The sequence below is a fragment of the Hevea brasiliensis genome, chromosome 9, assembly GCF_030052815.1.
Source record: "Hevea brasiliensis isolate MT/VB/25A 57/8 chromosome 9, ASM3005281v1, whole genome shotgun sequence".
NCBI lineage: Eukaryota > Viridiplantae > Streptophyta > Magnoliopsida > Malpighiales > Euphorbiaceae > Hevea > Hevea brasiliensis.
Window position 1 is genome coordinate 25,643,558 of NC_079501.1, and position 144,179 is coordinate 25,787,736.

Below are 144,179 nucleotides of genomic sequence, written 5' to 3' on the forward strand. Positions count from 1 at the left end.
ACTTAGCTTTATAATATTTATATAGATATAATAGATACTAAATCGCAATCTTATAACACTGTTCCAAGAACATTGCCATGGATGAAATGAAGCGACAACAACTGAATAAGTAGTAAGATTGATTATAGTTAGGGGGTGTTTAGTTTACCTACTGGTGCAGTTGATAGCTGATAGACATTCAAATAAGTAAATTATAGTGTTTGGTAAGTTTAAAAAAATAGAGCTGATAGCTGATAAATAACTTATATGATATCCATCAGCTGCAGTTTGTATCAGCTCTATTTTTAGAGCTGTTTCTCATCAGCTGATAACTTATTTTGTTTTATTTTTTATTTTGACCATATTATCTTTTTTTATTTAACTTGAAAATTAATATTATTAATTTTTTTTATTTGTAATTTTAACATTTTAATTAACATATTTCAATCTTGTTAAAATATTTTTTATTAATAACATAAAATATAAAATATTTATTTATATCTAAAAACTTAAAATTAATTATAAATTTTTTTATTAATAATAATAATTATTTTATCTATATTTTTAAAATTATTTAATTATCTTAAAAAATAATTATTTTCTTATTTCAATAATAAAATAAATGATATAATATAATAGATTAATAATTACATATTTATTTAAATAATATAATATATTAATTTAATAATTATATATTTAATTTAATAATAAAATAAATAATATAATGTAATAAATTTATAATTTTATATTTATTTAAATAATAAAATAAATTATATGATAAACATCCTTGTTAATTATTTCACATATCAACAGCAGCAACAACTAAATATAATTTTACCAAACACTTAATATAAAACAGTTGTCATCAACTATCTGCTATCAGCTAACAGTAACAGCTGTCAGCTAATAGTTATCAGTTGTATTCAACGGTTAAACCAAACAGGTCCTTAGTAATTTTTTTTATTTTAACATGGATGAAAATCTCATTAATAAAAGCCTATTAGCAAGGCCATTACAAAAGACAAGAGAATTACTAAATAAGACAGTATAGCAACTTTGAGCAAAAAAAATTCCAAGATAAAACAAGCACAAGCCCAACTTTAAGATTATATTATCTTCATATGAGGAACTCCAACAATTCGACGCTCAAAGTTACCTCTCAGAAAATTTAGATAATGCCAAATTGAAATAGGAAGGGATGATTGTCTTTGCAATCGATAAGAAAGAGACTCAATAAGGAAGAGACGAGAGGGACTTTTTGAGAAATCGAAAGAGCAAATGTTACATACACTCCTATAAATCACTGCAGTTTTTCTTTCTATGAAGGAAAATGAAAAGAAGATTTTTCTTTTTTTTTTTTTAATTTAGATATTAAATAGAAAAGAAAAATAAGAGAATTGAAAAGAAATTTTACTTTTTAAATTTTTTTAATATCCAAAGTATTTTCCTTTAAATTAGAGTAAAATAAATGAAATTAAATAAATTTACTTAAATACCCTTATGCAAAATAATAGAAAAATAAAGATATAATAATTATTTTTTATTTTAATAGATAAATTGTATTTATTTTTATTCTAATAATTTATATAAATAATATAAAAGGGTTTTTTTTTTTCTTTTCTTTTTATTTTCTCTATTCAATTTCTGTTTATTTTCTTAACATAGTTAAATATCCAAATAAAGGGTAAAAGGAAACATGAGGATTGAAAAATAAAACTACAAAGCAAGAAAAAGTAAAGAGTGATTAGGAGTGTTGTCATACATTTTAGAGGCAACATAAAAAAGTAGGATAATATTAATTGTTTTATTTTAATTATTTTATTTTAATTTATTTTAATAAAATTATTTATTTTTTATTAGTAATTACTCTTATTAGAATTCAATAGAATTTTCGATGAAATTCTTATAAAATATGACTGGTTTTAAATTATAAAAATTATTTTTTTTATCTGATCAAATTAAAAACTAAAGAAAGAAATAAATTTTATCTCTATGTTACTTATTGCATTCATTAATCCCTATTTTTAGAGAAAAAAATATGTTAAAAAAAGAAATAAATTTTAATATAATTTAGTAAAGATATAATTAGTTTTTTTATGATTTAAAGCTATACAAAACATGCCACGTAGAAGTTTTATCGAAAATCGTAGAAGTTTTATCGAAAATTCTATTAGTAAATGAAAAATAAAAAATAAATATTTTTGAATTAAATTAAAGTATAGTAATTAAAATAAAATAATTAATAAAATTAAGTGGCCTTAAATAAAAAAAAATTAAGAATATATCTATGAAGAGATCAAGCTTATAAAAGGATTAATGTATTTATTATTAAATTAAATTTTTACATATAAATTTATATATTTTATATATACACTTTAATTAATTATATATATATATTTTTTAAAATAAATATTTAATTTAATAATAATTAAATTCATTCTTATTTTAAAAGTATTTATAAATAAGCAAGAGTTTCATCTAGCATTCAAGTTCTCGTATCATGATATAATAAATAAATAGGAGGATAATTTGGCTCTTAAAAATTGGCAACGGGATTAATTTGATACAAAAGTTAAGAGTTGTATTAATTAGATGGGCATTGAGTTAACTAAATTAAATTAAATTAATTAAAATTTTAATTAATTTTAAAATTAATAACAGAATTAAATTAAAATTAATTAAAACTGAAAATGTTTAATCAGTTATAATTGAATTAAAAAACATAATATATATTTTATATTATTAATTAACTAATTAAATATTAATAGAAATATATTTATTATCTTTTTTATGTAAAATATAATTTATTATTAATAAAAAAATAATTATAAATTAAATATCATTATAAAATCATAAAAATAATTATTATAAATAATATTTTATAAAAAATACAAATAATAAATTACTAATAAAAATATAATTAATATATTAATTATTAATATTTATTTATTAAATTAAAATAATTAAAAAATAAAAATTTTATATTGATTAATAAAAAAACTAAATTAAAATAAATTATTCTTAATTCCAAGCTATTGAATTATAATAGAGTAATCCACACCTATGATCAATTATGAAAATATAACCAATAATTTGGCCGTCTAGGGATAATAATGGGAAAAAACATCGCCCGTAAACATGGGGTGTTTGGGTTCCAATCTGAATCCAAACTGAAAGAGTCAAAGACTACTCTTCACCGAGTCACAACTCAGAATGATTGGATCGCTATCCCATGGGTTGTACCGCCACCGCCTATTAACATCAAAACTTCGCCGTTTGCGCTGCTATTTGCCTTCTCTCTCACGCTCACTTCAATTTCCTTCTTTTCTCAATCCAAGTATTTCCATAATACATAACCTTTATTCTTCAGAGCTCAGAAAGAGGAACAGAGACTGGTTCAATCATGGCTGATCACCACCACGACGATTTAGATGAACTCCTTGACAGTATGCCTGACTCTCTTTAAAACCCTCTCTTCGTTTTCTCTTTCCAAGTCTCCTGAATTTCTCTCTTTTCAATATTTCCAGGTGCCCTTGATGATTTCCAGGGTCTCAACCTCGCTCCTTCCTCTCAAAGGTCTCTTTGATTTTTTTTTTTTTTTTTAGCGTTTTGTGATTAGATTTAATTGTCTGCGTTTGCGAATTAGAAAAAGTCGAGAGGAAGGGAGACAACACATTGCCTACAAAACACATGCATATTTAAGCTCTAGATCTCTCTGCATTTTTACAAACTGGAGCTTTTCTTATCTCTTTTTCTTTTCTGGGCTGTAATTAGTATTGATTTTAGCTGTTACTTGATTATAGAAGCGGAGGAAGGGATGGTAATGAGGATAGCAAGCAAAAAGAATCATCTCCTTCATTGCCAACGGGGATTCAAGGGTTGGTTATGGGATTACCTGACTTGAAAAGCAAGAAAAAGGGAAAGAAAAAGGTTAAAAAGGAGTCCCATGTTGCAGAGGCGCTTGATCAGCTTAGGGAGCAGACTAGGGAGGCTGTTAAGGGATTGGAGTCTGTCACAGGTCCGAAACCAGATGATTTTAGTAAGGATGCAATGATGGAGGATTGGGTTAAGCAGTTTGAGGAGCTTGCTGGCTCTCGGGTAAATTTGTTGTTTTATTAACATTTGCTTTATTTATTTATTTTTTGAATGGAGTAATTTTGGATTGTTTGCATTGTATTTCAGTGGTTTCTATTTGTAATGACATATATGATGTTAATATGGTAGTTTTCTGTTTGTGGTGTTTTGTTTTTATTTTGAGGGCATAAAATTTAAAATTGAGGCAGGCTTTTTGATAATCTCAATTTCCTCATTTATTTCTGGTTTTGAATTTTCTTTTGTAGTTGGGGTAATTCTTAATTTTAATCCATTGTGCTGCAGATTTTGATTTATGAGGTTTAGATTGAGAGTGGGTATTTGGTGATTGCCATATCACATGCTCATTCACTGTAAAGCATTTCTAGGAAATCTAGATGCTTTGGCATTTGAAGAAATAGAATTTGAGTGTATGCATTTGTTAATTGAATTTGGCAATTGCTTTACTTATTTTTGCTTCCCCCTTTTCCTTTTTATAACGAAGTTTCTTTTATTTAGCTTTTTATGATTTAATCAATTGTCATTGACAATTGGTTTGTTTTTTCTGCTGCATTGTGCGTTTTGAGTTCTCTACTGAATGATATGTTTGTGTCAAAAGCCTCTAGTAAATTATTTTATGCGAATCAGTTGTGGTAATGCATAATGGCTACATGTTTTGGTGTTTGGTGATCTTATGGAAAAGGGGTATACTTTGTAGAATCATAAACTTTGTAGAACAGAAGTCTGTCAGAGAACTGCAGGAATTCCTGTTACTTACTTAATGATAACATTGATTGGCATCATTGTCTTTATGAGCTTATTCCTTAGTGAGGTTGCAAAGAAATTCTCTTGTTCTCCCTTGATGAACGTCAGTCTCTTTTGATGAAAGTCACTCATCATTTAATTCTTAAGTATCTTGATATTCCTGTTATAAACATCGTAATTCATAACAAGAAATGCATATACAACTCAATTTGCAATATGCAGTTCTTGATTTTCAAGGAGCTATTGCCGGGTGCAATGGAAAGAGTTTTGGGCTTTCAATCACAAGGTTTCAGGTTCTGAGTATTAAAAATAACCACTTACTGCAAAAATGATGAAGATTAGGATTGTCTCCAAAACCTCACTCTTTGGATCCTGCTATGGTGGGACTGTACTTAGGTGATAGCATTAGCATTTAATGTTGTGTAGTATTTTCTTGCTACTATTGTCAACACAAAATCCTTTTTTTCTTTATTTTTTTTGCTTTATTTACATTAAATGTGGAAATTATCGGCCTAACCTTTTGGATAAATTTGTAATGTAGTAGCAGAATTTACTTTGTGGTCTAAGCCAACCACCCAAACCAAAGTTAGATGACTTTGGTTGAGTAAGTTTTCAGCAATAATTGGCTTCGTTTGTTTAAACTGACTTGAACGGTTTGGATAGCTTTCATTATAAGCATGCATTTCCTCTCATGTTTTTATTCACACTATTAAGTTTCATAGCTCTTTTCTAGTTTTTCATTTGTTAAATTTTTGCATTCATTTTTTTATTGTGAGAATTGAATTATCTTAAATTAAATGTCTCATGTTCTTTTTTAATAGGACATGGAATCAATTGTAGAGACCATGATGCAACAACTTTTGTCGAAGGATATTCTTCATGAACCCATGAAGGAAATTGGAGAAAGATATCCAAAATGGCTGGAAGAGCACAAAGCTGGTTTGACTGCAGAAGAATATGAGCGTTACTCTCATCAATATGAACTCATCAACCACCTTAATGAAGTTTATGAGAATGAACCTAACAATTTTACCAAGATTTTTGATCTCATGCAGAAAATGCAAGAATGTGGCCAACCGCCTAATGATATTGTGCAAGAGCTTGCTCCTGATATTGATTTTGCTAATCTTGGTCAAATGTAAGTGCTTCACCTTCTCCAGCTTTGGGCATTTATATTTGCACATATATATACATCAGTCTCTATTTGTCCTATCTTATGGTAAATTTACCAAGGCAATCTGTCAGCACGAAATTACAGTCAGAAGCAGTAGTTTTAGGATTTGTTGTATGTTATTAAGGTTCAAAGGTCAATGTTTTTTTCTAGTGCACAACTTGAAACTTCCTGTGGATGATATGCAAGATTGTAAATATTTATGGATCTTAGTTTGGCACAAGGAGGCCAATTATTTTTCAGTTCTAACTATTCCTTGGCCCTTGTCTGAGGCACCAAAGGGTGGTTTTTGGCTTCTATTCTTGTCTTCAAGAGAGAGAGAGTCAGATACAAATATTAAGGGATATTGGTTTGGCTGAGATAGTTTGTTTCCTCCATTCTAGATAAGGTTAGCATCTAAGATTATAATGCTGTAAGAAAATTTTTAGATTGATAATTCCACAATAATCTTTAGTGTGGTAATGTTAGTGTAATAGTTAATGGTGTTTGGTAAGAGGTTAATTAATGGTCCATTTGTTAAGTTTTGTTAACCTAGTCTCCCAAGGTTAGCATCCAAACAATATTAGTGAGAGGTTAAAAATTACAAGGGTAATAATTACTCATTGTTAACCTCATACTAAACTTCCCATAAGAGAATCGTCTCTGCAAATTCCATATTAGATGACAGGCCACTGCTCTCTAGATATTTTGCATCAAATGGCTAATTGATATCTTTCTGTTGCAGATCTCCAGAGATGCTCGAGTCCCAGTCAAATTGTTGCATAATGTAAGACGACAACTCCCTCTCATTTTCTGTCCTCATTGAACATTTCCCTTTGTCCCGTAGGTGCCTTTCATTTTTCCGAAATGGGATTGTGATAGATGAAGTAGTGCACTTAAATTATTGTTATTTTTATCTTGTCATTCCCTAAAAATAGAAGGAAATGCTTAGGGCCTTGGTTATGTTGAACTTGTAAATTGTAATGTGATCTGAGGATCTCTCTGAACTTAAATTTGTGAAGAGAGGGGCTTATGATTCACTAAAGGCGAATTTCACAATTCAAATGGCTGTGTTTCTTTAGAACAGCCTTCTTAACCCTAACTAAGAGGTTAAAACACTAAGATTCCTTGTAATTAGTGAAAACTCCATTGCAGAAGATATTGTTATTCGTGGTGTTTCTTTCACTAGAAAAAAAAATGGAGGAAATATGCTGTATGATAAATTAATGTATAAAACAATGGTGAGTAATTTTTACAGGTATCCGAACAAGTGACTGAAACAAGTAGCTTTATTGCAATTGAATCAACAATGAATTTGTCAGAGGAGATTGTGTTTGTGTGGCTAAGCATTAGATGGTGCAATCCAGTGTCTCCCATTGACAAAACTCTTGGCTAGAAATTTATCTGCGGATGCATAGCAACTCCCTTGCCCCAACTTTTGGAGCTCCAGGCCCCCAGCATCTGTACACTCCAAAGAACACTGTTCTGAAATTTTAAATAAAGAAAATCAATGATCAAAAGGGGTACATCTCGATGATTTATCTTTAAATCAAAGACTTTTTTTTTAAATTTTTTGAGGGCAAATCAAAGACTTGATGGTACTGATGAAGAGCAAAGCACCTTTGAAACAAAAGTGAAAAACTATTGGTCAATCGACAAAGTAGTTTTTGGTTGCTGACGTGGTCCCAATCATACCAGCCACCTTGTGCAGCCAAGTCATCAAAGAAAGTGTAGGAGTGGACTATCCTCGAGTAGTGGCCCATAGCATGGCCTGCATAGTGGACCAGTACCCGTAACCCTACAGCGAACAAAAGCAAAGCCTGTTTTCCCATCTGGCGAAATTTCTATCCTGGGCGGCAATGGATTCTAATCAGGTAGCTATCAAATGCAGCTCGCAGTCCTGCACAATCAACTACTTTGAATATTATGACTAATGGAAAATTACCAGGTTCTTTTTACAAATTAACTATTATTTATTATAATATTAGCTTCAAAAATTAGCAAAAAGAACATCAAAATGTGAGATGTAAAGGAAAAAGATGCCCTCCTATGTTCTTCCATATATTTAATATAATGTAGCTGCTTACTTTGTACATGGAGCGGCCATTTCCAAAACTGAAGTCTATAGAGTCCTCAATATAACATTCGTTGAAAGTAATGCCTCCCTGCATCATCACATAGAGTGTCTTGTGCACCATAGAATCCACACCCTGCGAAGTATGCCTTGTCCCCTCAAATGCGAAAAGCTGCAGCTTGCCACCCTTGCATTCCAGGCATTGGTGCTGGTGCTGTGTTCTACAGAAGTAATTTAATTATCTTACTAATTAATGTGTTTTAATTTGATTCTTTTGCAGAATCCTCAAACCTTTTCCGTGCACCTTAAAGCTGATGTTTCTAGCAGAGAAATAACTGGCAAAAAACAGTGACTCAAGCTGTTCTGTAAGTACCCAGCTGCTGGCCGTTGGGACCACGATCGCTTGCTCTATCATGCCATTCGAGGAACGTCACGTCTCTCCCTGAATCTTGAAACGTTATATATGGTTTCTTCACCAGCACCACCACCTTCTCTCTGCACCCAGCCACCCACCACCTATATATTAAGTTTGACGGGTAAGCATTCTATTAAACGAATTATCCAACCGAAATTTAATAGATAATTACATATAATTGAATGGAAATTTTTAATTCAACTGAATTAATTAAGTGAAAATTATTAATATATATTATTTAATGTTAATTTATAAATTACTAATAAACTTTTGAAAGTTCCTTAGACAATCTGGGTCTACAAATAGACCAACCAGCAGCAACAGTAAGGAAAACTATATATTTTGATTTAGAGAAAATTATTACACGTGGCATCCAGCCCGAATTAGAATCAGCACGTTTTCTGAATTGTTCTGCGGGACAGAATCAACTGCAGCTTGTACAGAATAGAACTCGCCAGACCCATTAATGTCAATGGTGATCACACGGTGGCCGACGGGTCCAACCCATTTGCGGTGGTGCTGGGTGGAATTGTTAGAAGCAGCATTGACCGATGAGTTGAACCTGTATCTGAAATTAGAGCTTGTCACTAAGAATGGTGCATGCAGTAAAAACAAAGCCAAAAGAAGTAGAGGTAGAAGAACATGAAATAATTGAAAGAAGCCATTAAAATAGCAATAAATAGTCGGAAAATAGAATGATATAGAGAAAGCTGATATGTCTTGTGGCGAATTTTCTTGAAGAGCTTTAAAAGAATATGTAAAAGTATAAGAGAGAAACGCAGGTCAAGTTGACGAAAGAGAATGAGAAAGTGGGATACATTTATAACCTCAGTCCCTGTGATATATTATATTATTCTTTTATTGCAGAACTTCTTCCAGCGGTCATTTTCTCGCAGCTGCTCTGTGCTAGTCCTTTTCTTGAGGCCAACTCTCCCTCGCTTTTAGGGGACATGTAGCTTATTACGGCTCTAGGCTTTATGGTATAGTTTTTGCTGGATTATACACAATATAACACAAAGCCTCTCCATGTGGTGGCATGCAGTAGCTCTTAGGCTTTGCATTATTTTTATGAGATACCCTCCTGAGTATATATAGTATCTCTCTTTAAGTCTTCATTCTTTTGTCATCTTGGATGGTGTTCTAGCGAGTAGAGTGAGATACCTTCCTATGTGCTAAACATAGAATTCTTGAAACCGAGACCTCAACTTTGTCTTGTTTTAGCATTATACAAAGAATCCATCGGTGTCAAAGTGTCAGGTTGATGAGTACTATAAGATCATCATCCAATTATTTAAGGAGAATTCTTTTAAACTGTATTTTTTTTTTCTTTTTGGTGAGTTAAAATGTGTTATTTTCTTTATATCATTGATTAGCTTGTACAAAATTTACTATCATTAATTAATTACTGTAGAAAAGTGTTTTTCCATTGTTATTTGTTAATATGAGCTTGAATTTAATTTTTTGTTTATTTATACGTACTTAAATTTGATTGTTATATGATATAAATATAACATACACAATATTTTCTGTCAAGAATGCCTGCCTCCCATTTTTTATTAAAATGAAATCCATTTCAGTTCATTCACCTGTATATGCATGGAGAACATAAAGGCCAACATGGTTGATAGTGAGAAGAAGACAAAAAGAACATGATGAAACAGGAAAATGTTGATAAAAGTCCACATTTGTAAGAGTTTTTTCCAAACTCAGGTCAGCTTCTATAAAAAATTAATTAATGTGAAGGGCCAGAGGATTTGTATATATATATATATATATATATATATATATATATATATATATATATGTATATATATATAATCTCATTGATTAGTTTTGGGATCAACAGCTGCCAAAAAGAAGTATATAGTATTAGTAAACGTTATCCTAACATGAGGATACCCACTTCTTTATCTGCAAAACCTCTAAAACGGTTACCTCTGGCGAAGGTGATGGTGGTGGGTACTGGATGGCGGAGGCGTGCAAGACCAACATTATGGTCCAGGAATGTTAAATAGTATTTTTGTATTGTAGCTCTTTACCTTAGCTCGTGATCCATCTCTTTTGGTTCCTAATTAAATGGGTCCCATTTGTTTTGAAAATCCAGTTTCTTGAACGTTGGGACTAAGCACACCTCTTTCTTTTTTTAACCCTTTTTTCTGAATTAGGGAATGGGACAAAATTTACCCAAACTCATATATCGATTTTTCGTGATAAAAATACCCCGAAAAAGAGTCACGATTATTGGATTGATTTCTTTTTTAAGCGGGCTAAAATTTAGGTCTTAACTCAGAATAGGACCATAGTGGCTGAGTGCATCATATACTTTGGGTTACAACTTACAACCAAGGTTAGGCAAAGAATCATTAACGAAACACACAAGAAATTCCTATAATCAAATGTTTTATACTCATAAAATGAGTTTCAATGTATTGAGGTTATCATATTTATAGAAGCTTTCATTTTTGTGCTTATCTTAATTGTTTTTTATCGTTATTATATTTTTTTAGTGACTAACAAAGATGCTACGTCAGCTGTTATTGTCATACTAATAATATGATAATATTGTATAACATTCAAAAGTATATGATTTAATTAATAATTTTTGAAATATTGAATATAATTAAAAAAATTTTTGAAAGCACATGATTTTTTTAGTAATATTTCCTAAAACTAGTCTTGAAAGTTCTTTATTTATTTAGTCAGAATATTTGAAAACTTGTAGAAGTTGTGTTTTATTTTTATGTGGCTTGAATTTTAGATGTCTTCATAGACTCAAAATTATGACGTGACCAGAAAGTTTCGTGCTGCAACCTGATTATGATAAAAAGTAAGATTTGTTATGGTAGCAGAGAGCACGGGCATATAATGGCTCTGCGGTATGGACCGGTAGAAATTTTACAATATTCTGTCTTTTACAGTAGAATTATGAGATATTCGAAAAACATGCTGAAGTAAAGATTTAAGAGTTTTGGGTAATTATATCTTATTCTTTTTCAACATAGTAGTGTGCATGCCTGTTATAACGTGTTCTTTATTGGCTAATTTGGATTTATGCAGTATTAATTCTCATCTCAGATGGATGCTTATTTTGCAAATATCTCATTCACGTCTCTTACTTAATACTTATTGTTTTCATTGAATTTTAATATTATTTTACTTTAACTTCATCTTATTGATAAAGTTTTGTATTTGGTAAAACTTACCTTAGTATGTCAAATTTTAGAGCCTTGCCTCACTCCTTGTATTGGAGTTTCGTCTTCCTCGTGATCCAAATCAAAATGTTCACTCCTTGACTCAGAAGTTGGCTCGGATGAGTGAATAGTAATCGGGTATTTAATAATTGATAAATTGTAAAGGTTCCCAAATGTTGAAAATCATGATCAAACAAAACTTGGGCTTTGATTGATTGGATTGGAAAATTTGGGATTTGATTGAGTCGTTGCTTTCCTTTTTTTTTTTTTTTTTGTCGGGAATGATTTGCAAATCAATTTTTTTTTTAAATCTCTCTTTTTTTTATTTAATTTGTAATGTTTGGATTTGATTTATGATTTCTGTTTCATGATATGTGATTTATTGATTTAATTTGTGATTCAACGCTCTAAGATTTGAATATGAATGAGAGACTATGAATTGTATTGAAGTAAAAACTATCAATAACCCAATTCATACTAGACCTAAATAAACCAACCACGTTTTCCCCCTAGCTTGTCCGTCTTGAGTTTCTCTGACAATCCAACTAGGGCTGTTGTGGGCCTTTCTCTGGCTGGCAGTGTCCCTTACTCATATTTTCTTTTGTTTTTCAGCTATTTTATTGTGAATAAAGGTAGTTGTTCCAGATTTATGAATTTTTTTACAGATTTATTAAGTTTTCTCTTTTATTTGTGGAGTTAGCCTTATAACTTTTGATTTTGTCCTCTTTATGGGATTTCTAAACTTAGAAGAAGAGTTATCTCTGCATTTTCTTAAAGATCATCGTCTCCACTTATCTAGTAGAAAAGAAGATTAAAAATAAGGTGAGCTTATGTGGTGCACCAAATTGCAGATGAAAGAGAATCTTTAGACTGATTTTATTCGGAGATCAATGCATTTTTCACCTATTTATGCAAAGGTAGATATAAAGAATCTATGCTTTTATTCCCCAGATCTTTGTAAGGGTATCCATTTTCTTCTCCCGACTTTTTTGAGTAAAGATGCATGGGCAGGCTAATGTTCTTTATTACAATGGGTTTTATCCCCACTTGTATTCTCTTTATATGAATGAATGAAATCTTTTATTTTGGAAAAAAAAAAGTTATGCTATCTCCCTCTGATCTTAACGAAGAATGGCATTGAAGTAAAGGCTATGAGTTGAAGCATCTGTACAAGTACAAAAGGTCACTTCTCAGTTTCTCCACAGTCAGCTCCCATAGTAACATAAATAATCCAAGCCAATAGGCAACAAGAGGTGAATAAATTCTCTGCTGCTATTATATAAATTCAATGAAACAAATGGTATGCCTAACACACATAAGACATTCTACTTCTCCGGATAAGGAGCTGCTGACCCCTCTCTGCCTAAATGTTATATTCATAACAGTATACAACCCGACGAAGCTTCATGTAAAATCAAACAGCCTCATAATCCAAGATAGATCTCCTTCAAAAATATGTAAAGAATCGGCAAGAAGATGCTCTGAATTATATATTTATATCCCTTAATACAACTTGTTGAAGCCAGAAGGTGGTGAAGATTCACCCAATATTGGAAAGAAAACTTCCCTTTCAAGCGATATTTGAAGGGATGCCATGACCTTAACTAATGATACCCAAACAAAAGGTGCACAGCAGAAAGCGTAGCCGAAAACTGCTAAAGTTCTTACAACCCCATCAGTGTACCAAGGACATGCCATGAGCACAAGTGCTCCAAATATCCCTAACCATGGAGTCAAGACATGCAACATTGGCAGCATAAATGCATTGTTCGCTATAGAGCAAAGCGCGAATGAGCCAAGCAGGTATAGTGTCCAACCTACAACTGGATAAATTGTACAAGGAATAATAAAGAAAGGGAGTATATAGGCTGCCAGTATTGACCATATTGCTATTAATTTGAGACCAGCATGTATCAAGGAAATGTTCTTGTCTGTTCGCCGATAGCAAAGCTTGGAGAGATTTGGTCGAGCTAGACGCGTCACTGCAATTATTCCTAGGTATACTATAGTCTGAATAAATACCAGGGGTATCTCTGCTCCATATCTGCAGAAGAAATTTAAGTTATTTTTCTGCAACTTTTTAATTCTTGTACACTATATCATAGAAGATTCAATATATCAAAAAGGAGCTTTTCCTTACCCAAGATTTTGACGACGTTGTTCATGCCATTGAAGGCCTAGTGGCAGAACAGGCCATGACCACCAGTACCATGGTTTCAGCCATGGTGCACCGGGGAAAGTAATTACGCTATTAGGCCCGCAGGGTACACTCCACCGGAGTCTGAGATCTAGAGCAAGCACAAATGGAACAGAGTTTAGATAAAATATATATAGTCATTGATTTTAATGTGCAGCCAATGATGAACTCAGAAGAATTTGTAGATAAGAGTAATTTAAAGCATATAAAATTTGCACAAGAACATTAACTCACAATAATAAGTGGCATCCATTTGGTAGCCTAAAGGAAGTCTGTAAGATCCTTCAAGCTTAGTGCCATTCGGGGGAGGATAGAACATCGGCTTGTCAAGCAGGTCTGGGAAGTAGCCACCAATAAAGCCCTGGTCTGCACCATCAGGGTTATCTTGTCCAACATCCAATTGATGAAGCATGTCCTTGAACACCACCATTGATGGCTGCAACAACAATCTCCTAACGTCACAAGTGTACTAAAGTAACCTCTTAATTATTTGTTATATTAAAAATGAAGATATAACACTATGAATCAGAGATGGGAATTACCTGTAACACGAAGAGACCAGTATGGAAGATGCAGGGATTGATGAAGACTGCACAAAATTGTCCACATTGGAACAACTCATCAGTTTTTTGGAGGAAGAGGTTATCAGCATCAAGCATCACCACTCTTTCATAGTCCACCAGGCTCCATGCATAGAGTTTGTTCAGGGTTAACTTAAACCTTCTGTCAAAATTGGCTTGGTTCTTGTAAGGATTATTCACATTATCTACTCTCACCACCTTTGCTCCATCGTCCTGCTCTCTAGACCACCAAAGCAGAATTTGTTAGTTACCACTTAAATCACTTGTAAGTGCTTGAATTTCAAAGGATATATATGTCAACCTAGAATATCATTAATTAAATTCAAATTTAGGATTATTAACCGTACATCTTAGTGAAAAGATTCCTACATGTGCTTACTATTTTAGAAAATTTGTCTTCTGGGGTTTGCACATGGAAGAGATTTCGACTTTTGCTTAATAATAGGCAGGTGGGTATTGGTAACAGACCATATGCTTTCCCTAAACAATTGCTGAACTACTCAAATAGCTTCTTCTTAGTTCTGACCCTACAGGGTACAGGACGTGTACAGTCACACCTCAACCATGTGGCCATTGTCAGGTAGGCTTGGTTAGGAATGGCTATCAATATCATAATTAATTTTTCCGTCTTTCCCAGCGTGCTAGAAAATTTTGCAGTAAGCCTTTTAACTTTTAAGACCATATTTGTCACTTTCTCTGTTTTGCAATTTTTATATGCATTTATACTTTTGAAAAAGATAAAAAGCTCTATGATTTTTCCCCCCCTTTAAAATCACAAGTTTATATTTTTATTTCTAACTATTAATATTTATAATTAGAAATATTTAGTTTTCCATTGGTTTTAACCATAATTATTGGAGGGATTATCTACAATAAATCATAAGTTGCACTCGGACAAAACTGAGCCCCAGCTAACGCCAGGCGCAAAAGCCAAGAATCCCTATACTACGCCAGGTCGGGTGCACATTAGCAGACAACCCCCAAACCCCACCCCCCCCAACCCACAAAAAAAAAAAAAGGAGCGAGATGGATAGATAAAAGAGACTTACAGGGTATGAACCCATCGGAGCGGGACATCGACGGAGGCAATGACGACGAGATCAGCGTCCACGTTTAGTCTAGCAAGGGATCTGATCATGACACGTATAGCAACGTAGAACTCGTAATCCCTTGGCGTCCCCATGTACATCATCGTTGCGTAGGCGTTTCTTTGCCGCTGCCGCTGGTCTTGCTGCTGGTGCTGCGTTCTGATCTCCCCATAAGCCATCGTTTCACAAACAGCCAAAACGAATACTAGCAGGAACCTCAAGAGCCATAAGTTTGTTTTCCTGTTCCTCAAACTCCAAGCCATTGGTTTCCCCTTGTGGACTCTCAACATAAGAAAACAAGAAACAGACTTCCAAACAAGGCAGGCAAAATATCTTCGTATTTAATGAGATGACCAGTGGAATATAAATAGCTATATAATCTCTCTCTGGGTTTGTCTTCGCTTTTGCTTTTGGGGCAATGTGTATATCTATGGATATGGAATATCTATTCATATATATATATTGGATGAAAGAGAGAGAAAAGTGTGAGCGAAATGGGAAATGAAAGGAAAAGGAAAGCACTTAAAAACAAGAGGTCACATGGTAGAAGAGACAATTTATTAGCTTCTTTATTTTGCCAAGGAGAAGATGAGGACTTAAACGACATAAAGATCTCAGCCGTAGGTCCAGGTAGACCGGCCAAAGGCCGGTTCACAACTGGTATCTAATTGAAATCGGATTGGTTTAAATCAAATCAGAATTAGACCAAAAATCGATTAAAACTGTCTTTGTCTTTGATTTGAATTGAAATCAAACTGGATAATTTCAGGCCAAATCACCTTTTTTAAAATCTAAAAAAAAAAACTTGATCGTTGGATTTAGATGGAATCAAATTAAAATTAAAATTTGAACCATAACTTTGAAAGTGTACGATTCCAATCAGATTTGAACCGAAACCGTGGCCGGGTCTAGATCCAGGACAAAGGGCTTGTATGCTATGGCTAAGAGATTAAGAACATGATAGTATATGAGATTTTTTTTTCCAATATTTGGTAATTCAATTTCATGAATTTAATTAAATTCTATATTTTATATGTTTAATTTTAAAAAATCCAAAATTTAAGTTCAATTGATTATAAATAATTTAAAATTAATTCTATAAAATTAACTTATTCATATTTTTAAGACTAAAATGCTTATATCAAAAAAAATTTCTTTCAATCCTTCACTTTTCACTTAGATGATGTTTATCTTAACTTATCATATGGTCAAAATAAATTTATCTATTCAATTATTATATTTTGGGCTTGCAAGCTACGATTATAAATTTAAAAAATAATTAAAAAAATTAAATTTTTATTTTAATACTTACATGCCATGTGTTATATGTCTTGTGTTTATAAATTAATTTGATTAAATATTTTACTAAGTTCTTCTCATTTAATTTTAAAATTTCATCATATATTTTATTTAATAATTTTAATATTAAATATATTTACAAGCTATTTTTCAGTAAATGCGTTAGCTATTTATTAATCACTTTAATTAAACACATAATTATTAAAATTTTTAAATTCTTATAAATATATATTAACTTATAAACATTAATTTTTATAAGTTAAACCAAACACTCTCTTACTTAATAATTCTTTTAGTTTTTCATAATTATTCATTTTCTACTTTAATAAAAAAAATTATTTATCTTTTTTATCAGAGATAGAACACGTACACATAGAGGTTAGTGACAAAAATGAAGCACTATTATTAAATTATACAATACATATAAAAATTGACAACTATATAATGTATTTTATATTAATTTTGAATATCTATATTTATTATGTACTTAATAGTTAATAATGATATTATTTAATTTTTTTTATATTACAAACATATGAATTTATTTTATATTTTTAATATGGCGTTAATTGATTATATATTTATTGATTGTTATAAATTTTTTAGGTATAATATTTTTTATAGAGTAAGAAATTATAGCTTTTTTAATCATCTTACGACAAGAATAATTGAAAAAGTGAGGATAAATACATTTTAATTATAAAATTAAATCAATATAAACTATATAAAATTCGATCAAATTTTATATTTTAAATTATGTAATATTAAACATTGAAATCGTTTAAACACTATGTTTAACACACGATTTGATCATGATGTATATTTATTTATTTATTTATTTTCTTTCTTCACTTATTATCCCAAAGAAAAGAGATGGAGATATGTGGGACCGGTGGTGCTGGTGGTGGTAACTGGTAAGCGGTCAGCTGAAAATCAAAAACCACTGGAAATGTAAAGGTTCCACTCGGTGTGGCGGTGGAAAGTTGAATTGACCGATTGTTGCCACTTTTTCTTCCGCCCTTTGGATTGGTTGGTTTATGCCTTTGTGGCGAATCTATCAATTTTGATGTTTGCTCTTTTTCTTTTTAGGATAAATTACTATTTAATTTTTATATATTAATAAAATTAATTATTTAATTTTTATATTTTAAAAAATATATTATTTAATTTCTATATTTTATGTTCATTAAATTATTTAATTTTTTTATTAATTTTTTTATTAGTCAATACTGATCAAAATACTATTTAGTTCATCTATTTTAATAAAATTAATTAGTTAATCCTTATATTTTAAAAAAATATATTAATTAATTCATGTAATTTAACTTCGTTAACTATTTAGTTTCATAATTATTTTTTATATTTAAACTACTCTAATCATTTCTCCCTTATTTCTCTATTATGTTCTTTTATTTCTATCTCTTCATATTACTTATCTTCTACGCTCGTATCCTTCTCTCTCTTGTTCTCTATTTATTTTTCATCTGGTAATAAAAATGAGTACAAATTATCTATATAAAAAAATTTCTCAGTTTACTTAAATTTATAAGTAATAAAAAAATTATTTTTTAATAGTGAATATAAAAATAATGCTCAAAATATTGAAAATTAAAAAATATATATAAATTCATATTTAGTCTCTACATATTAAAATTTTTATTTTTATCAAATAATATAATTTTCAAAATGTTATATTTTTTAAAATACATTTATCAACTAATTAGTTTCACTAAAATAAAGAGACTAAATAATAGTGTTTTTAAAAATATAGAGATTAACTAATTAATTTTCTTAAAATAAAAAGACTAAATAATAGTTTAAATAGTATAAATAATGAAAAATTTAATGAAGGGACTAGATAGTTTAACGGAAACAAAATATAGAGATTAAATAGTATATTTTTCAAAATATATAGACTAAATAATTAGTTTCATTAAAATATAATGACTAAATAATATTTTTTCCTTCTTTTTATTTTAGATCACTCATTTTGTACTTTCTTGTTCTCTAAATTTTATTTCCTCTCCTTCTCTTTCTTTTAATCCTACTCTACCCTCAGTATACCATTAAACATTATTTGGTTAGAAGCATGTAAACTAAGAAATTATAATTTTTTAAAAAATATAAAAAATAGTTTTTTTTTGCGAAGCAAATAATTCTCTCTTTCATGCAAGAAAAATAATTTATTTATGTAAGATTTGATAAGTTGTACTTTTTAATTAAATATAATATAATTTATTATTTGATTTATTATATTTAAAATTATATTATGAGTATTATTATCTTTTATAATTTATGATGTATTTGTTTCACGGAAAGTACATTTTTTAAAAATATTTTTCATATTTTTTTAGCATTTGGAGCGCCAAAAAATGAGAAAATGAAAAATATTTTTCTAAATAAAAAGAAAATTAAGTTATTTTTAAGAAAAATAATTTATTCTTTTAAAAGAAAATGTTATTTTTTATTGTTCTAAACTTTGATGATTTTATTGAAATGTAAAAGTATTTATAAATAAATAATATAAATACATATCATTAGTTAACATTACAACCAAATATCTAAAAATATTTTTCATTCTATATACAACTTATTTTACCTGAAATAAACGAAGTCTTAGAAGTAAATTATATTTTAATAAGTTAATTTATATATTAAATACATTTATATCATACTTTTTAGAAAGTAAATTTCTTAAAAGTATACTTTATCCTCTTGTTTGAAAGCTAAAATTTTATAAGAATTTAATTCAAAAAATTTCTTTTTATCAATTCTCATATTTTAAATAAAAGAAATTAATTTTTTAATTTAAAAAATATATATTATAAAAAAATATAAATAAAATATAATTATATAAAAATTTAAATTACAAATGATTTATTTTAAATGAAGCCTATGCTATTCAGAAAATAGAGCATTTTAATCGAAACAACACATTAATCATATATCTTTATAGAGATGACTAAATTTTAGTTTTGTTATTAAATTATCATTTTTATTATATATAGTTATTAAATTTTTTAAATAGAAATGAAAAATTAGAAGTGGAAGATGGAAAGGAAAATTAAAGATGGCAATGGGTCAAATTTTTATGAGTATTTGATATAATCAAATTCTAATAGCACAAATTTAGGTAATATATAATTAGATTTAAAATTTAATATCTGTATTGAGTTTTGATTTTACATATCGGGTACTCATTGTCCAAACTCGTTTATATAAATATTTAATTAAATATAAAATATATTTTTTATAATAATATTTATATATTTATTATTTTATATAAAATAAAATTATAATATTTTATGAAATGATTAAATTTATAAAATATAAATTATTAATAAAAATAATTTTTATATAAATTATTAATTAAAATATATAAATTTAAATGAATTTAGATATTTTTTGGATAATAGTAATTGAACTTAAAATATATTTAGATAGTTGAAAATAAATTTTAATTAAATATAAAAAAAATTAAATTTTAAAAATATTAATTAAATTTAAATTTAAATAAGTTAATTTTTGTTGATGCCTTGCCATCCTAAGATAATACGTGGCAAAGAAAGATCTCAAAATCTGCTGCCTTTTTCCAAGCAAGTTGATATTAAAAATTAATATTCTAACCGCCCAAGGAATCTCTTTCGAGGTCTCTTCCCAACAAATGGATGGATAGAAATAGGGGTGGGATCCATATTAATTATAAATAGTATATGAAGATGGTTTATATGAATTAATATGTCTTATTAAAGGGTGTATCGTGTTATTGAATTATCTAGATGCATGTGTATGTCTTTGAAAAAAAAATTTAAAGTGTTTAAGAGGATAAGCCAATGTACTGGTAGGGTTAATTCTCCATACACGAGTCGTGTATACGTGGTTTACTGTGTGAAGGACTTATCTTTTGAAATTCAACATCGATCATTGATAGCATATGTAAGTAATTTATATAAGTTAGCATGTTTTAATAAAATTATTATGATTTTATCAAAGGATTTGTCCTGTTATTGAATTACCTGGATACATGTGTATATCTTTAGAAAAAAAAAAGTAAAAAAATAATTATTGCCTTGTTATAGCATAATATTTCCTTATAAATGTGCCAACACCCCAATAAAAATTAATAATAACTGCGATTATAAATATATTAAAAAAATTAAAGATACAGTGATTGACTAAATTATTAATACAAGTATGTATGCTTTTAGATAAAAGAAAAATGCATTGGTTACTCGTGTAAGCAAGAAATAACTTCTTATATATATATACAGAACACGCTAATCTCACTATATTTCACTTTCATGATTCATTTATTGATGTGCCAAAACCTCACCAACCCAAAATTGTGGCCATACCCAATGATGGGTTGCCAAATGTATATTAATAATTTAGTCATTCTAGCACAAGTAGCGAAGATAAGTAGTGGAAGGATGATGCGATTCCTTTGCAAGTATATACTTTGTACGTACTTGATTAAACACTTAATTTATTCTCACCAACTCAAATTATCTCTGACTTAAAAACAATTGGGCCAACATTATCTCTTGTTATTATATTTATTTGTTATTCTATGCCAGGGCTAGGCTCTCCTGCCATTCTCCAAGAGTTATGTTGTGAAAAGAATATAGAATCAACCCGGCCAAGTGGAGTATTGTACATTAAAGAAGATTCTTCCACCGGTTGAATAGTGAAGGATTTCTCGTAATTTTGGCCTTCACCAGTTGATGCAATAACCTGCCAATTGAAGGTAATTAAATAGGGAAAGGTGGTGTCTGAATAATATTAAAGAAAGAAGAAGATGATCGTTACAATTATATAAACAAAAATTTTGAGCGCTGCTCAACTGGGCCGATCCCATATGTCCAAACAAATAAAGAGTGTTCTGGTTTTCTTTTTGACGTATGGAAACTGCTGGCTGGCTGATAAGTCGTATACAACTAGAAGCCGTGGAATGGTGTTATTTGGGGACAAATAGAATCATTTTTGCCCTTATATATATATATTAAGTCAACGAACTTATGGACACGTTCAACACAAATTAAATAATAAATCTTAGTTTTTTTAAATAATTATTTATATTTTTTTGAAAATTAGTGATGTTATGATCGCTGGGATATGCCCATCCCCACAAAGCAAAGCTAAAAGGTAAGGCACTCGTACAAAAATATTACGGAAAGGGAAGTTTCCTTGAAAAGTTGAAAATAATAGTTGTACAAGATTAGATACTACGGAAGGGGAACCTTCACTAGTTGCATCAATTTTATAAGAAGTTGGCCTTATATATTCAAGAGAAGAGCGCTTCACATGTTGACTCCTAATCTTGAAATTAATTAATGGGTATTTTATTAAATCAAATGGATACAGCTCAACAAAAGGGTATGGTCAAACTATGTTTATAATCGTCCTTTCAAGTTAACAACGGTGGTCATAATAATTTTAGGTCGTGCCTCGTCGACCAGCTTAGGACTTGCCAACAATTGGAGCCATTGGCAACGATTGGTTTTGGGCTGTAGCCGGCGAATCCTTGAGCTGGTGGTCAATATTAGTCAACCTAAATTTGCATACTAGAATCATTCAAAAAAGTTATCCGTCAGCATTGGGCGTAGCAACCACCGTGAATATGAAGCCGCCTTCGGCTTGTGGTTTATGAAGTCTTCTTGCGTGGAAGTCAGGCCTTTTGGACATCCTTAGGATTAGATGGTGCTGACTCAGGTTCATGTAAAGTCCCATTTAGTTTTCCCAATCCAGCCAATAGAAAGAGAATAAGCCCATCTACGACCCCAGCTTCTCGGCAGCTTCGAATCCATCCGATAAATTTTCTTGTCTCGATGCTAATGGGCATGCTCTTCAAATGCAAGGCCATCTTAGTAGTGGGCATTTGTTTATAGGCTCACAGTTAGCCCCCGCCACTGGGTAGTGGTTCCCGTCAATGAAGGGAATAAGACGGTGAAGAGTCGGTTTAATTTTAAATTGAGGCAATTCAATAGTTATTTTTTTTTTTAAATCTATTAAAATCAAATCAGATGTCTGGCCCAACCACTGGTTTGGATCCTGTTAACAAACGGCCAATGCCTGACTGTGATTAGGACAACACATAATAAAATTTCTTAAAAAAAAAAAAAAACACATTATAAACTTGAAAAGTGAACACTCTCCATCCTCTTAGTTGGAGAGCATTTATCATATTAATAGGTAATTTGTTACATATTATTATAAATAATTCAAAATAAATCAAATTTTTTCTCTCTTATAATCAATTAATAATAATTAAGATTATGATTAGCAAAGCATAATATAATATAATATAATCAATTATATAATGTAATTAAAATTATAATGTAATGTAATTATTATTATATTCTTATATTTAGTTGTAAAATAAAAATATAAATAGTATAATGTAATGATAATTTTTATTTTAATATTTAATTTATTTATAATATTAATAATAAGTGATAATAATTATAGTGATTGATAGTCAAGCGTTAATAGTGGTGTTGACAATAATAATAATGATAGTAGTGGTCAGGTGGTTTAAAGGTGATAGTGGCTAAATGATAATTGTCACGACCCAACCTATGGGTCGGACCAGCACTAGGACTTGGGCCAGCCTAAAGCCTCCGAGGCCCGTAGTAAGACTAACTATTTATTAACCCAACTCTAAGGCCCATTTCAGCCCAATTTCAAGAATTCAACCAGAAAGAGTCCGGCCATAAAATGGACCTTTCAACGGGGAGTTTTTGACTCACCCGACCTGTAAACACAATATATATCAAGTGGGGAGCTCAGCTCACCTTCCACATACTCATAACAACATAAAAATAAATGAGAGCTTAGCTCCCTCATCCAGTCCATCAACATGCATAAAATAATAAGTTTACAGGTCTAAAATAATAATTTATATTACAGACTCAATTCAATAAATACTTCTAACACATGCGAAAATTCTAGAAGTTTATAGAATTACACAAACATGAATAGATGACCTACGAGGGAGAAAAGCAGGTTAACCTCAAAAATATCCTCCTGTGGCCTGAAAAAATATTGAACAGGAGTGAGCGTTCGACTCAGAGAGTAAAATATCAATTTTAACCATAATCTCTATAACTATCTAAAACTAATGCACCCTATAGAGTGAAAATGCAATATCAGCAATAATTTCACATCACAACATCAAAAAGGTAATTTGGAGCACTCACACACTCATTAATATCAATCATAATATATGGGAGTTGATCCCCTATACAGCTCTCTTAAATCCAACTTGTGCCAGCGAAGAACTCAAGCCGGACTTTCGCTTAATAAACCAAATCGGGGTCCCAGCGAAGAACTCAAGTCTTGTCTACCCCGAAGGACCGGGTCCCAGTGAAGATCTCAAGCCGTGTCTACCCGTCCTATCCATAGTCAACACCACATCACACGCACGCCAACGCACGCACCCTGCTCCAAATTATCACAACAACATCCATGGCACTTTAATAGTTATGAATGCAACATAAAACGTGCTTAGAGTTTAACTACATAGATACATTAATATAAGTGGTGCATGGGCATAATAATAGTGAAATTACAATTAAAATTAATATTTTACTCACAGACTTGACAGCAGTCACTGTGGCGGCTAGGCGGAGGAAGAAGGTTGTCCCGACTCACCTGATAATTTTATTAAAATCATTTAATAAATTTGACTCAATACAAACTTAAGAAAAGACCAAATACGTCATAAGTCGTGTCGAAAATCCGACAGAGTCTCCCTTATACCTAGGACCTACTCAACTTGCAAAAGGGCTAAAAACGCACTTCTATATTCACAATCCATATATCCACAACTCAATCACATCACACGGCCCCTCCTGGGCCCATCCAAACAGTCATCCATCACAATATGTAAAATTTCAATTTAGTCCTTATAATTGACTCTTTTTACAAAAACTACCCAAATGAACTCTAAAAATTCTAAAAATTTGCCCCGCGGTCCTTAGCAATAATACTAGGCTAATGCAAAAAGAATCATAATTTTCTGAGCTACCACGAATATTTTACGGATTTTTAATCTCATTTAAGCACTAGAAAATTACGAAAAAGTAAGGTTCGGGTTTACCTATGTCGATTACGACTTCAGGGATGATCTCGGGACGTTTGACAATGGTAGGGTAACCAAAACCTCGATCCAATTCGGAGACTTTTCTAGTAATCGGTCTGTTTGGCCGAAAATTTACAGACCCGGATAACTGTCGAATTTCCACGAATTGAAGATACCTACACGAAGCCCACAACACGGGGGTTAGTATATAAATTATACGAAATTTTCTAAGCTCATTTAGTGCTCGGAAAAACACTACGAAGTTTCGTGGGACCCACCAAAAAAGGGTGTCGGAAAAATTTAAAATTTATATCGCCGCTAAGCTCTCGACGAGTGGAGCGCTCTGGTACTCTCGGTTTTCTCATAGGGTTCACGGTTTGCGAGAAATCTAGCCCAAAAGTCAAAATGGGCTAAAATTTTTCGGGCAAAAATTGGACAACTGCTCAATGGATTTCGGTGTTCTTTGTGTCTATGGAAAGCTATCGACGAGTAGATGGATTTAGACACAAGATCCGGTCCGATTGGTAGCCGGATTGCCGGATTTCAGCCAGGAAGACGAAGCGGCGCGCTTGTGCGTCGCGTAACTTCGTGCGCCTTTTGCCGGCGTTCCAGGGGGCGGCCGGCGAGGGGAGGTGGCTAGGGAGGCGAGCCGGCGGGCTAGGGTGGCTGGGGAGGCAGCGGCGTGGCAAGGGGAGGAGGGAGGAGAGAGAAAACGGGAGAGAAAGAGAGAGGGGTCGGGACGCGTGCGGGGAGGAAGAAAAAGGAATAAGCTTGTCCAATTCGACCGGTCCGATCCATCCGGTTCGATTTGTCCGGTTCGATTTAGAATACAAAATTTTGAATTTTTACTTTGCCTTGTGACCGAAAACGAGGTCCAAAAATTCCGAAAAATTTTCAGAAAACTCAGAAAAATGCATAAACTCCAAATATATTTTTAGTTTTGCCACTTGGTCTTTAAATTAATTTTTAAAAATCATCAAAGTTTATATTTTCGGAAAATCGAATCCGATTTCTAAAATCCGAAAAATTTCAAATAATTTCCTAAAATTCAAATAAAATAATAAATTTAAAAATTAAGGGTGTTATAATAATAGTGATAGTTAAGTAGTGATAGCCATGATGGTGGTAATAGCGATGATAATAATAGGATAGTAATGGGGGTAGGGGTTGTGGTGATACTATTATAATAGTAGTAATAATGGTAGCCGGGTAATGGTGATGGTGATAATAGTACTGATAATAAATAAAAAAAATAAAATAAGTAATTATAATTATATTTATTTTTGTATATAACGATTACATTATATAATTGTCATTCTATTATATTAATCAAATATTCAATATAATTACAATCATATCATAACTTTAATTATACCACACTAAACATATGTTATGGATAAATTTAATAAAAATGAATTTTTATATTTAATTTAAATTTTAATATTTTATTTTTGATAAAATTATTTTAAATATATATATTTTTTTAAATTTGATAATTAAAATTTATAATATACAACTATGATACTCTCATTTAATATTTTATTGTTAATATTCACATATCCAATTTAATATGTTAATAAAATTGTATTTTTTTATCACTTTTATAAAATAATAGTCATAAATTACAAATCAATATTCACTTAATATAATTTATTATTTTAAATTTAATATAATTAATTAAAGAAAATTAAAATATTAATATAATAATATTAATTTAAATTTTAATATTTTACTTTTATTAAAATTGTTTTTAATATATTTTTTTAAATTTAATAATTAAAATTTACAACATTAATGCTTTATTTTTAATATTTACATATTAAATATAATTTTTTAGAAAAATTACATTTTTATCACTTTTACAATAAAAGAAAAAAAAATTAAAACATTATTATAATAATAACATTAATTAACAAGTCAAACTTTCATTTGAAAGTACTAAATAGCAATTTATAAAAAAACACTTGACCTACTTTATAATGCAGAAGATAGATATATTTTCTTTCTCCTATAATTAATTCTTATTTTCACTCTTTTAATTTACTTCTCTCTCATTCCACCATTTTCTCACATATTTTTTTTAATTTTTTTTCCTAAAATTTCTATTCCATAATTAATTATCGAACACTTTGTTGTATTTATTGTCTGTAGATTGTCTACTTTAATTTTACATGTGCCAAGACACCAAGTTAGCCGTGCAGAAAACAAAGCTATCATTTGAGGGTTCTTTCTTCACCAAATGTTGAAATCAAACATAAAAAGAAACAAAACCTTTCTTTCTTGGACAGAAGCCAAGAGGAGAAATGAACCATGTAGCTTTTGTATGAGGGAAAAAGAAAATTAATTGCTCTGCTGATTTTTCCTCAATTCCATAGGGAGAGCATATAGGAGAAGATGAGAATTTTCCCTAAAAAGATTAAATTTGATAGCTAGAAAATTATTGTATACCCTCCACAGAAAGTTGTAAATATTTGGTGATACCTTCGAGCCCCACAGCCTTTTTCCAAAAAGATGAATCACTAATTAAGGTAGCTCATATATGCTTAAGACAGACTGATTTCTTTTGAGATAATGGTAAACTGCTCTCACTGTTTGATTTCCATTCTTAGTATGATGTCAAATCAACTTCGATTCTCTATTCACATCCACCAAAGGGATTTTTATTATTTCTGTAAACTCTTATAAAGAAAAAGAGTCCAACAAGACATTAAATTATCATGATAGTGAAAGGCAACTATACATATTTATTATGAAAAAAAATGACAGTATTTTTTAATCCAGATTAAATAAATCTAAAATCAAATTTTTAGATAACAGAACCTTTTAATTTAGGTAACATAGACGTTTTTTTTTAAATAAATATTATTATTTTTATTTTTTAATAACGAAATATTAAAAATAATAATTTTAATATTAAATAATTTGTGTTGATATTTTTTTAATTTTATTTTTATTAAAAATAAATAATCACATTTACGCTTTTCCATAAATAAATAATTTTTTTATATAGAGAGACAGATTTCAGAGATACACACATAATTAAATTCCAAACTTCAACAAAAATCATTTAAAATAAGAGGAAAAAAGAATAAAGGCAATTTTCTTTTTTTTTGGGTTTAAAGAGAAAGCATGGAGAGGGCATGGAAGCTATCTTCATCTGACTGGGTAGCTGCAGGAGATCTTCTTGCCTGAGTCATCCTCTGGCAAACCAAGCGTAGAGCTCTTGCCCATCTACTGCCAAAAGCCTGGTCTTGGTTATTGTCTTCGAAGGCGATTCGACCCAGTTGAAAAATGAAGAGCCTGGATGCGTAGATCACATCAGAATGAGCTCGGCGAACCTGCCCGAGACCGCAGGCGAGTTTTACGACGAAAGGGCAAATCAAACTTGTAAGCAATGGCGAAACAACAGTGTGGGAAGATGAGAGTGATAGGCCAAGTTTGAGCTTTGCTAGTGCTGCAACTGGTGGTAACCCCATGGTTGCTTATAATTGGCGAGAGAAGCTTCTGAGTTCTGATTATGGAGTTTTTGAAGCTCAAAGAAGGGACTTGATAGTACTGAAACCAAGTTCTGATTTTTCTTTTTCAGTTTCAGTAGGTTATTTATCCGAGATTTTCAGTTTCATTCCTTCAGTGGCTTAAATAAATTAAAGCTGCTTTCATATGGAAATTATTCTTTGTCGTTTTCCATTTGCTTTTGCTTTGGCTTTGGCTTTAAGGCATTTTTATTTTTTATTTTAACTTTTTCTCTTGGACCAATGACTGCTCTCCTTGCCTTCAATTATATTCGTGGGACAGATATACCCCTTTGGTAAAAAACTCAAATTTAGGAGTGGAAGAATATTTTTTTCCCCCCTTGTTTTTTCCTCAAAGGATAGAGTTTTGTCTATTGAATAATAAATAATAAAAAATGAAAAACTTAATAAACCAAATTCAAAAGTATATTGCTAAAAAATTATTTTTTTTAAAAGAAAAAATTATAGAATAAATAAAACAATTACAATTTCTAAATATAATTGATTATAATGGGTAAATTAGTCATCTGCAGAAGCAGAGCTCTATTAAAAAAAAAAAAATCTAACTTTTTTCTTTTCTATATATATAAAAAAAAAAAAATCTAACTTACTTGTAAGCGAGAGATTGAAAGGCAAAGTGTGGATGGGATATGGCGGGGCCTACAGGCGAAATTTCAAGGAAATTTCCCTTGTACGGACGTTAATTAAGGTTTTTGTCCTCATGCGCAGCGTACAATTCCAGTTTAATTTTATTCATGATCAACTCCATTTTGAGATTTCTTTACCCATTTGTATTATAAAATTATTTAAATTTTAATTTAATATCATAAAATTTTTTAAATTAAATTTTATTAAATATTCTGATCATAAATTATTTAAATATAATTAAATATAATTCGAAACATTATTAATAACTCTTTGAATTTATTTTTTATTGTTTTTAATCTAAATAGCATATCATTTTTAATCCATGGATATGGTCTATAAATCTTAGAGATTATCCTTGCAAGGATTCTACATTATAATGATGATGATGATGATTGGTGCCTCTATATATAGATATATACCTGCACTTACCGAAAATGGACAACATATGATAAATATAATATTGTGCTTATAAAGTATTTTTGTTGGCATAAGTGTAATAGTTAATTATTGCTTATTAAATATAAATTTTAAGAAGAGGTATAGCACAGCTTATTATTTTATTATGATTATAGAAAATAAATAAACATAATATATAATTTTAAAAATTAAATAAATTAAATAATGAAATATAAAAAAAATAAATAATATAAATATAGCAGAGTTCAATTAATTTAAAATTTAATTATAAAAAAAGGGAAAAATAAATTTTTAACATTTTTTTTAAAGCTCACGGGAAATTGATGATGTTTATTATGGGCTGAGTCCTCCGTTTCGTGTGGTTGGGGCCTAGGATTAAGGAAAGAAAAAGCCCAATTCTTACACTTCCAGACAACAAATGACGTGTCACTCAGTATTGGAGAATCCAGTCACCTGTAGGTGATATTAGCTTTGCCCTCGAGAATCGGCGCTGGAATTCTGAGAAAACCCACCCTGAGCTTACGCTCGCAAAAACCGTAAACCCCTAAACCCTCCCTTGTTTTTCACTCTCATTTCATATCTTCTTCTCTCTTTGCCCAATTTCAGAAAACGATCTCCGTTCACTGAATCAACAGCTGCAAAATACCAACCAATCTTTATCATTTAGAATTGGATTCGAGATATGAAAGAAGAAGATGCAGGTCCACCAAAGAGAGAGCTTTACGCGGTGCTGCAAGTGTCGCCGGAGGCTACCGATGAAGAAATTAGAAAGGCTTATCGCCACTGGGCCCAAGTCTATCACCCTGACAAATACCAAGACCTCCATGTATGCCCGTAATTAATGAATGTGTACGAAGTCGAGTTTTGTTCATTGCACTGTTGATTCTTCTTAATTTATTTATTTATTTTAAATTTTACTTATTCGAGATGTATTGGTTCGTGTGTTTGTTAGCAGTGATAAAAGTGGAGGGTGTAATTAACTTGTTGTATTCGAGGCATTGCAGGTTTAGTTTTTGCTTAACTTGTTGAATTATGTTTCTGTTGCTTTAAGCTAAGAAGAACAATTTTGAGTGTAGAAACGCTCAACCAATTTCACTAGTTGCTTAAAGAACCTGGCAAGAAATGTAAAGGGAGTTGAAGAAAAGTAAAATGTTTCTCTGACCTAATATTTTTTTTCTAATTACTTTTGACTTGCCCAATGTGACATGAGCTTATTGATATATCATTCAGCAGTCACCAATGAATTCGGATAGCGCTTGTTTGATCATAAACAATTAAGTTCATGCGTGTTCATGTATTCAGCATTATACTATAAGCATTGAGTGGAGACCTTCTTATACATTATATATTCTTATGGTTTAGTAATTGTAGACGTCCATGTTCTTTCTTACTAAAATCGGATAGACTGACTTGAACCAATTAGTTGACTAATGACAGTTATTCACATCTTCATCCCTACTAGATGGTTTTGACTTTGTTTAAGCAGTCATTTTTTTGTCCCTTATAAATTGCACATGTAAATTTTTCATGGCAATGAAGTGGTAGAATTACTATGCCTTCCATATCTGTCCATATAGCTCCTTCATGTCCCATTTTGATCCCTAAAATGCATGATTTCCATGGATTCATATTCATGGTTCTAATTTCAGAAATTTACCTCTTTGTTTCTTACCTCCTTTTTGGATGCTTGTACTCAGATGAAGGAAATAGCTACACAAAATTTTCAACGGATATGTGAGGCATATGAAGTATTATCGGATGAGAATAAAAGGCAAATATATGACATATATGGTATGGAAGGTTTAACTTCAGGTTTGGAACTAGGTCCAAAGCTGAACAAACCAGAGGAGTTAAAGGAAGAACTTGAAAGGTTAAGACGAAAGAAAGAACAAGAAAAAATGGCAGCACATTTCCGACCATCTGGTACAATATTGGCGAACTTATCATTGCCAAAGTTTCTGGATGGTGATGGCATAATGAGAGGGTAACTTCATATGATCAGAATTCAGAACTGCCTGAATAGTTGCCGCAATGTCGATTGATATGTCTTATAATTTACCAAACACTTTCAACATGTGCATAGAACTTGACCACTTATGACATCTGAACATGAAATAGAGAAAAAAAAAAAAGGGATCTCTTTCTCAAAGACACTGCACGCACCCACATAAATGCAGATGGTGTTTTTCTTTTATTTTCTTTTCTTTTAAATTTTTTTTTTTTAATTCTATGATCAAGAAACCTATGCATATTAAGGTTAAATTGCCTGTATGAGTTATCATGTCCAACAAAAGTAGATAACCTTTCTACCATCATGATTTTAGACCTTTAGTCCTAAATTTCCCAAAGGAATTTTATTGAATGCAATTTATTCTGATGTATATTGTGCCCTTCTTTTAGAAATTTTATTTCTATTTCAGAATGGCCATGTCTAGTGAAGTTCATTCCAAATTATCAAAACACAATACTATTGCTATTGGAGGAAATTTGGAAGTTCAAGAAAGTTCTGGGGGTGCAGCGGCTAGTGCTGTGCTTAGGCATCAGCTTTCTTCAGTTTCCTCCATAGAATTCATAGCCTCAGCTGGTTTGCGAGCACTTATTGGAGTGCAAACTACACGGTAGGGCATTTCATAACCAATGTTTGTATGACTATCTAGCACATTTACCATAATCTTACTAATTTCTCCTTTGTTTTCCAGTCGCTTATCTTTACACTCAACAGCAACAATTACCATTGCAAAGTCTTTGAGAGATGGTTCAATCAATCTTTCCAATTCTTGGACTCGGCAACTATCTGAAACAGCAAATGGAAATGTATGCTTCTTTTTTATTTAAGTTGGTCCATTTATATACATATGTATGTATGTTTTTTGGTTTCTTTTTGTAAAATTAGCATGTTTCTACTCAACTCAACTCAACTAAACTAAATCTTTTTCCAAAAAATTTGGGGTTGGCTATATGGATTCTCTTTCTCCACTCTAAACGATTTTGGGTTAAATTCTCGGAAATGTGTAATACTTTTAGTTCATGTTGTACTACTTTCCTACAAGTCAGTTTAGGTCTACCCCTTCTTTTCTTTCTATCCTCTACCCTAATGTGCTCTACTTGTCTAACTGGAGCCTCCGTATGTCTACGCTTCACATGACCAAATCACCTCAATCTCCCTTCTCTCAACTTATCCTCAATTGGTATCACTCCTACCTCTTCTCTAATACTCTAATTACGGACTTTATCTAGTATAGTATGGCCACTAATCCACCTTAACATTCTCATCTCCGCAACTTTTTATCTTAGACACATACAACTCTTTCAGTGACCAACACTCATTACCAAATAACATGGCCGGTCGTATGGCTGTACGGTAAAATTTTTCTTTCAACTTATTGGGAATCTTGCGATCACATAAAACTCCCGTGGCACGTCTCTACTTCAACCATCCGGCTTTAATCCTATGACTAATATACTCCTCGCATCCCCCATCTACTTGAAGGACTGAACCGAGATATTTAAAGTGATTATTTTGGGACAGTATCACTCCATCTAAATTAACTCCTTCCCTATCACCAGTTCGGCCTTTACTGAACTTGCAATGCATGTATTCTGTCTTCGTTTTACTTAACTTAAAGCCCTTTGACTGTAGAGTATTTTTTCAAAGTTCTAGCTTTCTATTGACTTCTTCTTGCGTCTCATCTATCAGAAATATATCATCCGCAAATATCATGCATCAAGGGATACTCTCTTGTATATGTTTCATTAATTCATCTAAAACTAATGTAAAAAGGTAAGGGCTTACAGTTGAACCTTGGTGCAATCCAACTGAGATAGGAAAATCTCTGTTGTCCTCTCCCACGGTGCGCAAAATAGTAGTTGCTCGTTCATACATATCTTTCAACACTTGTATGTACCTAATAGATACCCCCTTTTGTTCTAACACTCTCCATAAGACATCTCTTGTAACACTATCATAAGCCTTCTCCAAATCGATAAAAACCATGTGTAAATCTTTCCTCACATCTCTATATTTCTCCATCAAGCTTCTAATGAGAAAGATTGCTTCCATAGTTGAACGACCAGGCATGAAGTCAAATTGATTGGGAGAGATAGAAGGATCATGACGTAGTCGATGTTCCACAACTCTTTCTCACAACTTCATAGCATGGCTCATGAGTTTAATTCCCCTATAGTTTGAGTAATTCTGTATGTCTCCCTTATTTTTAAAAATAGGTACTAAAATACTCCTTCTCCATTCATCAGGCATTTTCTTTGAATTTAGAATCTTATTAAACAATTTAGTTAACCATGCCACTCCCATATCTCCCAAACACTTTCACACTTCAATTGGTATTCCATTTGGTCCATAGGCTTTATCAACTTTCATTCTCTTAAGTGCTTCCTTTACTTCTAAAGATCTAATCCTTCTAGTATAGTTCACATTTTTTTCCATTGCTCTGTAGTCTATATTCACGCTATTACCATTTTGACTATTATTAAAGAGATTATCAAAATAATTTCTTCATTTTTCTTTAATGTCCTCATTTTCCACCAATACTTTTCCTTCTTTATCCTTAATGCATCTAACTTGATTAAGATCTTGACATTTCTTTTCTCTCCTCTTTGCTAATCTATAAATAACTTTCTCCCCTTCTTTAGTTCTAAGTTTCTCATGTAACTTTTCAAAGGTCTGCGCTCTTGTTTGACTAACTGTCTTTTTTGCTTATTTCTTTGCTATCTTGTACTGTTCATATGCCTCATTATTATCACACTTAGGTAATTTCTTATACCATTCTCTCTTTCTTTTCACTGCCTTTTGTACTTTCTTTTCACAAGTAATTATATTTATTGTAGTGGCACATTTATTATCAAATGTAGTAATGAATGCTATTCTGATTATTTGAGTTGCAACATCTAACATCTTTCCGTTGCTGTTTGCTTGTCTTCTTTTTACCAGATACAGCTTTTTTTAGGTCCTGAATCATCTTTAGCAGTTGGATGGCAGAAGAAGGATGAAAAGATGTCTGCTGCTGGAGAGTTGAAGGTACATCTATTTTTGCTATTTAAGCTAGCAAGAAATTTAGTTCTAAGTATGCTTAAATTCTGGAAAAATTTTAAGGAATGAAAAATTATATAACATTAGGAGTTAAGACTACTCCAAGTAAGTGGATCTTTGCCTGGAAGTTTTGGAGTTTTATTGTGTATGCATTAGCTGATTTTTCAAGTGGGTAAATTCTTTTGTTCAACAGACACCAAAAGTACAAAATCCTCAAATTTTCTTTTTTCCCTAGTGAGCGTACCCTCTGGTTGCTAGCTAAGTGAAAGAACACTACCAGTATTTGAGCTTCTTCCTTTCTTGCTGTTGTCCATAATCAATTATTTACTTTACAATTTTTGTTTGATATTCCTTGTTAAATGCATGTATACATTCTCTTCAACATTGTTACATTCAATTTTGCTAATTTTTAGAAGCTTTATTTAAGAGATGCTTCTCTCTATCTCCTTATCACTCCTGTTTTTATATGTTTAATTATCACAGATTGGTACAAGTTCTTTTGGAGCATCAGCTCATTACACTCGTCATTTTTCATCAGTTTCTCATGGTCGTATTGCAGGCAGATTTGGGAGGTATATGCTCAAAAATTATATGGATAATAATTCTATGGTTATAACTAATATTGTTGGCAATTATCTTATTTGAAATTATTAGTTTGTCATGTTCTAATTTGTTTTGTTCTTTAAATATATTCAGTGATGTTATGTCGTCTGTCATGATGTGGAATATGAACTGAATATAAACTTATAAAATGTTATAAACCATGAACAAAAAAAGAAATGTTGTAAAAACTCTCTCTTGTGCCTTGTTGAATGATATACATAGATGAAATGGGAAAGAAATTTCCATCATGTGTGTCAGCAATCAATCATCTGGTATTAATGCCAGAAACTGAGAGATGCTTCACTCTCAGTGTTGGCTTCAGCTTGACAGCTTGATTATTCCTCATGTGTATGTCTTTACTATAAGTTTATGTAAATCACTTTAATTTGAATTGCCTCTCTACTTTAAATGGATATTTTAGTAAGCAAAAAAAAATTGGATTCAAATGTGTTTTAACAATGGTTCAGAATTTCCACTTGGTGCTGAAGCATGATATTATGAAGCAAATAGTTATGCAAGAGAAAGTCCATGATGTAAAATAGATCTATTTATCCACAATTATTCTGCTGATCATGAATGCCAATATTCTCTCTTGTAATTATAGATATTGTTGTTGCAGCACTGCTCTGGAGATTGAAGTTGGTGGTGGAAGAAAAGTATCCAACTTCAGCACTGTCAGGATGCTGTATACAATAGGAATTCAGGTATCAGAAATGAAATTACATGTCTTGCTTCTATGTTATTTTGATATTCTGTTTAATCTGTTAACTGACAAGGTCGTTTTCTTGGCTTCTTTGTGAGCTTCTGCTGTTGGGGCTTTTAGAGGAGTGTCTTTAAGTACTATATAGTATTATGGAGGCTTTACTTTATTAAACACATATCCTTCTTGTTGCTTAGTTTAGGAAATACCTTATCCTTGACTTGTTATCTCGGATCTTTCTCCTTAAATATTTCTTCTCTTAATAAAAAAATGCTATTCTGGTTTAAAATTTTGGTTTTGGGAAACTTGCATGAACAATGTAGAGCATCAAATGTCCTAGCACAGAAGTGTGATAAGTTAGTGGTGCAAGGAGTGAGAAGGGAAAGGAGGAGACTTAAATATGACGTGGAAGGAAGTAGTATAGAATGATTTACAATTTTTGTATATTATTGCGGAATTGGTTTCAAACAGAGCTGAATGGTGAAAAAGAATCCATATATTTAGAACTGAATGCCAACCCCAACTAGTTTGGGATTACGTTTTGGTGGTGGTTGTTGGTGGGAAACTTGCATGAACCAGTAAAGTAGTTTTGAACATATAAGTATTATCCAGGTATATATGTGCCTGATATTGCTTGTTAACATTTCTCTATAAATGATTTCTTCTTTTCTATGTAGAGAAAAATTAGGAATATCAGAGGGTGTATGCTAAGGAATATTTTAAGGAATTGTTTCTAAAAGCATCTTAGTAGCACTGATTTGATAAAATCATGTGCACCAAATAGGTTAGAGGAAACTTTTGGCACAGCAGCTTTAACTTTTGAAGTTTAACTTAATATTATTTGAAGAAAATCAATGCTTGAAATATATGAGAACCCAGAATAAATTGATAACAGTGCTGGAAACTGACAGAACTGACTCCAGGACAACTTTTTGCAAACCCCATTCTTAAGGGATGAATACAATGGCCCACTTGGCCTACTACCTAAGCCCTTATGAGGAAGAAGAAATAAAAATGTTCCATAGCATCTGTGAAGTAGCCAAATCTTTCCTTGCTTTGTTGAACACTCGCAAGCATCCCAAACAAATCAACTACCAGCATAATCCGTGAAAGTACTTTTGGATTTATTGATTTGTATTCCAGTTTTTATTTATTGGATTTGTATTCCAGATTGTTACTGCTTTTCTATACATCTGAAAGTCTTATACTCCCCATTTTTGTTGCAGGGCATCTTTTGGAAATTTGAATTGCATCGTGGTGGACAAAAGTTGATTATTCCTGTGAGCAAATCTTATCCTATCACTTGTTTCAACTTGGCATGGCATGTGATATTTGCTTGACATTTTTATTCCTGGTTGTGTGCTCTGCTGTTAGGAACTCTAGATAGAAGTTCTTGCTTGGTAAAAGTGTACAGGTTGAGGGCTATTTTGTTGATCAAACACACAAATGCAACAAAAACTTTGAATGGAAAATCTAAAATCATCCACTTAGATACAAAAATTAAGCATCTCTTAATTTGATGGATGGCTCTGTTCCTTCCGTAGTGGAAGGCTCTCAACCAGAATTTCTAAAATTTCTATGTCCAATAAAATAATTAGTACATGGAACATTGGCAATAAAATCACTGTTAAAGCAATCATTGTTTTTTATGATTTTTTGATAGTCCAACATTTTTTGAGGTAGGCGTGTGTTTTGAATGTGATGACTTCTCCTTTTTAAAAGAGAAAAAAAACTATGGAGATGTTTTGAAGAGAAAAATATAAAGGTTTTCTGCATTTGGATTTGTGAATTTGCAGGAAATTTGTATTTAAGAGTTTAATTTAAATTTTTTAGCTGTGGCTCATGGAGTAAGCACATATATTTATATCCACACTCATTATGTTCTATTCCACTTAGGCATTTGAAGTGATGAGGATCTATTGGAGTGCTAGTTTCTTTCCTATTCTTACCCCACTGTTACTGTAGATTTTATATCTTGTCAAATCTTGACAAGTTTTGATGTAGGAAACTTGATTCTAACTGTTTGACAAATTGAAATTTGGCATAATGTATTCATATTTTCTCCTCCCTATTCTGCACTCTGGCTATTTTCTTTTCTGGAAGAAGATATGACTAATTCTCACATCTTAATGTCTCTTTTGTTTTTGCCATCTTACTATCTTCTTAGTTTTTGCCTTTCCAATTTTTTCTGTTGTTGATGGATTGTTATGTGCAGATATTGCTTTCCAAGCATTTGAATTTGACTTTTGCAACGGGAGCATTCCTAATTCCTACATCACTTTACTTTTTACTCAAGGTTATTACTGATGCTGCACTGTTATTCTTCACTTGTAAGCTTGACAAGTTGGCGGTCTGATTGTTGTTTTAGCTTCATTTCCGTTTCAAAGAAATTAGAGTTATTGCAAAGATGTCAACTGAATTAGATATGCTCATTTAAAGTTCTCCTTAAGTTGATGTATACTCAGTTGAGCTCTGTCCCCTTTGTTCTTTGTTTCTTTCTTCCCCAGTTCATCAGGAGCCCAATAGGTTTTGTGTTGCACAACATCCGTATCACATGAACCTTTCACCTTTCATTCAATTTGGGTTTTCTACAATCCCCAAGTCAGCATTCCAAGTTTAAACCATTTAACTGTCCCTGTTGAGACACCCCTGTTTATTTCTGTAGCTTAATTTCATTTCTTGAATGAACAATGTTTTTCCTTATTCATTTTCCGATGTTTCTTTTTTTTTTTTTATTGAAATATAATTAAATTCTCAAATGTGCACGAGGTATAATTCTTGGCTTAATGCGCATGTCTTCCTATTTTGTATAATAACCATGGCTTGTGGAGAGTTGGGTACTTACTGTGACAGGAAGATTTCATTTTCAAGGTATTTGGATTGTACCTTTTTACATTTGATGAAAATTTTGTATCCCTTGAGTGAAAAGTTGGACTGAATGTGTTCAGGTGGCTATTTCTCATGTCAAGCTATCTTTGGCAACATAATTCATTTAACACACAGCTTTTCCATAGTGGTGATCATTGGCTTTTGCATCTCATTATGATGGGATTCATGTTCATAAATTGGCACTATTTTTGCTTTTGTTAATTTTTGCTGGAGGCCTTGGTCATCACTTGACCAACAAACCCAACTTAGTTTTTTGGAAATGTTTGTCAAAGTAGTCCTCCAAGTTAATTGAAGTGTTTGAGCTTAGAATTTGTGTCTGCATCATTGTTAATTGTATATAAATCTTCTATGCATGCAGAAATTTGTGGTCAAACCTTACTACCTTCAAAGGGAAAAGCGGAAGGCTTTAGAGAATAAAGAGAAAACTTCTGCCCAGGTATTGATTTGCCCATTTGCCCAAAGAAGTTTTGGTTTATGCCTGCTCTGCTCTGTTCCAAGACATTAAATAATATGTTAGCACCAGCTATTTCATTTGTTAGTTTAGATTGTCAAATGTAATCTTACTTCCTAAAAATGGCATCTCTTCTTTTGTAATTTACATCGTCAAATGTAATCTTAAAATCAGTGCTTTATTTTAATGATAATCATATCTTGTAATGCTAGGAATGTGGACTCTAATATTATTTAATTGTCAGAAAAGTTCTGGTTAGCATGGTGTAATAACTGGGCAGAATGTCCAATAACATTCATTGCTGCAAATCCGAGCATTTTAAGTATATTCTGAACTGAAATTGGGAAGTGCCTTTATATGATTTTTTTCATCTAGCCTTGTTCAATACTTCAAAAATGCATCTGAATTAGGTACAAGAGGCAAGGGCAGCAGCAGAAAAAGCTCAACAGTTATTACAAAATGTGGCCAATAGGAAAAGAAATAGGCAAGTAGAAACAAATGGATTGATTATTACTAAAGCAGTGTATGGAAGTGAAAAAGCTTTGAAGAAAGGAGAAGTATTAAAAGAAGTAAATGATGAATTAGCTTCTGAAGTCATTGATGTTACAGTGCCTCTAAATTTCCTGGTTAATGATTCTGGGCAATTGAAGGTATGTTTCTTTCAATTCATATATTCTTCTTCTTGTGGCTCTCAATTATGGATTTGGTCAATCTCGAGCTAGTTGGAATCAGCTGTGTTCATCTGTTTCCTTAATTCTACTTGGTTTAGTGCTATATTTATAGAAAGGTCTATAATACTGACAGAGCCTTCTTCATGACTTCATGTCAAAAGTGGCTAAATTTCCTTTTTTTAAGCTTGCATGCGACTTCTGTAGGTTGATGTAATTGTGATGTCATTCTAGCAAAATTTAACAATAGTCACCTTTTCGAAACAAAATTGAAGTTAAAAGATTTTACCGTTACAAATTGAAGTTTATTGATTGTTGTGAAAAATGTGATAAGTTAAATGAGCATAGGTGAAACTGAGTCCATATTTCTCTTCGAATATATCTCTATAGATGCCTTAATGTAGACATTGATTCAATTTTTCGTTTTCATCTCATCTTTGCAGCTTCATGAGGGTGTAAAAAAGTCGGGCATCATGGGCTTCTGTGATCCTTGTCCTGGAGAACCTAAGCAATTATATGTGGAGTACACTTATGGCGGCCAAATATTTGAGGTACTAGAACTCTTCTCTCTCTCTCTTTGTTTTTCTTATAAAGCCTTTGATTAATGGTTTTCTTTTTTCTTTTTTAATTGCTCAATTTGAAACAGGTCATGGTGGACGATTACGCAGCGTTGTCAATGCCCCAAGAATCCCATAGCGTATAATTTTCACTAATGCTTTAATTGAAGACGCTGGTTGCCTCTTGCAATTTTTGGGCATGCCTCACGAGGTAACTGCTATATAGATGATGATGACTACTCGTTTGGAATTACATGTCAAATAAGGACACTAATGCAACCATTTATTTTTCTGGTGTAACTTGTCCTAACAAAATCTTTCTAGGATTTTTCTTTTTTCTTTTTTTATATAAAAAATTTATTGCAAAACATTAATCTTTTTGTCGTGATTTGCTGCTGACCCACGTTCAGTTTTTGTTGGTCGTGAAATGGTGGGTGAAGAGCTTGACCTTTGCCATGCACAGTTGGTTTTGGATTTGGAAGGGACACGCCATACTGCTTCCATAATTTCATCAAACTAGCTAGTTCCAACTATGTTTACCCCCTTTTTCGTTGCAAGATTCCATTTAAATTACAGTAGCAAAAAATGAATAGCCGTTGATAACCCTGGAAGGTCAGAAAATACCTAGTTCGTGTAACTTGACTCATTTTTATTTTAATTCAAAACAGGGATATGAACTGGTAACTTATTTTGACATTTTAACCCAGGTAAAATAATCCATAATAATCCATGAAGATGAGAACCAATTAATTCATTCTGTTAAGAAACAAGAGGACAAGCATCATAGTTTTGCCACTTGCACATACGGTACACCAGCTCAATTTTTTGTATCATTCTCTAGCGTTTTAGGATGCCAAAGGGTTGTCCTTGTATTTCATCACCCATGGACGCTAGGTATTAGTGTTTTTCCAATAGATCCTGATGATTCTCATTTTCATTTTTATCAGAAATTGCATTTGGTAAAGATACAAACATTGACGTAAAACCCAAACGTGTCTACTGCAATGCAAAATACTCTCTTAGGGTACATTACGCTGCATGATCACCAAGCATCTTTAAAAGCGACAATGCTTATGTGAAAGCATGGCTGATGGAAAGTTCGCCACTTGATGGATCAAAAGATGCTTCGATTACTGCATATCGATATTCACTAGCAGTTGATCCATTTGTTTTGACTGCCACTGGCTGTGCAAGAAGTTTCACCCCTTGCTTCCAGTATCTCTCATCTGCATACATAATATAACATGATAAGAAAAACAATTAATTACTTCGACTTTTATTCTTTGAAAAAGGTTGCATGGTACAAATTTGAAGGGCAAGGGAGGTAAAGCAGCTGTGATAGGCATGTCAAGTTCCAATTGAACTTCACTGACTGAAAAATAAAGTATACCTGGCCCAGTAGATAACACCACAGAATTGCTTGCATCCATTACCCAGTCAATCCATAGCACAAATCCATGGCACACCCCAGTCTCAGAAAAGTCAACCTGCGAAAAGTGCAAGTATATGCTAGGGATACAATATAACCATATGCAAGGCAACCATCCATTTTCATTGCTAGATCAATTAGACTTTTTCTTTTTTTCCTTCCTTTTATAGTTGAGCTTATTAATCTATAATTACTATTTTTATTATTTTACACTAGAAGTCTGTAAACTGACATAGCATACGTATCAAGATCAGTAATAGCTAAAACCTAACAACAGCCATTTGAATCCCACATAAAGCATTTTATAAAAATAGAAATACTTTTTCATATATAGTCATGTGCCCATTCTCACATATTTCACAACCACAATAAATTTCTTTTGTATTTGATAACTAGATTAAAGATCTTATCCAGGATCAGTATTACAGCAGATAAGAGAGAAAAATTTAATACCTGGACTTTTCCATAACATGGACTTATTGGTTTTGAGAATTCAAACTCCATGATTGTCAATCTCTCACTGAGTTCCTAAAATTTCCAATATAGTTGCATCAGTAACACAAAGTAGCCATCATTCTAGTCTTCTAGAAAACCATCTTTCCATAAACAGTAACTTTCTGTAATTAATTACCTTAATCTCTCCACATTGCCAGATAAAAAAAGGCAGAAGTGGAGGATCATGTGGTGGAGGTAATTCACCACATGCCCCTAAGGTGGTATTTACAATAGAATGATCAAAGCCTTCAATCTTACTTAAGCAGCAGCGGCTATTCCATAGATCCTATAAGATCTCAAATAATGATTCAATTACTAGTCAAATGCATTGTGTATCTGCAAGCTTCTTTTTTTTTTTTTAAAAAAAAAAGCCTTACTGGAAGTGACATGGCACAAGCCTTCAGTAATGCTTTACAGGGCATTATTAAGACATCATTGGAGAGGACAGAGTCCAACACAGTCCTTTCCTTCCTAAAGTTAAATCCAAGACCAGAAACACATATATAAATTATCAAACCTGAATGAATAACATATGTCCAACTATCTATGCTATATGTGAGAAACTAAGTATATACCAAAATCGCAGGTTTTGCCACGGAAGCATTCCATCATTTCCATAATAGTATGGCTCTCCAATCAACAGATCAACCTGCAAATGTAATGCATAATATCCAATCGTTTGTCAAATGCAGATGGAAATAATGTATTTTCAATTTTAAAGATGCATTAAGCAAAAGTTTGCAGGACTACAAGCATAAGAATGACATCCACTAGCATTTTTATCATTTTAACCTCTCCTCCACCAGAGAGACAAAGAGAGAGATAGAGACACCGAAGAAATCACAGGAAAAATTTCCTACAGAATATCTGGAAATGCAAACTTTCATAAGTATGCCTTTTGTACAAGCAAACTGACCTTCTTCTGATTAGTATCATGCAGAGTTAAACATTTCTTATTTTGGAAAACTTTTACACGATCAGCAGTGAAACCATTTGCATCAGCGACTCTCTGCAGATATTTGACACCCATCTCTCGCAACCCAGGAAACAAAGATATCACATGTGCAGTTTTTGAAAGATTTGCAACAATAAGTGTTAGAAAAATACTATCATCTGCAACAACACACAATGGTTGAACTCTTTCCTGCAACTGCAAATGCAACTCACATTTAAAGAAAGTAAAGATGCAGAAAATGAAACCACAGAGAGAGAGAGAGAGAGAGAGAGAGAGAGATCTTACGGCATTTCTTAGAGCTGTTAACATGGAAAACCTCCATTTACTATCTCCATAGATTGCAATCCTCTCAGGAGGTAGTATAAGGTGAAAATCCCCAGAGACATGGTTATACTGCCCCAACTCAGTATGTTCGGTTGCAAGATTATAGAAGACACTGGTATCAGTATGAATAGCACGAAAAAGAAGTTGCTCACCCTTGCCTACACATATGCCTTTCCCTGGAAGGAACCACACACACTGTTTCCAATGGTCACACCAGTTCCCAGTGCCTAGTTAAGCATTAAAACTTGTAATGAAAATAAACAAATAATACTCAATGAGTTGAAAACCTAACTCATAAACTAAAATATCAAATTAGCAGATAAATGATTCAGAACCAAAAATTCTTGAGGACCTATCTGAAAGTGTCATCAAGAAAAAGAATCATAAAATCACTTGCCACGATAAACTCTATCTATACGTCTATATAGCTTGTACTCGATAACGTTCCCCAGATGAAAATGCCACAAGATTGCAAAATTCAATAGAAAAGTGCATTATCAGTGAATCAAACCCAACTGCTATTGGATTTGCATCAGAATAAAACGGAAAAAAAAATGATCAGTCTCTAAATTGATTTGACTTGTTTGCAACAACACTCTGAAAGCATAATTATAGCACAAAGTGATAATAATAATAATAATAATAATAATAATAATAATAATAATAATAATAATAATAATAAGAGTTAGAAAATTGAATGATAATTCTACTCACTTGCTTTTGTTATCCATCGAGGGGCAGTGGAATAAAAGATTGTCCCTTCATGATCAAGCTGCAGCATCCACCTGAAATAAAATCTGTTACCACTATCCCTAGGAAAAAAAATGCCACATAAAAAGCTTAATAAGTATTTACCATGATAATATAGCATGAACTCTACCATCATCAATGGCCTTGATGAGCAGCTCAGATTCCCGATGGCTGTCTGGTCGTTTCCAGAAGTCAAATTCAAAAATTTTGAAGGGTTCTGACAGCTGGATGAATCCTAAGTTGAGTGGGACTTAAACCACTTGTATTCCCCAAGATGTCAGTAGAAAAGTGATTATTGTCATTACCAGTTTTATTTCTTTTGAGATTGCATCACAGTGCATGGGATGTTGCTGCAATTTGACACGTAAAATAGTATCCATGCCAGTTGGAAGAAGACGAACGCCATCTGATGCTTTTGCTTCATGATCATATAAATCATGCAGCTTCCACAGGAATGTACTTTCAACCAGCTAAGGGAGGAAGAGGAAAAAATTTGAAAAATAAAAATAATGCTATATAGTGAGCTTTTCAATGACTAAAAAAATCCTAGTTCAACCAAGAGTGCAGTTAGTTGAACAATAGTTCTAAGAATTAATGAAAGATCAGCTAAAGAAAAGCAAAGTTATCTCAAGGCATGACTATAAAAATAACTATAGTAAACAAACTAGAATAACGATAATAAGAGAAAAGAAAAAAAAGGAGGAGAAATAGTAGAAGCATATATCAACATTTCAGAAGCCTGTTTGGATTTGGATGTATGTTTGACTTATTGAAACCTAATCGAGGGTAAACACAAAACATCGAAACAATTTCAGAGTATTGGAGGAAGGCAGACTGGATGGTTTTGACTCCTCCATTTTTTCCTTCTTTGAGAAAAAAAAAATTACTTTCAGTTGGCCAGATTTCAAGTTTCCAATAAAGCTCCATGATAATTTGTTAGTTTCCCATATACTCCTTTCAAGCATGGAATCGAACTTCCCATAGTGGTTAAGAGTGTAACAAACTAACAATTAAGGGAGAGCATAACAATTAAGGGTTGAGATGGATATGGGAAAGCCTAATACCTGGCCATACGTTGTCGCTCGATATGGTACAGTTAGTGGATTTTCCACCAGCAGCATGTCATGTGCATGTTGCAGAGTCGGAATTAACCCTTCACCCAGTAACTCTGAGTCTAGTATCTCACTAACCTGCAAGTACAAGACCCCATGAGTAAAAATAAATAATAAAATAAAATGACAATGAAACATGCTTGAACTGGCAACATCTCATGGAATCTTAGAACACAACCTGTGATGTTAGTTGTGCTACTTTCTGTTTTGTAATTTAATGGCCCAATTTTAAAAGATTGATATTAACTTAGCTTGCTACTCAAATCATGTATTGACTTTTAATGGACACCCTAGGCAAACGAAATATTAGTTTACTGTTCCAATTCCAATTCAAGCTCCGCATTCCCTTGTGCATATAAACTTTCAGCAATCATCACATTATCCATCTATAAAAAAGAATCAATTCTATGAATTGCATCGCTAATCTCTTATTAGTTGTTCTAGATGTCAAGGTCGACAGAAATATAGACATAAAGACTAATGATACTTTAAAACTCACCAGAACATCTGCACGCGAAGGAATGTCCACACCGACTTTGAGTTCATCAGAGCGCCTGCTGATTACATTTATGTTCCTACCCATACTATTGAGGTGCAGAACTTTTCGCATCAATTTTACCATTGGAAGATAAGACTCGCAAGCTGTTACCATCCCCTTGGTATCGGCAGAAGTTGGCTCACCAGAACCCATTGCCCGTGCAGCCATCATTGACAGCAACCCAGTTCCAGCACTGCACCATTTATCAACCAGAAACAGCAAATAGAGCTGAATTAAGGAAAATGGAAAATGACCCAATGCAGCTGAACTCAACTAGTTTTATACATGGGCATCTAAACCTTTAAAAAAAGGAAAAAAAAAAAATTGCACTATAGAGTGAAAGATACCCAATGTCCAGCACATGGCAAGGTTTCGTTATAGTCTTGTCGATAGCGTCCCGGAATGCTCTGTTTCTCGTGGAGTCATTGAGCATGTCCAAATATGACGTCGTAGCCAAGAGATTCTTATGGGAATTTCCGAAGGCTTCTTCTTCGTCTTCTCTGATTACAACCCACTCTGAGTTACCCGTGAGGGGGTCGACCTTGAGCTGGAAAACTTGCTGTGATGACTCGGAGCTCATGGGTCGGACTCTAGTGAATGGTTTTGAGTGAGAAGTCAGAGCAAATTGGGCTATGCGGAGTAGAGAAGAAGAGGGGTCTATTAGGGCTTTGAATATTAGAGAAATCATTAGAATGATTGTGAAGTCAGAAGTGATCGCCGGATGGATGGTGACGCATACTGTAAACACTGAGCGACGGCGTAGCAGATTATGCCTTATAGTTAAAGTGAATTTTAATTTTTTATTTTATAAAATATATTTTTGAGCAGTGAATAAATAATAATTATATTGAACGACTTGTCGTTTATCAAAGAAGAAGTGGTAAGGATTTTATTTTATTTTTTTCTCCGATGGCTTTCGGTTAGAATAAGGAAATTATCGATTCAGTAAGCCAAAGAGTGATTTGTGATTTAGGAGTCTGATTCTGATATTCCAATTAGGGCAGATGGCGGGATAGGTCTCATCCTGTATTTTTTGTCAGATTGCCCTCAATTACACATCCACCACTCTCCTTCACTCTGTTTGTCTCTCTCTTTCTTTCTAATCTCTGTTTGGTTGCTTAGAATATTCATTGCAATTTGCTGGATTAAGCTAAGCTGATTCCATGGTTTCTTTCTTTCCTTAGCAACCAGACGCATTATTATTTGCAATACATTGGCTTCCTAACTTCAATTATTTGGATCCCAAAGGATGACAAGGTTCTCGCCTTTCAAGATATCAAACCTGCTGCTTTCAGGTTTATCTAATTACTACGTTCTCATTATTTTTATTTAATTATGTTTTAGATAGGATCAAGTTATATCTAAGTAAAATCAGGCTTTGGTCAACTATGAAACTCTCAGGACTGCAATTCATAAGGATGTAATTCATGTCTAACTGAACTGAGAATCTAAGCTTGCAATTTCCGTAATGGATGATGTAATTATTTCAATTTTCACATGTTGGGATACGTAAATCCTTGGTTGATATTCGTCAAAGCACTGGTACAGTTGTGTTTTCTTAGTTTTATTGCAGTAAGCAGTTCACAATGTAATAGCTTAATGGGTAAATACCCATTGTGGCCAAGCTGTTGTAGTTTCATGCAATTCTTAACTATCATATCTCTATTTAGATGGGGTTGACTGCACGAAGCATTTTTCTCCATACTTGATTTACGGCTACATTTAGGCTTTTCTTTAGCAGGTGATATGCATTCTTATTTCTTCTTGTGGGAGAGTTGTCTTCAATTTTCAAAACTATTACTTTTGTATTTATTGGGAACGCTATTTTTGCTTTTAGTTTTGGTGTTCTGGGTTAGGGGAGGTGGTGGTGGGGTGTGCGGTTTGGGTATTGTTGTTGTTGATTGTGGTCCTGAACGCTTGAGAGGTGTGCTTCTTGTATGTTCTGCCAAATGCATGTCAGTCATATTCAAGCACTGTATACAGCTATGTTGGTTCAACTCTTCACTTCGACCCGGTACACGTGCATTGGACACATAATTAACTCCAAATGCAGGGAAAATTACAAAAGAATATAACATGCACATATCAGACATGGATATTTACCCAACATCTATATTGATTTCAGAACAAAACAGGCTTGCATAAGTTACATTGCTAAATTTGTCTTATCACCTATCATATTTGCTATAATTTTCATTCATCTTCCTAAAACAATACTTTGCATTGGTCAATAATGTGCAAGGCATTACTTGATGAGCACATTCCAACTGTTAGGAATCTCTGGAGGAAAGAAGAAGATTACACTTTGGGTAAAGAAATTTTAAACGCATCAATTCATGTGGTTTGAAATTTGAACTAGTGAGAGAATTCTTCTTTCGTTTTTTTGTCTATGGCTAATGTTTTATCCTGCTATTTTATAGTAAACCACATGTTAAGTATAGGCCAAATGCTATTATGCTGAGACGCTCCTCAATCGAAACAGCACAGGTATCTATTCTTGTGCATAAAAGTGTGTTTACTAAATTCTATATTACTTTTGATTGAGATAAGCTCTTTTTATAAGATCATCCAAAAATGGAGTTTATGCAACAGAAATTGGAGTTGAAGTAGGAAATAAATAACTTGCATATTCTTGATATAGATAATCTTTTTATCCGCATAAATGGTCTTAGGTTTGAGCGACCGTTTTCAAAAATCATGCAGCTCTAGGATAAAATTATTGTAGTTAGTTTCTAATGCTCACTTCTTGTATTGTTGGGTTTTCCATCTCTTCAATGCTTTTTTCGACTAATTCCATAGTTTATTCTAATCAATCAGGACTAGTTTGAATACAGAATTTTCTGGTGAAGCAGGTGGCTTGTACATGCATGTGTTTTGTAGTGTGGACTACATCCAATCATTGAAGGATTGAAATCAGTTTATGCATTTTCAGGCAGACTTATGTTTTATGACCCAACGCTATAGATGATTTTTAGATTTCCTAGTGAGCCCTTTGTATTCTCATATGCAAGATATAAATTACATGAGCCTGAGTGAGTGAACTTTTTGGTTCCTCTTTTTGGTGGGGTGGGTAAGGGGGAGGAGTAAGAATCAAGAATAATGTACTGCTTAATTCATACACAAATTGGCCAGGTGTGCTATGAGCTCTCTGCAACTTTTACTTTTTTCTCAACCTTTTTTGCACAAAAATTTTTCTAATGCAAGTTTAATTGGAAAATTTCTCCTGCCCGTTTGACGGATTTGGCTTTCATCAGCCTCCATTGAACAGTGTTGACCATTTACACCTCCATTGTCTGGCATTACCCTTCAAACCCAGGTAAGCTATCTGGTCGTTGGCAAGTGTCATGTGCTTAAATAATTCTTTTGATTTTCATACATTCAAATTGAGAAGATTTTAATTCGTAAAGAGCTTCAACAGATGGAAACATATAAAATACCTGTCTTCTGGACCACTTGGGTTTGTTGAATCTGAGAAGTTGCTGGAGAAGATAAATCCCACATAACCACTTACAACTTAGGTGTGATTGTGTCCCGTTTGCTTTGCTTTTTTCAGTTGTAAATGATATTGTTGTTTTCATGCTATTGATCGTTGCCATGCAAAGTTAACATCTTTGCTTTCCCAGACAAATGTCACCACATTCTTTAAGCTCATTTTATCTGATTCTGTTTCTTTTGGCCACTGCTGGTAAATGATTTTCTCTGCTGTTGTGAATGATATATGCAGGAAGTGCATCCATAAATATCGTACCTTACACTCTTCATTGGTACTTCTGCTTCAGGTAAAATACTTGATGCTATTAAATCCTATGGTCCACAAGATGAATGCTAAAAACCATTGCTAAGAAAGGCTCAACCAATTTTTTAATAGTTAAAATGTTGATACCCCCCTGAGCTTTTTGAAAAACTGAATTTTCTTACTTTTGGGTTGGCCTATATCATAATCAAGGGCCTTGCAGATTCCCTGTGCATGCCTCATTGTTCATGATTGGTGGGCTCTCCTTGTTTCCTAGCATTCATGGTTGTGGGAGCCAATAGAGCCCCCATTGATGCTTTAGGATTTTGGAACAAGAAAGTCATTTACTTGTTCCTCGTTGGCTTGAACTTTTGGTTTTCCTAATGGCTCCACTCCTTGCACGTGTTTTTTGGGAAGATTCTATTTGTCCAACCATAACAGCATGATGAAGAAAAGACTTCAATATGGTTTCCAATGCTTGGTTTTTCCCTTAATTCTTTTCCTTTCTTCTAGTATGCTGAAGGTATCTGTTTTTGTTGATGAAAATTAAATTGGTATAGTTATGGCCTTATAATGTGGCAGATGATGCTGCCCGCTGTTATAGTTATGTAATGGCATTTTGGCTATTTCAACAAATAAATTTCATTTAGATGGATCTTGGGTTTGACTTCACTAATTTGGTAATCTTAGTTATTTGTTTAGATATTTTCATTTGAGCCGTCATTTAAGGGTGGCATTTGTTGATTAAATCTGTCACAGTATTGTTTCCTCTCAATACGAGAATTCTCTGGCATTGTCTTGTGGCGTTTATTAAATTTTATTGTCTGCTACAAGTTTGAAGTCATGGTGTTTGTTAGTATTGGCTAATAAATTTTATTTTGTGGACTATTCACATACTTCAAATGGTCATAGTGTAAGGGAGTGCTTTGTGGCTAATAACCAGGTCCTAGTCCTGGCCCCAGCCCGACTTATCCCATTTTTATTTGGTGCTCAGCAACATTTAGACCTAGGAGCTATTGGCCTATTGCCGTCCACCATGCTATGTACCAAATGAGCCAAATGCTTTAGGAATAGGCTTTAACCATTTGATGGATTTTCTGTCTGAATTATGACATCTTCATTTACTGCTAATTTTTGTGTTTTTTTGTACTTGTATGATGTTAGAATATTACCTTCCAAAATAAGTTTTTGCATTGGATGGAGATAGTATTGAGCATGATCAAGTAGATATCAATAACCTAATGATGACTGATCTTTAGTATTAAAATGCCCAATGTTCTTTGGACAGAAATATGCATAACAAGTCCCCATTAAATTCTGCTTAAAGCTAATCTTTATTGTTCTCTTGGCCAGCAAGAAAACCATTTAGGCCGATGAGTGTCAAAATTGTACACAAAAAAGATTAGCATAAACATCATTACCATAAACCAATGGGGAAACAGGTAGTAGGCAGACAATTATATGGGAAGGAAAATACATTATTGTATGGCATAATTTATTGGCCTTTGTTTGGTAACACTATGTGTAGATGGCTCTGAAAGAGCTTTTCTTTTCTTCCTTATGGCAGCCATGAATTACATGAAATTCTGAGGCATGGTCATTTTCAAGTATGGTTTGTATAATGTAATGTGGTTGTAGGTTCACAAGTACAGCTGTATGGTATAGTATAGATCTACTGCACTTATTAAAAAGTAATTATTACGTGCTTGTTTAGTTCAATTTCTATTGCTTCTTTTCTTGACGTCGCCCAGTGATGCTTTATTCATCAATCAAGGAAGCGTGACTGTGATGGTTACTACCAACTTTTGGAAAAGAAAATTAATAATGATTTTTCTTTTTATATGAATTAAGGTTATAAGGCCTAAACCCACAAAAGATAAGCATTGCTACAAATATTTCAATCCAACTCCAAGCCCTAACACATAGAAAACCCTAAAGATGAATCGGGTATATGACCTGAAACCTATCTTCCTCATCAGCTGATGCCGCCTTCCTTCGACAACAGCCCTTCGCTAGCTGCCAAAAAGGGAATTGCAAATCAACTCAACAAGCAAGGGAGAACCAAAACAGGAGTGCTTTAGCACTCCACTCAAACCAAAGTATCTTCTGCCCAAATGCCTTCAACCCAGAGGAAACGAGAAAAATTTGCAGCAAAAAAGACCGAAAGAGCGAGGATTATAGACCATTGCTGGACGAACGGGAAAACAAGCTTGGCATGCACGGGCTTTTTCGTACATGCCTTGAAGGAATGAGTGACCAACTCGGTACCTCTCTTTGGAGATTGTTAGCCGATATGCTTTTAGAAGCTTCAAATCGAACTGCGGGGAGGACAATCGCAACATGCAACAGCCTCATTGAAATCCAATAAAAGTTCCATCAATGGAGGAGAACTAAATTCCACAACTGGAGATTGAGGAGAAAATAAAAAATGATTGTCTATCAAACTCGGTTCGAACTTTGATGCAATTAAGAGATTGGATTGATTAGTCGATAATTCAACCGTAAATTATATATATAAATATATATAAAACTTTAAATTAACTCGATTAATTATGATATTTTAAATGTTTTATGAGGTCACTGATTAAGTTCTCCTTATTAGAGAAAAAAAAATTCATTTTGAAAATGACTGGTAATACAAATTAATGAAAGGCCAGTTGAATAACGAGTCAATTTCTCATCTAATTTAAATGAAAATTCAACTAATTTAATATCTGAGTCACCAATGTATTGGGTGAAACAGACAAATTAGATTGGATTTTATTTGGTTGTTCATGGAGTTCATCACTTGTTTCCAGCGGCAGCATTGCTTCCAGTCTAATATTAGCCAAATTAGTAATTTCTGCTTCCGGGGAAAACCTGTGCCTTGAATAAAAAAACATTTGAAAATAAATTTAATTGAATTTTTTGCGAAATTTAACATTTTATAAAAAAAAAATTAACATATGCAAAAGAATGATAATGAAATTGAATTATTCAGAATTAAAATGAATTATTTGGCTCCATTTCTCATCGTCTTCCTCCTTTGATTCTTGAAACTATAACATTTGCTTGCCTTAGGAGTTTCCTTCGCGATCAATATATTCCAAGGAAAAGCTGGGAATCCATTCCCAATTCTGGAAGACAAAGCATTGCATTCGATGCCTTCATATTCTCCAACTTTTCCATATATTCTTGCTAAATCTCTCCCCACGTTTCCTTTCAGTTTTCCAACAACTCCATGCAATTTGGATTCCACCCAGATTAATTTCATGTCTCTTTCTGCTTCAAGAAATTTCGATTTCCTCATCTGGTTCAGTTTCAGTTTTATTCATAATTAACATGCTACTTTCCTTCTATTGTGTATTTTCTGCTCCATAATTATCTAAATTCAATTGGATTAAATTCCTTCATTGTGTTCTTTATTTTTTGGCTGGCATCTGACCTGTCATCAAAATTCTAAATGCTAATTTTGAATCCTTTCTTCCTCTGGTTGATGATTTATAGCAAATGAGTTTGATCGAATAATCAACTAGAAGGAGACCATGAAATTTGGATCGTTTTTACGTTTCATAAGCTATGCAAGGGAGTAGGATCAGATTCCTGAAAGGGATTTTGTCAGGATATTATTGAGTAGAGCTGAATACAGATGGTTAAATCGAAGGAGACTTACCGGGAGATATTCATATCAAGAGTAGGTGGAGAAGGTGAGGAATCTTCAATTTCCAACAAATCTCAGCCGGCAGCTGAAAGGACTAAGTCCATTCATCCACCCATTGAATCCTATTGGCTTCTTCCCTCTGCAGGAGAAGACAAGGCTTCTTCATCATCTAATTCAGTCATGAAATCAATGTTAACTTATCCACTCAAGTTACGGGATTCGCTGAAGAAACGTGGAAGGAGCCAAAGCTTACAAATAGTCCTGGAAGGAGCTCATGATCCCAAAGATGAACAGCTTGTTGAATCTTTCCGTGAACTGCTGTTTCTTGAGGGCCTCTTACTAGGGAAGCACACTGATTATCACACTCTTTTAAGGTAAGTTTATTCTTTATTCGACGACCGGATAAAGCGCTTCTTCTGGGTTATTACTTATTTGATTGGTTGCTTTATGAGAAGATGGTGATCAATTTTATGTGATCTCAGGTTTCTGCGAATGAGGGACTTCGATCTTTCGAAAGCCAAAGAAATGTTTGCAAATTATCTCAAGTGGCGAGAGGATTATAAGGTTGATGCAATTCCAAAGGTGAATTCCAAGCTCAGAACTAGGCTTAATATCCCATTTTCTCATCTCCTACTGAATTGTCCAAACTCTTCGAGGATTCATTTGTCTGGAACTTGCTGCAGGCATTTAAATTTGAGGCGTATGCAGAAGTAAAAAAATGCTATCCTCACGGATATCATGGGGTTGATAGATATGGCAGGCCAATATACATTGAAAGGATTGGGATGGTAGACCTTAATATACTCTTACAAGCAACTACTATTGAAAATTTCGTCAGGTATCATGTATCTGAACAAGAGAAGACATTGAATTTGAGGCTCCCTGCATGTTCAATTGCAGCTAAGAGGCATATTGCTTCCACAACAAGTATTTTGGATGTGAAGGGAGTGGTAAGCATCATGTCCTAGCATGTATTGACTACTTGAGCCAGTTAAAACTGTCTATTTTGTGCATGAATTGATCTTTTTGCCACTATTTTTCAGCAGTCAATGCTCTTTCACCGGGTAATTCTTAGTATTTTTGTGGTAGATCCTGAAATAGTTTGCATCTTGATTTTGCTTAGGGAATGTCCAATTTCTCAAAGCCTGCTAGATGTCTCTTTATGGAAATTCAGAAGATTGACAGCAACTACTATCCAGAGGTATTAGAATGTCATTCTAAAGAGAGATGAACAACTATTAGTGCTATTTTCTAAAGGCATAGAGCTTAATTAGCACATGCTTCAATGCATCACATACCATTGAATGATATTTGGTGATTGAAATTTTCAGACTCTAAATCAGCTCTTTATAGTCAATGCCGGATCTGGGTTCAGGATGCTGTGGAAAGCACTAAGGGCTTTTCTTGATGCAAGTACATTAGCAAAGATTCAAGTAATTAAGAATTTCTCTGCTCGGAACAATATTCACATATGCAATAGCTTTAATTGCTGCACTTGTTATATGCGTCTCAAAATGCATTACTAGTGTTGTTTTAAAGGCATGCATTTTCAATTTCAGGTGCTGGGATACAACTACCAAAATAACCTGCTTGAAGCTATAGATGCAAGGTGGCATGCCTATGCATATCCATGCGCATATGTATTGTCACACTACTCTAGCATGCATGTTAACGCTTCTGATAATGAATCTTTATAAAGCTTCATATATATATATATATATATATATATGTTGCCACAACTAAGTTTTGCTATTTTATTTCACAGTAATTTGCCAAGTTTTCTGGGAGGGAACTGTACATGTTCTGATTATGGAGGTTGCTTATTTAGCGATAAAGGACCCTGGAACAACCCAGAAATTAAAGAAATTCTTCAGGTAAATTCTTATCTCTGCCAATAACTTCTTTGATTGTTTTCAATGACCTTTTTTTTTTTAAGTTTTAAAATTTACTTTCCATGCATCTGAAAGACAGATTATATCATTTGTTTCTTACAGGCAGTTTCTGCTACTGAAGAAGTATACAATAATGGGGAAAACAGTGGTGCGGCTTCAGAGGAGACACTGGTAACTAATATGATGCTTTAGCTCGTTTCCTGCACATTATTGATTGGTTAATTTCCCACAGGCCATGTTGAACATTTTCCACATTATAAAAGCTTGCTAATTTATGATAGCATTGGTATAATATTATACCTGGGCAATTTTGTGCCCCAGATAATGCCTCGAGGACTAAAAGTCCCAAACCAATTACCTTTGTAGACCTTTACATGACATTTAAACTAGAATAATTGATTGAAGGATTCCTGTTCCTGCAAAAAATTCACTCATATTTTGTGCTTCACTAAAGTTTCTTACCTGCTCAACATTGTAGGACAGTGGCCAAAGTACAGGTGCCAATGCGACCTCCACAGGACGAGAAGATTTTGAATTTGGGGAAACCAAATTTGTTAACAAGCTACAGGCTCAGAAAATACAGGCACTGGAAGCATCACTCACAAACACCAACCTTGTAAGTAATGTTCACATATCACTTGCTTCTTACAAGTTAAATACCCGTCATTCTCATGCTAGATGATCTTCGCATTCCAGAAGCTGAAATCATTAGAAACAGCTCTTGAGGACACCAAGATGGTGAGTATAAAAACATTTATGGTTTGCGTTGCTGGCAATTAAAATAAAAATATTTGTTAGTTAGGGTAATCATTCTTTTCCTTGCAAAGGTATTGAAAGAACTTGCACAACACATAGAAGCACTGAGAATATGACAGCATAGCAAAAGAAGCTACTAAGCCTACTATACTAGCTGGAACGATTTGGTATCTTGCTCCTGAGTATGTCCACTCAGGTGTAGCTTGTGAAAACTGAAGTTTACAGCTTGGTGTGGTAATGCTACAGCCTACAGGTGACCACAGGAAAAAGGGATGTTGAGATGTTGACAACAACGGAACAGTGTTTGCTGACTGTGAGAGAAACCCATAGAACTATAAATTGCAATTTGGTTCAAGGAGAATTCAACATGCCTCTATGCGTCTTTGGTACTAAATGATTGGATAGCTTTATTTTTCTAAAAAAATATTAATAATTAATTAAAATATCTTTATGTTACTTTTGAAATGTAAAAAGGTGATAAGTAGAACGAAATATATTGGAAACATTAATAAATAAAAATAATTTAAAAAAATTAATTTTTTTAAAATTTTTTTACAATGATTAATAAAGTAGAACCACAATTTTTTTTTTTTTTTATATATATCACTTAAAATGAGGCAGAGGGAGTAGAGATTAATTATAAATTGTCATTTTTTTTATTGATAAATAAAACACATGCACACACAAATTAGTGATAGAAATGAATCACTGTTAAAATTATAGCAATTTTAATTATAAATTGCCATTTTACTTAAGGTAGTTTGACATTTGGCATTTAGTTTCCATTATTTCCAAAATATTTATCCATAAATTTGTTTTATTTTTTTACATGCATTATATTAATAAATTACCGTTTAAATTTTTAGCTATAGATTGCAAACAAATAAGTCTTTTCCCCCTCTCAAAACAAGTGTTTCTTTTTTTATAAAAATTGTCTTAATACTATTTAACCTGATCAACTTATATAGCAAGATTCATATGATAAAAATTAAATTTATTAACGTGAAAAGAAAATTTTCTATTTAAAAGACGTCTAATGTTAATAAATTTTGATTAAGAAATATTTTTATTGCTTCTATAAATTTAAATTTTTACTATTTATATAATTTAAATAAATACCCAATAGTTTTATTATTTAAAATTTTTTATTTATATAATTTAAAATTAATCACAAAAATAACATCTAATAAAAATATTTTATATAAATGAAATTAAAATAATAATAATAATGATTTACCCAGTGGGGTTAGTTTAGATAATAAGGAAGATTCTTGAAACTCACCGTTAGTCTCTTCGTGTAATGACATATCTACATTCAATTAATACTATCCATGAAAGTATCCTAAGTTTGGTCCTAACATAGGTGTAATAAGGTACTTCTAAATAAATGTCCTTAAGTAAGTCTATTTATATATTATTTTAAAAATAATAATAATAATAATGATTTTATCACTTTTAGACTTTTATAAAATATAATCAACATGTAAATTTTAATTTATCTCAATCACTCTCAATTAATTTAAAATATTCAATAATTAATAAATTATAGTATTTTTCAAAAAAAAGTATCGTCCAACATATTCATCAATATAAAACTTAATTTTTTATAAAATTAAAAACAAAGTATATTATTAATAAAAAAAATAATACATATAATCCAAGCATATGGACAATACAACTAATTACATATAGTACTGATGGGTATATATGGTTACCATCTGTTATCCAACACTGATCACAATTCATTTGGCTCATTTAATTTGTTGCTGCTTACTCCCTTATGTCTTTTAGGATTGATTCACTTGGTTGGGGGAATTTAATATTAGATGAAGAGTTTTGATTCAGTTTGGCGTCCTCCATGGTGTTTCTTGTCCTGCTTTTGCAGCTCCCCTTCGGTCGTCTTCAATTTCTCTTCGCCTCCATATTATTCTAGGCTTTGAAACCTTTGTTTGTGGGGCTTAAACGGGAGTTTCAGTTGCAAACTTTGTACCGTGGGCCTGTGCCCTTATAAACTCTTTAATCATCAATGCAATATTCTCATATTTTCTGTATAATCCAAAACATCCAATGCTATGCATCTTTGAACCAGGTGCAGTATAGGGTATATATATACACACATATAAGCTCATTCCATGCAAAAGCCCAATCGATTGTAAAGCTTAATTTGCACGAAGATTACCATAAACATTGCCTTCTTGATATTTTGGTCTTCTTGAATTCTCAGGTTTCTTTCAGAACAATGGCTTCCAACAATTCTCATTCTTTCAGTGTTGGATTTACTGGAAAAGTTTAACTCAGACTATTTATTACTAAAAAAAAATGTAAGAGCGTGTAGATGACAATGATCCACCTCTTAAAGATTTAATGCAATGTAGAATTTCATTAGAATATGTTATTGTCTAACCATATGTAATTCCTTAATTTAGAAAAATGTCCATTTTTATCTCTTATCTTTATTTTATTATCATAATATTTTTAAATTTTAAAATATTCTACTAAAATTTTTCTCATCATAATCTACTCAAATTCATTGATGTGATAGTTTCACATGTTAAAAAATAAAATAGGAAAGATAAACGTTATGCAGGAAGTGGTCTGTAAAAGAACTAAGAAATTTTAGAATAAGAATTCTGATGTTTATTGCCTCAGAAATAAAAGATATATATAAAAAATTACAGCTAACAAATAGGTTTTTAATCAAGCTAAACTACCAAAATTGTATCAGAATCATATAACAAAAGGTAAGAACAGATATACACACAAAAATTTCTAAATAAATACAAAATAAGTGGCAATTAACGGCTGTCTTTCCAATACCTCCCCTCAAGTTGGAGTATGGAGATCTCGAATGCCCAACTTGCAAATAAGAAAGTCAAACTGATTATTTCCCAATGCCTTTGTGAAGCTATCCGCAGGTTGCATTGAACTACGTACATAATCTATTCGAATGTTACCATTCATTATCTCATCACGGATAAAATGACAGTCTACTTTAATATGCTTGGTATGTTCATGATAGACAGGATTAGTAGCTATATGCAGAGCTGCCTGACTATCACAATACAAATTCATAGGTTCAGTATGCGCCACACCAAGAGAATTCAATAATCCTTTCAACCATTTAAGTTCACAAGTTATAGTATTCATAGACCGATATTCAGCTTTAGCGGATGAGCGCGACACTGTCTGTTGCTTTTTAGTCTTCTACGAGATAGAGGATTCACCCAAAAGAATAAAATAACCGGTCAAAGACTGTCTCGTCAAAGGACAGCTAGCCCAATCAAAATCACAGTAAGCAGATAATTTGAGATCACAATTGGCATGCAGTAGTATACCCTGACCTAGATTTCCTTTCAAATAATGCACAACTCTAACAGCTGCCTCCCAATTAGCTTTCTTCGGTTGTTGCATGAACTGAGCAAGAATATGCACACAATAAGACAACTTGGGTCGAGTTATTGTTAGATAAATAAGCCGTCCCACCAGACACCTATACTGAGCAGGGTCATCCGCATCATCACTCTCGGTAAGGGCCAGCTTGTGATTTTGTTCAAGAGGAGTTTTAGTCGGCTTGCAACTCAGTAATCCAACTTTTGAAATTATATCCAACGCATACTTACGTTGACACAAGAAAATACCATTCGAGTTTCTGGCTACTTCAATCCCTAAGAAAAATTTCAGCTTCCCCAAGTCTTTCATATGAAAGCAATGACTCAAATAGTTCTTGAATTTTTGTACAGCGGAAACATCATTGCTGGAGATAACAAGGTCATCAACATAAATAAGCACATTCAATTGAACAGTCCCAGCTCGAAAAGTGAATAAAGAGTAATCTGAATATGATTACTGAAATCCATAAGCTTTCAGAGATGCAGCCAATTTTGCAAACCAATATCTAGGTGCTTATCGCAAACCGTATAGAGATTTTCGGAGTTTACAAACCTTCCCTAGTGATTGAGAAGCAAATCCAAGCGGCATCTTCATGTAAACCTCTTCCTCCAAATCATCGTGTAAGAAAGCATTTTGGACATCCATCTGATGGAGTTCCCAATTATTTGCAGCCGCAACGGCAAGAAAGGTGCGCAGAGTTATCATTTTTGCAGTAGAAGCAAAAGTCTCCTAATAATCTATGCCTTCAACTTGATTATTTCCCAATATCACTAACCGCGCCTTGTATCGTTAAACACTTCCATCAGAATTGTATTTAATTTTGTATACCCACTTGCTTCCTATTGCTTTCTTCCCAAATGGCAGATTTTCAACTGTCCATGTATCATTATCCTCCAAAGCCTGTATTTCTTTTCTCATAGTCGCTCTCCACCGTTTATCTTTGACTGCTTCTGCATAAGAGCTTGGTTCATGTCCTGTAGTAATGGCTGCCAAAAAACATCGGTGTTATGCAGAGAATTTATCATAACCCACATAATGTGCTATAGAGTAAGGCATACCTGAGGAATCAAATTGGGACGGTGAGCATACCGAGGGGCTTGTTTTGATGGCGTTTGTCACATAATCTTTCAAACGAACACTAGGTTGCTTGGCCCTTTGTCCCCTACCTAGTTGCTCTTCAATAACTTCACCTCTATCCACTCCCTCACTGTTTTCATGGATCAATTCTTCTATTTCAGGATTCACCTCACTTTCTCTACCCACACTTTCATCGTGCTCCTTTCCCAAGTTGTTCTCTAAACCATCAACTTCATCACCCAACTCCTCAACTCCATTTTTAATGAGTTCATCACCCATTGTTTTCTCATTTGCATATGAAAATTCTGTTTCAGCGAATACCACGTCTCTTGATACAAAGTATTCTTTAGTTTCCAAATCATACAATCTCCATCCCTTCTTTTCAAATGGATACCCAACAAAAACACACCTATGACTTCTACTACCAAATTTATCTTTATCCCGATTCAGATTATGCGCATAGCACAAACAACCGAAAACCCGAACATGTTTGTAAGAAGGTACTTTCCCAAAGAGCATCTCATATGGGGTTTTATCATTTTATAACATAGATGGAGTCCTATTAATCAAATACTCGGCTGCAAGTACACATTCTCCCTGAAATTCTATGGGTAAATTTGCTTGGAAACGTAAGGCTCTTGCCACATTAAGAATATGGCGATGTTTTCTTTCCACTCGGCCATTTTGTTGAGGTGTTCCTACGCAGGAAGTCTGATGCAACATCCCTTGTTCATCAAAATATTCTTTCAAGCACATAAATTCACTTCCGTTATCACTTCTGACAATTTTCACTTTTTTTTCAAATTGGCATTTAACCATCACAACAAATTTCTTAAGAACACAAGCTTCTTTTTGTTTTCCATTCAGCAAATATATCCAAATAGCACGAGAGTAATCATCAACAATTGTTAAGAAGTAAATTGCTCCACAAGAAGTTGGGACTCTATAAGGTCCCCACAAATCACAATGTATCAATTCAAAACAACCATCAGCTTTATTGTCACTAGAAAAGAAAATCTCTCTTGTTTGCTTTGATCTAAAACAAACTTCACAAGTTTTATTAGTTTTCCTAACTATGCTACCAGCTTCTGGAATTAACTCTACCACCTTATAAGAAGGATGACCCATTCTCTTATGCCAAAGCTCAAAAGACCCCACATCAGTTACCTTGCAAGCATGTACCGATGTCACTCCCTTGAGAAAGTATAGCCCCTCACGTTGCTCACCCGCTCCAATCAGGTTCCTCGAATTTAGGTCCTGTATAGCACAAATTTTGTTAGTGAGTTGAATAACCAAATTTGAATCATTAATTAGTTGTGATACAGAGATCAGATTGCAATTCAAATTTAGCACATAAAGGACTCGTTGCAATTTAAAGTCTCTTCCAAGCAACACAGTTCTTTCTTTCACCACCAAGGTCTTTTCTCCATTAGGTAACTCGACTGAGCATGGCACAATGTCACGCAATTCACTCAAAAATGCCAACGTTCCTGTCATATGATGGGAAGCTCCTGTGTCAATAATCCAAGGAAATATCCTCTACGTACCTGTCAGCCTCTCATTGCCACCATTCTGACAAGAATTCAACATGCTCAGCAAAGCAGCCCACTACTCTTCATTTAATCCACTAAGACCCTTTTGATCTGAATCTGTCACAATTCTACGCCCACCATCAACTCCAGTTGCTTGTGTGGCGTTGGCACGAGCAACTCCTCCCTTGCTACGTCCTGCTCCATTGCCACGCTTTTGACCACCTCCTCGTTTAGCAGAAGTTCCACGTGGTCTATTACCCTACCATTCTGGATAACCTATCAGCTGGAAACAACTTTCTGCATTATGTCCCTCTCGGTTGCAATTAGAATAAATTAGGGATTTGTCTTTATCCCCCCCTGAATTTCGACTACCTGCTCGAATTGCAAAACTTATAGGATTGCCTCTTTCTTTCTTGGTTTGTGTCATAGTTCGCACCCGCTCTTGCTGAACAACCATAGCATAGGCACGATTCAAATTGGGCAAGGGTTCAGTGCTCAAAATATTAGAGCGCACTATTCCGTATCCTTCTTCATCCAAGCCCATCAAAAACTGATGAACTCTCTCTTCTTCACGCTTTCTTTCCAATTCAATGGTAAGATTGCATCTACAGCCTGCACAGATACACACTGGTATCTGATCATAGTTGTTTATTTCATCCCATAACGTTTTGAGTCTTCCGAAGTAGGACACGATCGGTTGACCTTCCTGCTTACAATTCGCCAGATCCGATCTCAGTTGCTGCATTCGTGGACCATTCCCAATCGAGAACCTCTGTTTAATATCCTCTCACAGATCCTTTACATTCTCCATGTGAGAGATGGTCGAGCGAAGCATCGGTTCAATGGTGTTAAACACCCAAGAAATCAGCATAGAGTTAACCGTCCACCAATCTTCGAGTTCTAATGAGTCATCTGCTGGTTGCTTGATAGATCCATCAATAAAACCATATTTCTTTTTGGCCCACAATGCATTCCGCATAGCTCACGCCCATTCTTCGTAATTCTCGCCCTTCAACTGAACTTGGGTAATCAAGTTACCTGGGTTGTCATTCGAATTCAGTGTGTAAGAACTAAAAGTTTTCTTCCCTGATCTATAACTCTCATTTTTCTTTTCATCAGCCATGGCTCTGATACCATGTAAAAGAACTAAGAAATTTTGGAATAAGAATTCTGATGTTTATTGCCCTAGAAATCAAAGATATATATAAAAAATTACAGCTAATAAATAGGTTCCTAATCAAGCTAAACTATCAAAATTATATCAGAATCATACAACAAAAAGTAAGAACAGATATGCACACAAAAATTCCTAAACAAATGTCCTAAATAAATACAAAATAAGTGACAGCTAATAGTTGCCTTTCCAATATGATCAATAAAAAATATTATAGGTGAATAGAGATTATATTAAGATTCATATTTATGTTGGTTGATTGAATTGATGACTGATTAAGAATAAATTAAGAAATTATTTTATTACTAAAAATATATATTAAAAAATTATTTATTTTATATAAAAATAAAAAATTATAATTATTTTTTTATTATACATAAATAAAGTAGTTTATAAAACATTTATGTACATTTGATATATATATATATATATATATATATATATATATATATATATATATATATATTTTTTTTTTTTTTTTTTTTAAAATACTTAACGAAGAGGTAAGCTCGTTAGGCAGAAAGTCAAAAACTTGAAAGTTTCATTCCAGCGGTAATGTCTCCATCAGCTTTATTGCTAGACCGGCAAATTAAGACTTGTAAAAAAAAAAAATTATTATTTTAGTAAAAGTAAAGCCACCATAATTAAAATAAAAAAGAAAAAAGGAGAGTTGGATCTAAAAGGAAGAGATTCGCTTCTGTTACTATAAATCTAATACTATATTTTGTTGAAATCGATTATGAAATTGAACTCATTTTAAATAAATTTTAAACTAAAATTTATTAAAATTAAATTTTACTATTTAACATGATAAAATTTAATTAAATTTCATATGATTTATATTTAATATAATTTTATAATTAAACTGTAACACCCCTGATTTTTTATATATTATTATTGGGCTTCGTGTAGGTATCCTCAATTCGCGGAAATTCGACAGTTGTCCGGGTCTGTGAATTTCTGGCCAGACATCATTTAAAAAAAAAAAGAATGGATCGAGGTTTTGGCTACCCCACCATTGTCAGCATCCCGAGCGTTCCCAAGTCGGAATCGCAAAGGTAAACCCGAACCTTTCTTTTTCGTAATTTTCTAGTGCTTAAATAGGATTGAAAATCCATAAAATATTCGGTAGCTTAGAAAATTACGATTCTTTTTAATAGCTTAGTAATATTTCTAAGGACCAGGCGAGTTTTATAATTTTTAGAGCTTATTTGAGCGCTTTTGCAAAAATGATCAATAATAAGGACTAAATTGAAATTTTCGTATTGTGATGGGTGATTGATTTGATGGGCGGGAGGGGTGTGTGATATGATTGAACTGATATATGGATTGTGAATATAGAAATACGTTTTTAGCCCTTTTGCGGGTTGGGTAGGTCCTAGGTACATGGGAGACTCTGGGATTTTGTACGACTTAGGGCGTCTTGATCTTTTCTTTGCTTGTATTGAGTCAAATTTATTAAATAGATGTAATGTAATTGTCGTGAGCCGGGACTGACCTTCTTCCTCCGCCCACCGCCACGAGAATTTGTCGTCAAGTTTGTGAGTAAAATATTAATTTTAATTGTAATTTGATATTATTATATGTTCAGATGCCCATGCATCACTTATATGCATATATTTATGTAGTTAAATTCTAGGCACGAATTATGTTGCATTCATAACTGTTAATGTGCCATGAATGTTGTTGTGGTAATTTGGAGCATTGTGCGTGCGTTGGCGTGCGTGTGATGTGGTGTGGACTATGGATAGGGCCAGGCGATCCACGGCTTGAGTAATTCAGACCCGATCCTTCGAGGTAGTCACGGCTTGAGTAATTGGGACCCTCGATTTGGTTATTAAGTGGAAGTCCGAGCTTGAGTAATTTGGTACGAGTTGGATTTAAGAGAGTGTATAGGATCACTCCCATATGTTATGATTGATACTACAGTGTGTGAGTGCTCCAAATTTCCTTTTTGATGTTATGATGTGAAAATGATGTGGATGTTGCATTTCACTCTACAGGGTGCATTAGTTTTAGATAGTTATAGAGATTATGGTTAAAATTGATATTTTACTCTCTGAGTCGAACGCTCACTCTGTTCAAAAATTTTCAAAGCCGCAGGAGGATATTTTATTCAGGTTAACTCGCTTTTATACTTCGCAGTTATTTATCGATATTTGTGTAATTTTATTTACTCCTAAAATTTCCGCATGTGTTAGCGATAATTATTTGAATTTGGTCCGTAATATTATTATCATGTTGGACGTAAACTTAATATTTTAAGTCTGCTTTGATGGATTGGATGAGGAGTGAGCTCCCATTTATTATTATGTTGATGAGTATGTGGAGGGTGAGTGAGCTCCCAATGGATTGTTTATTGTGTTTCTGGTCGGGTGAGTCAAAAACTCCCCGCTGGTAAGTCCATTTTAGGGCCTGACTCTGTCCGTTTGTTTTCTTGAAATTGGGCCCAAATGGGCCTCAGCATTGGGTAAATGAACAGTTAGGCTTACTACGGGCCTCGGGGGCTTTAGGCTGGCCCAGGTCCTAGTGCCAGTCCGGCCCATAGGTTGGGTCGTGACATAAACTTCATTTATCTTTATGTTCTAAATCTTTAATAATAAAATAAAAATTTTGCTTTAATATAAACTTTTAACAATTAATAAATATATAAATTAATAAATAAAAATAAATTTACATGTATTATAATATATATGGCAGGTTCCTCATACTATAAAAGAGTAAATATTTGATAGAAGAGAAGGTGGACATAGAAAAAATAAATGAAAAAGGTGGACGAAAGTTTCATAAACGAATTTGAAAATAATTTTTTTTGACAATAATAATTTATTGATATTAATTTTTAAAGATATTTAAATTTTTATTAAATTTAATGAGAATTAATTTTAATTCATTTAAATTTTTTATTAAATTTAATGAGAATTAATTTTAATTATAATCATTTTTATAAAATTAAAATTTTAAATTAAATTATTTATTTATGTGAAATAATTTTTTTTATTTTTTTAAAAATTTTTAAATTTATTCACTCCTAACTTAAAAGTTAATTTGTGAGTTAAAAATATTTAAAGTCTATATAATTCTGATAAGTGTCAAATATTCAAGGGATATGAGATTTTATTTCATACGTCTTGTCATATGTATTAATTTTAAAAATAAAAAATAATTTTTTAATTTTTAAAAATTTAATGAAAATTTAAAAAATGGCATTAAGTTATATTTTTCAGTATTTTCGTTTATAACAATATTTTTGTTTTCAACTATTTTGTAAATAAAAAAACAATAAAATATTATAATTTTATAATAAAATTAAATAATTATTTTAAAAAATATTTATTTATAGTAATAAAAAATAAATTATATTATCATAAAATAAATAAATAATAGATATTAAAATTTTGGAAATAAAATAAAATTTTAAATATATTTTATAACAATTTATTTTTTAATTATTAAAATATGAATATTTCTTTAAAATTTTATAATAAAAAATGATTTCCTATTTTCTATAATTTTTCTTATTTGCTATGAGAAATAAAAAAACATATAATTTTTTTAAAAAATGAAAAATAAAAACTGATATTTACAAATAAATAGGCACTTAGTTTTATGAAAAGCACATCAATAATAAAAAAATAATTTTAAATTCACAAATTGGAAAAAAAAATCTTATTTTTCATAATTAAAAATAAAACCTTACAAAACATATTAGAATTTATTTTCAGTGCATATTTATTTATTTTATAATAATATAATTAATTTCTATTATATGTAAATATTTTTTAAAATAATTACTCATTTTATTTATGAAAAATTATAATATAATTTTGAATATTGAAAATTAATTATTGTTATTTAAAATATGGTTGAAAAATAATTTATAAGTAAAAATAATGAAAAATAATTTAAATAATTTTTAAATTTTAATTAATTTTAAATAATTAAAAATTAATTTTTCTTGACATATATGAATATATATTTGTATAAATAAAGATTTTACAAATTTTTTATATATCAAATATATAAATATTTCTCACAAAGTTAAAAAAAGGGAAGAAGACGCCATAATAAAATTTGCAATTTGCAATTCCCAACTACCTATCGTCTTCTCTGAATGCACTTTTCATAATCAGATTCCACACTCTCATATACATATATTTCCGGATCTTCTCCAAATCTCCTTTCCAGAAACTACTCTTTTTTTTTTTTTTTGGGAATTTCCCAGTCCTTCGAGATGAGCACGGGAGAGCTTCTCAGCATCGAACCTCTAGAGCTCAAATTTCCATGTAAGTTCAATGGATCTGTTTTCTTGTCTACGGTTTTCTTTTATTCTTACTCTTCTCTTTTTTTCTGATTAGTTGAATTGAAGAAGCAGATCTCTTGTTCTCTTCAATTGTCCAATAAAACTGATAATTATGTTGCTTTCAAGGTATTTCCCTTCTATTTCTCTATTATTGTTTTGTTTTCGTTTTCTTTCTATGGATCTAATGTATTATCTTCTTGGGGTGAGGTAACTTTTTGTTTGGTTGTTGGGATAGTGTAGGGAAGAAGGGATTAAGCATTTTCAATGACAAATTTTCCATTTTAACAACCCATAAACGCTATATAATAGAATTAAATAATTTCATATTGAAAAAGTGTAGTCTGTTTCTGTTAAAATGTGAATGCAGATTTTGATTTTGCTTGCATGTTGGGGACATTCAAATCGCTAATACTTGTTGATGTTTAGGTCAAAACGACAAATCCAAAGAAGTATTGTGTTCGACCAAATGCTGGGATTGTTTTGCCTCGGTCCACATGTGATGTTATAGGTGCCTTTCTGGTGGATTTTTTGGTTTTAGTCCGTAGTTATGATTTATGATGTAAATGGTTGTTATGAATTTTTAAACTTCGGCATTCAATCAGTTACAATGCAAGCGCAAAAGGAGGCTCCTGCTGAGATGCAATGCAAGGACAAGTTTTTGCTTCAGAGTGTGAGAACACATGATGGTGCAACTGCAAAGGATATCAATGCTGAAATGGTAATTTCATTCGATGACTTTATTTTGCATGTGAACTTTGAAGGTACTAGTTTTGGGGGTTATTACTTATGGGTATTTGGCTTGTCCAGTTCAATAAGGAGGCGGGGCATCAAGTTGAAGAGTGCAAGTTGAGAGTGCTCTATGTTTCTCCACCTCAACCGCCTTCTCCTGTTCCAGAAGGGTCTGAGGAAGGGTCTTCGCCGAGGGGTTCTGTGTCAGATAATGGAATTGCAAATGGTGCTGAGTTTTCTAATGTGAGTACTTGATGTGGCCCTTTTAGTTGATACTATTTTAAAATATGTTAACCTTTTAATCCTCAAGTTATTGATGACATGCCTTCTGTTGGTGAATACAGGCTTCAAGAGCATTTGCTGAGCGGTTTGAACCTCAAGACAAATCGTCAGAGGTAAAATTCATTTACATTTATTTGCATGATGTGGTGGATAGCTTTTCCAATACATTATATTTGCTTTTGTGATTTCAACTGTGCCCATCTCTGTTCTGTTATGCCTTTTCTTTCTTTGTCAACGACAAGAAATAGCCAATATTGTTCCATGGACCAGACTGAGCACTTGGCAACTGTCTTTAAGTGATAGACTAGTCAGTATACACCTACAGGATCATTTTGTTTAACTTATTTGTATTTAGCATTAGAAGCATTGCCCATTATTTTTAACTGTTGAAGTGATTTCTTTTGCAAGGGTGATTAGGATAGTTTTTATTATAGTTTCAAGCAATCATCTGTGTATCGCGTTTGTCAATTTCCATGATTGACCAGTGAGAAAACTTGATATTGTTGAATGAAAACACTCCAAATTGTGAGTTTCTCTAAACAAGGTTTGAGCTTCATCATGTCTTTATCTGTTTTTACTTTTCTGAATCTTCCCTAAGGTTAAAAATGAGATTCTGGTGTGTTTTCCCCAAAAGAATTTCTTTTCAGATAGAAATTTTATGAAAGTCATTAAAAATTTTCTGAATCCAATATTTAATTCTTCAGAATCCTATTACTTTCCTGCCTACAAAATATCAAGATAGACTAGACAGACCACAATTCACGGTAACAGTAACACTAGCAGGCACCTTTCTATCTCTGACCAATGACTAATTTGTGCTTTTTATAACAAATTTTATCGATTCCATTTAACTGAGGTCAATGCCAGCCACTACAATACTTGTTGAACCTGTGTTAAATCGATTGTTGTTGTCTTGTTGAGGAGTGAGGGCAAGTTGAGCTTTGTTTCATATTCTACCCAGCCAGTTTCTAACAGTGCTATTTTCTGGCTTAAAGTATCTTGTGTGGGCTGCTAATTTTGTGTCATGGTAAGCTTCTATTTGAGTTATTGTTATATGCACGATACATAGGTATACTGACCTAATTTAAACAATTCTCTTGGTTGTGGCTTGATTGACTGAGGACTAGAACTGAACTTGAGTCCAATTGCTGTTATTCAAAGTTAATTATGACTTATGAGTTGTGACACAAAGGATATGCACATTTGGGTATGCTTGTTTGAGGACATAGCGAAGGAATTAATTGGACACACGAAGGTGTAAAATGATAATTACTTGCACGTGTTAGGTGTTAATAGCCTCATTCATAGGTTGTGAAAATTTAGACCAGTAGACAGAAAGTTCTGGAAGATGATTTTAACATTCTAATGGGGTCTGGCAGTGGCATCTGGCAATTTCCATGAAGGTGGTGTTGTAAAGGACAAGATGAAAGCCATGTCAATGGCTTAGAATCCAATGCATCTCTGTTTTCCTTGAGGATAGGTTGGATGGTAAAATCATGGTATTATCCTATTTGGTTGTATGACTCTCTGGTGTATTTACCGGTAAAATAAAGAAAATAATAGGAAGATGAAGGCGGTACAGGTCTGGATATTGGCACAGACATGATATTTTGTGTTATGGAGATGTGAACTTAAATGGCGTTAACTGATGAACATGAATTCTCGTTGCTTTAAAAAAATGGTGGACCTGAATTGACTGCTAATTTTGGTACAAAATGGGGGTTGGGGGGTGGGCGAAGTGTTAAGGTTAACAATGGGTGCTTTCCTACTTCTTTATCTGTTTTACACAGTTGTTTTAGGCTTTAGCCAGGTTTTGGATCTATTACAGGTGTGCCATGGTTCATGCACTGTACTAGTTCAAATTTTCCTTGTCAAATTTATGGCCTTAAGCGTGATTCCCTAGTATGATATTGTTGTCCAGATATAATAATGCATTTGCTTCCCTGCTGTAAATTTAAACTTAGCGTTGTCTTCTAACTTTATGCATTTTCTTTTGAGACTTTTGTTTTGTTTTTATATTTAATTGAATGCTAAGGCTTACTGTGGTTGTGTTAAGATATTTTTCGTCATAATTATTTCCTCTTTGTATAATTCCAGATGGGATAAAAATGTCTTTGTGACACTTTCACCATTTTGCTGGTGGAATTATCATCCAGCCTTAGTTTCACTCTACTTTTTGGCACATTCTGATGGCTTCTTTATAGGAATTTTAGATATCTGTTTATTTTTCACTGATGTTATGCTACTTAGGTAGTTTGAATTTTTCCCATTCAGTAAACTAGAATCATTTGGAATATCTCTGAAAATTCAATATTGAATGTTTGCATTCTAAAGCTCGATGTAGGCCTCTTTTTCTTATTCTTTAAAATCTCTCTTATCTTCCTCTCTTCCCTCTCTTCTTTTCTCATACATTTTTATTGTAATTTGACTTGTTTTGCTGTGCTATAGTTGGATTTTCATTTTCTTTTTTTTTTTTTTTGTGAATTTGGTCTTGGTCGTGTATATGATTTAATTACTGTTAATAAATCTTGGTATTATTGCAGGCAAAAGCTCTTATTTTAAAGCTGACCGATGAAAAAAATAGCGCTATTCAACAAAATACCAAGCTTCGTCAAGAATTGGTGAGCCATTAATCTTTGACTTCATTTGTATGGATTAATATTTATCTATTCTCTCATGGGATGAAATTTTCTAAATTTTTTATGGAGTCATTTTTTCCTAGACACGATTCATTTGGACCAATACATAGATGGATGGGTTTTGCATGCAAAATTGGTGGATTCTATGTTGAATGTATATCTTGATATGTCTTTGGGTCTATGTATACCAGACCTAAGCAAGAATTTCCATTTTCTACACGCTTTACATGAGTTTTGACCTCACTTTTGTCTGTATGATCCTTTTGTTCACCCACTGTCATCCCTCTCATTTACTTTTTCCTATCTTTTAAATTTATCGTCAATTGGAAATTTTAAGCCAACTGGTAAAAACGTGTGAAATATGACCAGTCATTGAGAATGAAGAGGTTACAACTCTTTGATACCAGCCCATTGGAAAGCTGCTAACTGATCAGAAAAGAGGTTCTTGGCCTCAGTTCTGTAATATTATATTAGTGGCTGTGTTGTGGCTGTATTCAACAAGTACTTTGTGTGATTTTAGGTCTGAATGTGGAGGAAAGAGTGGAGGAAAGCCAATAGGTAGACCTTGGTAATCACATGTTGGATTCCTTAGCAATGGCACTTAGGAAAAGTAGGAGATCATGTTTTCAGAAGAGCACAAAAACTAATGAATGGTTAGCTTGCTACTATAGCCTATTCCAGGCCTATTGACCCCAAAATATCAATGCACTTATAAGATAAAAAAAAAAAAAAAAGGAACAGTAGGAACATAAACTAAAGGAAGCTTAAATTGAAATAAGTGCTTATTATATCTAGAACTCATCATTCAAGCTTCCATATCATTGCTAAATATTATAGGAGCTTCACATGAAAGCATTAGCACTAGAACCATCTCGTTTTCACCATTATAATATTGGGCAGTCAGTTCCCACTTGTTTATCACTCCAATATCTACATTGCTACTCTTTATTTTAGGTTGGGTTCTGTGAACTCCGTCAAGGAGGTTGAGGAAGCTGAGTTTCTTGGATTTTTGTTTCGTTTATTAAATAATTTTTGTTTTGTAGAGATATAAACAACATGCGTCTTAGTATATTTCAGCAGACTGAAAAACATGATCTGTGCTCACTGACTGTAGTTTTACATTCCACATTAAAACTCAACTCGACTCAATTAAGCCTTTATCCTAAAAATTTGGAGTCGGCTATATGAATTCGCTTTCTCCACTCTAAACGATTTTGGGTTAAATCCTCAGAAATTTATAATGCTTCTAGGTCATGTTGTACTACTCTCCTCCAAGTCAATTTAGGTCTACCCCTTTTTTTCTTTCTATCCTTTAACCTAATGTGCTCTACTTGTCTAACTGGAGCCTCCGTATGTCTACACTTCACGTGACCAAACCACCTCAATCTCCCTTTTCTCAACTTATCCTCAATTGGTACCACTCCTAACTTTTCTCTAATACTCTCATTACGGACTTTATCTAGTCTAGTATGGCCACTCATCCACCTTAACATTCTCATCTCTACAACTCTTATCTTAGATGCATACGACTCCTTCAATGCCCAACACTCACTACCATATAACATAACCGGTCGTATGGCTGTACGGTAAAATTTTTCTTTCAACTTATTGGGAATCTTGCGATCACATAAAACTTTCGTGGCACGTCTCCACTTCAATCATCCGATTTTAATCCTGTGACTAACATCCTCCTCACATCCCCCATCTACTTGAAGGACTGAGCCGAGATATTTAAAGTGATTACTTTGGGACAGTACCACTCCATTCCAAACTAACTCCTTCACTATCACCAGTTTAGCCTTCGCTGAACTTGCAATGCATGTATTCTGTCTTCGTTCTGCTTAACTTAAAGCCCTTTGACTCTAGAGTACTTCTCCAAAGCTCTAGTTTTCTATTGACTCCTTCTTGCGTCTCATCTATCAGAACAATATCATCCGCAAACATCATGCACCAAGAAATACTCTCTTGTAAATGTTTCGTCAATTCATCTAAAACTAATATAAAAAAATAAGGGCTTATAGCTGATCCTTGGTGTAATCCAATTGAGATCGGAAGATCTCTTGTGTCCCCTCTCACTGTGCGCACAATAGTAGTTGCTCTTTCATACATATCTTTCAACACTTGTATGTACTTAATAGATACCTTCTTTTGTTCTAACACACTCTATAGGACATCTCTTGGAACACTATCATAAGCCTTTTCCAAATCAATAAAAACCATGTGTAGATCTTTCTTCACATCTCTATATGTTTTCATCAAGCTTCTAATGAGAAAGATCACTTTCATAGTTGAACGACCGGGCATGAAGCCAAATTGATTGAGAGAGATAGAAGTATCCTAACGTAGTCGATGCTTCACAACTCTCTCTCTCTCTCAACGTTCATAGTATGGCTCATGAGTTTTGTAGAAAGAGATGATTCTCATTGATTTCAATTAATCTGTACATGGGTATTTATATACAATTGATTCCTATAATTGTATTATACTAATTATGAAGAAATCCTAAATAAGAAATCCTAAATAGGAATACAGAATACAAAATATACACAGAAATAATATAATGATTGACTTTCCATAACACTCCCCCTCAAGTTGGAGCATAGATGTTAATCATGCCCAACTTGTTACAAATGTAGTCAATCCTAGCTCCATTCAGAGCTTTTGTGAAAATATCTCCTAAGCGGTCTCCGCTTTGATATGTCCTGTTGAGATGATCATTGTTGAATCTTTTCACGAACAAAGTGACAATCAATCTCAATATGTTTGGTCCGCTCATGAAATACCGGATTAGAAGCAATATGGAGAGCGACTTGATTATCACACTACAATTTCGCAGTGGGGTCTTAAAACTGTCTCATCTAGTAATTGAAATATCCACATTACCTTACATACCGATTGTGCCATGGCTCAGTATTCGGATTCAAGACTAGATCGAGAAACTACACTCGCTTCTTGCTTTTCCAAGACACCAAATTTCCTCCAACAAAAACGCAATATCCAAGAGTTGACCTCCTATCAACCTTAGATCCAGCCAGTCGGCATCGAAAAACATTCAACATTCAAATGCCCATGATTACCATATAACAAACCTCTTCCCGAGCTCCTTCAGATAACACAAGATTTGTCCCAAGGCTTCCCAATGAGCAACAGTTGGGGAAGACATAAATTGACTTACCACATTAACGGCATAAGCAATGTCAGGACGAGTGACTGTAAGGTAATTCAATTTTTCTACCAATCTCCTGTATCTCTCTGGATCTTCAAACAACTCACTATCCCCTGCTAACAGTTGTAAATTTGGAGTCATTGGTGCACTACAAAGCTTAGTACCTAATTTTCCTATCTCTGTCAATAAATCGATGACATATTTTCTTTGAGACAAGAAAATACCGTTCTTACTTCTCTTAACTTCAATACTCAAGAAATACTTTAATAATCCCAAGTTTTTGGTCCGAAACTGGGTTTGGAGGAAGGTTTTAAGATATGAAATACCTGCAGAGTCACTCCCAGTGATGACAATGTCATCCACATGGACTACCAGGAGAATTAGACTAGTCTCAGATTGCTTATAAAATACTGAGTGATCACACTTACTCTTTTGCATACCAAATTCCTGTACTGCTTCACTGAATCTCCCAAACCAGGCCCTAGGACTTTGTTTCAAGCCATAAAGAGACTTCCGAAGCCTACAAACTTTACCCAACTCCCCCTGAACAACAAACCCAGGTGGTTGCTCCATATACACCTCCTCCTGAAGATCACCATGAAGGAAAGCATTCTTGATATCCAATTGGTGCAGGGGCCAATCATATGTAGCTGCTAAAGAGATAAACAAGCGAACAGAAGTAAGTTTAGCTACAGGAGAAAAAGTGTCAGAGTAATCAACCCCATATGTCTGAGCATATCCTTTTGCTACAAGGCGTGCTTTTAACCTAGCCACAGAACCATCAGGATTTACCTCATCAGAATACCCATTTGCAACCAATAGCTTTCTTACCAGTGGACAAAGGCAACAGTTCCCATGTACCATTAGCATCTAAAGCCTCCATTTCCTCTTTCATAGCAGCACACCAGCCAGGATGAGACAGTGCCTCACCAACAGTATTAGGGATAGGAACAGAGTCTAAAGAAGTAACAAAACACCGAGAACAAGAAGACAATTGATTATAAGAAACAAAAGAAGAGATAGGGTAAGTACATGAACGCTTACTTTTACGAAGAGCAATGGTTAAATCTAGATCAGAATCATGATCAGTATGAGGTACAGGATCTCTCAACGAAGTAACTGGTGGAGGATCTGAGTCAGTAATCTCCAATCTCCTGGAATAAACATGAACAACGGGAGGCCGAGTAGGTCTAGAGACAAGAAACAGCATCGTGAGAGAGGACTAGACATTGGTTGACAAGATATATTAAGATATCCTCCTCCTCCCCGACTCTCATACACAGATGATTGAGAAAAAATGGAGTGGACTCAAAAATGTGACATCTGCGAAACAAGATAACCATTAAGAGTAGGAGAGAAACAATGTACCCTTTTTGAATCTGGAGTACCCAAGGAAGACACATTTGAGAGACTTTGGATCCAATTTAGTAACTCATGACGAACATCACGTACAAAACAAGTACAACAAAAATACGGGTTCAACAGAAACAAATATTTTGTAGGAACAAAGCAAGATAAGGAATATCCCCATTAAGGATGTAAGACGGCATACGATTGATCAAAAACATGCCGTAGAAACTGCATCCGCCCAAAAGTGTTTAGGAACTTTCATCCAAAAGAAGAGCACGAGTTACCTCAAGAAGATGCCGATTTTTCTTTCGCCACGCCATTTTGGGATGGGGTATCCACACAGAAGACCGATGAAGAATGCCATTTTGTGTCATGTAAGACTAAATTGTCTTGAAAAATATTCTTTAGTATTGTCACTTCTTAATATGCGCACAGAAATATTAAATTGAGTTTTGATTTCATTACAAAAGGCACAAAAGATAGAAAACAACTCAGAACGATTCTTCATTAAATATAACCAAGTAACACGAGAGTAATCATCAACAAAAGTAACAAAATAACGAAATCCAGTTTTAGAAGTAACAGAACAAGGACCCCAAACATCAGAATGAACTAACTCAAAAGGGGATGAAGCCCGTTTATTGACTCTAGACACAGAAGGCAAACGATGATGTTTTGCAAACCGACACGACTCACATTCTAGTCTCGATAAAAATCAAATCGAGGACACAACTTCTTCATGGTAGACAAAGAAGGATGACCCAATCTACAATGAGCTTCAAGAGGTGTTACGGTACTGGAGCAAACAAGCGACCGCGGTACATGATTTTTCAAAATGTAGAGACCACCTGACTCACGTCCTCTACCAATAATCTGCTTCGTCGTAAGATCCTGAAACAAACATTGATCAGAAAAAAAGGAAATAGAACAATTTAAGGTACGAGTAAGTTTACTAACAGAAAGTAGATTAAAAGAGAAATTTGGTAGACACAAAACAGTTGACAAAGAAATTGACGAAGTCGGATTCGCAGTTCCAGAACCCATGACACAAGAAGTAGAACCATCAGCTAAAGTAACAGTAGAGGAAGTGGGATTAGACTGAAAAGCAGATAGAAGACTAGAATTACCTGTCATGTGATCTGTTGCACCAGAATCAATAACCCATTTGGATGAGGAAGACACAAGGCATGTAGTGTATTTACATGACTCAGCGATTGCAGTGATAGGGGAACTGGTAGGCTTTAGAGATGCCTGATACTGGGAAAACTGTGCAAAATCCTCTGCAGATACCAAGACAGTTTTCTCAGAGGAAGATACTGTAGAATCCTCTGCTGCCATATTTGCCATCTGTGATCGCTGATTTTTCCTCTGAAGTTGCGGACAATTATATTTTGTATGGCCAGGCTCATGACAATAATAACAAATGACTTCTCTTGAGTCCTGATTAGAACTAGCCTCTTCATTACGCTGATTACTTCTGTTGCCTGTAATTCCTCCTCTACTTCCTCTTCTATTACCCTGTTGTCCATTTGGATTACGGCTAATAAGAGCACTACTGGCAGGCTGTGAAGATTGGGTACTCTCTGTACGAAGGACCCGTGTGAATGTTTCATGCAAAGAGGAAATCTCAGAACTGGAAAGAATCTGAGATTTAGCAGTCTCATATTCTGAAGGAAGGCCTGCAAGAAAACTCATAACGATTGCTCCGTTGGGCTGCTGAACTTTCACATCGTAACTAAAAGGCAACAATACATTAAGTTCCTCATATACTCGTTTAAAATCCATAAAATAAGCCGTGAGAGACTTATTCTCTTTCTCAGCACGGTAGAATGCCTTACAAACATCATAAATACGGGAGATATTCCCTTTACCAGAATACAGAAAATCTAAGTAATCCATCAATTCCTTAACAAATTCACAGTGATTAATTAAACTAATTACCTCACTGTGAATCGAGTTCCGAAGCTGCAAAAACAACCGAGCATCCTCCCTTAGCCAAGTTTGTTGTGTATCATCAGTAGGTGGATTTTTAGTAAGGTGATCATTATTATCAATGCTACGCAAATAGACCCTAACAGTCTTACTCCACTCCAGGTAATTCGAACCATTAAGTTTGTGTTCCGTGATCTTAGTCATCATCGGAATCACATCAGAAATAACATTCTTATTGTCTGCCATTTGTTGAGACAAAGAAAACTAACCGAAACGCTAATCCAAAGTGCTGACAGCAACAAAATAATCCAAAATCACAAATCAAGTAAATACCGAAATAGGATCTGAGAGCCAAACCTCAGAAGCCCTTTAATGGTGTAATCGGATCGTGCAACAAAGACACAGTGGTGGAATGAGGGGATTGAGGCGACGCTGGCAATGTTGATCGGAGTCGAAACGGCCGGTCGGCGGCCAAGGTCTCTCCTGAGCTGGGTGGTGAGAACAAATAGTCACCCTAGATGGCCTGCTCTGATACCATGTAGAAAGAGATGATTCTCATTGATTTCAATTAATCTGTACATGGGTATTTATATACAATTGATTCCTATAATTGTGTTATACTAATTAGGAAGAAATCCTAAATAAGAAATCCTAAATAGGAATACAGAATACAAAATATACACAGAAATAATATAATGATTGACTTTCCATAACAAGTTTAATTCTCCTATAGTTCGAGCAACTCTGTATATCTTCCTTATTTTTAAAAATAGGTACTAAAATACTCATTTTCCATTCATCAGGCATTTTCTTTGAGTTTGTTTTACATTCCACATTGACATTGGAAAAACCTCTAGTATGGTTGTAGGATTGCTTTTCTTCCATGGTGCTTATGGTCCATCTTTTAAACTCTTTTCTTCCATGATGCTTATGGTTCATCTTTTAAACTATCTGCATTCTTTGAAATTTTGGTTATGCATTCTCTTTCAGAAATCTTAATTTCTTTGAATGACTGTTTTCTTACCTGGCTTCCACTATTAGTTCAAAGTTCAATTATCACAATGCACACCACGTGAATATGCTTTTCCCTATGCAATGTTGAAATAAAAAGAAAAGAGAGTTCAACTGGATTACGTGGTATTTGCTGGGCACACAGCTTTACTGGAAGCTAATGCTGCCTAAATCCATGTAATATTAAGCTAAAAGAACATGTATTATGCATTTATGCTTGTTCATACTTCGATTGGAAATTACTTTTCTTCTGATCCTGTTTCCACAACCTCCAGTTGTTCCTGTATTCATTTGCTTCTTTTTGCTATGACCTTTTCCCAGTTCATCTTCCTGAATTCCCTTTGTCCATCATCATGTTGTTGTTTGTTTATATTGAATTTAAAGCATGATTTACCCCCTTTGACCACTTCTTTCCAGATTTTCCTAGCTTCAAGTTTGTCCAAAAGCAGTTGATGAATCTGTTTACTTTGGAACTGCCTCTTGTTTGGTACTCGAGGCATCTCTGTGTTAGAAAATGCTTGTGAAGTGTTCAATTCCAGGCTTTTGTGACAAATATTCCTGCTGTTTGATAAGCCTGTCTTATGTTATTATCTTTGGTTAATGGGATTGCTTATTTTATGAGATTACTGCGTGCAGGAACTCCTGAAACGTGAAGGCAGCAAAAACCGTGCTGGTGTCTCATTTATGTTTGTCATCTTTGTTGGGTTGCTTGGCATAATTTTGGGGTATCTCATGAAGAAGTCATAAACAACAGTCCTCCATTGAACCTTGGCCCATAATTTTCCTCTCATTTCCTTTCTGTCAGCAATCAAAGAATGATGATGAAAGGAAAAGAAACTAATGACAGAATCATGGTGCATTTCTTAGTTAGCTTTATGGAATTAGCAAACTTATTTAGATCAGATCATGTGTTTGTAGTGGAGGAGCATTCCTATGACTCGTATTTTTATTGACATGCATTCTTTTTGTAACCTAAGATGATCCCTTTTTTTTTTTCTCCTTTTTTTTTTTCCTTTCTTTTGTGCTTCACCTTGAGAGATTCTGGTATAGATGATACCCAAGATTTAATAATCTATGCGTCTCCACCGTGCTGGAAATTAGAGTGACATGAGCTTTGTTGTCTGTTCTTTTTCCCTCTCTGAATGGAGAGTTGTAAGCTGGATGTTCTTTGTCTTCTGTCTGCAGTTTTCAACATTATGAAAAATGCCAACCCCAATCTTGTGGCTGTTCAAAAAATGTTGGCGTTTAAGAATGTTATAATTAACTTAAGATATTGTTTTGTCGACAAAAATTAATGCTGATATTGTTTATTTATTTACAATTTTAAGAACTGGCTATAAGAGTAAAATTTATTTTCACTTTAAATTAGGGCAGAAGATAAAATATATAAGTAGGTGTGTTTTATAAATAAATAAATAAATAATTAATAATATTTAATAAATAGGTTCCGAGTTTCGAGAGAAGTCTCTTTTAGCTTTTTGGAGTTTTGCAAGAGAATTTTGCTTCTTCTCCTTTAATAATATTTAGACATTTTCTTCTTTCATTTTTACCTCAATTATCTAGAATAGTCGCCATTTTTCTTTATTATTCTCTTACATAGTCGCACTTTTCCGTGAAATGGGCTTTTTGTGGATTGATTTTAATTTTATTGAGAGATGTTCTTTCTTAATTGAACTCAGTTTAAAAAAAAAAAAAAAAAGAAAATCTAGAACCCAAGTCACCGCTCTGGAACTTTCTGCTCCCTTCTCGACACCTCCTTTTCTATGTGTGCTTTATAAAACACCCAAAATTTGGACTCCTTAAATCTAACAGGCGAGTACTGCATCCCAACGATCAAGATACACTCCATCACTGAAAACATGGCATCACTGATTGCTCTAAGGAAAGCAACCGCTTCTGCTCTCTTCTCCAAGCTCATCAATCCTGTCCGCTCTGCCTCTGTGGCACCTTCTGTTTCTCGCTCCTTCAGCACTGAAACCCAGGTCACCAACTTTGGCGGCGACGATAGTGGCAACGTCGACGTTAATAGGCGCTCCTCTGATCGCAGCGTCTCTCGCCGCCGAGATACTTCTCGCAGTTTCTTCCCAGGTGGCTGTTATATATTTTAATTTAGTGCCTAATAACCTCAATTCATGTGAATTTTCTTTTTATTTACCTTTTCACTTGCACTTTATAGTATTAAAAAAAAAAAAAAAGATTACATATTCAGATTTTTTGGAATGATTCGCAGATGTGGTCGACTCATTTTCTCCAACGAGGACTCTGAGCCAGGTGTGGAACCTAATGGACCAGTTAATGGAGTACCCGTTGGGCGTGGGAGCCGGAGGTGGCGTTGGTGCGAGGCGAGGGTGGGACGTGAAGGAGGACGAGGAAGCTCTGTATCTAAGGATGGACATGCCAGGGCTAAGCAAACAGGACGTCAAAGTGTGCGTGGAGCAGAACACACTGGTGATAAAAGGGGAAGGGCCAAAAGAAAACGAAGAAGAAGAGAGTGGAAGAAGGTACTCAAGCAGGCTGGAGTTGCCTCGAAATCTGTACAAGCTCGATGAGATAAAGGGTGAAATGAGGAACGGTGTTTTGAAGGTGGTGGTACCAAAGGTGAAAGAACCAGAGAGGAAGGATGTCCATGAGGTTCAGATTCAGTGAAGCCGAGTTTTGTGAAATAATAACTTTGCTTTTGTACTTTGATTTAGTGAATAATAATGTTTGGTTTTGTTACTTTGCTGTTCCTGTAATTTATCAAAACGTTGCCGTATATTATTGTTATTGTTATTATTTTCCAAATGGTAAATGGGATTTCATTGCCTAAGAGTTCATAAAATTTTAGGGCTCAAAGCCCAAGTACATGAAGCACCTGAACCAATTCCAGTTCACCTAATGGGGTAACAAATAAAAAAAAAAAAAAAAACCTAGCAACTCCTAAGCTTAGCTGTCCAAAATCAAACCCAAAGGACCCAAATCAAACCTGTACTATTCGAGTTATCCAGTCGACAGGGGGGAGCTGGCAACCACAAATTGCATTGTTGCAGGCTTCCTAGCTTCATTGGGCCTCTCCGACAATGGTTCAGTAGAAAGAACACCCATTACGCTCTCCAACAGTGGTTCAGTGGAAAGAACACCCATTACGAACCATCAACGCCACTACAAAACAACCCAGCCAGGAATTATTTGATGCCTAAGAAACTTTGGCCACAGGCAGTGACCAGTGAGGAAAGCGGAAAGGTAAAGCTCATTGGTGATTTCATTTTCTTTTAACCGTTGAGGGTCAACAATAAACATTGTGGCTGGTGGAAATACTCGAGTTATCAATCTCAAAACTAAACCAGGCGACTCTCTTACATGCAAAAAGATCTTTATGTCTTGTATCCAAAGCTATCCCATGGTGGAAAAGAAAGACTTTGAAAGCAAATCTAGATCCTTCTTCTCTGCTTCAGACAGTAAAATAAGGCGGATGAATATCCAACATCGTGCTTTGACTTCAGACAATAGTGAAATCTTACCTTATCTTGATGCTGTTTTAACATTGGTAGTAGGAAAAAATCTTAGACTCATTTTCGAAGGGGATGAATCTCATTTTATTGATCATTTAGTGAAGCAAATTGTAGAAGATCGAAACTTATAAAGAATTCATTTGATCATCAAGTTGCATCTTCAGTTTTGTTATTTAATAGCATCTATCATTCTTTCCAACTTTTCAACGAATGCTCTTTATTATCTCATGAAACTCAAGGGGCCTATATGAGGTGTCCAGAAGAAATCTCATTTGATGAGCTTGATTGTTTTGCCTTAAGGTTGATGTAAAGTCTATAACAGAGCCAGAGTGAATTTGTATCATTTTCCATGATTCACCAAATATGAAGCTTTTATGATTTCCATTGGTTAGCAATTGAATTAATTGAAAGTTCGGAAGGCATCATGGCATGTTTTGGAATAAGTAGTTCTTAATCCATTTGCTATAAAATCTTTTTTAATTCTTTTTTTTTTTTTTTAATCTCCAATTCCTCTTCCTTTGACAGACAAATATCTTCCACTTATTAATTATTATCATTGATTAATTATTATCTCAATCATGAATTACATAAATATAATTTAACATATTCTATGATTACTTAATTTAAAATAAAGTAAAATTAGTTCGTTGCAAAAAATAATTAAGATGATTTAATGAAATTTTATAATTCATCGCATTAAATTCCTGTAAAATAATGCTTTATTTCGTAAAGTAATCAATTATAAAAAATTTATTAATTTAAAAAAAATAATTTTTTTCACATAAAGAATATATATAATAAAAAATATTATAAATAAAATTAAATAAGTTATACCTATTTAGCATTTCATTTCAACATCTATTATTTTAATTAAAATTTAAAATATTAAAAAAATATAACAATTTAAAATGTAAAAGAAATTTAGTTTTTTTTATTATATTAATAAATTTTTCCTAATTGATTACTTTACAAAAATTTAATGAAATGAATTATAAAATTTTATTAAATCATTTTATTTTTCATAACAAAATAATTTTATTTTGTTTTAAACCAATACTATCATATAATTTGATTGATTTATTTATTTATTTTTATATTTGATGCAGCTTCATTTCATATTTTTCTTTTCTGCTGGATAAGGATGATCGAACAGTACACTACGCATTGCAGCTAGCGATGCATTGGCTTTAATTTTTAAGATGGGAAGTTTAGAAAAGTTTACTGCTGAAGCTCAATGTTCCACTGAAGGCTCAATTCAAGAAGGAAATAAATCTCGGGAAGGATTTACACACATACAAGGACTGAAAGCTAAGATCCTAAACCAATTAAGAGACATTTTTGCAGAGGCAGGTGGAAAAAAGGATCCACCAAGAAAGATCTTAGCAAAATTTATTTAAGGATGCCTTGGAGTTTCTTGAGGCATTAAACTACCAATTTATTTTTCCCTCATTTTCTTAGATTCATTCTTTCTTTGGGCCTTTGTGATTATGTTTCTTCGTGTTTTGTTAGTATGGTTATTCTCCTGAAACCTCAATGAAGATTGGAGGAGATTCACTGCAGACATCTACATGGGTCTCAACTGATACAGGTTGAATGATTATTTATTATATGAATGGAAATTTTCAGTTGGAATTGTGAATACTTTCTATTCATTTTTTTTTTAACATAGGAATATCATATAATAAATTTATGAATATATCTTAAATCTTCTGTTCAAGAAATGAATTACAGTGCAGCATATAGAAAAAAAAAAAAAAAAAAGCCCGTAATTTTTGTTTATAAGAAGGCAAATGTATTAACAAAAATAATAAAATAAAAGATAAAACTTAAAATAAAAAAAAATTAAAATGCAAATATGCTTTTATCATTTCAAAGTACATGCAAAAATAATAAAGTGTCTTATAAAAGTACTATATTACATATTTAATGAAATTTTTTATTTTTTTATGTCTAATTATATTTTATAGTCAATTTTAATAATATATATTTATTAAAATATAAAACAAAACTATTTTATTAATAATTTATTCATATAATTTTTATAATTATCAGCGCATAAAGTAAGAATTCGAATAATTATAAATAAAGATATATACACCAAATAATATCTTTAAATTTTACATTTCATAATTTTAAAAAACTACACTAATATTACTCAGTTTAATCTTAATATTATGTTTGGGAAGGGAGGAAAGTAAGAGGGGAAAGAAAATGTGAGAGGAAAATAAATTTATTTTCCATTATTTTGTTTGGATTGAATAGAAAATAAATGAGGAGGGAAAATATTTGAGGAAAAATAAAAATATTTTATCTTTTTCTATTTTCTTTCGAAAATGAGAGGAAAGTAGAAGAAAAATATTTAAAAATATAAAAATATCCTTATATTTAATAATTTTTTTTAATTTAAGAATAAAATTATAATTTTACTATTCATAAAACAACTTTTCCTTTAATATTTTTCTCTTCCAATCTAAACAAGGGGAAGAAAATAATTTTTATTTTCATTCCTTATTTTTCTATTTTTATTTTCCTTTCCTCTTTTATTTTCCTTCCCCATCCTAAATACAGTGTAAATCTTAAAAATTATGGTAAAATTTACGTAAAATTTATTATTATTGTATGAATATTAATTTTATTGTATAATTTTTCTGCGAGTTTTCAAGTGGGAAATTTTAGGAGAGAAAACACAAGGTCACAGGCACGTGTATAGTATCCCTCGTTATCCGTGTCTTTTTTTCCAAAGTCTACTGTGTAGATAGAAAACAGCTGGACTGCAAGGTTTACCTATCCAAATCTTACTTGGGCTATTGCAAAATATATCTGTGTCTCTATCACTCTCCGATTCTCGTCTCCATGGCTAGCCGAGTTTTCAACCTTCTTACTCCTCATTCTTCAGGTGTCCTTCAAAATTTCTTCACTTTTACAATTTCCCTTTCTGTTGCTTCACATTTTTTTTAATCTCTTGTTTTGTTGTTGTCATTGCTTTTGTTTTGCAGATAGGTTTCATGCAAGGAACAATCAATTCCAAATGAATGGAACAAAAGGGTTTTTTGAGGTCCAGATCTTGGACAAAAATCATCTGTATTGGAGGTTGGATCTTCCCGGAGTTTCTAAGGAACGCTTCCTCTACGCAATCGATAAAGAAAAGAAATTGATTTCTATTGAAGGAGAAGCATTGAAGGAATCTGAACATGAAGAGGGGGGTCGCAGCTATGGCGCTTCCTTTACACTTGTCTGCAACTGCTGTGAGATCTCTAACGTTAAGCACGATGTCAGAGATAGGGTGCTGAGGATGACTCTTCAGAAAGTCAGAATCAAAGACGCTCAGAGAGAGTGCTATCAAGGTGATTTTTCCCCCTGGCCTGTTGTGATCTATAGCCCCATTTCTCTCTCTCTCTCTCTCTCTCTCTCTGAGTTTTAGCTAAAACGTTTGCTTTTATTGTGTTTGTAGGAGATGGAAATGAAGTTCCTGGTATACATTCAACTTTATATATCCCTTTTTGGTTATGCATGTTGCTCTATACTTTGCACTATCTTTTGATTACTTGAGATCGATTTATGCTTTGTGTTTCTCACTAATGGGTCTAGTTATACTATACAAGTACATAAACATAGTAGTGTAGTATTGTGTAATATGTACACATCATTTTTCGTTTCTGTTATGCATACTTGGTTTACAAGTGTGCATTTGATTCTATAATATTTTAGCATGGGTGGTTGTCTTCATTCTCCACTGTTTTTTATGTCTTGGTTGATTTCTGTATTAAAATGTTTCTCATATCGGATCCCCATTCTATTGGTGTTTGTCACAGATGAAATTGAAAATCTTCATTCAGGTTTGTTTTCCATTTTTCCTTGTTACCGCTGTGCTTTTTAACAAATGGGCACGCTTAGTATACAAATTTTGATTTATTTTCACAGATGGATCTGGTAGAGCCGTAGAGGACCGCCCATATTTGTTAAAGGGATCAAGGGAGGCTTTTGAATCAATACTAACTGAGAACGGAGGTCTGTTTCTTAGGGTAGACATGCCTGGGGTTGCGGAAGAAGATGCTAGGGTTTGTGTGGTTGGTGGAAATGTCATATTCTTTGGCAAAGCCCTGAAAGTTATGGAGCATGATTCGAGTGGACGTGAGTACCTTGGCAGCGTCTCCTTGTTGCCCATGACCCCGATTGAAGGCAATATTGAGCATGCGATGAAGGATGGTGTTTTCAGATTGTCCATTTCACCTGTCTAATGTTGGATATTCATGATCTTACTCTTGTTATAGTCTAATTGGCAATAAATTTTTCAAATCATGGTAATAGAAAAAAAAATTACAAAATCAAGATGGAGAGAAATTTAATTTTCAAATTGGGGTTTCAACTTCTTATTGGCGAACAAGGCGTTCACCAGTATGACCAGCAAATTATGGACAAGTTCTCAAGTAATTTTTCTTTTAATATTAATTTTTTTTTAATTTTTTGATACATAAAAATATTTTTTGATGAATTTTGCATAAAAAAATACATGAAATCTAAAAAACAAATTGTGACCATTTTTCGCAATTGATAATGGCGAACAACTTGAGAGTTTGTCCATTGTTCATTAGTTACACCGGTGAACACGTTGTTCATTATTATGACCGGCAAACAAGAAATTGAAAATCCTAATTTGAAAATTAAATTTTACCCAATCCTGATTTTGTAAAATTTATTTCCTGGTACCATGATTTGAAAAATTGTTCCAAATTGGCCAACAGGTGTATATATATATATACACACTCGTCCAAGATAAGCAACTTAATTAGGTAACAAAGTAGAAATGTAATTCAAAGGTACCTGTTTGGCCAATTTAGAATATATATATATATTTATATATACTCGTCCAAGATAAGCAACTTAATTAAGTAATAAAGTAGAAATATAATTCAAAAGTACCTGTTTGGCCGGAATATATATATATATATATATATATATATATATATATATATGGGTGCGGTGCATCTAATATAACTTCAATCTCATATGAAATATTAAATATTTGAATTAAGATATGTACATAATTAATTAAATATGTATAATATTATTCTCTTATATATTTATAATATATATTTCAAACTATGTGCATATTTGATATCAAATATTACCTAATTTTTCTTTTTTATTTTTTTTCTTAATATTACGTACGAAAAGTATTTCGTTGGTAATTATCTATTATAAAAATTTATAGCTAAATTTTTTTTAGGTTTTTAAAATTTTTCTTCTTTATTCTTTCCTTAATATTACCTATGAAAAACTTTTCATTGGTAATTACCGACGAAAAAGTTTTCGTAGGTAAATTTTTTTTAGTTTTTTAAAATTTTTCTTCTCCATTTTTTTCTTAATATTACCTACGAAAAATTTTTCATTGGTTCGTTAGAATTTTTTTAAAAATTTTATTTTTTATTTTCTCCTTAATATTACCTACGAAAAGCGTTTCGTTGATAATTACCGATGAAAAAAATTTATAGTTAAAATTTTTTGAGATTTTTAGAATTTTTCTTCTTTACTTTGTCCTTAATATTACCTACGAAAAACTTTTCGTTGATAATTATCGACGAAAAAGTTTTCATAGGTAGATTTTTTTTTAATTTTTTAGAATTTTTCTTCTCCATTTTTTTTTAATATTACCTACAAAAAGCTTTTCGTTGGTAATTATCAGCGAAAAATTTTTCGTAAGTATTTTTTTTTTAATTTTACTTTATATTTTCTTCTTAATATTACCTACGAAAAGTATTTCGTTACTAATTACCAACGAAAAAAATTCATAGCTAAAATTTTTTGTGCTTTTTAGAATTTTTCCTCTCTAAGCATTTCGTTGGTAATTACCGACGAAAAAAATTCGTAGGTAAATTTTTTTTTAGTTTTTTAGAATTTTTCTTCTCTATTTTTTTCTTAATATTACCTATGAAAAGCTTTTACCAACGAAAAATTTTTCGTAGGTATTTTTTTTTTTAATTTTATTTTCTATTTTTTTCTTAATATTACTTACGAAAAGTGTTTCGTTGTTAATTATCGACGAAAAAATTTGTAGCTAAAATTTTTTGTGCTTTTTAGAATTTTTTTCTCTCTATTTTCTCTTTAATATTACCTTCGAAAAGCATTTCGTTGGTAATTACTGGTAAAAAAAAGTTGTAGGTATTTTTCTTAAAATAGAAAATATTCTATTTTTTTAAAATAGAAAATATTTTTTCTTTAATATTACCTACGAAAAGCATTTCATTGGTAATTACTGACGAAAGATTTGATCGTTTTTTTTTTATTTAGTCGCTAATTTTTTCACCACTGTTAGGCACCACTTTTACCTACGAAATTTCATCGTCGGTAAAATGTTTGTCGATAATTTTATCGGTAAAAATTAATTTAAAATTTATTTCTCTTTCTTCATCGGTAAAGCGTCAATAAATTACCAATGAAATTCTGTGATCGGTAACTTTCGTACTTATTTTTAACATTTATCGTTGTGGATGATGAAAATTATTCTTCTCTTTGTTGACTCAGCTCAGCTCGTACGTTTATGTAATGTATAGTGTTGCATGTATTCATGAATTTCTGCTTATTTTATACATTCTGAAATCAATATTATATGAATTAACTTTCACATCCATTTAAACTTTTATATTGTTCATAAATATAACGTAAATTAATTACATATATTTCATAGAAATTATGATTAATATGGAAGAGCGTATACATCCAATCATTTTATAATGCTAGTATTATATAAAATAATGATAGAGTTTGTTTAAAAGTATAGTTTATTTACTTTCTATTGATTAAATGTATATACATCTTATATTGTAAGGTGATTAATAAGTTGACAGTGAAAAATTAAGCGACAAAAATTTGAAATTATATTCACATTAATTACAATCATTCAATGAAAAGGAAAATTAAAACCATAGAATTGTGTATGCTATAACTCATTGTTAAGATTATGAATTTAATGTATAATTTGCAATTTGTTAATAGTAACATAAACTAATGGCACATGTACTAGAATTACAAATTGAGCCAAGCAACAAAGATAAAATGGCAAGGGGTAACAAGAAGTAGAAAAATTTGTTGGTCTAACAGGCTGCGGAATTGGCATCCTCAAACTGATACTTAAGGAAATGAGAGTGTTTTATAGACAAAAATTCTGTTTTTTTGTTTTCAGACTTTTTTTCCTATTAATGAAAATGGAATCTACATCATTTAATCAATAGCGAACTATAATTTTTATAATATAATATTAATTAATAAATTGATTTCTGTATTTTAAACTAGCTATTACGTTCTATAAATTTAAGATAAATGGGAGAGCTGCAAAATGAGCGATTTTCGGTTAACTAGTATGCAATATTGCGAATTAATTGGGAATTCTCCGCTCAAAAAAATTAATTGGGAATTTGTAAATTTACAAATTTCTATTCCTTTTTTTTTTTTTTATCAGATTTACAGGTGAGTGCTCTATCTCCTCTCCTATCCTATGAAACCAAATAAATTTCCATTAAACCATTCCACTTGATTTTTAGAGACTGACTCGTTATTTTATGCCAAATCACACTAGTGATTTTGTAGTTCATCCTTTAATCAAAAGAGGCCAACAGTCACCACTCACCAGTTCAACAAGTCTAGGACCAACTGAACCTTGTCATATGCATACGTAGATTGTATTTATGGAAGTACTTGCCGGCTATATGTACATATCAAGAGTCAAAATATAATCTCATTACTACTATCACGTCTTAAAAAGAGGATATGGTAGCATTTGTTGGATGTTTAATGCATATTTGCATGTTCAATTAAAAAAGGGTAGAATAGGTATAAACAAACATATTGCAGACACGAAACTTCGTACTTGATACGAAATGGAAGATCACAACCTTGGGCAATGGTAGACTTCTTCTACAGTACTTGAAACATGCAGTCAAAATTAAATTTCAGGAGAAAAGTTTCTGCAATGTGCTTTCAACTTCAGACATTAATTTACACCTATCTCCACTTCTACTAGCATCTCAATTCTATTAGCCCACTTGGAGCCGTCTAATCATAGCTGTTTTATTAAAATAACACACCCTACAAAATATTAGGTAAAATGTAAGACACCTTTGGCTCAATGGCTAACAATCATTTAGGCAATCCACTTGTTCAGGAAACATAGTCCACTTTGCAGCAATGCAAGGTACCTTGCCATGATCAATTCATACACTGGAATTCTCAACACCTCAGGACTCTTAAGAGAATTTCAACAGCTCCTATCCATGTAAAGAGATTCTTAACAATAATGCCACCTTCAATAGATTCTTAACAACTACATTTCTTCATTTTCTTCACAAACAAAGACATAGTGTTCTATTTTCTCCTTAAGTGGGTAAAACAATAAGCCTATACACCATCAACACAAAAGCTAGCACAAAAATTCTTCAGAATAAAGTGGAAAAAGAATGCAGCTGTTCTCTTATGTGGCTCTGGGATTACGTGGATATATTTATATATATTATCTGAATCACTAATTTACGTGTACAATAAGACTAAGAGTCAAACCAAGTAGAGTAGTCACCCATAATTCTGATTCACCAGCCTTGATCACCATAGCTGAGTTATGCACTCTTATAATACTTCCATTTAAATTGAGGCAAAATTCAATGATGATAAAAGAATCTTAAAGCAAAGACTTGGCTTGAAATTATCTAGTCCGTCCACAACCTACCTTCCATTTGAGAGGGGTTGCAATAAAAACACAACCATCAATTTACAAAAGTTGGCTCTGTCCAACGTCAATAGTTCAAGGTTCTAAAATTACATAAAACTACAGGAACGAGGCAATGGATCTAGTAGTGTTTCCAAGACATAGACTTACAAAGCCACTATTTACTTTGTGAATGCAGGTCAAGACAGTAATAGATACCATATAGATGCAACCACTCCTCAAATGTAGAACTACTTCCCAAAATGTTATCAGATAAGTTAACATAAGCCTAAAACAAGCAGGCTAAGTATCACCAGAGATTCATTGGCCATATATATGACACAGCTGAAGGCTTTATATTTTGATTCTTTTCAGTTTTTCTAAGGGTATTTAGAACACAAATGATAAATTCTCAAAGCAGCATGTAGAACAGACTAGAAAACACCAAATGAAGCCTAAAAGGCTCTTACACTAGACAAAAAAGATAGCAATGCAACTACAAACAATATATCAGGATCAACAATCAAATTAATATGCTGACCGAGAGACCAAATTTCATGCTTATAAACCTTTAAAACGAGACAAAATACATTAATATAATAAACACTTCAATAACCTCACCTCCTGGAAAACATTCCACTCCTAAAACCAGTTCTATCTCTCTGCTTCTTCTCCAACAATGCCCGTTCCCTCTCTTTTTCCTGCTTTTCCCTTTTCAATCTTTCCTCTCTTAGTTCTTCCAATGTCTTCTTGCCACTCTTCTTCATAACCTCCTTCCCTCTCATCGACCCATCATCTTCATCCTTCTCATTCACATTATCACTGCGTCTCTCAAGGTACCAGGGCAACTTAACTCCTTTTCCGGCAACCCCATAACCCAACCTATACTTCTCATCCTCAGCAGTCACAACTCTCACCTCCTCTTTCTTCATCTTCTTCTTTCTAAACCCATCCCTCTCAGCATCCCCTTCTTTCTCCAATCCCTTAACTGGGTCAAAAATCTTGATCCCTTCAAAGAGATTAATGTGGTTGGACTTGGGTTCTGATTGCTCTGGCTTTGGCTCTGGCTCTGGCTCTGGCTCTGGCTCCACTTCTGGTTTATTTAGCGGAAGCAAACCACGAGCAGTCCGTAGCTGCTCAAGGCGAAACTCAGCATCGCGCTTTCTTGACTGCTCACGCTTTAATTGCTCTTCTCTAGCGGCGGCTTCCTCATCTCGCCGGACTTTTTCTCTATTCTCATAGTTGTATACATTCCACCGCTTTTGAGGAAGGATGTTAAGACCTCCATGACCTCCCATAACTGCTTAATTTGCGTTTCACCTGCTCAATAGAAGGGGCTTTAGAAATCTGAATTAACAGAACCACTAAAAGTAATAGACAAAAACAACAGGATATGGGACAGATTGAAAAACTCGAAGAGAGATGATAGCTGACGTGTTTAGGTATTTAAATGCCTAATTTCGTTTCTTCCTCACTAATATGTTTAATCGATTAAAATATTTATTAAAAAAAAAAACATAGTTGAACCGTCAAGAATATATACACACGGTTGAAGCTGTTGAAGTAAGGCTAAGAGTGGGTCTACACTATCAATCGCAAAATGGCTGGGTGATGTTATTTTACACCAGACCCAAAAACTGCAGACAAGTCTGGTTCTAGGCAGAGTTAATCCTTGAATCTTGATCAATTCCAAATGAGGAGTATGGTACTGGTATCACAGGTTTGGCATCTTCAAATCCCTTATCCTCTAGGAAAAAAAAGGTGAAAGCACAGATATTGAAAAAGTTAGCACTCACATGATTAAGATTCCTTAATAATATGGATCATTACAAGATTAAAACATTAGTTTTGAATATTGAAGAAAAAGGTTAGCATATAGCCAGGCATGAAAAACACAGAAACCATGTTATTATTGACGGAAATGGACAAGTCGAGCAGCAACTTCTACATAGAAATTCATACAACTTAAAATTCAGAAATCTTTAGGAGACCCATAGAATTTGGTTTACAATGAAACCATAGTAGTAAACCCAATTGCACAAAATAACCAAGAAGAGTAAAGTAGCAGAAATCGAAAATTTACAGGTCCATGATCCTTTAACCAAACTTGTATGCGTCTCTCGACATCATCAGGGAAATATGTGATAATCAAAATTCCCAATGACGGCCTAGCTTTCTATCTCCATGAAGTTAGGGGATTATCTAACTAGGTTTCTAGAACAATGTTTTACCGACATCTGAAAAACAGAAAGCGAATTCCCATGAGCTTGTGTGCTTTCCATCACAAATACTCAAACTCTTCACAACCATTAAAAACCCAGATTCTTCTATCCATTACAAAATCAAAATTTTCTCGTTTCTTGAGGAAACCATGTAACAAAAATTTCATAATCAAATAGCACACACAAACAGATCATAGACGCATCAAATCTATGGAAAACGCGAAGAAATCATGTAACAAATAAGGCCACAAAAGAGAAGAGAGCGAGAGAACTTACAGAAGCCTAGAGGAGCTCAGGAACAGGATCGAAGAGAGGCGGACGGTAAATAATATAAGGATGAAACGGAGGAGCTCGCAGCAATGGGAGACGAGGAACCGACTCAGGTAGAAACAAGAGCCCTATTTTTGTCAAATAAAATTTTTAGTATTACAATTCATTAATAAATCATTAAATTGTATTAAAATTGATAGTATTTATATTAATTATAATGAATTTCATAATTTATTTCAAGTGCTTGAAGGATTAAGAGTACTCATATGTACAGACAAAAAAAAAGTATTAGCGTGACTTGAATTAATTAAATTTAGAATTTATTTAATTTAATTATTAAATATAATTAATATTATTAATTGGTAATTAATTTATATTAAATTTTTAATAAAATTATATTTAATTATTTTTATTAATATGTAAAATGATTAATAAGAATATATATTATATAATTTATTTTATTATTTAAATAAATATAAAATTATAAATTATTATATTATATTATTTATTTTATTATTAAATTAATATATTATATTATTTATTTTATTATTAAAATAAATATGTAATTATTAATATATCGTATAATATTATTTTATTTTTGAAATTAAAAAATAATAATTTAAAAATTATATAATTTTAAAAATATAAATAAAATAATAAAATAATAATTATTATTATTATTAATAAAAAAATTTATAATTAATTTTAAATATTTAGATATAAATAAATATTTTATATTTTATATTATTAATAAAAAAATATTTTAAGAAATACAGTTAATTAAAATATTAAAATTATAAATAGAAAAGGTAAGAATATTAATAATATTAATTTTTAAATTAAATAAAAAAATAATATAATTAAAATAAAAAATAAATTAAATCAGCTACCAGCTGATAATAAAAAAATAACTTTAAAAATAGAGCTGATACAAACTGTAATTGATGGGTATCATATCAGTTATCATCAGCAATCAATTTTATTTTTTTAAACTTGTCAAATACTTTAATTCATTTATTTAAATATCTATCAGCTATCAAATTTGCACCAAACAGATAACCCAAATACCCCTTAATAATATAAAATGTTGATTCCATTAAATTATTTAAAGTCATTAAAAATTTTAATTATTGATTTATTTTATCTTTTTCTTTATTAAAGATAAGCGATAATACAATTTGCTCCAATTAAATTATTTTAGGTGGACCGATAAAATTAAAAGAGAAATTTTACATAAATTAGAATTGAAAAGGGAAATTTCAAGTGCAAACATCAATTTCTTTCCTTTAACAAAGATAGTTTTTCTTTTAACATGCGTTGCATGTTTTTTTATATTAGATGTATTTTTAATATAATTTTTTATTATAATATTATATTATTTTTTAATATAATATTATTATAATAAATTAATTATTATTATTATAATAATATAATACTTTTTCATTTTCTTAATATGTATATTTTTAGATTAAATTAATAAAAAAATATATCAATAAAAATAAAAAATTATAGATGTGTAATTTATAATGATGATTTTATTGTTATAACATAATTTTATAATTGTAAGTGTTTTATAAATATATAAATTTAAATATTTATGATTTTATTAATTAATATATTTTCGTATTAAATTTTTTCATTATAAAGTGATGAGTTTATTAAAACTAATTAAGTTTTTAGTATTTATAATTTTTATAAAATATATATAATTAATGTGAAAAATATAAATTTTTTCCAATACTTTTTTAAGAGTTTATATATATAATAATAAAATAAATTCTATTTAATACAGTTTTATATAATGTTGATATTTTTTTATTTCCAGTTATGTTGACCTTGTGTAGTTCAAAATGAGCATTGATTTTGATGATAACAAAACTCAACTAAAATCTATCTAACTCAATTTTAAGTGATTTGTAGATTCTTTCTCTTATTCATGAAAAACCATTGAGGTTGCATTTAAGGAAGAATGACACTCAAAGGTAACTCAAGATGAATTTAAGTTGAGAAAGAATAAGGCTATGAAAGCTAAGGCTCAAGTTGAAGTTATGAAAGTCATAAAGTTCAGAATTGAGTCCTAGAATTTATGTAAAAATAATAGATGAGAGTTTTAGTCAATTGGAATTCAAAATTAATTTTTCTTTTAATTACTTTATAAAATTTTCTCTCATCATAACCTTGAATATTTTTATTGGAATTAATGTTTTTCTTAAGGTTCAAATCAGATTTTTAAAGATTAAAATTTTTCTGAAAATTTGAAACAGGCATTTGAAAAAATTAGTTTGCTAACTTATTTGCTAAAATATTAGTTTACTAACCAGTTTGCTGCTGTTACCAAAATTCTATTAGTTTGCTAAATGATCAGAATTACTCTGGTTCGTGCAAAAGGATAAAATAATGGCTATTTCACCTAGAATAATATCTGCAACGTTCCAAAAGGATTTTAAACAATCTAAAATAATTTAGGATTATAAATACACTCTCTTCACTTCATTTTACACTTAATGAAAGCTTAGAATTGCTCTGCAACCTTGAAATTTCATTTATTACTTTCATTCAAGTGCCTTAAAGTGTTTGAGCTACCATTGACAAATCAACTCATCTCTTTTTTATAGTTTAATTTGTATTGAGTGATATTAAGTGTTAAAGCATTAAATTGCATTTAAGAGAGGTTGTACAAGCACCTATTGCAACTTGTGGGTGTGAGTGCTTGGGATAGCACTTGTTAGGGTTTCAAGCTACCATTGAAAAGGATTCCCATTGAAGAATTTGTGTCATGACCCAACCTATAGGCCGGACCGGCATTAGGACCTGGGCCAGCCTAAAGCCCCCGAGGCCCGTAGTAAGCCTAATTATTCATCAACCCAACTCTATGGCCCATTTGGGCTCAATTTCAAGAATTCAACCGGACAGAGTCCGCCCATCAAATGGACCTTATAACGGGGAGTTTTTTATTCACCCGACCTGTAAACACAATATATAATCAATTGGGGAGCTCAGCTCACCCTCCACATACTCAAATGTCATAAAAATAAATGGGAGCTCGGCTCCCTCATCCAATCCAACATACATGCATATAATAAGTTTACAGGTCCAATATGGTAATTATATTACAGACCCAAATCAAATAAATATTTCTAACACATGCGAAAATTCTAGGAGTTAACAGAATTACACAAACATAAATAAACAACCTGCGAAGAAGAAAAGTAGGTTAACCACAACAATAATCCTCCTGTAGCCTGAAAAAATAATGAACAGGAGTGAGCATTCGACTCAGAGAGTAAAATATCAATTTTAACCATAATCTCTATAACTATCTAAAGCTAATGCACCCTGTAGAGTGAAATGTAACATCGTCATAAATTTCATACAAATCACGTCAAAAAGGCAATTTGGAGCACTCACACACCCAACACTGTCAAACAATACATATATGGGAGCTGATCCCCTATACAGCCCTCTTAATCCAACCTGTGCCAGCGAAGAACTCAAGTCGGACTTTCGCTTAATAAACCAAATCGGGGTCCCAGAGAAGAACTCAAGCCGTGTCTACCCCGAAGGACCGGGTCCCAGCGAAGATCTCAAGCCATGTCTACCCATCCTGTCCATAGCCAACACCATACCACACGCATGCTAACTCACGCACACTGCTCCAAATTACCACAACAACATCCATGGCAGTTTAACAGTTGTGAATGCAACATAAAATGTGCCTAGAGTTTAACTACATAGATACATATTTATAAATGATGCATAGGCATGCTTGAACATATAATAATATTGAAATTACAATTAAAATTAATATTTTATTCACAGACTCAACCGAAGTCACTGTGGCGGTTGGACGGTGGAGAAAGGCTGTCCCGGCTCACCTGACAATTTATTTATAATTATTTAATACAATTGACTCAATACAAACCAAGAAAAGACCAAATACGTCCTAAGTCGTGCCGAAAATCCGGCAGAGTCTCCCCTATACCTAGGACCTACCCAACCTGCAAAAAGGCTTAAAACACACTTCTATATCCACAAACCATATATCCACAACTCAATCACATCACACAGCCCCTCCTGGGCCCATCCAAACAGTCATCAATTTCAATATGTAAAATTACAGTTTAGTCCTTATAACTGACTTTTTTTGCAAAAACTACCCATAAGCTCTAAAAATTCTAAAACTTTGCCCCGCGGTCCTTAGCAATATTTCTAAGCTAATGCAAAAAGAATCATAAATTTCTAAGCTACTATGAATATTTTATGGATTTTTAATCCCATTCAAGCACTAGAAAATTAAGAAAAAGTGAGATTCGGGTTTACCTATGCCGATTATGATCTCGGAAAAGCGCTCGGGGCATTTAACAACGGTGGGGTAGCCAAAATCTCGATCCAATTCTAAGACTTTATTTTTTTTTCGGTAACCAGTCTATCTGGTTGGAAATTCACAGACCCAGGCAACCGTCGAATTTCCACGAATTGAAGGTACCTACACGAAGCCCACAACACGGGGGTTAGTATATAATTTTTACAGAATTTTTTAAGCTCATTTAATGCTCGGAAAAACACTACGAAGTTTCGTAGGACCCACCGAAAAACGGTGTCGAAAAATTTTAAAATTTATATTGCCGCTAAGCTCTCAAAGACTGAAGTGCTCTGATACTCTCGGTTTTCTCATGAGGTTCACGGTTTACGAGAAATCTAGCTCAAAAGTCGAAATGGGCTAAAATTTCCTGGAAAAAAATTGGACAAATCGCTCTAGGAATTTTGGTGTTCTTGGTATTTATGGAAAGCTCTCGAGGTGTAGATAGTGTTTGACATAAGACTCGGCCTAATCGGTGGCCGAATCGGCCTGATTTTGGCCGGGAAGGTGAGGCATCGCGCTGCGCGTCACGTGGCTTCACACGCATTTTTTTCGGTGTTCCAAGCGGCGGCCGGCGAAGAGGGAAGGGCGAGGTTGCGCCCCAGCAAGGTGCGGAGGCTGGGGTGGCGGCTGGCCGGAGTGGGGAAGAGGGAGGAGAGAGAAAACGAGAGAGAGAGGAAGAAGGGTCGAGACGCGCGGGGAAGAGAAGAAGAAGAAAAGAAAAGGCTGATCCGATTCGATCGGTCCGATCCGGTCCAGTTTGATTCGGGCGGTCCGATTCATGATACAAAATTTTGAATTTTTACTTTGCCTTGGGACTGAAAACAAGGCCCAAAAATTTCGAAAAAATTCTAGAAAACTCAGAAAAATTCGTAGGGTTCAAATATATTTTTAGTTTTGTCACATGATTTTTAAATTAATTTTTAAAAATCATCAAAGTTTTATATTTTTGGGAAATCAAACCCGATTTCTAAAATTCGAAAAATTTCAAATAATTTCCTAAAATTTAATAAAATATTAATATTACTCATAAAATAATAAATTAAAAATTTGGGGTGTTACAATTTGTAAAAGGCTTTTGGTTTCTTGCATTTAAAAAAGCAAATAGTGAATAGAAAACTCAAAGAGGATTATTTGAAAGAGTAGATGTAAGCTAGTTAAGCCAAACCATTATAAAATCATTGTGTTTAATTTCTCTAACCTTAATATCTTTACTTTTATGCAATTTATTTTTTATGTATGATATTGAATGTTGAATGATATTGATGATGGATTGAGTTGATATATTTGAAGATATATTGATTAAGTTGAGAAATTGGTTGATTTCTTGTGAAGCATGTTGTGTTGAAAATTGCTATAAATATTGATTGAGGTTTGAATTGCAATTTAGGAACACATTCTTTAAACACATATCAATTCCACTACATATAAGAGCACCGCTGAACAAAATCATAATTTTTCATTAAGCTACAAGTAAGAATTGAAAAATTATTTAAGTCCAATTCACCCCACCTCTTAGACTATTTTGGGATAACAAGTTATTTTCAAATATATATTTTTTTTAATTTTACTTGATAAAATTAATTGTGTACCTCCATATCAACAAGTAATAATATTATTAATTTTTATTTGATATATAATATTTTACATAATTGTATAGAAAAAAATTTTAAAAATAAGATTGACAAATATATTAACTAATAAATTATTTATAAATAATAAATTAATAATTGAAAGTTCCTTTTTATATAAAAAGTAAAAAAATTGATGTTAATAAAATAAATAATACTTACGTTATTATACTATTATCTTTAATTAAAATAATTATAGCAAAAAATATATAGATAATTATTCGGTTTACTTCAAACTAACTTGTAACATCTTTTTAAATTAAATTTTTTATAATTATTTTTTTAGAAGTATACGTTTAATTTCAATAAAAAAATATTAAATTCAAATAAATAAAAATTGTATTAAATGATATTATGTATATATTCATATGCAAATTATACTTTTTTTTTGAATTAAAATATTAATTTATATTTATATTTAAACATAAATTTATCAAATTGAAATAATAATTCTATATTCAAAGTATGATTTCTAATTTTGTTTATAAGTATTTACTATTTATCAAGTTAAAATAAGGATATAATATTATAAAATAAAAATCATTATATTTTACTTGATATACACATATTAATATTTTTAAACTTTTAATAATTTACTATTTTAAAATAAAAAAATTAATATTATAAATTTTAATTATCCTATTAATTATATTAATTTTATAATTAAATTCAAGTCTAACATATTAGATTAATTATTCATTTTTAAATTTATTTATTTAAAATTTTTTTCTTATATATATAATTTTTATATATTTTTTGCACAATAATTACATATCATTTAAAAATTAAATTATATATATTTTGTATAATAATTACATATCATTTAAAAAATTTTGATTCATACAGCTTTATTATATATTACATATTAACTAAATATTGTTTATAAATCAACAAATATAAATATTTTATAACATTTTTTCGTTATCATATACTTTTTTTTCTTAAAAACACGGTATGTAGATATTAAAAATATATATAATATCAATTATTTGAAACACAATCCAAGGGTAAAGTTTATCATCAATCACGTTTTTTTAAATAAATACAATTTTATTTAATCTAAAGTTATTTGTCAAATTAAAAAAAATTATAGTAACAAAACTTATTTTAATCATTATAATTATTAAGATTTTAATGTTTAAATATTATAAAAATTAAGAGTATTTTTATTTGTTCAAAATTTCACCTATCATTTGTATTAGTATTAATTTAAATATTTTTGCCTGTTAATAATTTATTCAGTGTTAAACAATTAATAATGACATACTGTTAATATTGATTACCTTTAATTCAAAATCAATAATAAGTATTAAGATTGATCATTGATGCCAAAAAGAAATTATAGAAAACCTATCATACTCATTAAGAATTATGAAAACTTAAAATATAAAAGTTAATCGTATAATCATAATAATCATATTAATATTTATACATATGCTTAAGACTATATTTATTAGTTAGAATTTATAGAATTTTTTAAATTAAAAGTATTATTTCTACTTTAAAATTTTATAAATTGATATTGTGATATAAATATATTTTTTTAAATAATTCAAAATATTAATTTTGATATATTTTAATTAATCTTTTTAATATGAATCTTTAATAAAAAAAAATTTATATTAAAAAGTAGCAATTCAATAAATTTAAGATTATGTAGCTCATATTTTTAAAAAAATATACATATAATTTGTAAATATTATGATTATTTATTTTTTAAATACATTTTCATATATAAATGAGGTATTATATTATTAAGTAATATAAAAGTTGAAACTTATACATTTTAGAAAAGTTTATATTTGTGAGTTTTTTAATTTAGGTAAGTGAAAAATGTTATAAATTTTAATAGAAATAATTAATTTAGAATACAAAATTAATATTATAATTATTTTAAGTGTCAAAAAATTAATTTAAAAATTGAAAATATTTTTATCCTTTGATAATTTCGTCTTTCCATTTATACTTTTGTAGATTAAAATAAAAAAAAAGTTTAAATAGAATATTTAAATAATAAAAATTGAATTAAATTGAAAATTTTAATTTTTTTTAATTTAGATGATTTTTAAGCACTAATATTATTTAACTCAATAAAATATAATTGTCATTAATTAGTTAAAAAAAAAGAGTAGCCTTTATCTTTGTCGGTTGTTATATTCTTTGTTATAATCAATAACTTAAAAAAAAAATTCAGAAGTAAAATAAAATTATATATAAGAAATAATTATAAAATAAAATACACTAATTTAAATATAAAATAAATTAAATTTATAAATAGAATTTTAATTGCTTTAGAATTACTTATCAAATCAAAATAAGAAAAAAATAATTTACCCTATTCTATTAAATAAGTCGATATATTTTAAAAAATATATATATATACGATTTTTTTTATGAATTTTTTTATTGTAAACAATTCTTTTTTATAAAAATTTATTTAAATTGCAGTAACAAACTTAATAAATAAATGGAAGTTAAGAATAAATAGGATTAAGAATTTTAAATTTATATAAACTCTAAAACTCATTTAAATAATAAGAGAAAATATATTTATAAATAATATAAAAAATTAAGAATATTTTTCTTTTAAAATTTCACCCCCTCATTCTCACATTTATATATATTATTGATATAGATAAATTATAGATATGAATAGGTATAGATTATAAATAAGCTTATTTGAAAAATATGGCAAATTTGAGTCATAATAGACTGAGTTTATTTAATCTTACTACTACTTGACTTCATTTATTTTGCATTGAGTGCGCCTTTCATCTAGATTCATATACTTTTGATATGCACTTTAATTAATTCGATACAAATCTTAATAAAAATATTTAATCTAATAATTATTAAACACGTTTTTATATGAGTTCAAACACATATTAGAGCACCCTTTCTCATCCCCCTCATGTTACTTCAAACATTGACTTTCCAAGATTCACTTCTCTTCCAGAAAAAAGAAAAAAAATAAAAGATACAACTACTTCACCTACACTGCTTAGTAGCAAGGAAAATGTTAACATCATAAATATTTTTCATTCATATGAATTTTATTTACATATGTAAGTCAACTTGGCAAAAACAAACCACCAAGTGTGTCACGTTCAACCCAGCTAAATTGTAGGCCCCTAATAATTGATTAATTGATAAGTTATCCATTAAATAAACTTTGTTTTCTAATATAAAGCCGCCACCACAAAATGGCCAATAAAAAATACACTGGCGCAAGAACCTGTCCAAAATTTCAAGGTGTCTGCACATACAAGTCTATAATGCTCTGCTTGACTTCCTGCCAAAAATGAAAGAATATTTTAACCTTTACCAAGAATGAAGAGCCAATCATACATTAGAGACTCATTCAACAGCCATCTGTTGATTTTATGTCAAATAGAAATAAATTAATCCGCGGACACAACAACTGCAAATTCAAAAGCAACTTGACCAACCTTTTTATCAATCAATTAAAGGGAGAGAGTAGAAGTAGAAGAGAGCATAGAGATGGGTAAGATCGGTTGCAGCGTTGATGGAAACCTGAATGAATCAAAGTTCAGTGAGCCTCTTCCATGGATTGGCATCTATATAGCAGTAGCATCTCTCGCCTGTGCAATTGTGATGGCTGCAGATCTCATCCATGGCTTCCGCTACCGAAAGTTGTGGTTTCCCAGCAAGTACTACTCCCTTAATGCAACTTCATTGACCTTAATAACTGTGGCAATCAAATTTGCAGTGGATCTAAACACCCCTATGCCTCGCCGTATTGATCAGCTTGCAAAACTTAGCAGCAGTACCTTGATCTGTACACTGATGGGTAATTCTATGCCTTCTCTTGGAACCATGGAAAACGAAGAAATCTGGATGAATATTATAGCTCTTGGAATACTTGTTATTACTGTTATTGCTAATATCTGCATCCAATTAGGCACTGGTGTGATCTATCTTTACTGGAAAGAGCATGCATTAATCATGTTCCTCATGCTTGTTTTGCTTGTAATCTTAAGCTTTTCTGCTTTAACAGTGCCAACTACAAAGAAATATTTAGAATTTAAGTACAAGAAAAAATATGAAATGGCTGTGGAAGAATGCTCAAATGGATGTGACAGGGCAGTGGAAAAGAAACTGAGAGAAGATCTAATGAAATACTGGATGATGGCTCATACCTGCAGCCCCCAGTTTGTTATAGGGCGTTCAGTTACATGCACTGCTGCAGGTGCACTGTGTCTCCTGAGTGCCCTGACTTTAGCAGAGGCCATGCTGAGATCTTACTTGATGAGGGGGTCATTTAAATTTTGCAATGGGGAGTCTGACTATAAATGGTCGACCATCTTGGTTCTTATTTTACAGACCATTGCAATAGGAGTTGGTACAATTGCTCCTGCTATTAGATGGTTCACTGCTGTAAATTTCAGGTGCCCAACAATAGGGAAGAAAAGCGGCAGGAAAGAATTCAAAGTAGAAAAGTATTGGACCCAGTTTTTAGTAGAGATGAAAGAGTACCCGTTTACCATTCGAATCCAGAACAGGCAGTGTAGGAAACTTGCACATGGCGCAAAAGATCAAATTGTGGACCTGTGTATTGGAATGCAAATTGGAATCGTGTTGGCAAGCAAAGTTATCAGATTCATTTCTGTGTACTTCATGAGCAGGATTTTGTTATTCTGTCGTTGCTGCAAAAAGTTGATGAACTGCAATCCCAACAGATCAATTGACTCAGCATCAGACTCACAGCCCAGCTCAAAACCGGATCTTAGCCGATTCGTTTTGCATCTCGAAGGTGAGAATGAACTAGTTGAACTGATGATGAAGAACAACTGTGATGCTACTGAGCACTGGATACAGCATGGAAAAAAGAAACAGCCCAAACATCTCATTGAATTGTTGGAAAAATCATCATCAGCACTCCATGGAGTGAGAGAATTTGACAGTGACCTAGTTCTCTCTCTAGCTAATGAAGAACCTCCACACTGTTGGGCTCTTCCTGTAGTGACTCTAACAGCCATTGCAGTTGCAGTTCCAAACACCAGCAGTTGTTTACGTAAGCAGTTGATGCGTAGTGTACATGAAGGCCTCATGTATGTCAAACTCATAGAAGACAACCTGCATGCAGAAAGTGATATGGCTAACATCATGAAGGCAGCATATACTGTCTGGCTAGGAGTTGATCTCTATCATAAATGGCTAGATGTGGATCTTAATAAAATGTCCTTCCAAGCAGAGAGCACAAAGGAAGCACTTGAAGGACTTGCTGATGCTGCAAAGTATAGGTATGTGGAATTCAAAAAGACATATGTGAATCAATGCCTACTAAAAGAAAGCCCTTCAAAGTGGCCCATCAAGGTATTGGCTGCTAATTCCATGTATAGAATAAGCCAAACTATTCTGCAGAATTATGAAAGAAGCAACATCCAGAGCAGTGAGAGATTATTTGAGGCACTAACTATCATGATCTCAGATATATTAGCTGCTTGTCTCACCAATTTACAACGTATCATATCCCTCAAGTGTTTCAGCAGCTCAGTCGAAGTACGGGAAGAAAGTGTTCGTCATGCAGTTTTCCTTCTCGGTAAAACAGAAAAGATCCTAAAACTTGTAAACCAGAAAGCACTTCCCAGTTTCGATCCTGATGGAATGGCATGCATTAATGAGTGGCGTGCATTTCAGAAAACAAAGAATCAGTTGCCATTCTCTCCATCTTCAACAGAAAATGAAACAGCTTCTTCTGATTTGCGGGACCTGCACTTAAACATTGAGTAAAAAATATAAAACTGGAGTTAGCAATAAAAGCAGTTTGTTATATGCTGATCTTCCGGCTTTTGTTTTCTGTAATCTGTATCCATTTTAAGTAAATAATTGTAATTAATGTCAACATGTAATATAGATATCTAATCTGGAAGTGGGAACTACATTTTGAGACATGACATCTCTTATTCAGTTGCTGCAGATTTTCAACTCTACCTACAACTTACAACATATTCAGCTATCATGTTATAGAATTCCAAAGCAAGAGTTGTGCAGAAAAACCCATATAATACGAGGCCACAGAAAAACTCAGCACATCCACCAGGGTTCACTGAAAGAAAAACAAAACAAGCAAATAAATGTCGATCCGATCATGATTCCAGGTGTTAAGTTCCTTTTGTCAAAATGATAATACAAGTAAATAAATCTGCATTAAACAAACTTGCAAACTATAACTAAAGCCAAGTACCAATAGAATCTTTGGTTAATACGCACACCAGAAATGGACATGGATAAGCAGAATGAGTAAAATGACTACATAGAATTCCACAGGGCACAGAGAACCAAGTTCAAGATCTCAGATGAGACCTTCAAATGAAGCCCAATCCAATCGAAATTGATCCATAAAAACCGTGAAAAAGATATTATTGCAAATTTAATTACTTGGCAACAACCTTTTGTGTTGAATCTTTTGATAAAAACATAATCTTGCAACTTGTTACTGTTTATAACATGAAGCATAGAAGCCTTTGAAAATTCTACATTGTCAGTTAAAACACAAAACTCGTAATGTTGGTGTTATGCTGGCAATTCAAGGTTTCAAATTTAGAAGAAGCAATTAAGGATCTATTATCACTCTTGGAATGATTAAAGAGTCATTTTTTATCTCATTTCCCAATCTCTCAGAAACAAAACCACAAGTCTAAAATGAATTTGCACATAAATTGAATATTGAGACAAGAGAGGCAAATAATGTTTTGTTTTCTTTAATTACAATGAATTCCACATTCTCATGTACAGAAAGATCAAATAAAAACCAATAAACGCCCAAACAAACTTGAGCCTACAAAGTTCCCCAAAAATCCCTTAAAACAGTAATGTCAAAACCTGGAATCTAATGCCGAAAATCAAATCATTCATCGTCGTCCCACTTCTTCGGTTTTCTATATGCTTCCTCGATGTGCTTGGTTATTAAGAGGCCGGTGTTCGTGAGCCTTCTAATGTTTGGAACGCAACGTAGATGCCAAACACAGTCCCTACGATGAACGAGAAGCCGCTTCTAATGATTCCCATCTATGAGGTTTCAAACCTTCAGGTAATGGTATTGGTAATAGATTTTTGATATCACCCAAAGATTGAAGGGTTTAGATCAGAGTAAAAGGTTTTTAGTGTTCTCTCTTTAGGTCCAATCCAGTCTTATTGACTTGTCAATTTCCATGAAATGTAAGAGGCTGCAAAACCCACCATTCATTGTGCATGCATGTATTATATTTGAAAACCTCTCAAGTGTTATTAATTGAGTAAGATGAATTCAAACTGCTAATCAGGCTAGATGGTTGAGCAATTGAAACTTAAAACTAATCTGGGATGGATAAGGGTTACTTGGCTAACAAATTGGGAATTGCAAACTGTAATTAGTTGATTTTCTATCCTCATAACTCTTTTGAGTTTTTTAATTTTTTTTAATATGGGACTCTTGAGTCTTGAAAATTCTATATTTGGTTAATTTTTCATTTTTTGCACATTTTCCAGTTAGTGGGCTGCAATGCAAAGCCCTTCATAATGGGCTCAGAAATGGCCTGCCTTATCAGAGTATAATAAGAAGTTATTTTTGCTCCTTTTAATGGGGCAGATGCGTATTATTACCAGGATGTTGAAATGCACTTATTAAAGAGATGACATGGTTCCTCTGCTGCATCTGATTCTTGTATTCCACTAAAAATTCTTCCGATATTTAAATAGTTAATTTGTTCTGCTTTTATTTATTTATTTTTAAGAGTGTTACATTTAACTGGTAATAGTGATTATCATTTTATGATTACCTGAGCTTGCTTCATTGCCGTTTCTGATATAGTGCAGCGGTTTCATTCTCGTGGCGGTGACTTTGTGTCACGACCCAACTTATGGGCCAGATCGGCACTAGAACCCAGATCAGCATAAAACCTCCGAAGCCCGTAGTAAGCCTTATTGTTCTCAAACTCATGATCAGGCCCACAATTTAGGCCCAATATCCATATAAAATAATTTAAGTTAAATTGTTATAATTTTATTTCGAGCCAACTTAGCTCAGTAATTATTAGAAACTAAAATTAGGGGAGCCCAGCTCAATCCTGTTATATCATTTACAAAGTATTTAAAACTCACAAAAATTTTTCATTTGTTAATACAAAAACTTAAATTCATGCAGTTCCTGACTGGATTAATGCTACTACTAGTACGTGCGGAGTTCTAAATTACAAATTTAGTTAATAATAATATAGTTAAGTAATTTTTTCATAACCTGCGAGGAAAGGAACAGGTTATTCTGAAAAAGGTCTCCTCCTGTAGCCTGAAAAAATAAGGTGAACAGGAGTGAGCGTTTGATTCAGAGAGTAAAATATCAATTTTAACCATAATCTCTATAGCTATCTAAAGCTAATGCACCATGTGGAGTTAAATGTAACATCGTCATAATTTTCATATCATAACAGCAAAAAGGCAATTTGGAATACTCACACACCCAACACTGTCAAGCAATATATATATGGGAGTTGATTCCCTATACAGCGAGAGTGTCTCTCAAGTCGGACTTTCACTTAATAAACCAAATGTGGGGTTCCAGCGAGTGTCTCTCATGCCGTGTCTACCCAGAAGGACTGGGTCCCAGCGAGTGTCTCTCAAGCCGTGTCTACCCGTCCTGTCCATATCCAATACCATACCACACGCACGCCAACGCACACACACTGCTCCAAATTACCACAAACAATATCCATGGCACTTCAACAATTATGAATGCAATATAAAACGTGCCTAGTGTTTAACTACATATATATAGTTATAAGTGATGCATGGGCATGCTTGAACATATAATAATATCGAAATTACAATTAAAATTAATATTTTACTTATAAACTTGAACCGAGGTCACTGCGGCGACTGGGCGGAGGAGGAAGACTGTCCCGACTCATCTGATAATTTCATTACAATTATTTAATATATTTGACTTAATACAAGTTTAGAAAAGACCAAAGACACCCTAAGTTGTGCTGAAAATCTAGCAGAGTCTTCCTTATACCTTGTAACACCCCGTTTGCATAGCCTGGTAGATTTCACTGTTCCGGTGACCGGTGTCGGTCCAGACAATTAAGGGGATTAGAACCATACTTAAGACAATTAGATAAACCATAAACACAAATAATTAGTAATGTTCAAGTAGTTACGTATAAATAAGAAAAATAGAACATAAGAAGTTAAACGAGCCGAGAGTCACAGCGATGAGTGACCTCCTCGGGAATGACTGTGAAGTCGTTTTAAACTCAAATTTCGAACAGTAAAATGTGACGCTGCGGTCCTTAGGACCATTATGAACACAGTGGAAAAGAGAAAATCACGAAAAAGAACTGTTAAGCCAGTCAAATAATTAGGTCAGGGAGCCGAAAGAAATATGGAATTATTTGCAAACCGGGATGAACCGGAGAGGGGCAATTTGGTCAATTGACCCCAAGAGCTGACTCCTGACCTAATTGTCAAATAAAATCGAAGAAAAGAAAATTTCTGAATCGATAATTAAATTAAAGAACTAATAGAAAAAAAAAAAAAAAAAAAGAAGATGGAAAAGTCAAAGGTGATGACATCATGCATGATGTCATAAAGAAATTAATTAAATTATTTAGTAATTAGGATTTTTGGTCTTCTAAAAGGGATAAAGATTAAAGAAAAGAAAAAAAAAATTTAGAAAGCCCTTCCTCTTCCCAAGTTGCCGCCCCACCTTCTCCATGAGCCCTCCATGGGAACTTCACCATTAAAGCTTGCTTCAAGCTTTTAAACACCCATTTGATCTTACCTTACCCCAAATTCACCTATAAAAACTTGTTTTAGTTACTTGAAAAGGAGATTGATCATCAAAGAAAGAAGAAAAGAGGAGAGAAAATAGAGAATTCAAATTCAAGTGAGGTAAGCACATCCATTTGTAAATTTGAACTTTAGTAGTTGTGTTTATAGCTTGATTTACTTGTAAATAAACTTAAAATTAAAAAAATTTATATGGGGAAGAACAAACTGGAATTTCAGCCAGCCATGGATGTGGGAAAGTTTGATGTATTTTGAATGAATTAAATGTGTTAGTAAGCTTGCATGAGAATGGTAGTAAGTTGGAAATGCATAAATGGGAATAAATGCAACATTTTAGTGTAATTAGGGTTTGGAGACCTAGGGTTTTGAGACAAATTTTGGAGAAATGCTTAAATGATGACTTTGGCCTATTGTGAGATGAAAAATGGTCAATAATGACCAAAAGAGATGTGTGGAAATTGTGAGAATGAAAGTTAAATTTGTAGGGCAAATGGTCATGCTGCTGGCAGCATGACCAAGCTAACTTTGAAGGACCAAAACAGAAATTTTACAAGTCCAATTGATATGCCACCAATTGGAGATGAAAATAGACATAAAATAGCACAATTTTCATTAAGGAACCATAGCAAAAAACTGACCAAAACTTAGTGAACCAATTGACCAAAGTGAAATGAGAGCAGGCTGCCACTGCATAAACTGACCAAATGAACAGTAATTGTTCATTTGGTCATAACTCGAGCTAGGAAGGTCAAAATGACCTGAAATTTTACCAGTAATTAGATAAGATATAGATCTAAAACTTTCATGAAGAAAGCCAACCCAAATTATGCCATTAACCTAACCAAATGATTGAGTAAAGTTGAGTTACTGAACCTGCAAAACTGCAGATTTCCATTTGAGCAGTAAAGTTCCAATGGCTATAACTCTCTCTAGAAAACTCCGATTTAGGCGATTCTTGAATCGATGGAAACCTAAGACATAGTAGAACATTTCGTATGAAGGAAATTAGACCAAATTATGGACTTAACTTGATCAAATTATTGAGTGAAGTTGGATCAAAAATCTGCCAGAACCTAAATTGCAGCATGAATAGTGCACGTGAACAGTAATTGTATTTTTGCTATAACTTGAGCTAAAAAACTCCAATTGGGGTGATCCAAAAATGAGAATACACTTAAGACAATAAGGAACATTTTCTATGAAGGAAGTTTTGCCAAATTCCAACAGTAAAAGGGCTAATGAAACAGTGCAACTTAGGACTCCAAAATCGAAAATTGGCAATTTTGCCTAAAAGACCTAAGTTTTGAGAAAATGACCAAAACCGACAAGTTTAGTGACCAAAATGTGGTATGTGGGTGAATTTGGAATTCTCATACCTATTAAGCCTTAGAAAGTCAACAATTTGACTTGAATAGTGCAGTGAATAGTAACCCGAAACACAAAAATTTCGAGAACGTCAAATTTAAAACGTTAGAACTAGGTGAATGTGAAGCTAAATTTATTTTAGATTTATGTTAAGTTCTAGTACTGAAACATTGTAAAATTGTGTGTTTCAGTTGAAAAAAATATCGGGAAGGAACCCGAGGAACCGAGTCGAGGCTAAGGGACGACTCGCTTGAGGTTTGTGCACAACACTACTATGCCTTAAAATTTATTGATAAAGTGAATGAAATATGCATTTTTACTCTTGCTTTGAATTGTTGAAAGTTTATTGTGATCTTATTCAGGATGTTTGATTTAAACTGTGAAAGTTATTGTGTATATTTGAAATGACAATGTTTAGCAAATTGTTAAGATAAGTTTTGAAACCACAGTTTCATGACCATATATTTGAACACCTCACTAGCACGACTAGTGAAGGTAATTAGTTTCGAATTTTGATTCCTTCTCTGGAGAAGTGTTGAGGTGTGCCAGTAGAAGAGGATGTGAATGGATATCCATATATTTGAGCTAGCTAGCCTTGTGATGTGATTTCTCTTTAGCCTCTGGTTATTGAGATTCTATTTGTTTCGAATAACATGATTTAACTGTGGGTTTTATGAAATGTGTTTTGATACTTCGAAATGAACGTGGTTTGCATTAAAATCTCATAATTCATGTTTTGTGTTTAATTCTCATGTTTAGTCAAATTTTTGAATAAATGTGATTTTATTTTTGCATAAAGATTATTTTAGTATGTTGTGCACCACTGAGTCCTAGTACTAAGCGATAGCTTTATTCTTTGTCATGAATCTGAGAGACTAGAGGAGCAGCAGACTGAGCTGCTAAAGATTGATGAGCATTCAGCCTAAAGTCTTCGGGTATAATTTATACCCTAATTGTAAATATTTCTTTTGATGTATATATTGCACATAAATGTATGGACATGTAAAAATGGGTCTTGAGCAGTTGTATAAAATTTGTATAATGTTGTAATATATATTGTGGTTTGAAATTCTCTTAATGTGAATTTTGTAATGATCATTGGATACTGGATTTGAAATTGAAAGTTGATAAATGTGTTGAGAAATTGTTTGAGATTGAGTTTGAAATTGAAGCAGTTGTTGAGAAAATTTTTAGAAGTGCTTTTTACAGGTATTTGAAGAACTGTTTTCTCAAAATACAGGCAGAACTCTGTCAAAAATTTTATAAAATTTGCGGAAAAATAAAATGGGCCAAAAGTTTTAATTAGTTTTTAATTTCAATTAAATGTTTTAAATACCTATTGGAAAATGCTCACCACTTGTCAAAAATAAGAAAAATGTTTTAAAATCCCTTGTACGATACTTAATGAGTTATCGGTAGGAGAAGTTCGGTAGTTCATTAAGTATTCTACGGGATCATGTTATGCCTTACAGAGGGGTAAGGTGTGACATACCTAGACCTACCTAACCTGCAAAATGGTTCAAATAACTCTTCTAAACTCAACCCATATCTCATCATCATTATATGGCCCCTCCTGGGCCCTCCAAACCAAGCAATAATCACAACATCAGACAACTCAATTATAAAACTTCAAAACTAATATTTTTCAAAAACTATCCAAACTAACTTTAAAAATTCTATAAAGCTACCCCGTAGTCCTTAACAATATTATAAGACTATTGCAATAGGAATAATAATTTTCTTATCATCGATGAATATTTTATAAATTTTATTCTAACCCAGTACAAGGAAAAAAATTGAGTAATGTAGAGTTCGAGTTTACCTATGCCAAATCTGATAACTGGAACGCTTCCAGAACGTCTGAAAATGGTGGGGCAACCTATAATCTTGACCCGGTTCTGAAATGCTTCCAGCAGCTTATCTAATAGGCCCGAAATTGCAGATCCGGGCGACTATCGAATTTCCAAGAAATGAAAGTACATACGCGAAGTCCACAATACCAGAGTTAGAATAAAATATATATAATAATTATTTAAAAATTAGGGATTTTACAGATCTTATAGTGGCTATTTTGAGTCGAAAAGGAAGTGAGTCGAAAAGGAAGTGTAAGAGGTTCATTGGAAGCATGTTAAAAGCCATCCAGTTAGAGACAGAGTTAGAAATGTCCTTAAATGGCTGATCGCAATCATCAGCCGAAAGTAGTTCAAATCATATAATGACACAACCTCCAGGCCAGAAGAAAAAAGAAAAACGTCTCTCTGTTCTTTATCTCTAAAACTGAAAGAGATGGTGATAGGGAGATTTACATTATCAAATCATTTCAAATCAAAGATATACATTTTATTTCTAAATATAAGTGTAATAATTATTATAAATAGCTTGTATATTAGATAGCATATGGAAAAAGAATTCTTATATTTGTTAAAATATAAGAAAGTGAAAGAATGATAAGAGTGAAATATGTACAAAATTATATATATATATATATATATATATATATATATATATATATATATATATATATATATATTATTCTATTATGACACTTGGCATGTATATGTATGAAATAAAATAATTATCTTATTGCAATTTTCGTAAATAAATTATGAACAGATGTGTTTATTAACAAGTAGATATGTCTATTAATAAACAGATATGTCAATTCTATACAAATAGTCACAACTATTTGTATAGGTATCTGTTAATAAACAGACATGTCTTTTACACAAATAGTTATATCTATTGAAGATATATGGATGTGTCTATTTAGAAAAGGTGCCATAACTTTTTATTCTTTATAAATATGGATGAGTTTTTCCAATCCAGATATATACTACTTCTACTTCTTCTTCTTTTCCTAGTCTCTCTAAATTCGGTTCGTATAAAGAGTTTTTAAGGAAAATATTCAGGAGTTGCTATCTGCAGATTTTAGGCTTTGTTGTATCCTGGAGGCATATTGCCATATCCTTACAGTAATCTAGTGGGGGCAATTAATACCTTAAAGATAGTGATTCATCACACCTCAAAGCCTATTCTACACCCACTGCTTCAACAATTTTAAGGTATTAATTGCAATGGAGTCTAAGACTATTTCCGTGATGAATCAAGAGTTCGTAAAACTTGATCGTTTTAAAGAACAAATTATGTTCGCTGAAAAGGTGAAAGCAGATCAGGAAAAGAAGATGAATTGACATGCAAAAGTCATATTCTCAATAACTCGTCAGATAGGCTATAAGATTTGTTTACCTCTGTCAAGTCTCAAAAAAAAATATGGAATTCATTAAAATTCAAATACAATATAGAAAAAAAAAGATATGGATAAATTTCTCATTATGAAATATTTTGAATTCAAAATACTTGGTAATATGCTTATTATGGATAAGTTCATGAGTTGCACATATTTGTTTTAAAGTTTAAAGATTTGAAAGTGGTAGTTCCTAAATCACTATAAGTAGGAGGAATAATAGTACATTATACTTCTAGTTTGAATGATTATAGGAAGAAATTACTATATGCCACATATGACTTTTCTCTTAAACAGATTAAAAAAAAAACACTTACACATTGAAAAGTTTTTTATGTGATAATTTGTTTTATGTTGATGACATACTTATAATTAGAACAAATACAAGGCTATAATTTGGTGCTAAAGCTCACGGTAAATGTATTAAAGAAGTTGATAAGATTTATGTGTAAAAGTTGATAAGACTTATCTGTATAAGTCAAAAGACACTTTTTGTATGCATAAATCTTAATTCATATTGATTGTGTTTATCACTAACTTAGTGGGGGATATTGTTAAAAAAAAAATATTAGTGATTACAAAAAAAAAAATTGTCTTATATTGAAAGAGTTATATCTGTTCATTAAAAGGAATCAAGATAAACTATTTATTACCAATAGTTATATCTGCTCCAAAAGATATAAGTAGACAAATGTAATTATTTTAAGAGATACAAAGTGAACGGTTGTATCTGTTCTAAGAGATACATAGTGAATGGTTGTATCTATTGTAAAAGGTATAAGTGAACAGATGTAATTATTCTAAGAGATACAAAGTGAACTATTGTATCTATTTTAAAAGGTGTAAGTGAACAGACGTAATTATTCTAATAGATACAAAATGAACTGTTGTAGATGTTCGAAGATATGCAAATGCTTTATAAATAGCAGTTTGGAACAAAAATCTATTAACTTTTCTTTTTTATCTCTTCTCTTCATTTTTACGTACAATCAACATTATTATTCTTTAATTTATTCTTGGGAGAATTTTAAAATTGTTATCTAGATTTATATTTTGGTTATTATCCTTGAGGGATCTGTCTAAACTACCTAGCTATAACATAGTGGGGGTTTTACTCTTTATCAATTTCATTATATTGAGGGAATCAAATACTCTATATGATATTTATTGTAAATTGACTGAAAATTTTAATAGAATAATTGCTCAAATTGAGTATGCTAGTGCTATTAGTAGCTTAACGTATGCTATGCATTGCACTACTCTTGATATTGCTTTTGCAGTATGTAAATTGTCAAGATATACTAATAATCCTTGTGTGGAATATTGGAAAGAAATTTCAAGGGTTTTTGGATATTTAAAAAATGAATTATAAACTATAGATTATTCTGCGATAAATTTCCAATTGTGCTAAAACCATATAAAGAGTTGTATCCATGCAAAAAGTTGTGTCCCTTGGCCAAAAGATGTAACTAAATGAAAAGATGTAATTCTTCTTAATAGTTATATGTATGAAGAGATAAATTTATTGGCTAAAAGATTGGTACATTTTGAGTAGTAAATATAAGAGCCCTACCAGTCATTTGTAAGGAGTGACAAGAGGACAAATGAGTGTGCATTTGTGTTTGTGCAAGTTTGGCCTTGGTTCTTTATTTTTGGAGGCTCTTATTTTAAATAAGTTATGAAGTAATTTATTTCTGCAAATAAGGTACACATCTAGACTGTAAATTATTTATGTAGTTCATGTTATAAACATGTGATTGCATGGTAGACTAGTGAAACAATTATAGTAGAGATCCTAGGGTTATACAAATGCCAGTTGGATAACTAGTGCTAAGGATAATAAGTTAATCTTTGGTTGAGTATCCATTTTAGGTGGAGGTACTGTTTCTTGGGCATCAAAGAAATAAACTTGTATAACTCATTGTACGGTAGAATCTAAATTTATAACTTTGGTAAATGCTGGTAAAAAAGCAGAATGACTGAAAAACTTGTTACTAGATATTAAGTTGTGGCTACAACCTGTGCCATCTATTTCTTTATATTGTGATAGTCAAATTATGATGGCTAAAGCTTATAGTAAAATATACAATTGAAAGTATATACATATAAGCTTAAGACATGAAAATGTAAGACAATTAGTCTCTAATGGTGTTATTACTATGTTTATGTTAAATCCTATAATAATCTAGCAAATCCTTTAATAAAAGGGTTCTCGAGAGGCATGATCATCAGTGCATGTGCTGATTAGGGTTTAGAATATTCTATTAAATTTACTAATGATGGGAAATCTACTTTATAGTATTATTACTAAATAAAGTTTAAAGGGTAACAATAAGTCATTAGTAAATGTTATAATTAAGTACTTAGTGTATTAAGTTAATGGAATGAGGATGAGTATTTATACTCTTAATGGAGTTTAATATTATTACAAAGAAAACTTTACCTATATGAACATAGGAAGTGGTGCCGCTTCAACAAAAGTGAGAATAACTTTTGTAAATGTTCATAAAAACAGGAGGTAGCATAAGGCCATATTCATGCTAAAATTTTGGTGAACTTTTTAAGTCAAACTAATTGATTTGTGTGCGTAGTATTTCCGGCTCTATTTAATAGGGATCTAGGTTTAAGCTAAGGCCACCATGATTTCTTTAGAACTTTGAAATACTTACACTAAGGAAAAGTTTAAATCGAAAGATACTTTTCATTATGTATGAAACAATGGGATCTAACAATACAAGCTAAGTGGGAGATTGTTATAAATAGTTTGTATGTTAGATAGTATAAAGAGAAAGAATTTTTATATTGTTAAAATATAAGAAAGTAAAAGAATGGCAATAGTGAAATATGTACAGAATTATATATATAAATAAATAAATAAATATTATTCTATTATGACACTTGGAACGTATATATATGAAATAAAATAATTATCTTATTGCAATTTTCGTAAATAAATTATGAACAGATGTGTTTATTAATAAGTAGATATCTATTAATATACAGATATGTCAATTCTATACAAACAGTTACAACTGTTTACAACTGTTTGTATAGTTATCTGTTAATAAACAGGATATGTCTATTCTATATAAACAGTCATAATTATTTATATAGGTGTCTGTTAATAAATAGATATATCTTTTACACAAACACTTGTATTTATTGGAGATATATGGATGTATCTATCTAGAAAAGGTGCCATAACTTTTCATTGTTTATAAATATGGATGAGTTTTTCAATCTAAATATATACTACTTTTACTTCTTCTTCTTTTCTTCTAGTCTATCTAAATTCGGTTCGTATAAAGAGTTCTTAAGGGAAATCTTTAGGAGTTGCTATCTGCAGATTTCAAGCTTTGTTGTATTATAGAAGTATATTGCCATAACCTTGCAGCAATCGAGTGTGGACAATTAATACCTTAAAAATAGTGATTCATCACGTCTCAAAGCCTATTTTATACTCAATTCCTCAACAATAATTTTAAATTTAAATTAATCACGTAATTTCAAATGTTCCAACAAGACACAACCTTTTAATTTATTTTTGCATGCAACTTGTCGGGTTGACTAGAGGAATAATATTAATAGAGGGACAAAGTCCTAGCCAGTTTTGGTGTCTTGGAAAAAAAACATAGGACACCATGAAAGGGACTTTTGTTTTAAAATGCTTGGTTGACCTTAATAATAAGATTGCAGACTAGTGCAAAGACGAATGAGAAAACAAAAGAAGAGGACTAGAGAGATAAAAGAAAAGACTCAAGAATAAAACCCCTGATTTGGAAGCCATTGAAGTTGTCCAAGTAAGAGTATTGTGGAACCAAAGCTCCACTAAGTTTGTATGGTCCAAAGAAAAAGAGAACAGGACCAGTATGGCTGAGAAAATGATAGAACTGAAACGGAGAGATAAGGATCGATGTTGTTTTAGGGCCTACCTTTCAATACCCTTTGAGAAGCATTAGTGCTTGCTTTTGGGTTTTCATGCAAAAGAAAATCAAAGTAGGCGTTTTTTCCACGCATACTAGAAGAAATATGGAAGAAAACTTTACAAGATTGGATGGAAGAAGATATATTGGCAAAGCATCTATAAAAGACACAAGCAAAATGTTGTCTGACAACAACCCTAACTTTCTTGCATAAGAATGCACTCAAATCAATTGTTATATGTACAATGGTTTTACTATTGTCATTGAACTTTAGCCATTTGCCTCAAATTTTAACATTTTATCTTGATTGTCAACTTACATATTTCATAATTATCTGTTTGATTAGTTTGCCTATATAACTTGTGAGGTCTTACATATATTACCACTTTGATAATTGGATTCTTAAAAGAGACATAAATAAGGCAATCAGAATTTGAATTCTTAGATCCTTATATTACGAAATATGCAATCAGTAGTAGAAATTCAACTGCTAAACTACGACCTTGAATGACTTTGATAGTCTTGCACTCCCTTTCATATCCTTCTTGAACACCTTAATAAGCCAAGATTTCTTAGGTTTTGAATGCAATTAAGAGATTATGTTAGTTGCACTGCTTGATAGCAATGCTTAATTATTATATATAAGACAGAGAAACCTTTTATACCCGACAGCCATGGTGGGTCTGGAAATTAGCTAATGAAGGTTTTAGATTAATACCTAACCCAAAAGTAAAAGTGGAGGGATGGCAGGTCTAGATATGCCTTATGGCTTGTATGGTGATCAAGAAAAATGGGGAGATTTTGGGCAAGTAGGGCATGCATGATTAGTGGTGACCCACTTTTCCACTGCATTGTCCAACATGATCAAAGGGATCAGAAAAGAGCCAATAGGTAGTCTATTCTATGTCTCCCGTGACTCATGAGTGCATCTATTTTGTCCAAGCCAAATACTCACTCCTAGGAGTCTTCTTGATGACAAAAGCAGCAAAGCACTTTCTTCCCACTTTAAAAATGAAAAGTTATCCCTGACTACGCTTGAGGGAAGATGTGTTTTTTCAGAGCTTTTGATAAAAAAAAAAAATGGTTGGAGGCTTTAAGTGCTATGTGTTCAGAGTTTTTATCTCAGGGGAAGGCTCATCTGGGATAAAATTTTTATTTTTGTGTTAACTGGTGGATATCTCGGCCTGTCGATAAGAGAGCAATATTATAGCCGTCTGGCTGATATTGATTTCTCATGGAATTGGAAAAGTCATATGGTCTAATTTCATAGGCTAGCTGATCAGGGAGTGCCACAGGTTCCCAAAAATGCATGCATGTTTCTATGATAGGATACGTAAGTATAAGTCTGAAATTAACTCTCAAATCATTTATTAAAATATGTAAATTTTGATTTCAATATAAAAATGGTGGAAATATTTTTAAATATGTGAGGATATGAAAAGCATAATATTTTCTATTGAGCATTTAATTAATTTATATACCAATTTTTTTTAAAAAAAATTAATATCTTCTAATTAGTTAAATAATATATATAAAGGTGGATTAATTGAAATGCATGTAAAACATTGAGCATATATACAACGAGCTTTAGTAGTTGAATTTCCCTTTAGAAATTCTTCATTAGATTCGTTTACCGTTAATTTGTTGGAAATTGAATCTTTTATACAATGAGCACTGAATTGATCAGAGAATAAGAATAAAAACTTTGATATTTGATTAAACACTCATCAGTCACTTGAGAGGTAGGCATCTCTCAATTTTCTACACGTAAGAAATAGTTAATATTAATTGTTGGAAAATTTTGTTTTTGAAATTTCTATCAACTCATCCTCTTAATTTTCCCTACAAAATTGGTTTAAGAATTTAAGTATCCATAATAAATAATTTTTAATATCATTAACACAAGATTTATACTCTAAATTTTGGATTTAATTTAACCTTTTAACTGTAGCACTCCACACTGACATATGTGGTTTAGATATTCGATTCCCTTTGTTTCAAGAAATGGGTTTCTTTCCCTGGAACATTAAATTCTCTGCGACTTTGCTTTCAATGAGGATATCTTCATTGTTTAAATAAAAATAGTAAAAATTTTTGAACCCAATTCTATGCACTCTGAATATAATCAATTTTTCTCGATTTTAAAGAAAAATTTTCAGTTGTCATTCAAAAAATCTCTATCTCAATCCCAAATTTTTATGGGGGATGAAAACAGTGATCCTTACTCGTTGTTATTTTTAATCTTAAGAAATTAATGTCAAAATTTATATAGGACCGAATTAATTCTTAATTTTTATATATATAACCTTAATGATATTATTAATAAATCAACTCAATGAAAAAAAAATAGTGATAATAAAATGAATATTATGTATAAGATAAATTAATTATGATGTATTGATTATATATTTGGGCTAGTAAAATTGCCTCTACACTAAAAAAAGGGTGGTAAACCTAAACCATTTCCATGGTACGGCCTCTCTCGTGGTCACCAAAATTGCAGCAATGGCGAGCGTAGTGTCGGCGACTACAAAGGCAATCGTGCGGCGATCTGCAATGGTTAGGACCGCCTCTAAAAAGAATGAAAATCACAAGAAAAGCCTCTACTTGATGGCAACGAATTAAATATTTTCGAATGCCATGTAATTGATTTAAAATGAGTACATTACATTTCATTTGGAGTTTCAATATTTTAAAATATTTTCTCAATGGGTCCCACTTCAGGGCCAATGAAATCTCTAGTCACAATCAGCTACAAGCCAGCTGGCCTTCGTCACTCTGCACGCGGGATTCTGGTGGGAGCAGTCATTATCATCACCAGACCACAGTTTCCACTTGTAAAATGTGAAAAGGACATTATTTGCAATTTTCACGTAATTATAAAATATTTTTGTAATTTAATATAATTAATAAGTTAATTTATTTATTCTAAAAATCAAATTATTATGTTTTATAATTTATTTTTATTAATAATTTAATTAATTCCTCTGTTTTATTTTATATTCTTTTAATCACCTCATAAGACATTAATTAAAAATCTTTCTTTTTTTTTTCCCCACAGCACTTTCCTTCTTCCCTCTCACCATTCTTAAAATGCAAAAAGAATTCTCAATTTTTTTTTTATATTTAACCATTTGATTAAAAATAATAAAAAATTTAAGTAAACAATCAAATATAAAATATGAATTTAAAAATAAAATTAATAGACTACATAATGGATATCATCTTTTTATCTCTTCATAAAATTAAATAATTTTAAAATAAATAAATAAATTATCTGATTTGATGTGAAGAGTGGTTTTACATTATCTGATAAATGGAGAGATTAATATTTAGTATTTTAAATTAAATATAATTAAATAATAAAAATAATTAATATAGGTAATTTTAATTAATCAATTTGATATTAAAATTTATTTATTATTATATATATAAGATTTAAGTTGGACAGAGAGAGAGAGAGATTAAAACATTTTTAAATTAGCTTAATCCAATTAGTTCCTAACGACCCTTTAGATCTTCATTCAGTAGAGCCCAGATATGGTAGTTAATCATGATTATAATCTAAAGCCAAAACTCACGTAACCATGTGGTGCCCACTTTTTGATTTAAACAAATAATTATTCCGCGCAAAAAATAAACAATTTTAATCCGTCCGTTAAACTTATCCAACGATGAAGAGAGCGAGTAGCAATCTCACATCGAAATGAAAGCAAAAGTGTGGGGGACCCTCTGCTTGTACGGTGGGCCACTCTAGTCTTTTCAGGCCTTCCACGGTTGGTCTAAAAAAGCCAACAAAAATATTAAAAATATTTTTTAATATCACAAATAATATAATTATAATTATAAATTATATTTATTTGTACCACACAATATTTTAGTTTTGCTCCTTTAGAAAATAAAAATAATAATAATTTCTTATGAAATTTGATAATTTATTTTTTGTTTTGGGTGGAGAGTAAAAAAAAAAAAAAAGTAAAAAAGACATCCTTTAGTTGGGCTGGACCACTTGTGCACACTATTCAATTGAATGGCTCACATCCGCCAAAAGTTTAATCCCAATGTTACACAAGTTTAACATTTTTTTAATGGGCTTAAAATTTTGGGCCTGAACATTTTATATATATATATATATATATATACAAAATTAATAAGCTTAGGTGAAATATTTATATATATTGAAATTGGTATAAATTAATAAGGTATTTATATAATTGAAATAATGAAAATATAAATTTTTGATATAAATATTTAACTTAAAAATTATTAATTTATTGTTATATAAAGTCATATTCATTGTTATGGAAAAAAACTTTTAAGTTGGGAAAAGCAATTAATTAACGCGTTTTTGGAATAGCGAATTGTCTTAAAGTCAAATAAATGGGTAAGAACTAGAAATTATGGGAACATGTAATAATCCATGTAAAACTCGTGAGAAAATAAGAATGATGTTAAATTGGTGTGGGTCACAAATTCATGAAAATCATGAAAAGCTGAGTTTTTTTTTTTTTTTCCTTGTATATATCTCGAGTTTATATAAAAATGAGTTTAATAATAATTAAATATTTATATTAAAATATATAAAATAAAATAAATTTAATAATAATTAAATTAAATATTTACATTAAGATATATATAAAAATTAATTAAAAATTATATATAAAATATGTAAATTTATATATAAATATTTAATTTAATAATTAATAAATGAATTCAGCTTTTTATAGTCGCAACCTTTTTCTTTTTCATTTAAATCTCTGTTTGAGCATGTATTATTAAGGGTAGCTAAGCCTAAGATTCAATTATTAAAATAGTAATTATTATTAGTAGTAAATCTTTATCAAGAAAGCGATTAGAGATTAGGACAGCTTTTTTTTTTTTTTTGGGGAAAATGAGCCTCCTTTGTGTGTCTGATTAAAGCTTTGCTTAGCTTCCCTAAACAGATCTTAATTAAATCTAATCTTACCCATTAAAATAATCCCATAAATAATCTTGAGAGACAAGTTGTTAATGGATCATAACTCACCTTTTTCTTATTTTATTATTATTTTTGCAATAATTAATTACGTTTTAGTTTGAATCTCCCGGCCATTATCGAGGTTGTTTGGAGGGATTTTCGTACGAATCGAGTTGGTTTTCAACGAAACCGACGTTTTGCATTATTATTATTATTTAGCATTTATTGAAAATTTGGCAAACTATATAAGCTGTGATTAATCTTTGTCGCTGTCCATGCTAGGCACATTCTCCTCAATATTATAATTTTTAAGGTTTTTATTTTATTTCCATATATTTAATTTTAAAAAATCCCAAATTATTATTTAAACAGAAAAAAAAAATTAAATTGTTACAAGACTAGGATTAAAATACACGCATCCAAAAATTAAAGAAATAGGGTTAAGTATGGAAGTAGAGCTAAAATAAAAGAAGAGGCATGTGGGTTGATTAGTAGATGTTCAAAAACTAATCTTAAAAAATAGCAAATTCATTGTACAATAACACCTGCATTTTGTAACCCTATTAAAAAAAACTATAAACAATAGCATTTGATTATAGAGGAAAATTGAGAATGACTCGTTACATGCATAAATAAAATGAGAGAGAGGAAAAAAAACAAATTCATTCAGACAAAGCTTGACAAAAATTCAACACAACCATGTTATTAATGTAGCTGGTATGATTGTTAACAAACTTGCAAGATAATGCTAATCTTAGGTGTCTTTTGTAGTTATTGTCTTCTTAGGACATGCCTTACGCTTGCTCTCTCTCTCTCTTCGTTTTGTGCCCCTTCCACAAAGTCACCATGGGCAATTCTTGCCTAAACCATGCGAGACTCACGAACACAGGAAAGAAGATAACACAGGAAAGAAGGCTCATATAAACATGTGAGACTAATGTAAAACTGGGTCCATCATGGACCCAAAATACAAACATAAAGACTCATATATAACAAACATGTGGGTCACACCATACATCTCGTATTTAGTAACTTCCTTTTGTGAACCATGAAGCCAAGGAAGGGATCCTCCTATGTTAGATAAGGCTATCTGCAGTAAATTGGGACTACCAATGTTACTTTGGCTTCATGCAGGGATGTCCTAATGGTAAGTTCTTGAACAAGAAATGGTAACAAAGCAGGTGAAAACAAAGGATCTCAAAATCAGCTCTACATGACATTTTAACACAGCAAAGAATATGTAACAGCAAGTAATGAATTTTCTTTCCTCCATAAATCCTTACCAAACTAGCCTGAGGACATCTAAAACAATAAGATTTAATACTCACAGGTGGTTAAAATCCACCCCTAAGGACATAAGCATGAATTATGCACCCTTCCCCCCCATTTTGAATATTCTCCACCCAAACCCAAAATAAGGCATGAGGCATCCAACAATTACTAATTGTCTAATTATCTAGGAATGGGTCCATTCCCTGCCAACTGAAGATTAAGATATGAGATGCAAACATGGTAGGTTCCAGAAAAGGTGCTACAAAAGATTGCATTCAAACTGCAAGAATCAAGAGATATGCAATCCTAATAGATTCTAACTTCCAAAGCTACCATCACATAATTGGAAAGGTTATATCTCCATCCATGCTAAATTTTAAGGAGGTTCAATACAAGTACTCTAGGCACCAGAGAGTTGAAAGCTAAAATTGCCTCATATTTCAAATATCCAATTTTAGGAGTATAGAGTCACATTTGGCAGCAAATCACTAATACAAGATGCAGAAACAAGTTCCATGTTCCCAAGAATGTGCAGCCATATTTAACTGTAAAGTTGCAACAACCGACAAGATATCTAACTCCATGCACCAGAGGCAGGTTCTTGACTTCAAATTCATATGAAGTCAAGTATCAAACAACAAACTGAGTTCCACGTTGCTTGAATTAGACACAGGAGCATCACAGAACTACACGACACTTAAGAAACTAGATAGAGGACCACAGATTGTTTGTTTAACTAAACAGATTGATAAACGACAACTGAAGCAAGTCCCGTTACACGAGTTCTCTGCCACTTCATCTACCACTGTTAAGTTAACAGCAAAGGAAAGAAAGAACGGGACAAAAGAGGCTTTTTTAGGAATCAAAATATCCCCACCCGAAACATGCTTATTTTGAATGTGCACGTAAAAAAACTAAACCAGTATATTCTTATCGTAGTCAAAGCCAACAGCCATCCATCTTAGATCAAAATTTCTCCAATCCTGGCTTGGTTTATCGCCTACACTCTATCACCAATCTCCATCCTGTAATGCTATGTCTTCTAAAATATATCACCATCTTAAATGTTAACCGAATGAGAGAAATAACAACAGTAAAGGAAAAGTAGTCAAGACTTTCTATATAAAATCAACATGCATTAGGTAATTTTACGCACTGTGCATATAGAAAGAGATTAGAACTCCAGTAAGTTCACTTTTTCACTAGTTGCCGTTTGTTGTTAAGTGTACAACAGATTATCATTTCCTTAACCAGCACAAAAAACATCTTGTCATCATAAACAACATCAAAATACCATACTAGTAATATCCATTTTCAAAACAAATAATTCCCTAGTAGATTTTCCAGTTAGATGTTTTGTTCTACTTTGACTAAATAGACAACAAGCAAAGGAGATTCACAAGCTAGACAATTCATATTAAGTCACAAAGGAGGCATCACCAACAATATTCAAAATTTTATTGACATAATACCACATTAGATTAAGTTGAAACCTCAGATAAACTGTGAGTTGATGAAAACCAACCTCCCCTGCCAGTCAAATTGCCACTCCTCAGCACCTCCAAGCGGAAGCTGAGATCAGCTCTCTGCGCTGCCAACATAGCACAAGCAAGGCTTGGCGCTTCTCCACATGAAACCCCCTCACTGGAGTCCTCTTGACCACACACTCTGCTTGAGTTTCAGTAAAGTTGCTGAAAGGTACAGGTGAAAACCCAGCAGAAGCAAAGATTGTCTTCCAATTGGGCATTTTCTCTGGTGCACGAAGACGTCCCAACACAGTACTCTCAATCCTTGGCTGGAGTAGAAATTTCTCAATCTTGTTCACAACATCAGAAGCCACATTAACAGCATCCAGCGATTCCAATAGGTGTATATAGGATTGAAGAGCATGGAGGATGTGTTGTGGGAATGGAAGGTCAGTTCTATCACATCCTCTATCCAAAGACACAACAATCTTTGGGGAAAGCTGCTTTATAAAGCGCAACAGAGAGGGTAATGCAGATGGTTGGTTCGAGGAGGACCAAATAGGAAAATTCACCGCAACAGCCTCATTTTCACTTGGTCGAAAAATGGAAAGAGAATAACAGTTTTGCTCCAAGGAATCAAAGTTAACCACATCAAGTTCAAAACTTATACCAACCTCATTAGCAAATTGAGTTAAGTTTTCACGCATAAGGAGAACCTCAACGGGATGGTGAGTTGAAGGAGAGGCAAAGGCAGTGATTTTCAATGATGGAGCACCTCTATTCCGTGGAAGTTCCTGCATAAAAGAAGCCCATTGAGCACCAAAACCAATATCGAAGTCAATTATATGGATTCTATCAGCATCACTAAGGGCTTCGAGGAGGGCCTGGTTGCAAGTGAAGTTAACAAACTGGATGAGCGGAGATACTTCAGAGAAGACTTTGTAAGCACCCATTTTATAGATGACATCGAATGGAGAGGGGCTCCTAGACGGCAGAGCGGTGACTGGGTTGTTATTCATGAGAAGGAGCAGTTGCAGAGCCTCCTTGAAGTAGAAAGCTGCCCTGTGGAGAGGCTTTCCTATTGGGGATAGCTGTTGATTGAGCCGCGCCAATATCCCTTGCGCGTGTGAGAAATTCCCAGTCCCTACCAGCTCAGCTGTCTTGTAGAGCTGGTCCAGCAACGCATTTTGGTGCTGTTGTTGCTGGTGTTGGGCTGCTACTTCTTCTTTCTTCACCACCAATGGCTTCTGTTGAAGATGTGGATGAAGAAACTGCATCCCTTGTGGAAATCCCGGATGCTGTTGGTGTTGCTGCTGCTGTTTTCGTAGTAATATCTCGTGCCCGGGATCGTTGAATTGAAGCTTGGGAATCATCTGAGATATTGGGTCTATGCCCCCGGAGTTGTGGCGCTTTTGTTGGGGCTGAAGGAGGTGATTTTCTTGCTGGGGAAAAGACAATGGCAAGAAAAAGTTTGGATTTTGACAGTGTGGATTGTGAGGATATTGCTGGTTCATTAACATCTGTGGATTAAGTACCAGTGGCTTCTCCTCCTGAGCGCCAATTTGGTGTTGCAGATTATGATGATAAAGCATTCCAGTAGGCAAAGTAGCCGGAAGAGGAACACTGCTAGCTGGAGAACCAAAAACTGGGTTTTGTATACTACAGTTACTGTTGTTGTTGCTTCCCAATCCAACACCTCGATAATTAACCAACCCAGCAGAAGAAGAGGGAGAAGTAACTAAACCAGAACCAACCTTTCCATTCCCATTACTGTTATTATTAGTTGAAGGGAACCCAGAAGCAGGAAAAGGAGACAAATTAGTACCAATGCTTGGAAACCCACCAGCAATTCCACAAATGCCCTCAAACCCAGGACCCTGATCAACAATCCCCAAGCCACCAACGCCATTGCCATCAAAATCCGGCGGATTGTTTCCACCCTGCAATAGCTGCCTTAGCCCAAAAGATTCATCCACATCCCCCGCGATCCACCTCGATAAGGACTGTTCCTGGTTCGTTTCCGATAGCATGTTCTCCCAGTCTTCCAAACCAAGCCCACATCTCTCTCCTGTGGAGACAATCTCTAGTCCGCTCGGGATTGGCTGCAACTCCGTAGCCCATTCATCCTTTCTTTCGTTGCTCACAGGTTTCACCCCTTTTTCTGTGGCCGTGGTGGTTGAAGGGGTGGTGGTGGTGGTGGTATTGTCAGTGGAGTTTCCCCCGCCGCCGCCGCCGCCGTTAAAGGAGGATGAGAGAGTTGAAGCCGATGTAGGTGGGCTGGGACTTCTTCTCATATGAAGAACTGAGGTGGGCTCTGGGCTTGCGAAGCTATTAACTTCGTGCTGTTGTAGTTTCTCTTTCCTTGTATTTTTCTTAGAACAAATCGAAGCAAAAGCAGCAATATCAATATCTAAGCCCCCCTTCCCCTGCAAATGAAAGGGCATCCCACTCATGTATACAGAGAAACCGAGAAGCCAAGCAGCGCTTTCTTTTTTGAAAATATTAAAAATAAAAGGCCAAGATTTGTGCGAGTGACGAAATGGGTTAGCTCAAGTGAGTTGCTCGGATTTAGAAAAGAAAGGTAGTTTCTTGTTCTTTTATCTGAGATTTTAAACCCACCATCGCAATTTGCATGCCATGAATCTCTCTTCTTACACTCAAAGAAAGAAGGGACCCATTTCAACAAAACAGCTATGCAGACTGTTCTTAACCTTGTTCTTCCTCTTTTTCTTGAGCTCCATGACATCTACTCCCCCTCTCTCCAACTCCATTGCAGCTCCATCTCCCCCCCTCTCTCTCTCTCTCTCTCAATTTCTTTTTCCTCTCTGTTTCAGGACCTTGTTGTTGTTGTTTGTATGGTTGAGGTTAATGTTTATTGGGCTTCTCTTCTACCCTTGCATCGTAGCAGTACTCGGTACCCCTGTGTTCTGCCATGGATGCGTGCATCATAAAAAAGGCAATAAAGTGCTCTCTCCTCTCTCTCCCACTCTCTCTCCCTATATCCTCTCTCTACAATAAAATTTTTTTTCCCATTTTCTATTTTAATAGGCTGGAATTCTGTATTTTGTACTCATCTCTTCTATATACACTTCTGGGCTCCTGTCACCCTCCACAGAAGTATTCTGTGTTGTCTCTCTCTCATTTTAAAAGAGGTAAATAAAATAAATTCAAATAAAAAAATCAATGACCCATTCTTTTATAGGAGGGCCCCACCTTTACCAATTAAATTATAACTAGATTGTTAATCCATTGTTAATGACTTCATTTTTCTTTAGCGAAATGGAGAAAAGATAAAAGAGAAAAAAAAAATATTTTTTTTACAGTAAATAATTGGAGGAAATAAAAGGGAGGGAGAGAAATTATATTTTTTAATTTTTATTTATTAATTTAAAATATTTTTTAATTTAAAATAAAATGAATAAGAAATTTTTCCAAGTTAAAAGATGGTCTTATAATTCAGATCAATGATAAATAAAAAAATGATGAATTTCTTTTGAAAGGTAGATTTCTCATTTGTTGCTGTTCCTTAATTACAGTGTAAATTGCACTCATCTTTTAATTTTGGTATTATTTTATTTTAATTATTTAATTTTAATTAATTAAAATAAATATTTTCAATTTTAATTTATTTGAGAAATTTTTTTTTAATCTATACTAACATATTTTCATGTTATTTAACACTAAATTAATACTCAATGGAAATAAATTTAAATATTATTATTTTTATTTTTTATTAAAAATTAAAATATTAATAAAATATCTTATATTAATAAATATTATTTTAATTTTTAAAATTTACTATTATTTTTCAGGTTATTGCAAATGAAATTTTAATTAATAATAAATAGCTTATATATAATTAACAATTTTATTAATAAATTTAATTAAAATAAAATAATTTTATTAATAATTATTATTAATTATTTTAATTTATAAATTTATTATTATAGGTGAAAAATAATTTTTCAAAATAAATTTAAAATTAAAAAAAATATATATTTTTTAATAAATTAAAATAAAATAACTACATAAATTAAGCGAATTTAGTGTAATTCTCCTTAATTCCCCACTTGTTCTTGTTTTCCATTCTGTTCAAGCTCAGCTATATTGTACCCTCTTTGCTATGATTGGGAATTTTTTAGGGAGAAAATAAGCAGGCAAAATATTGAGTTGATAAAATCATTATTTTTTTAATTAAAGAAAAAAAAAACTATTTTTTAAACAACAAAATTTTTATTTTTTTATTTTCTAGTAAATAAAAATTTTAAGAGATAAAAATACAAATTTATCATTTTTTTCAATTATTAATATATTTATTTTTCATTAACTTTAATTAAAATTCAAAATCCAATATTACTAAATTTTTAAATTTTTTTAATACAATTAATTTTGATTAGAATTTAATTTTAAAATACCATAATTTTAAAAAGTATTTCAATTTCACTAAATTAAAACTCATTAATATTGAGCTAATTTTTTTTATTTATTTCCTCCTTCCTTAATTTTCCTCTCTTCCAACAAGATAAGAAAAGAAAATATTTTAATTTTATTTCTTAATTTTCATTTTCTATTATTTTTCACCATTTAAAAGAAAGGCCTAATTTTATTTAAAAAAACGTTTTCCAAATATAAATTTCTCAGGGGACTGTGCTTCAAAAATCAAAATCCCATTTCGTTATTTGCAATTGAATCGTTTCTTTTGTGTTTAAGAGCTAATTTGTTTAGACAACGATAGATTGCCTATTTAGGCCTCATTTATTTCATAAAAAACATTTTTTTTTTGTATTTTTTAGTATTTAAAATATTTAAGAAAATTAATGAATGAAAATATTTTCTTAATTTAAAAATATAATTTTTTTTTTGTATTTTAATCAAAAGAATTTTTTATGTTCAAATTATTTTTTTAAACAAAATAAAGCTTTTGTGATAAATAATTTTAATTTATAGAAAAGGAGTTGATAGATTTTGTTAAAATTGAAAAGTGCAAAAGTAGATTTAATATAAAAATAATTTTGTGAGTGTGAAAATAATTATTAGTATTCTATAAACGTGTAGTATTATTTTTCTGCAAATTTCATTACAAGCTTAAAAAGGTTTGGGGTGTGCATAATATGATTGCCCTTGCTCTGCATGGCTCCAAGGTTACTTGTAATTAATGCAAAGCCGATTGTTCATTTGGAGTAGAAATATTATCCGTCGTCGTCGTAGTTTTATCAAGATGGAGTCCTGTTCTTGAATCTGATATTCATGTGTTCTGTTTAAAAAAAAAAAAAAAAAAAAAAATATATATATATATATATATATATATATATATATATATATATATATATATATATATATATATATTATCCTTCTTTCTGATGATATTGGGCCATTTTGGCCCAAGAGCCTTCCTTCAAATGGCCTTCTATTGCGCTCTTTGCCTTTCACCAATGCCTTTCCGAACTACGAAATTATCATTATTATTAAACATTTTGAATCTGCAGACCTATTATAAATATAAACTAAATCCAAAAATACAAGCAATAGATCTTATCTAGATGAACAAAATGCTAAACTTGTATTATAGTTCATACTAAAAACATGTGACCTAACAAAAAAGAGCCCTGTAAGTTGCTTTAATCCACAGGACCACAGTAAAAGCTCACAATTAGCCAATCCTTATTCTTTGTTTGTCTCACATGAGTTTGAGCAGGGAATCACAGCAACCTACCTATTAAGCTAAGCAAGCCAATCCAGTGGAGATAGTGACAACGCAAAGAAAACACAAGGGAAATACAAAAGAAATCATAACCATCAACGAGAATTTCCCTTCGCAAACACCCCCAAAATTCGAGCAACTAATAGAGCTCAAGCGAATTGAAGAACCATAAAACCTGAAAACATAGTAGAAAAACTGTATGCAGGTCCACAAAAGTATAGCTCCTTTACCATAAAAATCAACCTGCATGAAATTATAAAATCCTATATACAAATCAATCTTGAAGAGTAAGAGGGGAGACCCATTCTCCGGGATTAAAGGGAGGCCATTCCTTGTCTGAATGGGACAGAGAAGACCGACATTATGATAGAAAATAGGCGCAAGAAGCTCAAAAATACCAAAAGAAAATGAGAGAAAGGGAGGACACTCTTTTCCTTATTCTATTAATTTTAATGATTTAACAAATTAAAATGTTGTGAATGAGAGAATTATGTTTGAATTGATTTGGAATTTTAAGTTTCGTTACATAAATAATTAATTAAACAATATATATATTAATAATATTTATATTATATTTTAAGTGAACAGAATTTACTATTTTTTATAGAATTATTGAATTTCTAAAATATACATTTTTTTATTATCATTATACTTCCTTATTATTAGTGTCTTTTTTAAAAGAATATTAAAAAAAATAATAAAGCTAATATTTAAAAAATTTTTAATATATTAAAAGGATATTATGATAACTATTTAATTCTCTTTATATTTTTCTTTTAAATAAAAAATATATATTACATATATATATATATATATATATATATATATATATATATATATATATCATCAATTAGTAGTATTTATATGAGGTTTATAAATTCAATTTTAATTAGAATTAATTTATATATTAATGTAATAATTAAGAATTTTAGAAATATATTTATAATTAAGAAAAATATAAATTTATTTTATCTAAAATATTTTTTAATGAACTTATAAAAAATTAAATTAAATAAAAATTTTAAAAATATTAATAAAAAAATTCATATGTTTAACTAATAAAAATAAATTTCTTTTCTTGTTTTTTTACATAAATTCAAATATAATTCTATTACAATAATTATATATAAATAATTATAAAATAGAGATAAAAATTTATTAAATTTTATTACAAAAATTATTTATATAAATAAAATATCTTTCTATTTTTATAAATAATATAAATCATGAAGGTATTTTTATAAAATTTTATTTAAAATTGTATTATAATAAAAAATTAATTAAGTAGACTTTAAATATAGGTAAGATTATAAATTTTAGATTTATATAAATTTTAAAATTATATAGATAATTAAATTTTAAATTTTGAGAGTTTTAGATTAAATTAAATATTAAAAAAATATAATTATAAGTAATAAAGAAAAATTTTGTCAAAACCAATCATTAACAAGGAAACATAATTACACATCCCTCACCTCAGTGTAGCAATCATTAATTTCTATTGATGTTTAATTCTTACCGGAGCTGGGCAATGCATGATTAAGTGAATGTACAGATGACCTATTAGACCTTGCTCAAACCTTTGCCGAACTTGTTCTAAAGAGTCCTTTCCATTCAATGGAAAGTGAAATCTTTAATTACATCATAAGACTCTGATGAGGTTTCTTTTCATTTTCTACAACGGTTCTGTTCTTCTTGTCATAATTCACTCATCAAAATGGCTCAAATTAAATTCACCGCATCTCAATTCTGCTACTGACTACAAAATCCTGTTTAGATGTGCATAGAACTTATCTGTTACTATATATGTGTGTGTTTTTTCTGCTTATACAGTATAGGAAGAGGGAGATGAAGCAAGCAATAATAGGAAGAAGGCAAAGGCAAAGGGCTTTGTGAGAAGCACATTGCATAGCCCAAAAAGGGAGTGTTCCCCTGTCTACAGATCAAGGGAAAACAAAACAAAATTTTGTTTTATATATGTACTGTGGGGGTAAACCTCTCTTATTAAAAAAATTATAATACATAATGGTACTTATAAAAAATGTAAATTTTTGTGAAATAAAGAAAATAAATCTCATATAATTATGAATAATGACGCATATATACTCTGAGTAATCTCTCATCTATTTTCTCCTCTTCTCTCTTCTTTTGCTTTCTCATTGAGTCTCTCATTTAAGTAATTACGAGTAAGTTTTTCATTGACCGCTATCCTAGATTGATTTTTTTTTTAATAAATTCTTAAATTTTTATTTGTTTAAAATTGATATAAGTTTTTATCCTCAAATTTGAGTTAATTATAAACATATCTTAAATTTTCTCCCTAATATTAGATCATGTTCTCTTTATTATTAGGGTTTTGTTTTCTCCCTTTAGCAAATTTTTAAAGAGTATTTAAAGGTGTTATTTGTTAATTCAAAATATATCATTAATTGTTAATTTCTTTTAGTTAGAGATTTTAAATTATTAATTACGGGTAATAATATTCTATTGACCAAGCCTAGTAGGGCAACGTATTCTTTATTGATACTTGGTGGTTTTAATCTTTTTTTGTGAGTTGCTGAAATAATAAGTTTCCGAAATAGTAATATTAAATAAAATATTTTAATCATTTATGTTTATATTTTTTTCTTATGAGATTATTTGTTGTATTAATATTATAATTCTTATTCATAAATTATTAAATTTTATAAAAGGAAAAAGATTAATCTCCCCTCTTATTGTACATGAATTAATTTGTTTAGGAAAGCCATGATTTAGAAATGGCAAGACCAAAGCTTTTAAAGATTATCTCTAGCCCCATGTAAAGCCAATACCAAAACCAACCCCTTCATACTCAGTCATTAGAGATAAGGAAATACTTTTATATGAAAAATATCATAAATAAAAATAAAAATAATTCAAGACAACAAATAAATACCCCCACTCCATTTATATATATAAAAATATTTGAAAGCCAATAATCATTTTCTTAGTCTTAAGTTAAATAAATGCTCATGCTTACGTGAGAATGTGTAGTGAAATCATTCATGATTAGGGAAAGCTTTGAAGCTAATAATCAACCCTTTTGCCCTCGTTTATGACCTGACTTATCAGGCTCAAAATTCTTATCACCTGCACTGCACATTAATATAATTTTCTTTCTTTATGTTAAAGAAAAAGATAAAGAAAAACATGGTAAATGCTAGATTACAAAGAGACCATTTTTGACCACCCCATTTTCCCCACCCTGACTTTGACTCATTTTGATTTCTTTGTACATTTTATCAGCTTTGTCGGCTTATAAGAACTAAGAAGGTACTCAATGTTCTTTCCTGCACCTTCACGAAACCATCAATTCAAGCAAAATAACATTGTACAATTTACCACAGTAAACATATACGTAGAACACATGAGCAAGTATGAAATATTGCTATAGAATACGACTGCTGATTTATAAAAATATGAATATCATCTCATATATAGACGAAAAGTACTTGTCTACTTACACTCAGCAATCAGCATTGATAAATCATAAGAATTCCATCATCACATCAAATCATGCTTGTTGATATAGATAGTTGCTGTTTGTTTTTATTAATAATATTTGCAGTAATTGATTAATTAATCCATAACAAATTAAGACTTTTCTTATTTTTAATTTTCCAAATTCTTTGCATTACTTTGAACGTGGAAGAGAAGTGTCAAAACTAAGGTTTGGTTTCATTCACTAGGATTGATGGAGTCAAAGATGTAGACCACCCCCTTCCCATAGAAAGTGATCAACAACGGGAAAATGAGAAAATTAACACGCATGCATGGAACTTGTCCTAGATCCAGGCTTGTGCCAAATACTTGTCAGTTTGCTTTATTATTTCTAAATTGAATCACCCCATTATTCCCCACTTCTTTGGTGTGTATATATATATATATATATATATATATAAGCAAACTAATTTTATTAAGAGAGGACTAATTAGAACAGTATCTTGGCCCATTTGAATGCTTAATTGTATCTAACTTAATTAATCCTACTAAAATTAATCCATAATAATCAATAGTACTAGATCTTTAATGAGCTTTCAAACTGTAAAGCTGGGAGCTTTGATTTTATAATATATATAGTAATTTTCATAACTTTTGTCAGCTTTAGTTAAGACTTTAGCTTAATCATAATTTAATCTGGTTTACTTTCTTGAATCTGCCTAAATAGATAGCACTCAAAAAAAATGGCGAGCATGTGGAAAATGAAGGGTGGAGAGCTGGGCCATCACATGTAAGAAGCTGCTTAAAATGGTTTGGTACTTTGGTTGGTTATATAAAAAGCCAATTAGGGTCAGTGTTAGTGGTGGCTTTAGGGTTTGCCGTTTGTCGGGTGTTCACAAGCCTGCGGCATGGATTTACAAGTCATCGCATTCACAATCAAAAATCATTAATCAGCCATAAACCAAAGGATACAAAGACAAACTTTGCTTTTGGATTGGGTTTCCTCCTTCATTCACTACTCTGATTTGCCTTTGCCTCTCTATATTTTTCCTTTTCTAGAATAGTTAATTTGCTTTTGTATAGTGTGTTCTTTTTTCTAATTAATGGATTTACAAACTTTCCATGATTTTCTAGAGATAAAAATTATTCCCATGGCCTAGCCAGCTTGTTCAGAAATTAAAAACATTTTACTCATCTAATAGAATCAAATTCAAATTTTAATTCTCTCAATCTCTCTACTAAAAAAAATTTATGTCAATACTAATTTAATATTCAGTTTTTTTATAGTTAATTAAAATTACATTAAGTTTATTTTAAATAAAAATGAAAAATAAAATAAAAATTATGAAATAAGATTCCATTTAATTTTATTATTTGGTGCACAAATAATTCGTATTTTTAATAATTGAATAATTCTTGCTCACATGAAAATGAAACATATAGTTTCTTAAGATTATTATTATTATTATTATTATTATTATTATTATTATTATTATTATTATTATTATTATTATTATTATTATTATTATTATTATTATTATTATTATTATTATTATTATTATTATTATTAAAAAGCTTGAAGTGAAAATGTTGATTATGATACATCTAATATTTTAATTTTCAAAATCATGCATAATTTAAATAGCTTTCTATAATTTATGAAATAAGATTCCATTTAATTTTATTATTTGGCGTACAAATAATTCGTATTTTTAATAATTGAATAATTTTTGCTTATATGAAAATGAAACATATAGTTTCTTAAGATTATTATTATTATTATTAAATTATATTTAATTATTAAAAAGCTTGAAGTGAAAATGTTGATTAAGGTACATCTTATATTTTAATTTTTAAATCATGTACAATTTTAATAGTTATCCCGTCCTACCCTTAATTCATGTGTTGTATTTTTTCCTTTGAAAAAAAAATTCATGCCTAAATATATTAATCACCTTAGCTAAATGGGTTTTCAGGATCTTAAGAGGAATCTATGAATCAAAATGGGCGAAGACAAGGCCCAAATGGTGAAATAATGGAACCTAATATTATTCTCACTGGGCTTCATGCTAAGGAAACCTTGTTTTTCTTTAATTATAAAAAATCCGCAAAAAAAGAATTTTATATTTTTAAAATGAAATTTTTAATAACTAAAATTTAATCAAATTGAGTTAGTAACTCATTCTTGCAAAATGTTTACGTAATAATTTTTAGAGATTGGTAGACGTGAGTATTAAATTTCCTAAAAATAAAATTTAGGATAAAATTAAAAATATTCCCTACAATATCATTAAGAATAGGACTACACAAAATTTAGACTGGATTAATTTTGAGATAACTTTTTTTTAATCAACGCACAATGACCTATTTATATTTAAATTAAAACTTTATTCATTTCATTAAAAATAAATTATATATGAAAAATATTTTCTATAGAAAATATTTTTTAAACAAATATTTTTAATTGCTTAGTTGTAATCTTAAATTAATTATATATATTTTTATATCATGTATTTATAAATATTTTTATATTTTAATAAAATTGAGAGAGAGTCATTTTCTTTAATATAAATTAAATAATTAAACAATCAATTAATAAATGAACAATAACAACATAATAAATTATAAGCGATATTTTAATTGGAGACCTTGAATTTTAGAGTCTCTGCTTCACCTCATAAGGCAGAATCTCTATGGATTCTTCCTCATATGTGAGGTCTGAATTTACTTCAATCTCTTCTACTGGTAGTACATGAGATGGGTCAGATCTATACCTCCTCAACATAGACACATGGAAGGCGTTATGTATCTTCCCCAACTTTGGAGGTAGTGCCAAACGGTATGCCAAATGACCCACTCTCTCCAGAACCTCATATGGCCCGATGAAATGAGGACTCAGTTTCCCCTTTCTATCAAATCTCATAATTTTTTTCCAAGGGGAAACCTTGAGGAATACTTTCTCACCCACTGTATACTCAATATCCCTTCTCTTCAGATCAATATAGGACTTCTGACGGTCTGATGTAGCCTTGAGTTGATCTTTAATCAATCTAATTTTCTCCTCAGTCTGCTGAACAATTTTAGGCTCAATAATCTTTCTTTCACCCACTTCATCCTAACACAACAGGGTTCTACATTTTCTGCCATACAGAGCTTCATATGGAGGCATCCCAATGCTTGATTGGTAGCTGTTGTTGTAAGTAAACTCAATCAGAGGCAAGTGTGTGTCCTAACTGCCCTTAAACTCAACCATACAAGCCCGTAGCATGTCCTTCAAGATCTGAATTATCCTCTCAGACTGACCATCTGTATATGGGTGGAATGCCGTGCTGAAGTTCAATCTAGTTCCTAGGGCTCTCTGTAGACTACTTTAGAATCTAGAAGTGAACCTAGGATCTCCGTCAGATACAATCGATAATGGCACTCCATGCAATCTCACTATCTTATTAATGTACAGCTTGGCCAATCTTTCCAGGCTATAGTCCATCTGGACTGGCAGAAAATGAGCAGACTTGGTCAATCTGTCAACTATGGCCCATACTGCATCATGGCTCTTCTGTGTCCTCGAAAGTCCCATCACAAAATCCATAGTTATCCGTTCTCATTTCCATTCAGGCACTGGTAATGGATGTGACAAACCAGCTGGTACTTGATGTTCTGCCTTCACTTGCTGACAAGTTAGGCATTTAAAGATAAAATCAGCTACATCCCTTTTCATACTCATCCACCAGTAATGCTCCTTTAACCCTCTGTACATTTTAGCGCCACCAGGGTGCATAGCAAAAGGAGACTTATGTGCTTCCTTCATAATGATCTATCTCAAGTCAACATCATTAGGAATGCACATTCTGCCCTGGTGTAGCAGTAGGCCATCTTCTCGCACTGAGAATTCAGGTTTCTTGCCCTGCCGGACTTTTTCCACTAGCTTCTGATATTTCTTAGCAGCCATTCTAATATGATCAATCAACACTGGTTGTACATGCCGTGCAATTGTTGTCTGCCCCTCATCATTAATCTATAAGCTGGCATGCAATACTCTCAACTCATGTACCATAGACAAAGGAGAAACTCTCAAACTTGCCATAGTCTTGCAACTTAAGGCATCAGCTACCACATTAGCTTTCCCTGGCTGATAGTCTATCAGACAATCATAGTCTTTTATCAACTCTAACCATCTCCTCTATCTCAAATTCAACTCCTTCTAAGTACCCAAATACTTCAAACTCTTATGATCTGTGTAGATGTAACACTTTTCCCTATATAAGTAATGTCTCTAGATCTTAAGAGCAAACACAATAGCTGCAAGCTCCAAGTCATGTATCGGATAGTTCCTCTCATGCGGTTTCAACTGGTGTGATGCATAAGCAATGACATTCCGATCTTGCATCAATACACAGCCTAACCCATTATGAGAAGCATCGGTGTAAACTGTATATTCTTTACCCGGTGTAGGTAAAGTAAGGACTGGAGCTTCAGTCAAACATCTCTTCAATTCATCAAAACTCTGCTGGCATTTGTCAGTCCACTGAAATTTCACATCTTTTCGAAGTAGCTTGGTCAATGGAGATGCCAACATGGAGAACCCTTTCACAAAACGACGGTAGTATCGAGCTAAACCCAGAAAACTGAGAATTTCTGTGACATTCCTGGGTGGCTTCCAATTAAGGACAACTTCTATCTTGCTGGGATCTACCTTAATGCCTTTTCCTGATACTATGTGCCCCAAGAAGGATATTTCCTTTAGCTAAAATTCACACTTTGATAATTTTGCATATAACTGTTTCTCCCTTAAGGTCTGCAGTACAATCCGCAGATGTCTATCATGCTCCTCTGCACTCCTTGAATAAACCAATATGTCATCGATGAATACCACCACAAACTGATTGAGGTATGGTATGAGAATAGTGTTCATCATATCCATAAAAGCAGCCGGAGCATTGGTTAACTCGAATGGCATGATTAGGAATTCATAATTGACATATCGAGTCCTAAAGGCAGTTTTTGGAATACTCTGCTCTTGCACTTTCAGCTGATAATAACTCGATCTCAAGTCAATTTTGGAGAACACAGCTGCACCTTTCAACTAATCAAACAAGTTATCAATGCGGGGCAATAGATATCTGTTCTTTATTGTTACCTTGTTCAACTGCCGATAGTCAATACATAAACGGAGAGTGCCATCTTTCTTCTTAACAAACAGCACTGGCGCTCTTTAAGGTGACACACTAGGGCAAATAAAGCCCTTATCAAGCAGCTCTTGCAGTTGTACTTTCAGTTCTTTCAATTTTGCTGGTGCCATTCTGTATGGTTTTATGGAGATTAAGTCCACACCAGGCATGACACCAATCTCAAACTGCACCTCTCTTTCCGGAGGTAATCCTGGCAACTCATCAGGGAACTCATCCGAAAAGTCACATACTGTAGGGATGTCCCTCAGTGCTGAACTCCACACTTGGGTGTCTATCATATGTGCCAAGTATGCTTCACACCCCTTTCTGATCATCTTTCTGGCTAGTGCAGCCAAAATGATATTTGATGGTAGTAACTGCCTCTTCCTGTGTATTACCACATTACCATACAAAGGGAGACCAAAAGTGACTGTCTTCAGTCTATAGTCAATCATTGCATGATGTCTGGCTAACCGATCCATGCCCAAGATGATATCATAATCTCTAAAGGGCATTTTGATCAAATCAGACAGAAAAACATGTCCTTGGATCACCAAAGGACAATATCTATATATCCAGTTGACCCAGACCTCTTGTCCTAACAGACTAGTTACTAGCACCTCAAACCCCATTTTAACACACGGAACAGCAAGGGAATTGACTATGCTAGCACTAACATATGAGTGGGTAGAACCCGGATTAAACAAGACAAACACTTCTTGATCAGAGGTAGAACAATATCTGAAGTCTCTGCCTCTTCTTGCTGTCACATTGTGTAAACTCTGGCTAGAGCACTCCCTTGTTCTGATTGGTTAATGGTACCCTGACTACCAGAAGTGTTGCGTCTACCTCTGCGTCTTCCTCTGCTAACCGGTTGTGAACCTCTGGTAGCATAACTCTGGATGGATCCTTCTGCAGTGGTAGGAGCTGGCCCAAATCTACGAGCGCTGGTGCAGTCCTTGGCCAGATGGCCTGTGCCTCTATAGTTAAAACTAGCTCCTGTAGCCCAATAGCAAATACCACCATGGGTCTTACCACATGTCTCACAGAGGTGGGGAGGATAAGAACCCCTGGTCGACTGCTGATCAGACCGAGGAGGTTTCTGTCCAGAAAATCTACCTCTACCAGACCTTCCACCTCTGCCTGATCCCCCAAATTTCTTTCTTTTTCCAGTATTGCCACTGGAACTTTGATCCACTACCTTTCCACTTTCCTCTTTTTTATGATTTCTCTATCTTCTCTGTTTTCTCTTTCACTGATGCCCCTTCTAACTCAATTCTTTCTAACTCAAGTGCTTGAGAGATGAGCTCAGAGAAGTTATTATGTCTGAATCCAACCACTTGCATCCTCAGACTGGGTTTCAAGCTAGTTTCAAACCTCTTACATCTTTCTCTGCTGGTAGATAGGAGACTCCTTGCATAGTGGCTTAAGCGGGAGAACTCCCTTTCATACTCTGCCAACTTTTTTGAGGTTTTGCTTTGTGAATTTTGAGTATTTTCGGTTAAGCAATTCTTTTGTTTTAGTACTACTGTGGACGATACTTGCTTAGAAGAGATTAGTTTTGTGTGATGTTGGATTATGGGATTGAGCTAATATTTTCGTGGACTAATTTTTGAGGAATCAGGAGAGGAAGTTTTTGTTGTTATTTTTGCTGCTTGTGTTTATGAATAGCAAGTTTTACGCACTACAAGAAAAGTTTAGTGTTTTTACCCATTTTTATGTGGTGTTTTTAGGAGGAATGGCAAAAGTTTACTTCAAGCAAGAGCATGATCTCGGTATGTACTTAGAATTAGCATAGTATATGTCTTCTTTAATTATTTAAAACTGATGTAAAAATTGGGTTTTTGACGGCATTAATTGTTCTTATCTCCAGTGAAGAGACCAGCAGAGGCTGCTAGGATCAGGGAGAAGTACCCAGATAGGATTCCAGTGAGAATTTAACTCTTCTGTTTTAAGAATTTTTTTGCTGCAACTGTTTATAGTGAATTCTTATCTATGCAAATTCTTTTATCACTGCTATTAGAGGTTTTTCCACTCTCTAGTGTTTGGTATAATACTCTCTATATCAAGGTTGTACGTTATCTAGAAACGCTTAATTGTTAGCATCATTAGGGTGTATTAAAAAGGTTCTGTAGAACCATGTTGAAGGATTGTCAGCAGTTCAAAATATGAATTTGATGGGCACCTTGAACTGCAACTTTTAAGAAAGGTGAACCATGTGAAGGTCCGAGGCATTTTCCAAGTGAGCTTGCTCCAAACTGATTGTGCTATTTTATGTTGGGCATAATTACAGAAGGCCCCTTCAGAGTTTATGTGGAGGGCATTTTTAACTTTCCCGTTTTAGGAATGGTAGTTCTTGATGTTTGGTTCAATGGATAATTCTTAACGATGATGGATTTTGGTGTTTTTTATGGTGTTTCTTTTCATCATACTTTAAGTATTCTTGATGTTAGTTAAAATGGGATGATTTTCAACAGAGGATATGGAAGTTGATTCGCATATGCCAGTTGATATAGTCTCAAATATTTCTTTGTGGTTGCTGCCTGTGCATAAATCAAACACAGCTTAAAAGATCCTTTCTGGGTTTTGAAGTTGTTTTGTCTCTAAATGTGCTTGTGTTTGCTTTCAAGGTGATTAAGGTGATTGTGTAGAAGGCAGAAAGAAGTGACATACCAAACATAGATAAGAAAAAGTAAGCATGAGCTCATCTTCATCATAGCTTTTGGATTCTTCTTTCATTCTACTTTTTATTTTAAGTTTATATGTGAGATTGTTTAAATGAACTTTTTTCTTTAAATTTGAGAAGATAAGAAACTTATGAAATTTTTTTTGTCTTATACTCTTATAAAAACATATGATGGAAGCTATTCATTTTAATGAAACCTCCCAGTCCTCTGCCTCTGCCTCTGCTTCTTCCTCTGCTAACCGATTGTGAACCTCTGGTAGCATAACTCTGGATGGATCCTTCTATAGTGGTAGGAGCTGGCCCAAATCTACTGGCGCTGGTGTAGTCCTTGGCCAGATGGCCTGTGCCTCTACAGTTAAAACAAGCTCCTGTAGCCCAATAGCAAATACCACCATGGGTCTTACCACATGTCTCACAGGGGCGGGGAGGATAAGAACCCCTGGTTGGCTGCTGACCAGACCGAGGAGGTTTCTGTCCAGAAAATCTACCTCTACCAGACCTTCCACCTCTGCCTGATTTCCCAAATTTCTTTCTTTTTCCAGTATTGCCACTGGAACTTTGATCCACTGCCTTTCCACTTTTCTTTTTTTTTTTTTTATTTCTCTGTCTTCTCTGTTTTCTCTTTCACTGATGCCCCTTCTAACTCAATTCTTTCTAACTCAAGTGCTTGAGAGATGAGCTTAGAGAAGTTATTATGTCTGAATCCAACCACTTGCATTCTTAGACTGGGTTTCAAGCTGGTTTCAAACCTCTTACATCTTTCTCTACTGGTAGATAGGAGACTCCCTGCATAGTGGCTTAAGCAGGAGAACTCCCTTTCATACTCTGCCAAAGACCGATTCCCTTACTTCAGACTTAAAAATTCTTGCAACTTCTGATCCACATATGCATCTGGGACATATTTCTGTCTGAACTCTCTAATGAAGTCGTCCCAGGTTAATACTGGAGGTTCCACCAAGCTGTGGGGGATGGTCTTCCACCAGTCATACGCATCCCCTTACAGTAAAGACACTGAATATTCAAACTTCAATTCATCCGGGCAGTGCAGTTTCTTGAATACTCTGTCCATCTCTCCAGCCACTGCTCTGCCTCTAGAGGATCTACTGTACCCTTGAATTCTATAGCCACATATTTCAGTAGTTTGTTATATTGTTTGGCTAGAGCCTGAGGTTCCACCACAGGTGACTAAAGTGGAGCTGGAACAGGCATACTTCCAGCCATCTATTGGAACATTGCAGCCATCTATTGGGCAAATTGTGCAGGAAACTGCAGCATTGATGGGGCTGGTGCCACTGAACCACTGACATTTTGAAGAGCTGGGGCTTCCTCTTGTGCCTCAGCCTCTGCAAATTACTCAACTGACCGGTCCCCTTCTTTCATTTCAAATTAGGGGTAGGATATCTCCTGGACAAATAACACAAGGAGATTTCTCTCCGTTAGTTCATATTTATAATGTAATGCACTGTATGTATCAAATAAGGACATTGAGCAGTTGTACTTATAAAAAAAAAATACAAATTCACAAGTCAAAACATACTTTAAAAATTTGCTCTGATACCACTAAAATATGTCACACCTTACCCCTCTGTAAGACATAACATGATCCCGTAGTATACCTAATGAATTACTGACTTCGTCTACCGATAATCCATTAAATACACTACAAGAAATTTTAAAATAATTTTCTTACTTTTTGAAAGTGGTGAGCTTTTCTTGCAGGTATTAAAAAATAATATTATTATAAAATCTATACAATTGCTCATGACCAATTTGTAAATGTACATACAGTTACATACATCAAAATAAATATGTACAATCAGGGTATAAAATTATACTCGACAAAAGGTCCAGAAGTAGCTCTGAAATCCTCAGCAGCTCACTCT

General features: G+C 32.4%; 12 protein-coding genes, 1 long non-coding RNA gene and 1 pseudogene across 22 annotated transcripts in view; 9 read left to right on the forward strand and 5 right to left on the reverse strand.

Annotated features, from left to right (window-relative positions):
- The first annotated feature begins 3,109 nt into the window (after positions 1–3,109).
- Positions 3,110–7,067, forward strand: LOC110637643 (peroxisome biogenesis protein 19-2). The gene is made up of 5 exons (XM_058153546.1): positions 3,110–3,425; positions 3,507–3,555; positions 3,783–4,077; positions 5,637–5,953; positions 6,711–7,067. The coding sequence occupies exons 1-5, from the start codon at positions 3,383–3,385 to the stop codon at positions 6,754–6,756; spliced, it is 750 nt and encodes a 249-aa protein (XP_058009529.1). The 5' UTR covers positions 3,110–3,382; the 3' UTR covers positions 6,757–7,067.
- Positions 7,068–12,899: 5,832 nt separating this feature from the next.
- On the reverse strand, positions 12,900–16,048 carry LOC110637595 (putative glucuronosyltransferase PGSIP8). The gene is made up of 5 exons (XM_021787783.2): positions 15,473–16,048; positions 14,385–14,643; positions 14,077–14,278; positions 13,786–13,933; positions 12,900–13,689 (listed from the first exon to the last, which is right to left on the reverse strand). The coding sequence occupies exons 1-5, from the start codon at positions 15,799–15,801 to the stop codon at positions 13,149–13,151; spliced, it is 1,479 nt and encodes a 492-aa protein (XP_021643475.2). The 5' UTR covers positions 15,802–16,048; the 3' UTR covers positions 12,900–13,148.
- Positions 16,049–29,926: 13,878 nt separating this feature from the next.
- On the forward strand, positions 29,927–41,073 carry LOC110637627 (chaperone protein dnaJ 13). 4 transcript variants are annotated; one of them, XR_009151348.1, is made up of 15 exons: positions 29,927–30,296; positions 31,168–31,454; positions 31,891–32,088; positions 32,170–32,284; positions 34,419–34,505; positions 35,001–35,089; positions 35,740–35,824; positions 37,047–37,100; positions 38,036–38,116; positions 38,674–38,691; positions 39,068–39,145; positions 39,571–39,810; positions 40,272–40,379; positions 40,475–40,596; positions 40,796–41,073. XR_009151348.1 is itself a non-coding variant. In XM_058153550.1 (14 exons), the coding sequence occupies exons 1-14, from the start codon at positions 30,153–30,155 to the stop codon at positions 40,529–40,531; spliced, it is 1,641 nt and encodes a 546-aa protein (XP_058009533.1). In that variant the 5' UTR covers positions 29,927–30,152; the 3' UTR covers positions 40,532–40,759. The 4 variants fall into 4 exon arrangements, 2 of the variants coding, with proteins under 2 accessions (XP_058009533.1, XP_058009534.1); XR_009151349.1 differs by having other exon boundaries at positions 40,826–41,073; XM_058153550.1 differs by lacking the exon at positions 40,796–41,073 and having other exon boundaries at positions 40,475–40,759.
- Positions 41,074–41,121: 48 nt separating this feature from the next.
- Positions 41,122–46,733, reverse strand: LOC110637626 (protein arginine N-methyltransferase 1.6). Of its 3 annotated transcripts, XM_021787829.2 has the most exons (14): positions 46,336–46,731; positions 45,950–46,181; positions 45,403–45,528; positions 44,644–44,808; positions 44,444–44,562; positions 44,303–44,373; positions 43,550–43,815; positions 43,226–43,459; positions 42,885–42,958; positions 42,687–42,780; positions 42,446–42,595; positions 42,268–42,342; positions 41,776–41,872; positions 41,122–41,611 (listed from the first exon to the last, which is right to left on the reverse strand). In XM_021787829.2, exons 1-14 carry the CDS (start codon positions 46,674–46,676, stop codon positions 41,457–41,459), a joined length of 2,199 nt encoding a protein of 732 aa, XP_021643521.1. In that variant the 5' UTR covers positions 46,677–46,731; the 3' UTR covers positions 41,122–41,456. The 3 variants fall into 3 exon arrangements, with proteins under 3 accessions (XP_021643521.1, XP_058009531.1, XP_058009532.1); XM_058153548.1 differs by having other exon boundaries at positions 43,226–43,815; XM_058153549.1 differs by lacking the exons at positions 41,122–41,611; positions 41,776–41,872; positions 42,268–42,342 and having other exon boundaries at positions 42,452–42,604; positions 43,226–43,815; positions 46,336–46,733.
- A 144-nt stretch (positions 46,734–46,877) lies between these two features.
- Positions 46,878–49,928, forward strand: LOC110637629 (uncharacterized). The gene is made up of 4 exons (XR_009151350.1): positions 46,878–47,283; positions 48,231–49,304; positions 49,407–49,506; positions 49,713–49,928. It is a non-coding gene; the product is annotated as an uncharacterized LOC110637629 (long non-coding RNA).
- A 2,460-nt stretch (positions 49,929–52,388) lies between these two features.
- On the forward strand, positions 52,389–56,465 carry LOC110637603 (phosphatidylinositol/phosphatidylcholine transfer protein SFH11). 2 transcript variants are annotated; one of them, XM_021787790.2, is made up of 11 exons: positions 52,392–53,735; positions 53,844–53,943; positions 54,045–54,311; positions 54,485–54,562; positions 54,693–54,794; positions 54,921–54,970; positions 55,127–55,235; positions 55,356–55,424; positions 55,732–55,869; positions 55,950–55,991; positions 56,081–56,465. In XM_021787790.2, the coding sequence occupies exons 1-11, from the start codon at positions 53,350–53,352 to the stop codon at positions 56,123–56,125; spliced, it is 1,386 nt and encodes a 461-aa protein (XP_021643482.2). In that variant the 5' UTR covers positions 52,392–53,349; the 3' UTR covers positions 56,126–56,465. The 2 variants fall into 2 exon arrangements, with proteins under 2 accessions (XP_058009535.1, XP_021643482.2); XM_058153552.1 differs by lacking the exon at positions 54,693–54,794 and having other exon boundaries at positions 52,389–53,735.
- Positions 56,466–67,176: 10,711 nt separating this feature from the next.
- On the forward strand, positions 67,177–79,702 carry LOC110667609 (vesicle-associated protein 1-2). Its single transcript, XM_021828503.2, has 8 exons — positions 67,177–67,468; positions 67,541–67,611; positions 67,912–67,993; positions 68,088–68,203; positions 68,293–68,457; positions 68,559–68,609; positions 71,040–71,117; positions 79,231–79,702. The coding sequence occupies exons 1-8, from the start codon at positions 67,417–67,419 to the stop codon at positions 79,339–79,341; spliced, it is 726 nt and encodes a 241-aa protein (XP_021684195.1). The 5' UTR covers positions 67,177–67,416; the 3' UTR covers positions 79,342–79,702.
- Positions 79,703–80,279: 577 nt separating this feature from the next.
- On the forward strand, positions 80,280–81,360 carry LOC110667602 (small heat shock protein, chloroplastic-like). The gene is made up of 2 exons (XM_021828497.2): positions 80,280–80,682; positions 80,825–81,360. The coding sequence occupies exons 1-2, from the start codon at positions 80,454–80,456 to the stop codon at positions 81,238–81,240; spliced, it is 645 nt and encodes a 214-aa protein (XP_021684189.2). The 5' UTR covers positions 80,280–80,453; the 3' UTR covers positions 81,241–81,360.
- Positions 81,361–84,862: 3,502 nt separating this feature from the next.
- On the forward strand, positions 84,863–86,439 carry LOC110637633 (putative 57 kDa heat shock protein). Its single transcript, XM_058154171.1, has 5 exons — positions 84,863–84,981; positions 85,082–85,429; positions 85,537–85,557; positions 85,898–85,921; positions 86,007–86,439. The coding sequence occupies exons 1-5, from the start codon at positions 84,939–84,941 to the stop codon at positions 86,321–86,323; spliced, it is 753 nt and encodes a 250-aa protein (XP_058010154.1). The 5' UTR covers positions 84,863–84,938; the 3' UTR covers positions 86,324–86,439.
- Positions 86,440–91,215: 4,776 nt separating this feature from the next.
- LOC110637634 (uncharacterized) lies at positions 91,216–93,438 on the reverse strand. Of its 3 annotated transcripts, none has more exons than XM_058153556.1 (3): positions 93,279–93,431; positions 92,328–92,527; positions 91,216–92,100 (listed from the first exon to the last, which is right to left on the reverse strand). In XM_058153556.1, the coding sequence occupies exon 3, from the start codon at positions 92,076–92,078 to the stop codon at positions 91,398–91,400; it is 681 nt and encodes a 226-aa protein (XP_058009539.1). In that variant the 5' UTR covers positions 92,079–92,100; positions 92,328–92,527; positions 93,279–93,431; the 3' UTR covers positions 91,216–91,397. The 3 variants fall into 3 exon arrangements, with proteins under 3 accessions (XP_058009539.1, XP_058009536.1, XP_058009537.1); XM_058153553.1 differs by having other exon boundaries at positions 92,324–92,527; XM_058153554.1 differs by lacking the exon at positions 92,328–92,527 and having other exon boundaries at positions 93,279–93,438.
- Positions 93,439–102,603: 9,165 nt separating this feature from the next.
- Positions 102,604–105,176, forward strand: LOC110640879 (uncharacterized). 2 transcript variants are annotated; one of them, XM_021792409.2, is made up of 2 exons: positions 102,604–103,074; positions 103,282–105,176. In XM_021792409.2, the coding sequence occupies exons 1-2, from the start codon at positions 102,765–102,767 to the stop codon at positions 105,015–105,017; spliced, it is 2,046 nt and encodes a 681-aa protein (XP_021648101.2). In that variant the 5' UTR covers positions 102,604–102,764; the 3' UTR covers positions 105,018–105,176. The 2 variants fall into 2 exon arrangements, with proteins under 2 accessions (XP_021648101.2, XP_021648100.2); XM_021792408.2 differs by having other exon boundaries at positions 102,765–105,176.
- On the reverse strand, positions 102,673–106,640 carry LOC110640880 (uncharacterized; annotated as a pseudogene).
- An 18,446-nt stretch (positions 106,641–125,086) lies between these two features.
- LOC110640870 (scarecrow-like protein 27) lies at positions 125,087–128,417 on the reverse strand. The gene has a single exon (XM_021792397.2). It carries the CDS (start codon positions 127,730–127,732, stop codon positions 125,366–125,368), a length of 2,367 nt encoding a protein of 788 aa, XP_021648089.2. The 5' UTR covers positions 127,733–128,417; the 3' UTR covers positions 125,087–125,365.
- Positions 128,418–141,333: 12,916 nt separating this feature from the next.
- Positions 141,334–144,179, forward strand: part of LOC110640877 (autophagy-related protein 8f) — an 11,654-nt gene continuing 8,808 nt past the window's right edge. The window contains exons 1-2 of the mRNA XM_058153557.1: positions 141,334–141,385; positions 141,484–141,539. Coding sequence (XP_058009540.1) covers positions 141,349–141,385; positions 141,484–141,539 — 93 coding nt within the window. The 5' untranslated portion in view covers positions 141,334–141,348. The remainder of the gene's footprint in view (positions 141,386–141,483; positions 141,540–144,179) is intronic.

Bases quoted from the DNA above. Each gene is read 5' to 3' on its own strand.
- LOC110637603 (XM_021787790.2), top strand. From the start codon at position 53,350: ATGGTTAAATCGAAGGAGACTTACCGGGAGATATTCATATCAAGAGTA. The intron at 53,736-53,843 runs GTAAGTTTATTC...ATGTGATCTCAG, and splicing joins GATTATCACACTCTTTTAAG to GTTTCTGCGAATGAGGGACT. The intron at 54,795-54,920 runs GTAATTAAGAAT...TTTCAATTTCAG, and splicing joins GTACATTAGCAAAGATTCAA to GTGCTGGGATACAACTACCA.
- LOC110637633 (XM_058154171.1), top strand. From the start codon at position 84,939: ATGGCTAGCCGAGTTTTCAACCTTCTTACTCCTCATTCTTCAG. The intron at 84,982-85,081 runs GTGTCCTTCAAA...TTTGTTTTGCAG, and splicing joins TCTTACTCCTCATTCTTCAG to ATAGGTTTCATGCAAGGAAC. The intron at 85,430-85,536 runs GTGATTTTTCCC...TTGTGTTTGTAG, and splicing joins TCAGAGAGAGTGCTATCAAG to GAGATGGAAATGAAGTTCCT.
- LOC110640870 (XM_021792397.2), bottom strand. From the start codon at position 127,732: ATGAGTGGGATGCCCTTTCATTTGCAGGGGAAGGGGGGCTTAGATATT.
- LOC110667602 (XM_021828497.2), top strand. From the start codon at position 80,454: ATGGCATCACTGATTGCTCTAAGGAAAGCAACCGCTTCTGCTCTCTTC. The intron at 80,683-80,824 runs GTGGCTGTTATA...AATGATTCGCAG, and splicing joins TTCTCGCAGTTTCTTCCCAG to ATGTGGTCGACTCATTTTCT.
- LOC110667609 (XM_021828503.2), top strand. From the start codon at position 67,417: ATGAGCACGGGAGAGCTTCTCAGCATCGAACCTCTAGAGCTCAAATTT. The intron at 67,469-67,540 runs GTAAGTTCAATG...TTTTCTGATTAG, and splicing joins TCTAGAGCTCAAATTTCCAT to TTGAATTGAAGAAGCAGATC. The intron at 68,458-68,558 runs GTGAGTACTTGA...TGGTGAATACAG, and splicing joins ATGGTGCTGAGTTTTCTAAT to GCTTCAAGAGCATTTGCTGA.
- LOC110637627 (XM_058153550.1), top strand. From the start codon at position 30,153: ATGAAAGAAGAAGATGCAGGTCCACCAAAGAGAGAGCTTTACGCGGTG. The intron at 32,285-34,418 runs GTATGCTTCTTT...TCTTTTTACCAG, and splicing joins CTGAAACAGCAAATGGAAAT to ATACAGCTTTTTTTAGGTCC. The intron at 37,101-38,035 runs GTGAGCAAATCT...TGTTATGTGCAG, and splicing joins GACAAAAGTTGATTATTCCT to ATATTGCTTTCCAAGCATTT.
- LOC110637634 (XM_058153554.1), bottom strand. From the start codon at position 92,078: ATGGGAGGTCATGGAGGTCTTAACATCCTTCCTCAAAAGCGGTGGAAT.
- LOC110637643 (XM_058153546.1), top strand. From the start codon at position 3,383: ATGGCTGATCACCACCACGACGATTTAGATGAACTCCTTGACA. The intron at 3,426-3,506 runs GTATGCCTGACT...CAATATTTCCAG, and splicing joins TTTAGATGAACTCCTTGACA to GTGCCCTTGATGATTTCCAG. The intron at 4,078-5,636 runs GTAAATTTGTTG...CTTTTTTAATAG, and splicing joins AGGAGCTTGCTGGCTCTCGG to GACATGGAATCAATTGTAGA.
- LOC110637626 (XM_058153548.1), bottom strand. From the start codon at position 46,676: ATGATTTCTCTAATATTCAAAGCCCTAATAGACCCCTCTTCTTCTCTA. The intron at 42,596-42,686 runs GTAAGGCTTTTT...GAGATCTTATAG, and splicing joins CTTGTGCCATGTCACTTCCA to GATCTATGGAATAGCCGCTG. The intron at 41,612-41,775 runs GTATACTTTATT...TTATGTATGCAG, and splicing joins GGTGTTATCTACTGGGCCAG to ATGAGAGATACTGGAAGCAA.
- LOC110640879 (XM_021792408.2), top strand. From the start codon at position 102,765: ATGGGTAAGATCGGTTGCAGCGTTGATGGAAACCTGAATGAATCAAAG.
- LOC110637595 (XM_021787783.2), bottom strand. From the start codon at position 15,801: ATGTTGAGAGTCCACAAGGGGAAACCAATGGCTTGGAGTTTGAGGAAC. The intron at 14,279-14,384 runs GTAATTCCCATC...TTGTTGTTGCAG, and splicing joins CTGGTCTCTTCGTGTTACAG to CCATCAATGGTGGTGTTCAA. The intron at 13,690-13,785 runs GTAAGGAAAAGC...TTTCTTCTGCAG, and splicing joins CAACGTCGTCAAAATCTTGG to ATATGGAGCAGAGATACCCC.